The 123,873-nt window shown below is 33.1% G+C and overlaps 6 protein-coding genes and 1 long non-coding RNA gene across 7 annotated transcripts; 3 read left to right on the forward strand and 4 right to left on the reverse strand.

Annotated features, from left to right (window-relative positions):
• Positions 1–9,503: 9,503 nt before the first annotated feature.
• Positions 9,504–16,605, reverse strand: LOC149475494 (trypsin-like). The gene is made up of 6 exons (XM_089713254.1): positions 16,264–16,605; positions 13,283–13,390; positions 12,587–12,707; positions 11,617–11,766; positions 11,073–11,201; positions 9,504–10,576 (listed from the first exon to the last, which is right to left on the reverse strand). Exons 1-6 carry the CDS (start codon positions 16,528–16,530, stop codon positions 10,371–10,373), a joined length of 981 nt encoding a protein of 326 aa, XP_089569380.1. The 5' UTR covers positions 16,531–16,605; the 3' UTR covers positions 9,504–10,370.
• Positions 16,606–37,014: 20,409 nt separating this feature from the next.
• On the reverse strand, positions 37,015–46,881 carry LOC149475495 (uncharacterized). The gene is made up of 3 exons (XM_089713232.1): positions 46,547–46,881; positions 44,020–44,884; positions 37,015–38,861 (listed from the first exon to the last, which is right to left on the reverse strand). The coding sequence occupies exons 1-3, from the start codon at positions 46,613–46,615 to the stop codon at positions 37,654–37,656; spliced, it is 2,142 nt and encodes a 713-aa protein (XP_089569358.1). The 5' UTR covers positions 46,616–46,881; the 3' UTR covers positions 37,015–37,653.
• A 631-nt stretch (positions 46,882–47,512) lies between these two features.
• Positions 47,513–49,201, forward strand: LOC149475496 (uncharacterized). Its single transcript, XR_016318083.1, has 2 exons — positions 47,513–47,870; positions 48,271–49,201. It is a non-coding gene; the product is annotated as an uncharacterized LOC149475496 (long non-coding RNA).
• Positions 49,202–49,984: 783 nt separating this feature from the next.
• On the forward strand, positions 49,985–55,316 carry LOC149475497 (protein dj-1beta-like). Its single transcript, XM_089713491.1, has 6 exons — positions 49,985–50,154; positions 50,554–50,659; positions 51,618–51,737; positions 53,919–54,033; positions 54,513–54,655; positions 55,145–55,316. The coding sequence occupies exons 2-6, from the start codon at positions 50,573–50,575 to the stop codon at positions 55,247–55,249; spliced, it is 570 nt and encodes a 189-aa protein (XP_089569617.1). The 5' UTR covers positions 49,985–50,154; positions 50,554–50,572; the 3' UTR covers positions 55,250–55,316.
• A 975-nt stretch (positions 55,317–56,291) lies between these two features.
• Positions 56,292–63,659, reverse strand: LOC149475498 (uncharacterized). Its single transcript, XM_089713277.1, has 3 exons — positions 63,288–63,659; positions 62,464–63,052; positions 56,292–60,110 (listed from the first exon to the last, which is right to left on the reverse strand). Exons 1-3 carry the CDS (start codon positions 63,417–63,419, stop codon positions 59,983–59,985), a joined length of 849 nt encoding a protein of 282 aa, XP_089569403.1. The 5' UTR covers positions 63,420–63,659; the 3' UTR covers positions 56,292–59,982.
• A 2,297-nt stretch (positions 63,660–65,956) lies between these two features.
• LOC149475499 (uncharacterized) lies at positions 65,957–73,605 on the forward strand. The gene is made up of 7 exons (XM_089713374.1): positions 65,957–67,324; positions 68,111–68,276; positions 68,963–69,082; positions 69,856–70,033; positions 70,371–70,523; positions 71,624–71,722; positions 71,997–73,605. The coding sequence occupies exons 1-7, from the start codon at positions 66,142–66,144 to the stop codon at positions 72,231–72,233; spliced, it is 2,136 nt and encodes a 711-aa protein (XP_089569500.1). The 5' UTR covers positions 65,957–66,141; the 3' UTR covers positions 72,234–73,605.
• A 2,491-nt stretch (positions 73,606–76,096) lies between these two features.
• On the reverse strand, positions 76,097–120,685 carry LOC149475500 (multidrug resistance protein homolog 49-like). The gene is made up of 27 exons (XM_089713328.1): positions 120,498–120,685; positions 96,009–96,202; positions 95,333–95,477; positions 94,181–94,281; positions 93,253–93,424; positions 92,632–92,756; positions 91,818–92,013; positions 90,607–90,831; positions 90,003–90,189; positions 89,322–89,464; positions 88,769–88,918; positions 88,277–88,335; positions 87,910–88,044; positions 87,683–87,777; positions 86,813–86,907; positions 85,172–85,330; positions 84,470–84,652; positions 83,113–83,203; positions 82,516–82,628; positions 81,856–81,985; positions 80,813–80,993; positions 80,168–80,321; positions 79,394–79,588; positions 78,946–79,155; positions 78,097–78,540; positions 76,765–76,873; positions 76,097–76,363 (listed from the first exon to the last, which is right to left on the reverse strand). Exons 1-27 carry the CDS (start codon positions 120,591–120,593, stop codon positions 76,266–76,268), a joined length of 4,185 nt encoding a protein of 1,394 aa, XP_089569454.1. The 5' UTR covers positions 120,594–120,685; the 3' UTR covers positions 76,097–76,265.
• Positions 120,686–123,873: the final 3,188 nt, after the last annotated feature.

The raw sequence follows: 123,873 nt of genomic DNA on the forward strand, positions 1-123,873 counted from the left end.
CAAATTATTATTACAACAAATATCTAAACTGATTTTCATAGAAATATCAGTAGAAAAGTTTAGTCTTCTTATTAAATCTCAAACTATTTTTTACTAGCAGTCCGCCCCGGCTTCGCCCGTGGTACATGTTTACGTTTTCTCTACGTAAGAACCATCCTCGTACTTCAAGGAATATAATAAAAAAAGAATTAACGAATCGGTTCAGCCGTTCTCGAGTTATGCGCTTACCAACACATTTTGCGATTCATTTTTATATATAAGAAGATTAGGTATATCATATGGTATATTATTTATTATATTATAATGGTTTAAGATACAGAAATAAAATTGATTGACGAGTTCTCAAAGCAGTTTCTACAGAAAAGAGCCGACAAGAAACTCTGTTGCTCTTTTAATTCTGACAACAAAGAACTTTATCTATGTATACTAATATTATAAAGCTGAAGAGTTTGTTTGTTTGAACGCGCTAATATCAGGAACTACTGGTCCTATTTGAAAAATTATTTAGGTATAAGATAGCCCATTTATCGAGGAAGGCTAATACCGGCTAAATATAGGCTATAGGTACATTATTACGCTCAGATTTCAGGAGCGGAGCCACGCGGGTGAAAACTGAAACCGCGAAGCACAGCTAGTACTAAATTATTTAGTTTTTTTCTATTTTTGTTAGGTGACAAAACAAACAAAGTTGTAGGCAGAAATCTAGTTTATATATTCAATAATTATTTGAATTGAATAATAATGATTTTTTCATTTGTTCCCAACGAGTAACACCCTCAAATGTCACACTGTTACTCGATGGGAATGTTTTTAAGAAAAAATTCCCAACCAGTCACACTGTTACTCGATGGGAACTTTTTATTACTAATTTCCCAACCAGTCACACTGTTACTCGATGGGAACTTCTTATTAGTAATTTCCCAACCAGTCACAATATTACAGTAGTTAATGAAAAGAAGAATTAAATCGGTTTTTACTTTAAAACATTTATTCGTCATATTGCTGGTGATTCTCCTTTGAACGTTTTATTCTTAAATAATTAAATAAAATTACAATACCTAAATACATACATACATACATAGACTCACGCCTGTATCCCCGAAGGGGTAGGCAGAGGTGTAATATTACACCCACATCTCGCCATCTATATTTAAGTCCCACGTAATAAGGGGGGGGAGGTACCTAAATACAATCAGCTTTATATAATATATCAGAGTAAATCATCACATTTTACAACAATTATCAGTTCTAATTTCTAATGTTAATTTGAACTTTAAACAATTTTCCAAATACATATAATTAGCCATAAGTATGTTGTGACAATTAAAATTATGTATAGCAAAATAAAGTTATGATAAGCCGGCAACATCAGTTATCGCGAGTGTGTAATGGCGGTTATTTTCCATGCACATTTAATGGTTTCTTCAAAATTCTTCTTTAAAGGTTCAAATTAATATTAGAAATAAGGACTGTTAATTATTGTAAAATGTGATGATTTACTCTGTTATATTATATAAGGCCGATTGTGTTTAGATATTGTTACTATGACTAAAACATTAAAATGATAATTACTAGCAATATGACGAATGTTAACGTGTAACGTCCGTAATTAAGTAACTGTATTTACCAATGTTGTTATTTTGTTGATTTTAATAAAAATTTAAAAAACCGATTTAATTCTTATTTTCATTAAGTTCAACAGTGTGTTCCCATCGAGTAACAGTGTGACTGGTTGGGATTTTTTTCTGAAGAAATTCCCATCGAGTAACAGTGTGACTGGTAGTGTGACCGGTTGGGAATTTTTTCAGAAAAAAATCCCATCGAGTAACAGTGTGACATTTGAGGGTGTTACTCGTTGGGAACAAATGGATTTTTTTATCTGTGTTAATATTATTATTAGCAAAATTTACAAATTCGGTAATGTGTTTGCGAAAATTTATCCTAAACACACATCCTAAATGACAAGACAAATATTATAATTAAACATGATTTTTATTATAAATGCCGAGTCACTTTTCGTTGTATAATCTAATAAAGGTTTACAGAAGCATATATTATTAGACTAGTGTGAGTAAACTTTTTAAACAAAATTAAAGTACCTACCAAGCTTTCCTCGAAATCGATACAGCAGTTTATAAATGAAAATAAACAGACATCGCATCAATTTGTACCAGACCCAATATTAATATAGAATGAAGGATAACTTTTGTATTTTGGTAAGTAAATAATAATAACGTAGTTATGAGTTATGAGCAGAGGCTCAACTTAAATAATGATAGGCATAAAGCGCGTCACACACGGTGAAGATACTATAATATTTTATCTTAAGATACTGTAATATTTTATATCACAGTATCTTAAGGTATCCGGTATCAGCGTTCTGATCATCATTTTTCTTTTTGTCATTGCGTACTAAGACCCCTGTAGAACCGCCATCCTGTTACAAATGACCCACAAAATTTCGGGTCATTTGTAACAGGATTTACATCAGACGAGCGAATGCTCTTTCTAATCCCACATGTCAAATTATTTTATAATGCAAACAGGCGTAGAGCATTTTTTCGTTGTTCTTAGAGCGTTAAGATTCTATGCAATGTTCTAATACTGAACATCACTGAATACGAGTTTTCGTTTACACTAGAAGATCATGAAATAATGCTCTTGCTCTAGCTCTATGTTCGTTTGATGTAAAATGTAAATGTAAGGTTTCATCCGAATTCGTTTAGTAGTTTTTTCGCGAAATAGTAACATACAAACTTTAGCATCATCACTACATAGTATAAAACAAAGTCGCTTTCTCTGTCCCTATGTCCCTTTGTATGCTTAAATCTTTAAAACTGCGCAACGGATTTTGATGCGGTTTTTTAAGATAGAGTGATTCAAGAAGGTTATAGTAATATAATATATATAATTTATTATGTTTTAGACAAAGCGGGCGAAGCCGCGGGCGGAAAGCTAGTGTATAATAATTAGTAGGGTTAAGGATTAAGGAAATTGAATATTTAATCATTAAGTAATAAGTATTATTTATTTGAGACCTCTATTAACCTCTAAGTCAGTGGTTTTAGGAAAAACATTGGTACTCAATATGTAATTTATTTGTAATCATAATAATATATTTGAACTATTATTAAATATGACAAATGTATTATACAGGGTGTACCAAAAAGTAGTGATGAACGGAAGCTGAGAGGTAGAGGACCTAGAGGGCTATCCGAATCACCCCCATGTATGTTATGCGATTTTTCGTATTTTCGGAGTTATGACGTTTTTTTCAATTTTTCACCTATCGCCGAGTACGATGATATTTTCACTCATGCTGACGTCAATGATTGCGCAAGATGCTTGATTTTTTTTGTGTGCTAAGCTGAAAGATAGGCCAATTCAGTATGGTAACATTTACTATCGTTAGATCTTTGAATGGAATAAAAAAAAGAATTAAATGGCAAGAAAGATAAAATTACCCAGTATGTTCACCACTTCAAGGGCCCGTAAAAAAATAAAATCACATAAAAAAAGTTTTCCGTTTGACTTTTAAAAACTTGCTCTATCTATCAGATAGCTACCCTGAAAATTTCATTTTATTATTCAAAAGGCTTCAATCGAAAAATTTAAATCTAAATGTGGTAAGTGCAAAAATTGAATTAACATTATGATCATTAAAACCAATAAATAGGTGTTTAATTACCAGAAATTTTTAAAATAACCCCGCTGTTGCTCAATGCAAGTGCGACATCACCGTAAAAAGTTGTCTTTTAAATGTCTGAATGCCCTTTTATCATTTTTAATGGTTTCTTCTGCTACTATGAATTTCCGGGTTATTTCGTCCAAATTGTGGCAGTCTCTCGCCTTGTAGTATACCCACGGAAAAAAATCAATAGGGTTTATGTCCGGAGACCGTGCAGGCCAGGCTAAAGGGCAAAGATACCCTGAAAGATGGATTGATCGTTGCAGCCTGCGCATGCGCCGGTGACGCCTGCCTTAAAGCCTGGCCTCTACGGTCCCTCGACCTAAACCCCATTGATTTGTTTCAATGGGAATACTAAAAAGACCTCGGCTACTTGAGAGAATGCCACAATTTGGACGAAATAACCCGGAAATCCATAGTAGCAGAAGAAACCATTAAAAATGATAAAAGGGCATTCAGACATTTAAAAGACAACTTTTTACGGTGATGTCGCACTTGCATTGAGCAACAGCGGGGTTATTTTAAAAATTTCTGGTAATTAAACACCTATTTATTGGTTTTAATGATCATAATGTTAATTCAATTTTTGCACTTACCACATTTAGATTTAAATTTTTCGATTGAAGCCTTTTGAATAATAAAATGAAATTTTCAGGGTAGCTATCTGATAGATAGAGCAAGTTTTTAAAAGTCAAACGGGAAACTTTTTTTATGTGATTTTATTTTTTTACGGGCCCTTGAAGTGGTGAACATACTGGGTAATTTTATCTTTCTTGCCATTTAATTCTTTTTTAGGGTTCCGTAGCCAAAATGGCAAAAACGGAACCCTTATAGTTTCGTCATGTCCGTCTGTCCGTCTGTCCGTCTGTCCGTCTGTCACAGCCGATTTACTCGGAAACTATAAGTACTACAGTGATGAAATTTGATGGGAATATGTGTTGTATGAACCGCTACAAAAATATGACACTAAATAGTAAAAAAAAGAATTGGGGGTGGGGCCCCCCATACATGTAACTGAGGGATGAAATTTTTTTTTTCGATGTACATACCCGTGTGGGGTATCAATGGAAAGGTCTTTTAAAATGATATAAAGTTTTCTAAAAAACATTTTTCTTAAAGTGAACGGTTTTTGAGATATCAGCTCTCAAAGTCGTAAAAAGTATGTCCCCCCCCCTCTATTTTTATAACTACGGGGTATAAAATTCTAAAAAAAATAGAGGTGATGCATGCTAATTAACTCTTTCAACGATTTTTGGTTTGATCAAAGTATCTCTTATAGTTTTTGAGATAGGTTGATTTAACTGTAATTTATTATATTTGCTGCTACGGAACCCTTTGTGCGCGAGCCCGACTCGCACTTGGCCGGTTTTATTTTATTCCATTCAAAGATCTAACGATAGTAAATGTTACCATACTGAATTGGCCTATCTTTCAGCTTAGCACACAAAAAAAATCAAGCATCTTGCGCAATCATTGACGTCAGCATGAGTGAAAATATCATCGTACTCGGCGATAGGTGAAAAATTGAAAAAAACGTCATAACTCCGAAAATACGAAAAATCGCATAACATACATGGGGGTGATTCGGATAGCCCTCTAGGTCCTCTACCTCTCAGCTTCCGTTCATCACTACTTTTTGGTACACCCTGTATAATGATATTATGTATTAATTAAACAAAAACTAAGCTAATGCGTATTAAAATAATATGAATAAATGCGGAATATAATATCTGCGCAATGACAATAGTTCGGCACCAATGATATCTATCCTATCCTATCCAATATTATAAACTAGCTTACCGCCCGCGGCTTCGCCCGCTTTGTCTAAAACCTAATAAATTATATACTGAAACCTTCCTCTTGAATCACTCTATCTATTAAAAAAATCGCATCAAAATCCGTTGCGTAGTTTTAAAGATTTAAGCATACAAAGGGACATAGGGACAGAGAAAGCTTTGAAAACTTTGTAGTGGTGATGATGCGAAAGTTTGTGAGGATAGATTATGGATGTATGTTTGTTACTCTTTCACACAAATACTACTGAACCAATTACAATGTTTAAATAAATAAATAATAATAAATAAATAAATATTTCAGGACAATTTTCACACACGGTACGATCTGATCCCATACTAAGCTTTCGCTTGTGTTATGGTAACCAGATGGCTGATAAACATACATATATAATTTTAAATAAATTTTTATATAGATAGTTAACACCCGGACACAGAGCAAACATCTATGTTCATCACACAAATATTTGCCCCGGGTGGGAATCGAACCCGCATTTATTATATTGAGGGTAACTTAGATTAACACATAGGATAGGTTTTACCCCGGAAATCCCACGGGAACGAAGCCGCGAGCAGAAAGCTAGTACAAGCTACTTCAATATTTTATAAGAGTTATGTAACTAAAATTTTCATGCATTATTGCACTTAATAATATTTAATAATATGGGTTATTGACATTGAGTTCAATGTATTTTTGTATTTGAGTGAATAAGCTATAAATATATTAAAACTGTAAAAAATTAAATATACCTTATGATTTAACAACAAATATAATCTGTATTTAAAATAAAAAGATTTTCATTTGGCGCGCTTATAAACGGATTAAATTATTTTTTTATGTATACCTAAATAAAGATCACTGCACTTTTATAAATGATAATATTTCGTATTTTTTTAATGATTCTTGAATTTTCTTACAGCGTGTGCGATGACCAATGTTAAAAGAAATTTTTTTTTCAGTATTTGTGTACCAACGTACATACTATTTTTAGTTTGTTGGATTTGCTTTCAAATTAATTTATATGAAAACTTACTAAAATAATCTACAATGATAAAAATCTTCAATCATTTCTAGAAAATTATAATGTGTGTGAGACCTGAGAATGGATGAATGTTTGTAACTCTTTCACTCCGAAACAGCTGATGAAATTTTCTACAGAGATAGATTATAGTCTGGATTAGCGCTAGCTATTCTTATTTAAGTGAAGACACAGTTTCAGATATTAGGATAGAAAAATAAAAAACAACATATATTTACAGCATTTATTTCCAAATTAATACATTAACTTATAAACTAATTCTTTGGCATTAACTTAAACATAAATTAAATTTTACATACAATACTGTTAAGGGCCGATTTTTCAATGCTTGGATAAAACTTATTCGTCGAATAATGTATAAAACTACTATTTAAAAACGTATTCTAATTGCCCGTATTTAACAGTTTACGTGACATTTTAATATTATCGTGTAATACTTTATTGGACGGATAAGTTTTATCCAAGCATTGAAAAATCGGCCCTAATTCAATAAATATAATTGTCAAGTAAATAATAATACTCTAGTACAGTCAGCGAAAAAACGTGATAGATGTATGTAGTTAAAAACAAATAAAAACACGCTTTAAAAAGAAAAACAAATTAAATTATTGTTTTGTCACCGATCCTTGATAAGTGTACAAAATTTTAATTAAATCTGTCCGTTAAAGTGCATCAAAATCGATTCTAGGAGTCGGTTACATACAAACATACAAGTGAAGCTAATATAAGCGTGTTTAAAATATAAAAATAATATTTAAAATTTTCAAATCCCATCTAATCATTGCTGACTAAGTATACCTTTTACAATATTATGTTACGACTTAAATATAAACGGATTTTAAACGGGTTCAATTTAAAACTACCTACTTTTGTTTCATTAAAACCAGGGTTAGCACAAAGTTTCAGCAGTCAATATATAGAATCAAAATTTCATTTGTTCGTTGCCTTATTACTTTTAAACTTACTAATTATATATACTAGCTGCGCCCTGTGGTTTCACCCGCGCGTGTGAATAGCTTTTTCCTTTTAATCCTCATGTTCCTTATATAATATAAACGGTATAAAACATTATCAGTTACGCGGATGAAACCGTGGGACGCAGCTAGTTACATAAGCCTTGGTTATTATTAGGTACATTTTATCTTTTAATTACATAAACATCGCGTTCCAAATATTTTAAAATAAACAATAACATTAATATTTGTTATCTACTATTAATAGATATTAATCAAATGTTGCTATATTGGTCCAATTACGAAACCTATACAAATTAGTTTAGATTTTAAAATATCTATAGGTACTAGAGGTAATAACTAATAATATCTGCAAATTGGAACGAAGTTCCATATCGCGCGTTGCGAAAGGGAGCTAGACGGAAAAAATTAAGACCAAAAGCTGATGTAACGACACTTTTTGCTATAGTTGTAACTTGTAAGGCGTGCGCGTGTTTCTCTCTGTCTGTCTCTCTCTCTCTCTCTCTCATAGGACTTCGTTCCATCCGGGTGTCCCTTGACATCTCTCATGTTTTTTTTTTAAGTGAAACTTCTTTATCGGGGTTGGAAAAAAAAAAGGTCATAAAGAAGTTTCACTTCTTAAGTGTGTACCGCACACATTTTTTTTATGTACTAGATAGACCTGGTAATTTAATACTACATAATATAAGAAGAAAAGATGTACCGTTTTATGTAAGGTAATGGTAATAAACTTAATTAAAAAATCGACAAGTACTTTAAATTTAAAGCATTTCTTCAATACAATATTAGTTTATATTGATTAAACTCCTGGCACAAAGTAATAGCTAATATTTTTTTCGTAATTATGTTTAACGCCTGTCATATAAAAATAGCAAGAATGATATATTTACTTTTTAAGAAACATATTGGCGGTTCTTTACCACATAAATTTGAAAAATCATATTGGAAATAAGCCTTTTTGGTAAGAAATTCAACATTTAAATAGGTATATAACTTTCTTTTGAATTTAGGCAGCATAAAAATATATTTTAATTAAAAAAGTACAAAAAATAAATATAAAATGTTTATAGAAGCATTGATACGTACTTTTTAAAAATTTTACAGATGTTGAATTTAAAGTCGAGCCAATTTAATAGGCAACATTTGACGTCTATCATTTTCAAATTCATTAGGCGAATCCCTGTCCCAGTAATATAGGTATAGGTTCTTTAGGTTCTTTCGTAAATTTAAGGAGCAAAATAAGACAATTAACTACATTTAATTAAAAAAAAACACAACGCATTTATTAATTTACGATGATTTTTATTCACAAGTAATCAATGCATTCGATTTTAGATGTCAGATTTCGATTTTTAGAGTAACGTCTCTGGTATTTAAAAAGAAAAAAAGTTTATTGACACAAAATTGTATCGACGTCAGTTCTTTAAATCAGAAATTGTTTTTTATGTCTAAAATGGTTTATCAGTAAAATCAAATCTTAAAATTACTTGTATCTGTCATTATTATTATAAATATGTAATCCTAATTGAAAAAAGTTAAGCAAATGTGCAGTTCTAACAAAACGAAATAACATATTATTCTATGTCGTCGTTACTAGGTTACGTTGTTGAATTTTGTAGAACTGTCAAATGTTGCCTATTAAAATGGCTCTACTAATAATAGTAACCCTGGTTTTATTAAATACATCAGGGGCCGTATTATGACCTCTTATTTCCAGACAGTTTACGCCGTGAATTGAACTGACTTGCAAACCGTATTATGACTGCCCCAGTAAGTATACTTACATATAATATACATCTAAAATATATTTCGGTAACTAAATAAATAATATTTTAGATTTCGTTTACAGAATACTTAACACTCAAGTTAATGGTAACTCAATTTATTAATAATACATTAAAAAAAAAGTACTTTTATATCATTTCTTAATTTACTTATAAAGAAAATACTTCAGATCATACTATATAATATATAGTATGATGAGCTGGAATATATTATATTCCAGCGTTTCCCAACCTGGGGTCCGACAAATCAAGAAAATTACGAAGGCCTTAGTGACCAGACTATTCTGACGGCCGGACTTCGTATTTTTCAGTTTTATGATGGAATAATCTGTCAAGTGATGGGTGGCTAAGTTAATTCAATACACTGCAAGGGTTGAATCAATTAAAAAAAATATAGATTGACCTATGCGAGTACTGCGAATAAGTTTTTTAGGGGACCGCGGATCATGGTAAGTTGGCGCTAGGAGTCTGCCTTGCGAAAAGGTTGGGAAAAGCTGCTGTATTTTATTTAAATATTGCCAGGTCATAAACAACCTTTTTAAATTCACCGTCTACGATTTTTCATTTGTGCTGGCTTAGCTAACTTAAATTTAACTCGCACAGAATATACAGTTTATCCTTCTAAGAATAGTATGTAAAATATAAATTTAAGACAAATTGAAAAATAAATAAATATTTCAGGACAATTTTCACACACGGCACGATCTGATTCCATACTAAGCTATCGCTTGTGTTATGGAAACCAGGCTGATAAACATACGTATTATATATAATTTTAAATAAATACATAGATTATAAACACCCAGACACAAAGTAAACATCTATGTTAAAATAACTATTCAAGATTGAAGAGACATTTTGTCGTGACGTTTGTATTCATATTTAGTTCGTATTCTAAGAAAACTTTCGCTCATATTGAGTATAGGGTCCATACAGACATTGAGAAAAATAAATTACAAAATGTACCCGAAAACATCTTAACATTGTCTCATAAACAGAGTATTATTATATCCATAAGATATCAACCGACATCGCAAGAAAACAAATTACAAAATGTACCCTAGCCAATGTACCCTAATTCCTAAAATATCTTAAATCCTATGCCCCATACTCGCCGCAGTACTCCTAATCCAGGGCAAATAAGAAACCACTCTAGTATACACCCCCGGCCTCGCTCGTCTCGCACACCCTGAACCCCAGGACACAACCCCGTATATATGCCACTTATTATCCGCTATACAGGCGAGAGGGCCCCCGGAGTCCCCGTGGCAAGCGTCCACGCCACCGGAAAGTACGCCTGTAGGATTGTGTTATGGTATTAAAAAATATACTAGAAATATAAGGGTGTATTTGTATTTAATTAATGTATTAGGAAATATAATACAATACAGAGTTGACAGTGTAGGATGCAATTCAATGCAAGAATTAAAGTGTAGGTAGTATTCGTAATGTGTGAAGAAATATAGTAGTAATGTATGTAAATAAATTGCAATACAAATATTACAGTGTATTACTACAACTACTACAACGATTACACTGTAACTTCTAAGTATACAAAGAGTACCTAATTTGTTCGTTAGCACGCTTAGGAAATTTAATGCAATTCAGAGATACAGATTACACTGTAATGTAATCTGTATGTATGTATGTTATTCCATTTAATTTAAATCAAAAGAAAATAGGGTTACGTGTGTTACGCACCTATCGAACACTGAATAAAAGCTAGGTTTTATCAACTCATATGAATTACTTTTAAATCTGTAATACATATTTTTAAAGAAAAATATACTTACCAGCGCACAACATAGAGTCCAGAATGGCTTGCTGTCTGCCACCCAGGACCTGATCTTTTCTACATGTAGCCAGATCAAGTATAGGAACTGCTGCAGCCCTCAAAACTGGTGCAAAGTTGTCATTAGTTTCTGTAAATAAATTATTACCTTTTAAGTTGGCAAAATTACGTTTTAAATATTATTCTGTATGAAGATATTTTTCTGGATTGTTGGACAGTAAACTGGCGAGTTACAACGTATTGTAGAAGTTTTTTTTTTACACCAGTTAGGGCTGATTTTTCAATCCTTGGTTAAAACTTATTCATCGAATAACGAAGTAGATTGAATGTTGAAGAACGTTTTAAACTTCTTCGCAGCCCTCACGAGAACAGTCCATGAGAAGGAACCGAGCGGCCTTGTGTGCGTGAGTCAAGCTTACGTACGTACATGAAGGGGGGCGTGGCCAAACGCTCCGTATACATACAAACGGCGCGATGTACCTATATAGAATTACGTTCGAAGATAACTTACTTGTTCTATTTATACTATGTACCCTAACACATACCTCCCTGGTGCCCCCAGCCGCTCACAGCGCACCACTGCCCCGTGGTCTCGGTACCGCTGGGCAGGCAAATGGGACGCACGTGCGTGTTGAACTGTACCCCGCTAGAGCGCGCCACTAGGAGTAAGGCTATGTCGTTGCTGTGTGGACCGTCTGTAATAAATGAAATAAAATAAAGTTCATTTATTTGCATTATTTATAAGTTATATGGTTATAAATAAGTCCAATATAATATTAATAGTTTTGAGTTTATTGAAATCAAGTTATTTATTTATTTGAGTAACACTACATCATACATAACACAAAACACTACAATAATTTTATTGTTGGACATCAATTTGGACATAGTATCATAGATGTATGACAACTGCAGCGTACATAACTTATCTGTAATATTTATTTTTTTAAATGAATATTAATTACAATAGCGAAAACAGTTAACAAATACTACTAGATAACAAAATATGATAATACATAGTATGTTAAAATTTAATTATGGAAAAAACTAGAGGTAAAACTCAATCTAGGTATTTTTTCTCTTTCTGTGAGTATCTACATAAGAATGTAAAAACACATCTTTTAAATAGAGATATACTAGTTAATAGTAGAGTAGAGTAGAGTTAAGTTATCAAGTTATAGTCGATTCTACGTAAAAGCAACAGTATCAAAAAGAAATTTACCCTCTACTTATATGTGTGCTAAATTTCATTGTAATCGGTTCAGTAGTATTTGCGTGAAAGAGTAACAAACACACACATACACATCCATTCTCACAAACTTTCGCATTTATAATATTAGTAGGAAGGACTAGTAGGATAGGATGAAATAAATTTCCTTTCAATATAAACAACTTATTAAAAAAAACGCTTAAGCTCTGCTATTTTCTTGTCTATTAATCACAGGTACCTAATAAAATACTAGCTAGTACTATTTAATAATCCGTACACACAATTTTATTACTAAAAAAACTCACTCTTCCGAAACTCCGGGTGCGGAACCACCTTCTCAGCCAAGTATCTGTTCTCATGTTTATCTTGTACCTTCAGACGATGTTCACCGACCACTATACGTATGTGTTCCAGTTGGAGAGGATGCTGGAAGTTTGAATTCATTAATTAATGAATAATTTATCGTAACATTACAAAATTAATCAAGCAAGGCAAGCCGTGCAAGTAACAATTTCTCATCTATACTAATATTATAAAGCTGAAGAGTTTGTTTGTTTGAACGCGCTAATCTCGGGAACTCCTGATCCGATTTGAAAAATTCTTTCGGTGTTGGATAGCCCATTTATCGAGGAAGGTTAGGTTAGGTTAGCTATATATCATCACGCTAAGACCAACAGGAGTGGAGTACTGCGGGTAAAACCGCAGGGCACAGCTAGTTTATAATATTCTATTCCTTATCGATTTTATTCTTTAAAAATTTTTCATATTATTATTTCTCATTTACATGGATAAATGGTGTTTTATAACGCTGTTTTTTTTTCTCTTTTTTGTGTAGTATCATGTTATTAAGAGAAGAAATTACCACACAATCATATTATTATGAAAACTAATTGTCATATTTCTACCACTTTTTTATTATAAAACTAAAGATACAATTAATAATTTTTAAGTACTAAAAATCATTTAAATAAAGCAATATAAAAGTAAATACTTATAGGTACTTTATCAAAACAATGAGCTGCAGACAAAACCAGCCGCTCCGCGATGACAGCGCCCCCACAATGATGTCCGAAAACTAACTTGTCTGGATCTAACATCTGGATTTCAACCTGGAATATAAACATATTACAGCTATTTAATAAATATTAATAAATAAGTTCCTTACTTTGTTCAAGACGTAAAATTGCTATTTTTGAAGTGAAACTTCTTTATCGGGGTTGGAAAAAAATGTAGTGTAACATTTTTTCGTTAGGCGTGACATTTTTCCGTTACGCGCCATCTTTTTCTTATCTCTACCACGCGTGATTCGACGTATTTCTGTAAAGTTGCTTATAGTAAATTATTTTTTGAAAAATAAGGTCATAAAGAAGTTTCACTTCTTACGTGTGTACACTAGTACACGCACACATTTTTTTTTAATATGATTCTGGGGATAAGGCTGACAGGCTTCTTATTACCGTGTTGAAACAACTCATTCCCAAATCCCAATCCCATGGGAATTTCCTTGGTCTATGCGGGAGAACCCGCGTGCGAATAGCTAGTTTATTATTAGTTTTTATTATCACACATGGCTGTCCCACTGCTGGGATAAAGCCCCTTATTTCAACTTAGTTTGAAATATAAGGAACTAGCTTCTGCCCGTGGCTATGCCCCTATAATTAGAGTGAATTTCCACAGGAATGAGAATTGAGATAGTACAAAAGTATCGTATTTTGAATGCAGAACAGCCTATATCACTCTCTAGCATCCTAACTACAATATCTCCAGACTCAAAAATCATAACACAAAATCGCTGCGTTGCGACGTGTAAGAAACACAAACAAACAAACTTTCGCATTTAAATATTATTAAGTAAGGACGTAGGGATCAAAGATGAAATGCATGTATCTCAAAACATAGCCTCAGGGAAAAATTATGCATCGTAAATAATAATTATTTTTTCGTATTACAAAACACATTATGAGATTTTGACAAATGAGGTCAAAATAATAATTATGCAAGCCCCTGAAACATCTGTGTTAAGAATCAATACAATGATAATGATAAAAACAATTACTTAAAAGTGAAAGTGACGAAGATCGTTTTCGAACGTTGCAACACATGTCAAAGTCATCTGTCAAAAGCTATTTGGCGCGCTTTTGTTAATTTTCGCGCGTTTTTTTACATCACAAAGGTAAGGAGGTTGTAGCTTATGCAATTTTTTTGTGAATAATTTTAAAGTTAAAAACTATAAATTTGAATTGGCACGTATTGAGATTTCAACACTTTTTAATCAGAAAACAGTACAGTTTAAAAATACTTTACGAATACATTACCTAATACATACATCATAATAATTATTCATAATGCATTCAACATGTTTTTTTGCGAATTGTGCCCGATTTGTGTCAGCCAAGTCTAAATTATAGGAATTCCAATTTTTTGTGATGCTATTTTGTCACATAGTTTCTTGTGTTTCATTTTACGCGAGTATTATGTTATACATATTACATAGTATATATACCTACTGGTTGACCACGCACGCTGCAAATTGTGGGAAACATCGGCATAATAAAATAATGAATAAATCGCGTTTAAAATCCGTTAAAATCTTGAATCTATTCTAATATTATAAAGCTGAAGAGTTTTTTTGTTTGAACGCGCTAATCTCAGGAACTACTGGTCCGAACTCCGATTTGAAAAATTATTTTGGTGTTAGAACTTAGATAGCCCATTTATATATCATCACGCTAAGACCAAAAGGAGCGGAGCAATGCGGTAAAACCGCACAACACAGCTGCTAGCTGCTAGTAATGAATAAATCGCGTTTAAAATTCGTTAAAATCCTTTATTTTCTAAATTACACCACATGTTCAATATTTTTAATTTATATATAAGTACCTAACTACTAATTTTTATTTATATATTTTGATGTCCTTATAATATGAGTAAGTATTTTGTGTACCTATGAGTGCGATGATAAGAATTCACAAAGGAGTAGTAAAACCAATATTTTTTAAACTTTATAACGACATATTTCGAATTCGAAAAATATTGTTCCTTCTCTACATGAAAATTACCTATGAAAACTAGATTAATAGATTTTTGTAACTTTTGTGGAGGAAGGAAGGTAATATAGTAGCGTAGCGAGACCTCGCTCTGAATCGCGCAAGCGAAATGTTTTCACTACAACTTTAGCACGTAAAGAAAATTTTTATTATAAACTAGCTTTGCTTTTTTTTTCAGAGAAAACCCCGCATTTGGATCGAACTGTACATGGTGTGCGAATTTTATTATAATCGGTTAAGTGGTTTAGGAGTCCATTGAGGCAAACATTGTGACACGAGTTTTATATATACATACATATTAATATTTTTAAAACTTAGACCAAATATTTATTTATTGTACCTACCTACTTGTAGTTCGTCTAGCAATTGCTTATTCAAGAAATTCTGAAAATTAGAGCTTCCTTAAATTTCAACACTGAGTAAACTTTTGTAGAGCCTTTAAAAATTTTTCATTTTTAAAGCAGAATATCTCTATATTATTTGTAAGTTTTATACAAGTGTTTGTTTTTTTGCTATTGTTTATCAACTGACTTCAAAAAAGGTTCAATTCGACTGTATTTTTTGTCTTTTACTCTGTATTCTGTGCTTTTACCTCAAAACTTTCGACTAGATGAACCGATTTTGATGATCTTTTTTATTTGAAAGCTGATGCCGCCTGTGTACTCTATTTAATGTCTAGTTCTGACAAAATGAAGGTGGTTTCGTTTATGTTTAACTAGCTGTGCTCCGCGGTTTTACCCGCAGTGCTCCGCTCCTGTTGGTCTTAGCGTGATGATATAGCCTATAGCCCTCCTCGATAAATGGCCTATACAACACCGAAAGAATTTTTCAAATCGGACCAGTAGTTACTGAGATTAGCGCGTTCAAACAAACAAACTCTTCAGCTTTATAATATTAGTATAGATTACAAGTTACAACTTTGTTTTCTTACTTACCTGCCAAGGAAAAGCACCATAAGGAGCTTCACTACCCCCAACAATCTTGCCTCTTCGTAAATTAAAGTCCACAGTCCTAGTACCGCACTGCACTTTTTCCTTCCCAGGCCTCGACACATAATTATTGTTAAAATAACTAGTCGAAAAACTGTTAAAAGCTTTTGATGGTCGCGTCCTATTCCTATAATATTCTATATGATTTACGCGATTCATATAAACATCGGCGAGTGCCAATTCAATCATAAACAAATATATTAATTTAAACATTTTGTTGCACTATTTCAAAAAAATCACGATGTGCATTATTCAACAGTAGATCATTCCGAGCACGTGCTAGCGATGCGACTGCCAAAAGCGGAATGAGTCGTAAATCGTAATACGATTTGTTTTTTTTTTAATCCCGACAGCGCAAAGGCTGTGATGATGCGTTATACATGTAAGTGGGTCATGCGACAGATCCGAAGATGCATCTATTGTTACGCATAATACTTTCTCGACGCGGTACCCAATTTTGTTTGGCGTTTTCCTTGTGTTGAAAAGAGACCTTTGAGAATCTTGGTACTTAAAAAATTGGTCCTTCGAGGTTTCTGACGGATGATTAAGGTATAATATTATGTTAGTGATGGCTGTAAGAGCTGTTTTGAATGTTTATAAATAAAGACAAAAAAAGAACTAATTATTAGGCGTATAATTTTCATAATAGAACAAATCCATACTAATATTATAAATACGAAAGTAACTCTGTCTGTCTGTCTGTTATTCTATCACGCCTAAACTACTGAACCAATTTTCATGAAATTTGGTATGGAGATATTTTGATACCCGAGAAAGGACATAGGCTACTTTTTATCCCGGGAAAATGACGCAATCCCGGAAATCCCACAGAAACCTAGTAAATAATAAATTGACATTAAATGTAAAGATGGAAAAAACAAAGTATGGATTGTTCCTTTCAGGTCCATTTTTAGATTCCACTGAACGTAGTTTTGATAATTCTATTTTTCTATGTTCATTTGTTTTTTGGAAATTTTTGATGAATAAATTTTATTTTTATTTTTTAACTGTGTTTTATTTCTTTGAGCATAAATCCCAAATACAAATACCGTTTAGATAATTGTATGTAATATATCAATGTCAGACAGTATTATCTTTGAATTAAAACACATGCGCATGCGTTGGTATTGTAAATTATGGCATATACATGCAGAACTGAAATATTTTCTGTTAAGGCCAGGTTTAACAAACATATTACGGAGATATACCTATTACCACCGATAATTTAATAGTTACTACGAAAGTATGTACTTGAGAAAGTACAAATCTACTAATACTATACCTACAGCTGGAGAGTTTGATTGTTTGAACGCGCTAATCTCAGGAACTACAGCCCCCCTAGACAAGTGGCTTTCTATTAGCGTAAAGTTCAATAGAATAGATTATGAATGTATGAGATTGACGTTTGATCACGACGACGACGACGATTAATTACGTCAATCTCATACATTCATAATCTATTCTATTGAACTTTACGCTAATAGACAGCCACTTGTCTAGGGGGGCTGGTCCAATTTGAAAAATTCTTTCGGTGTTAAATAGCCCATTTATAATAATAATAAAATAATAATAAAACTCTTTATTAGCAGGTAGGCAATATTAAAAATTAACAATTTATGTACTTACAATCTACTTAATCTAACAACCTACATACTAAAAGGATTGCCGCTCAGCATTTTACAATGAATAGCATAGGCTTCCATTGCAGAGCTGATTTTCAGCGACACCTTATTATAAAAACGATCTAATCTAATGTATTAAATATAATAAATAAATATAAAAAGAGGAAATAATATAATAAATAAAATAATAAATAGTAATATATATTTTAAATAAATATACATAATATTGTGTTAATATAAATACATAATATATAAATACGTGTGATAAAAATATACATCGAAGTCATAACCAGAATATTATATTGTGTGTAGGTACAATGTGCTTTAAAATCTTTAAATGTTTTTCTGTTTATTTAAGAGGTATGCTGTTAAATACTTATTAAAAGAGAATTTTGACTTTTTATCCCGAATAGGAGGAGGTAAATCGTTCCAACAATGCGCTGCTTTATCGAGGATGGCTATAGGATATATACCATCACGCTAAGACCAACAGGAGCGGAGCACTACGGGTAAAACCGTGGAACACAGCTAGTAATTAAATAGTTACTACGTAAGTATTTACTTTTAAGAAAGTATAAATTAAATATGAAAAAAAGCTCTCCTTTTTCTATATCGTTGAATTTTTAGGAAAGCTTTACAAGAGCCTCTATTTATAAATAACCGCTTGTCCATAATCCACTCTAATCAATAGATAGAGAGATAATCCCTATAAACAATGTTTGCGTAGTTACTTTAGGCAACGTATGAGCTGTCTTAAATTTAAGAAAAATGAACAACAGTTTTCCTTATTTATGTAGCTAATCCATACTAATACATATTATAAATGCGAAAGTAACTCTGTCTGTCTGTCTGTTACTCAATCACGCCTAAACTACTAAACAAATTTTCATGAAATTTGGTATGGAGATATTTTGATAACCGAGAAAGGACATAGGCTACTTTTTATCCCGAGAAAATGACGCTATCCCGGAAATCCCACGGGAACGGGAACTATGCGGGTTTTTCTTTGACTGCGCGGGCGAAGCCGCGGGCGGAAACCTAGTAAGTAATAATTTATTATACATTTAATAAATATATTTAGTTAAAAAAAAACTATCCTATTTTACCCTATATATTTCCCTCTTCTAGTAGGCAACACCCGTAACATCAGTTGCGGTAGTCTATGGGCGGCGCACTTAGCTTACCACCAGGCAAGGCGTCTGCTCGTTTGCCTTCATAAGTTATAAAAAAAAACCCTATACTTTCATATTTATTTATTTATCCATAAAGTTTCACACACCCACCCCCTTAATTAACGCCAACAGTAAACCGCTTGAAACCGGCGCAAACCGCCTCACACCGCCTTAACGTGCGATCCAATTTTTCGCTACATTTGCATATTATCGATAGGTGTAACTTTGACCCATAATATTGTTAAATGTGCAAAGGCCGACGCGTAGTGTTACAGTAGTTTAGTTTGGAGCGTCAGCAAAAAAAAATTTTCTTTCGACATATAACTATAAGGTAAGTATTATTGTGTTATTTTAACTGAAACAATCAATAAATGCCATGTAATATCTATTATCATTGCTTCTTCTATTCTAGCGAAAGTAACTGTATGTCTGCCTCTTCTTCAAACTTCAACTACTGAACCGATTTAGATGAAATTTGATACAAAGATAGCTCGAGACCCGAGAAAGGACATGGGATAGTTTAAAATATATAGGTTAGCGGTCCGCCCCGGCTTCGCCCGTGGTACATATTTCGCAATAAAAGGTAGCCTATGTTCTTTCTCAGGGTCTAAAGACTGTAATTTCATCAAAATCGGTTCCGATGTTTAAGCGGGAATGCGTAACAGACAGACAGACAGAGTTACTTTCGCATTTATATTTTATAATATTAGAAGGGATAAAATAAAAATATAAAACACTCTTCTATTGTTGTGCAAATTTACATCCAATGAGTAAATTCCCATTCTAACCCCACTATTTCAAATACTTTTTGTGTAAACAGGCGTACTTAGAGCATTCTTTCATTGTTTTTAGAGTATTCGAAAAGATTCCATGCAATGTTCTAATACTGAACAACACTGAATACGAGTTTTCGTTTACACTAAAAGATCATGAAAGAATGCTCTTGCTCTAGCTCTATGTTCATTTGATCTAAATGCACCGTAGAGATTTAAGCTTCATGATTATTATTGTATTGTCACCGATTTTTCATAAGTACACAAAGTTTGAATTAAATCCGCTTGTTTAAAATGGGTCAAAATCGAGTCTATAGTAGCCATTTACATAGAAACAAACATTGCATACAGGCTTAAGAAAGTGCGTATTAAAAAGAGCAAAACTGAAACTTTTTTTGCTATCCGTACAATTTTTCAGTCTACGCACTAACATATTTGCAATCATTATCTATCTTGCATCAGATAAATGGTTTTTTAATTGACTAAACCGAAATCTACTAATGATTTTTTTCTAGTACTCATATTACATATCTGTGTTACTTAAAGTAGAGTCATTGACGTCGCTACAATATTGTGTTAATAAACCTTTTTTTCTTTTTAAATACCAGAGACGTTACTAAATTGAAATCTGATATCTAGAATTGAATGCATTGATTACTTGTGAATAAATATCACCATAAATTAATGCATAAATGCGTTGTGTTTATAATAAAACAGAATTTTATTTATTGTCCTTTTAATTATCTTGTTATAATATAAAAATGAATCCCAAAATGTGTTGGTAAACGCATAACTTGAGAACGGCTGAACCGATTTCGATAATTCTTTTTTTATTATATTCCTTGAAGTACGAGGATGGTTCTTATGTAGAGAAAACGTAAACATGTACCACGGGCGAAGCCGGGGCGGACCGCTAGTCTTATATATATAAAAATGAATCGCAAAATGTGTTGGTAAGCGCATAACTCGAGAACGGCTGAACCGATTTCGATAATTCTTTTTTTATTATATTCCTTGAAGTACGAGGATGGTTCTTATGTAGAGAAAACGTAAACATGTACCACGGGCGAAGCCGGGGCGGACCGCTAGTCTTATATATATATAAAAATGAATCGCAAAATGTGTTGGTAAGCGCATAACTCGAGAACGGCTGAACCGATTTCGATAATTCTTTTTTTATTATATTCCTTGAAGTACGAGGATGGTTCTTATGTAGAGAAAACGTAAACATGTACCACGGGCGAAGCCGGGGCGGACCGCTAGTCTTATATATATAAAAATGAATCGCAAAATGTGTTGGTAAGCGCATAACTCGAGAACGGCTGAACCGATTTCGATAATTCTTTTTTTATTATATTCCTTGAAGTACGAGGATGGTTCTTATGTAGAGAAAACGTAAACATGTACCACGGGCGAAGCCGGGGCGGACCGCTAGTTATCTATAAAGTTAACTATACATTACACCTAAATAAACGCATTTTTTATGTAGAATTATTTTAATTATGTCGATACTTGTTTTATTTTGCTTCTTGAATTAACGAAAGAGATTATATTACTTGGACAGGGATTCGAACTGTGGATTCGAACGAAATTTAAATGTGAAGTTGTCGCCAGTAATAACTTCAATTTTATAAGGAAAAATGTATGGCTAATTTCCGAACTTTAACAACATAGACATTTTATTTTTCCGGCGAAATAATTATGAAAATAACTTTTCAGTATTGGATTTAAAGCCGTATGTCCTATATTTCAATGTCAGTCTTTGATAATTGTTACTAGTAATCAATTATTATTTTGACCTTAACATGATTTTCTATAAAAAGCAAGGTTGGCAATACATGTGAGTAATTATAAATACTAGGGCGGATTGTCTCGTGATGAGAGATAACATAAGAATAAACGAGATATAATGTAACTAGCTGTGCCCTGCGGTTTTACCCGCATTGCTCCGCTCCTGTTGGTCTTAGCGTGATGATATATAGCCTATAGCCTTCCTCGATAAATGGGCTATCTAACACTGAAAGAATTTTTCGAATTGGACCAGTAGTTCCTGAGAATAGCGCGTTTAAAGAAACTAACAAACTCTTCAGCTGTATAGATAGTATCGATAATAGAATAACAAGTAACGAAAGGGAATACTAAATTACTTAATCTATTAGCTCAGAATATCTTACATCTATTATAAAATATAAACTTTATTGATCAGCAAGCCAATTTCGTCAGTAAATTTTTCCGGACTAAAAATTTGTACCTACATCGACATTGTGACTATTGGTGGGTTGAAGAAGAATCAGTAAGAGCCTCCGGCTTGAAAATTTGTTAGATTACAATTTAAACCTAATTCTGGAAGAATATAAGAAGTCGGTTTGTTGTAGCAGACGTGCGGTCCAACCAGCTATTTAATATCTTCAAAATACGTGACAAGTAAAGAATCCAATTATAGGGTTCAAGATTAGTACTTAATAGGTAATTAATTATAAAATTGTGCTTATAGTCTGGCAAATAAAGCAGCAGGAAGTGATGTACATATTTGTACACATAGTGGGTAGAATGTATTAGCGCTATAACATTGTAATAATAACACGTATATTTGTAACGTAACTACATTCTCATAAATAAATGTAATTTGAATTTGATAGAAAAGCCTTTTTTACGTTCTTTTACTGTTGGCGCCATAAATTGGACATTTATAATCTGTGGTACTTACAGCGCCACCTGGCAACACTGTTATTCGGGAACTGGGAAGACATCTTTGATTTACATCCATACTATTAATATTATAAACTAGCTTCCGCCCGCGACTCCGTCCGCGCGGATGTCGGTCTTCGCGTGGATGGTTTATTTCTCCATTAACTCTGACAATGACATCTTATTAATATCTATTGGACCCAAATACGGCTAGGCCTATAATAATACGCAACGTGTGTTCGCGGTTCTACAGAACAACGTCTATGGATAAAACTGAAAAATTAAGATAATTTTTTTTCTACGTATTTTTCCAGGATAAAAAGTATCCTATTTTACGCCCAGGATAATAAGGTATAATTATACCAAGTTTCATCGAAATCGAACCGTTAGTTTTCACGTGATGTCTTCACATACAGACAGACAGACAGACAGATAGACAAAAAATTTTTTAACCACATATTTGGGTTTGATATCGATCCAGTAACACCCCCTGCTATTTATTTTTTCAATATTTTCAATGTACAGAATTGACCCTTCTACAGATTTATTATATGTATAGATGCGAAAGTAACTCTGTCTGTCTGTCTGTTACTCAATCACGCTTAAACTACTTAACCAATTTTCATGAAATTTGGTATGGAGATATTTTGATTCCCGAGAAAGGACGTAGGCTACTTTCTATCCCAGTAAAATGACGAAATCCCGGAAATCCCACGGGAACGGGAACTATGCGGGTTTTTCTTTGACTGCGCGGGCGAAGCCGCGGGCGGAAACCTAGTTTTATATAATCCTTTTCTGTTAATTACTATTTACATTTGGTACATGACATAAAGTACATATACTTGAGATTAATTGCTTTCTATTACACAACCCGACATACATAAGATTTACTTCTATTTCTGGCTTGCAGACCATATAAATATAATTGAAGAGAAACAACAAGAAGAGTTGAAAAATGAATGATTTAGGACTTTAGTTATTAGCTGAAACATCGATTAAATATTATATTTGTCTTCAGTGATACATGAGTTCAGTTTATCAGAACCATGCTTTGAATAAAAAACGGTATCCTTAAAAAAACCACCTACATTCTGATCAATAAATTATTGAAATGAATACAAAATCGATCTATTATGAACATAACATTGAATAGCGGTGCTCAAATAATTATAACATTTATGTAGGGTTACGAAAATATTACGAATCGATTTAACTGGAACTGTTATTGTATAAAAGTCAGCGGTGTAACACCTTTGGTTCATTTTTTCATATTAAAGGACAAAGCTAGTCGTCCGCTAAACGGATGAATAAAATAAATTAGTCGTCCGATTACCGGATGAATAAAATAATTTAATCGTCCGATAACATCTATTTATCTATATAGTTAGGTTATCGGGGTTTCTTTAGAGAACTGCCGCACGTATTATAGGTTTTTTGTGGGGGGAGGAGGGGGGAGGAGGGGGGAGGAGGGCACACGTAGGTATTTGATTTTTTTTTGCGCGTCGACGGAGCCCCGCTTCGCGGGGCTCCTATTTCTGTGTAGTTTTTTTTTAAGAAACCTCACCTAACCTAACCTAACGGCTAACCTAACCTAAACTTGATTTTTTTTTTGCGCGTCGACGGAGCCCCGCTTCGCGGGACTCCTATTTCTGTGTAGTTTTTTTTTTAAGAAACCTAACCTAACCTAACCTAACGGCTAACCTAACCTAAACTTGATTTTTTTTTGCGCGTCGACGGAGCCCCGCTTCGCGGGGTTCCTATTTCTGTTTAGTTTTTTTTTTTAAGAAACCTAACCTAACCTAACGGCTAACCTAACCTAAACTTGATTTTTTTGCGCGTCGACGGAGCCCCGCTTCGCGGGGCTCCTATTTCTGTTTAGTTTTTTTTTTAAGAAACCTAACCTAACCTAACCTAACGGCTAACCTAACCTAAACCTAACCTAACGAATTAAGGGCGAATATCTCGGCCATTTTTGATTTTAGAGAAATGTTGTTCCTATAAAACATGCTTATATTAGCGTAATCTTTCCGATAAAACAATAATAAATAGGTGTTATAATGACACCAACTCCATCAAAAATTTTCTAAGTCCTGCGCCCCCTTTGCTTTAGTCCAACCCAACTAGCTTTAGTGTTAAAAGGTTATCTATTAATCCGAATAATCGGACGATTAAATTATTTTATTCATCCGGTAATCGGACGATTAAATTATTTTATTCATCCGGTAATCGGACGACTAATTTATTTTATTCATCCGTTTAGCGGACGACTAGACACTTCGTTTTTTCTTAAACTTTTATATTTTTGATCATCTTAAGGCTGCAGTCTAGCAAAATTGCGTTTTCAACAAGTTATTTGACAATTTTTTCCCGGCTAATGAAATGATAAACTGAATTTTTTTTTCTTGTTTATCAATTAGTGTTATATACGCAATGCGCGTGAATTTTTTCACATTTATAAAGTTACTTTATGTTACCTTAATCAGGCCTTAAAGATAAGTCTCTTTCCTCCAAAGACACTTCGAGCTAAGTTTGTGCACTCACTACGTTGCAACCGATTACAATTTACACAATCTGATCAGCGCATTATTATCCTTATATAGTCGTTATTAAAAACTGCTGAATACAATTGCCGAAAAACTTATGATTTTCTTAATTAGAACGTTATAAATTCATTAAATTTCCCATTTTTTGCCTTACAAAATCTATTGATAAATACTGCTAAAAGTTATTTTTTCCATTAATTTATTCGAGTTGGTTGAAGACCAATGAGTATTAATCCTTTAAAAATTTTTTTTTGAATTTTGATAATTCTTTAAATATTAAAAAAATATTTTAAATAATTTGGAAAAATCCTAGCGAATTTCTTTAGTCGCGCTCCTTGGGCCGGAGCGTACTGACGTGTGCTCTACGCTCGATTTTCCTTCATACTGAAGTGAAAGTTGCTCTACTTCATTAAATTTAATATTTTTGTTAATTGATTATTTTTATCTTAGTTTTGTGCAAATATTCGTATTTTTAAACATTTGATTTCGATATGGAAAATAAACGAAAAAAATACGCGTGTAACTACTAGAAAAAAAATTATCTTCGAACATAAAGTTAATGAAACCAAATAGATTGCAAAGGTGATTGGCAACAATTTCTTTATTTTACGGGGTGTCAGTAAAGGGATGTATATTTCTTTAAAACTAAAGTAAGCTCATAAATTTTCTTATAATATAATTTTTTTGAAGTTCCAAAAATGTTTATTTTTCGTTTGAGAAATACGAAATATAATATAAACTTGTATTGAGAATTTGAACTTCCCAAGTTCATCCGGGGAAATCCCCATACGGGGAAAATGATTTGTTTACTCCAAAATTGATCCGAGGTGTTTTAATTTTTTCTTCTAGTCATTTTCAACGTAGCGGCATTTTGTTTGATTATTAATTTTGTAACTTAAATACAGGATGTTGGTTTTATATTCTGATCTTACAGACGCGCTGACAAATTTAGTCCGCCATTTCTAGTTTAGTCTACCAACTCTAAGTACCAATATTAAAACGAATGGATTATCATCACATCATCAAAACTCAGATGTAATGGAAGATCACAATAACATAGAAAATTCAGTGGGTGTTGAGAACTAAACAAACAGAAGTAACAGAGACGCGAAGAATAAAAAAAGAGGACGAAAACGATAATTCGTTGATGCTTTCCCTTTTCGACGTATTGTTAGGGTACATCACCAATCTGCAAAAAACAAAACTGATGATTCCCAATTGCTGATTAAAAATGAAAAACAAATAATCGACAACAGTGGTGAAAATTTGCTGATCACAATGAAACATCCTTCAGTGGTAGCAGATTTACTCATTTAAAATGTATCGGTGAACAGCGTAAAGGAGAGGAGGACAGGAAAACATTATGAATGTGGATGGTGGATTGTATACAGGGTGTAATCGATAAGTATGTGCAGGCGATTATGACATTATTATTGCAGGTATCAAAAAACTTAAAACTGATATCGAAATTACTTTACCTAATGAGCAAAATGACAATAATAACTTTTTAAAAGTATAACGAGAAATATCTACAAAATTTACTTTATACACGCCCATATCAAAAAGGAAAAATGGGACTAGTAGAAGTTAAATGTCTAATTCCGGCAAAAGACATGAATGCGGAAGATGCGGTTAAAAAAATTTAATATTTGAAATACAATGCAAAAAATAACACTTTTATCATAGATAAGAATCATGACTATTTTTTCCAAATTCAGGGACAACTAAACGTTGCAGAAGCAGAAGTCTGCTTATTTGCTGTTTGGACTGGAGTGAATCATTCGTTAAAAATAGAATATATAAAAAAGTATGTAACGTTTAGGCAAAATAAAATGATGGACCATTATCAAGATTTTACATAAATTGCCTACTGTCAGAATTGATTGATTCGAGACTTCAGCATTCGATGTCCATCAAGGACCCATCCTATATCATTCAAGCGATTGAAAAAAAAAGAGATAAATCCAGTGCAACCGATAAAGCATCAGAATGCTAGCAAAAGATTTATTAGGTTTATCAATATAAATCTATATATCGACGATGAAGTATCAATACCTCCTAACTAACATTTTAGCGATTTTTGTTTTATAGCATTTTCGTACTTAAAATAGAGTAATACATAGGCCCATAAAGGTCATTTCTCTGTAAACAGTCAATTTGAGCCAATATTAAAGTGTAGCAATACCTTATAACAAAAGTTGCATCATTTTTGCTGGCAATATATTCTAACTACACCCTGACGCGTCCGCTCTGTTTTTAAGCACGCTTTCCTTGGGCTCATTTACAGTTTATTCCTGGGTTAAAAGTGGTGAGTTTGGCATGCTTTCAAACCAAGAAGAAAGTATCCTAACGTGCTTCTCCATCAAGCTCAACAAACCATCGAAAAATTGCCATTCTTGATGAGTTTTTTGATGCTTTTCCAAAACTACCATCGCATTATGCGCGTAAAGATACCAACAAATTGTTCGTAGAGTCAATTAAATTACTAAGCATTGTACATGTTACTGGTTTAACGAAACAGCTGCTGACCTGACGTCTAGCACTTTTGTTTCGTTTGTAATTAATTACCTGGAGAAGCATTGTGTTAGCCAACAGCTGCCTATTATAATTTTTTCTGACGGATGCACTTACCAAAATCGCAACGCAGTTATGTCGAACGCACTATTATATTTTAGTAAAAAGTATAATATTACCATAACTCAAAAGTTTTTAGAACCCGGTCACACGCTTATGGAATGCGATTCAGTTCATAGCACCATTGAACGCCAACTTATAATAATATACGGGTATTTCTCCGCAACTCGAGGTCAAGTGCCTATTTTACGTGAGAGAGGGAGGTGGGGGAAACCAGCTAAAACTGAAACCACCCGAGCACATGAAGCCAAGCAGCTTGTGAGGGCTGCCGAAGACTTCAGGGAGGGACCCGGGAGACCCCAGGTGTCTTGCCCTGTACTCCGCATCCCCCGTACATTCCATGATCACGTGGGCTGCCGTTTCCTCGGACGCCATGCATGCTCTGCATAGCGGACTGTCTGTGATCCCTAAATTAAAGGGAAAGGGATCCCTAAATTTGTTGAAGGGGCCGTGCCCTGTGAGGGTCCCTGTTATTACACGTAGTTGCACTCTGCGTAGGTTGAGAATCCGACGTGCAAGTCTAGAGTCAATGTTTGGTAGGGCTTCTCTGGCATGCTTGCAGTCAGATCTGCTTGAACATTCTGCTTTTTGTGCAGTGCTGTGAGCTGGGTGATCATCAGCCGGATCCAGCTTGCAGGTAGCGGTATAATGGGAAAAGGTCCCATGACCGGTGTTTCAGATGCCCTTCTGGCTAATATGTCAGCAGCATCGTTTGCTCGTGAGTTACTGTGTCCTTTTATTCATTGTAGTACTAGGGACTTTCCCAGATCACATACCCTAGTTAGGGCTAGGTGACACTCTAGAATTAACCCTGAAGTGATTTCATGGCTTTTGATTGCCATGAGTGCTGCTTTGCTATCCGATAGGATCCGAATCGAAAAGTTGTTACATTCCTTTTGATTATGGCTGAAGCTGCAAGTAGAAGTCCTAGGCATTCAGCCTGAAAGACTGTATTACGGGGTCCCAAGGGGTGCGAGATGTTAATGTTTAGGTCCTCAAAGAAGACCCCAGCACCCGTGCCATTTTCAGTCTTGGACCCGTCCGTGAAGATGAGTAAATCTTCGACGCTGTTGTGCTCTGACGTGTGTTCACGTAGCTGTATCTTATATTTCTTGACTTGAACGCCAACTGATTATGCCACTATAACCAAAGCAGCAAGAAAATCTCGTCCATATGAAGTTGAACAAATTGAAATAATGTTTTATATTCAAATCACTATCTTCGAGCATAAGCACGTGTAGTGACAGGATTTTAAATCAACATTTTACTATAGTATTGATACAAAAACCTAATATTAAAATAAAAAAATGTTGTAATCTTTAGAACAATTTCTTCTAAGTATATTGGCAATAAATTGTATCTAAAAAATACGGCTTTCTGTTTAAATACAATTACAAGCAATATCTAATATCTGCATGTTTTTTTAAAAAGCTGTGAAGTTACATTTAATAAATGATTCCATGATATCTAATATCCTTTGATAATGAACGTAAGCTAAAATAATAATTAAAAACAGTAACGAAAAAGAAATAAAACGTTTTTTTTATCTACTGAAAAATGTAGTTTTTGTAGTTAGCATATATTGACACTTCAATCTTCATCGTCGATATTATACATACATAATATAATAAATCTGTAGAAGACGCGAAGACTGACATCCGCGCGGACGGAATCGCGGGCGGAAGCTAGTCAGAAATAAATATCTTTTGTTTTCATTTGCGTATTTTTCTATTTAATAATTTTTTAACACAAACATTACATTTATTTTATTATATACAAAATTTGTGTATCCGTTTTATTAGTTAAACTGAACAACTTTCACTAAGAAACTTAGGTCGAAAAAAATGTATAGAGTTATGCATTTTGTATGGAAAGCTTATTTTTTTTATATTTCGTCCAAATTTCTTTGTAAAAGTTGATCAGTTATATAAACATGAAGTTGAAGATATCAATAGAAAGTATTCGCAAATTTTGTGTACTGATAAAAAAAAATCACCCGGTGTAATTTTCACGAAAATTGTTTCAAATTGTCATTTTTGGTACTTATTACGAATATTTAATTATGCATACGAATGATTTAATTTTTAAAAATTAAGTGGAGCAACTTTCCCTTAGTACATTTGTATTATTTACATATAGGATGACAGGATGCATTTGTTTGCACTACTAGACCAAGCCCTTAAGTTACTTTTTACAACTGACGCAAAATTAGGGGAAGCTAGACTTCTCTTCGTCCCATCGGAGCTCTCAAACGCACTCAAACCGATTTTGATACAGTTTTTTTTACAATTGATAAATTCCTTGAGGTAGGTCCATACTTATGTAGTTTTTCGCTGTTTGATGAAAAGGGGTTAAAGATGTTATGGTTTTCAGGATTTCAACATGTTCTATTTTATGCAATATTCAAATTCTAACATATCTTATTATTACTATAAATGCGAAATTTTTTGATAACACTTGGCAGTGATGTAGCGTATGTATCAGAATAACACATGCGCTATAGACATTTGTACTCGCATTTACACGCGGGTTCGTTCACGGATGAAACTGCGCGGCAAAGCTAGTATATTTCAAATAACACATATTTTTATAACCACAAAGGTTGGTCACACCTTACCCCATATTGCAAATCAGATAGTAAGTACAGTTAAGCATAATGTCAAAGTGTGATTCATGGTATTATAATATTGTAATCATAAGTGTGTCGCATATAAATGACTTGCGGTGAGATGAGTATCAATGATGTTTGAACAATACTGTTGTATGAGGAAAGACTGCTGTGATCTGACAACCATGAATTGAAGTCATGAATTGATCGGTAATAAATATGAATCACTATTCTTTTTGGCCGTCATCGCTTCATATTATTTGGCATGACTTCGCCCGCGTTTTCAAAAAGCTCGCATAGTTCCCGTTCCCGTGGGATTTCTGGGATAAAACCTATCCTATATGTTAATCCAAGTTATCTTCTATATATTGTGTGCTAAATTTCATTGTAATCGATTCAGTAGTATTTGCGTGAAAGAGTAACAAACATACATACACATACATCCATCCTTACAATCTTTCGCATTTAAAATATTAGTAGGATAGGTAGGATTTAACACGATCTAAACTAAGCTAGTTAGCCAAAATACGGTACAGTATGTCACAAATGTCAGTGGGTCAGTGATGCGTATTGTTCACACTTGTGTGGGCGTAGTGTCGAGTTTTAATTGTATTAATGATCCATTGAAATGTTACATTTTTTAGGCCTGACCTTGAGTTTTTTAGAGGACGCAATTTTATTTTTTTGATGTGTAGGGGGGGTCAGTGTGAAGCTAAAACCAAGTTTGTGGGGTCGCCACCCTTGTCCCATGGCCGCCATCTTGAAAATAGCGGTTGAAATGGTTTTAACGATATACCTATCTCTTAAACTATTTATCTGATAATAAAACAATTTCAACATTATTTGTTGCAAATTAAATTCTCTACAACTTTGATTCAGTAACTTTTTGTCGTAGAACTATAAATAAAAAAGTTATAAGCGAAAATGTTCAGAAATTAGAGCTATTTATATTTTTCAATAAAACTTTTTTTTATCATTTTACGAAGAAATGATATAAGACTATTTTTGTAGATTGTTTTTCGAGGAACAACTTTTATACATAACATTTTTTCATTACGTCAATAGCTAAGGTTTTACAGCGCTCAGAAGTGAGTACTATTTTTCAGTAGTAACTATACATAATAAATTGGCTATTGGCTCTTTTCCCAGACTCCACAACAATGGAAGCACACTGCAGAACATTTCAGCCCTGCTTTTCGACGTAAAAAAAACGCACTTCCAGACTTTACCTCCTGGGTTGTGGGGAAAAGATTCAATAATTAATTATTAATAATATTGTAAAATTAATTATTAAAAATATTATTATAACAAAAATAAAATAATTACTGGTGACAAATTATTATTAGTACACACATAATATATCGTATTCTGTATAGTAAAGAGTACTTAAAATAGTACTCACTTCGGATGGCTGTAAAACCTTAGCTATTTACTTAATGAAAAAATGTTGTAAATAAAAGTTGTTCTACGAAAAACAATCTACAAAAATGGTCTGATATAATTTCTTCGTAAACTTATAAAAAAAAGTTTTATTGAAAAATATAAACATCTCTAATTTCTGAACATTTTCGCTTATAACTTTTTTGTTTATAGTTCTACGACAAAAAGTTACTGAACCTAAGTTGTAGAGAATTTAATTTGCAACGAATAATGTTAACATTGTTTTATTATCAGATAAATAGTTTAAGAGATATATCGTAAAAACCATTTCAACCGCTATTTTCAAGATGGCGGCCGTGGGACAAGGGTGGCGACCCCACAAACTTGGTGATAGCTTCACACTGACCCCCCCTACACATCAAAAAAATAAAATTGCGTCCTCTAAAAAATGCGACCCCAAATGTAACTTTTCAATGGACCATAATGAAAAATAGATTATAATACTAGGCCGTGTTTTGCTTGTTGCTTTGAAGGTATTTGGAGTAACGTTTTTAAAGTGAAACTTCTTTTGGCGCGTTGAGAATTAAATTACAAGGTTGCGTCATAGCAATACCGTCACGTCATGGAGTATGGCGACGATTATGTTCTTTGAATCTCGCCAAAGAAGTTTCACTTCTGACAATTAGTGTGCTCTACGCTCTTAATTTATTTATTTATCAATTCTTTATTGCACTTAAAGAGAATATAAAAGAAATACAGACACTTAAATATAGCTTAAACTAAGTACAAATGGCGGTCTTATCGCTTTAGAGCGATTTCTTCCAGACAACCTTTGGTACAGTAGAGGAAAAAGTATAAAATAAAATAAATGGGTAGTGCAATAATAAATAATAATAGTAGGGAAAACATACACATACATATTTATAATTTGTAGGTAGAGCAAGTAAAGAAGCAGGATGAGTCCGTTTTGTAGATTGATATTGTCATGACGGGAATTGCTTGGATATTTTAATAGGAAATTGATGCAATTTTCATTATTCTACAGTCCACATCGTATCTTTTACCTCGCTCTCACGATCCTACTTACAATCCTCGCACATACTCGTATTGGATGCAAAATTTTCTATCCATTTTTTTATTAATTCAGTTTGTTTATAACCCCCCCCGTAAATTCTATGGAATATTGACGTCAAAGCCTTTTGATCATAGTCCATAGAGCAGGCATAGATACTTGTATATTAACTTGAAAGTCCTTTAACAATAATAAAATAGGTGTGTCTGTTTGTCATATAAAAATATCCGCTTTTAACTAAATGCAGTTGTATACACGGTATATAAACCAAAATAGTATTTTTTTACAATTTTTGTCTGTCTGTTTGTTCCAGCTAATCTCTAGAACGGCTGGACCAATTTTGGCGGGACTTTCACTGATAGATAGCCGATGTAATAAGGCTTAACTTAGGCTACTTTTCATTCTGATAAAGGAATAGGAACATTACGATTAAACGTAAAAAAAACTCGTTTAAGCGTGGGAAACCGCGGGACGCAGCTAGTTTTAACTAAGAAAGATGGACACTAATACGACCACTCTCATCTTCTTCTTAAAAATAAATCGCAAAATGTGTTGGTAAGCGCATAACTCGAGAACGGCTGAACCGATTTCGATAATTCTTTTTTATTATATTCCTTGAAGTACGAGGATTGTTCTTATGTAGAGAAAACGTAAACATGTACCACGGGTGAAGCCGGGGCGGACCGCTAGTATACAATAAATAAAACTCAACCATACTTTGGTAAGCGGCATTTTAATTAAAAAACATACAAAATTAAAATATCACTAGGATGTATCAAATTGTGATGCACTCAATAAGGTACTCTAATCTCATGGTAACATAGTTTATATTACATTAGAGATAAACTACGATAACATGGCGCGCCCCTCCAAATTACTGTTTCAATGTGTGTAGTGACATCCTTACGAAGGAGTTTGTATGTAGTTGTACGTATTCGTCTTTAGTACTTTACGTCCAGATTTGTTGGTCAACTAATCATAAGTTGCCGAGCGCCCAAGACAACGCACGTGTCGTTTTCATAGAATACGTTAGTGCAGCGCCATTACTAATAATAATGAGCGATTAGAGCGTGACTAGTCGAGCAACAAATCCGTGGATTTGTTTTTGTTTGACGGCCGTCTCATTACGCACACATGCGTTGTGAATCTTGGTGGTGCATTGTAAATACTTTCACAAATACTTTCAAACGTTTTGAATTTTGGAGGGGCGCGCCATGTTATCGTAGTTTATCTCTACATTATTCCATCACAGCCTTGGTGGCGTTTAGGACATTTTACTTCTGAAGGTAGAATCATATTGGGTGTTAATTATCTATAGAATAATTTATTTAAAATTATATATGTATGTTTATCAGCCATCTGGTTACCATAACACAAACGAAAGCTTAGTATGGGATCAGATCGTGCCGTGTGTGAAAATTGTCCTGAAATATTTATTTATTTATATTGACTTACATGCAAACATGATATAGTACAATTTAATATGATTCAAAGTATTACATTGTATATTTATTTGATACCGAACTGCGTCAGGAGGGTAATATTTTGAAGTGAAACTTCTTGAATTGAAAAAAGAGCGTGTGTGCCGAGCACACGTGTCAGAAGTGAAACTTCTTTCGCAAGATACTTGACGTAACGGTATTGCCATGACGCGATCTTGAAATTTTAATCAAAACGCGCCTTAAGAGCGTAAACGCACTATGCGGGTAGCCGTCCGGCTGACCGCAAGCACAATTATGTACGTAATATTTATTTCTATGCGCACTGTGCGGTCTGCGGTAGCCGCATCGCAGTGCGCATAGAAATGAATATTACGTACATAATTGTGCTTGCGGTCAGCCGGACGGCTACCCGCATAGTGCGTATACGCTCTAAGACGTTTCACTTCAAAACTCAAAACATTCATGTTTTATTAAATTTGGACGGAAGTAAAGTGTAATAATCCCGCTTTTGATCAAATATATTGCATTTTTATTATATCCATTCCTATGTCTGACTTAAAACAATGCATTTTTAAGTATTTCATGCTTATTAATAATGCAATACGAAAAAATGAAAGATTTTTATATTGCCTATCATTATGATTCTACCCTCAATTATTACAAATCGATTTTCATACAATTCCTTACAAATATTTCTAAAATTCATTGCTTTAGCAAAAACAGACAAACAAACTGTATATTATTTTATTGTCAAAATTAGTTTGAAACAGTAATACTGTTTTAAAACTACCCACATTCTTGCAATATTTAAAGTAATTAATATAGCCAATGATATTATAAGTATAAATATGTAGAAAGGTTATTATTAGCGGTCTGGTATTGGCACGTCGAAAGGTAGCCAATTAGCCACACTGTATTTCGGTTGTCTCTTTTTCGCTCACGATAGTTGAATCATGCCATCTCACTCTGACGTCTAATCGTGTGTGCGTTAGTGTGCCGTGTTTGAAGATCGAATGTTGTGTTGGTAACATATCTACACCTTTTAGTTATAATATCATTAAATACATAATTTATATGCAATCAATTAACATCTGTTTAAAGTTTTTAATACACATTGTCATTACTGAATCAATTATACCGTGATTTAAATTTAAACTATAATAAACATCACAAATTTTAGTTCAACTATTTCTAGTCAAATCAAGACATAATTTGACTAAATTAAAAAAAATAAACTATTCAGTGTTGAATAAAAGTTTAAATTTTGTTATATTATATGCATAGTTACCACTCTAAAGTTATTGTTTTTAATAGTCACATTTTTCGTAATATAATCTATCATTTAGCAATGGTTTAATAACACAGGTAGTATTGTATTAATTAATTATAATTAAATATTGTTTAATGATATCAAAAATAGTCAAATTCTGTATCAAAAAAGGCTTGTAAAACTCATAAACATATTATAATCAAATACTATAGTGCGTTTCACGAGAGAGTTCCCCTGCCGTTATGTTGGCATACCTGACTGTCAAAAACGAAAATATTTTCTTTTTATTAAAAAATGACAGAGAAAATATTCCCTTTCTTCCTAGCCTTATCCCGTATCTTACGGGGTCGGCTGCCTAGAAAGGAGAATATTTTCTCTGTCATTTTTGATTAAAAAAAAATATTTTCGATTTTGACAGTCAGGTAAGCCAACATAACGGCAGGGGAACTCTTTCGTGAAACGCACTCTACCTTCATGATTGACTCAGTATCTTATGACAATGTGTCAAAAATAATTATATATTATTAAAATCTCAATCACACAGATTATACATCGAACTAGAAGTCAATTAAAATCAAATTTAAGAGCAAAAAAAATAATTACGTCACCAGATTTACTTATATTTTGGCATCAAATGTAAAAATATTCTTGCATCTCAATCCTAAAACAGTAATAAAAAAAATTTATTCGAAAGGCGCGTTCCCACTTTGTCGTGACGACAGATAATCGCGAAGTTTTATATCGTGGCTCATTTAAATTTTATATAGAAACGACACGATCTACTGTCGTCTACGACATTTTTTACAGTACGACAGATTGTCATGACAGTGGGAACAATAGTCGTGAAAATTGAAACAGTAAAATATTACGACTAAATCGTGACGACAGCTCTATCGTAGCCACGATAAAAATATCGTCTCGTCGTTATCACGTGTTGTGCCAAACGATTTTTTTTAAATAATATTTTTAAAGAAATTCGTGTAACCTTCCACTCAAGAAAAAACCTAGGTTTTCATACCTTTATTATGTCACGAATTTATTATGGTAAGCTAAGGTCTTGCTATATCTAGTTCAAAATATAATCTGTTTCCTATTACATTTAATATTATGCAAACTAAAATTGTTCCCACACATACATACATGATCACTTTAAGTTATCACTTTAAAAACAGCTTATGTAAAATTAAATGTTCAATTCATGTCAAAAAGTAAAATTTTTCTTTGGGCTTTTGACCAACTAAACGCAAATTTCAACTTTATTACGGTATTATAGAGTTCAATTTCAATCATAATATCATTATATAATATGTCTAGTAATTTTTAATATGCTTTATAGAATTCCAATGCTTTTCACTACATAGTCGCTTATAAACAAAGTCGCTTCTCTGTCCCTATGTCCCTATGAATGCTTAAATCTTTAAAACTACGTAACGGATTTTGATGCGGTTTTTTTTAAATAGATAGAGTGATTCAAGAGGAAGGTTAGTATATAATTTATTATGTTTTAGACAAAGCGGGCGAAGCCGCGGGCGGAAAGCTAGTTTATTATAAAATGAATAAAATTCGTCGTAATAGTCGAAACGTCAGGTTAAATATTATGAATAAATCATGTTTAAAATTCGTTTTAAATTTCTAGTTGAACCTTATTTTATTACCTATAGTATAGACAACCTGATGATGACAAACATCAAGTCGTAGATATCACTACATAGTATAAAACAAACTCGCTTTTTGGGGCCCTTATGTATCCTTAAATCTTTAAAACTACATATGCAACAGATTTTGATGAGGTTTTTTTTAATAGATAGTGATTCAAGAAGGCGAGACAAGGCGGGCGAAGCCGCGGGCGGCAAGCTAATATACCTATATATAATAATATAAGGTACTTGAGAACTTCATAAAATCTTCATTTGAGCTTATCTCTAAAAATGATAATTCGTACGAAAATAGACAAATCAGGATATTAAAGATAAATTAGATCAGTAATATCATCATGGCACGACCAATTGACATTGGAATTCCATTTTCTATCTATAAACAACACAGATAACACAATATCTCTCTAAAAATATCCATCTAGACGATCAAAAGCCCAAAAAAATGAAAAAAAGCAAGCATATTTACAGATAAAGCTACGCTTGTACCGGCACTTCATTCTTATCCACACAAACAACTTGAGAGTCCTTTTTAACACTCAAATTCTGTATTGTATCACATATTTCTTCGCTGCCTTCGGTCACTTCACTAAAATCACTTTTATTAACATCTGTATGTTTGAACTGTACGTGTTTCTCTAAACTCGACTTTTGCACACACTTATACGGACAATAGGGACACGTGACTGACTTCTGACGAGGCCTGTACGGTTTGTTCTGAGTTTTAAGATCGATTTTCTCTCCGTCTTTTTCATTGAGATGCCTCTGCTTGTGTTTTGTTAGGTTTGTCTTCTGCACACACCGGTAACTGCACATGTCACAACTGAACGGCTTTTGATCTGTATGTAGGTACATGTGTTTCACTAGATTAGGTTTTTGCACTGTCCTATAGTCGCAGAACGGGCACGCAAACGGTTTGTAACCTGTGTGCGTTCGCTCGTGAACAACTAGGTTGTTCTTTTGAGCACAACGATATTCACAGAATTGACAACGGAACGGTTTCTGTTTCATATGCACTAGGATGTGTTTCGCGACGTTATTCTTTTGACCCGACTTATAATCGCAAAACGTACACGCGTACGGCTTTTCACCCGAGTGCGTACGTTCATGTATTTTCAAAATGGCCGGCGATTGGCACCTGTATGCGCACTGTGAACAACTAAACTTGCCCAGTTTCTCCAAATCACTAACACTTATACCGTTTTCACATGACTTCGTGTGCTGTTTAAGTACCCGCTTCGAGGGAAATATCTCTTTACATTTGAAACAACTGTATTCCCCTTTTATATTCAACGCGGGATCTTCGCTAATTTTATTATTCACACTAGAATCGTTTTCGCTTTTCTCATAGAACTGGTAATTGAATATCTTGTTTTGATCGTTCGGTTTCAAATTCTCCTTTGGCTCTTCGTGTTTTGACATTTCAACTTTCCCGCCTTCTTGTATTTTTTTTAATTCCTCCGCGTACGGACTAGAGTTCTCGTATTGTCTATTGACGACTAGGTTCTGCGGATTCTCTCTGACCACGTCGCTGGCTGCGTAATTTTGTATATAATTCGGTTGTCTATGGTATAACTCTAAAGAGTTTAAGGCTTGTATTGGTATGTGGTTATTGTAAACTGAGTATAAATGTTCTGGATGGATATTTGTTGTGCTTTGAGACGGCTCCCCTTGAGGTAGTTCACCTGAAATTGCAGAAAAACACAATTATAATAACAAACAGGACAGCAGTAAGATGTTACAATTTTATTGTAATATTTTTTAATTTTTGTAGCTTTAAATTATAGCACAACTTTCTTACGATTAAAACTAGATGGCGCTATGTGTTACAGAAGTTTTAGAAGCCCTATTTTTCTCCTTAAATTTCTAGAATGATATTGAAAGCACGTGAATTATAGACATTATAAATTATGATAAATATGTACAGAATACAGAATATCAATCTACCTAGACATTTAAATATTGTAAATAAGGTTATAAATTACGTCATAAATAGTCATCTTCGAAAACATGATTGTACCTAGTCTAAGAGCGTATACGCACTATGCGGGTAGCCGCATTGCGGGTAGCCGTCCGGCTGACCGCAAGCACAATTATGTACGTAATATTCATTTCTATGCGCACTGCGATGCGGCTACCCGCAGACCGCTCCGGTTGCTCGGAGAGCTACGTCACGAGTGACGGCCAGCCGGACGGTTGCTATACGCACTGTGCGGTTCAGTCTGCGGCTGCCCGCAATTGAGTGAGTGTGTGCACGTGGTTGCAAAATGCTTGCTCTCATCTCGTGTTTGCAAATAAGGATGCACCCAGTACTTCTTTCTTTGCTTTTCTTCTTTACGTAACGTGTGTAAATGTAGTAAATAGCTGCAACTTCTTCCATTTTCATATTTGAAATGGATTGACATGACCGCAAATCGCAACGGTTCTTCAACCGCACTATGCGGGTAGCCGCATTGCGGGTAGCCGTCGGGCTGGCCGCATTCGCAACCGCATCCTGCGGTCAGCCGGACGGCTACCCGCAATGCGGCTACCCGCATAGTGCGTATGAACCCTAAGAGCCTATACGCACTATGCGGGTAGCCGCATTGCGGGTAGCCGTCCGGCTGACCGCAAGCACAATTATGTACGTAACCGCAGACCGCACAGTGCGCATAGAAATGAATATTACGTACATAATTGTGCTTGCGGTCAGCCGGACGGCTACCCGCAATGCGGTTACCCGCATAATGCGTATACGCTCTTAATCCTCATAATTTTGTTCATGTATTCTTTATTTAGCAGTAGCATTTTTTTTAAATATAAATCACTTGTGACTTGTCGACGGTTATTCAAACTCAAACATTTATTTATTCAATTAGACTTCTTCTAGAAGCACTTTTGAATCGTCATTACATATTTTTAACATTTACCACCGATTCGGAAAGCAGTATCTATGGAGAAGAACCGGCAAGAAACTCCATAGTTGCTCTTTTATAAAATTTAAAATTAACGTATTATTTTCCTTGTTAATCTATACTAATATTATAAAGAGGAAAGGTTTGTTTGTATGTATGTATGTATGTATGTATGTATGTATGTATGTATGTATGTATGTATGTATGGTTTTCACGCATAAACTACTGGACCGATTTTGATGAAATTTGGCACAGACAATCTTTAGACCCTGAGAAAGAACATAGGCTACCTTTTATTGCGAAATATGTATCACGGGCGAAGCCGGGGCGGACCGCTAGTTAACTATCAAGTTATTAAACGTTTTTCTATCAAATCCTTTCAAGTTTCAAGTATTCATTTGATTCGATGACGTAACTTTAATCGGTCGTAAATTTTCATAGACATAAATTATTCTAAAAATATAGATATAATGTCAAATTAGAAAGGTCACCAGTATGTGCCAGTATACAGGTTTAGAAGATCACAACTTAATTATGAAAATTACATTGAGAATATCATTTTTGGCGCCAATTTTAGGGTTCTTTAAAAAAGTAATTTATTCGTGATCAAAATACGTAATTTAAATCCTACTATCTTATCATACTAATATTATAAATGCGAAAGCTTGTGAGGATGGATGTATGTGTATGTATGTTTATAACTCTTTCACGCAAATACTACTGAACCCATTAAAATGAAATTAAGCACACATATAGAGGGCAACTTGGATTGACACATAGGATAGGTTTTATCCCGGAAATCTCACGGGAACGGGAACTATGCGGCTTTTTCTATGAAAACGAGGGCGAAGCCGCGGGCGGAAAGCTAGTTACCTACGTCTATTTTGAAACACATCAGAGTACATGGTGGGTATCAAATGCTGATTAAATAGATATTTAACTTTATCTAGATGTTTCATATCTAATGTATAAAAATAACTTTAATAATAATTTGCAAAATTCTTTGTCCAAATAATTTTTATCAACAAAACCTGAAGGGCCCTCAAGCTATTGATATCCATACTAATATTATAAATGCGAAAGTAACTCTGTCTGTCTGCCTGTTACTCAATCACGCCTAAACGACTGAACCAATTTGCATGAAATTTGGTATGGAGATATTTTGATACCCGAGAAAGGACATAGGCTACCTTTTATTGCGAAATATGTACCACGGGCGAAGCCAGGGCGGACCTCTAGTTTCCTATATTTTATTTAATTACTATTAGTAGTAAAATAATAATAAATATTAATAATAAATATTATAGGACATTATTACACAAATCGACCTAGTCCCACAGTAAGCTCAATTAAGGCTTGTGTTGTGGGTACTAGGCGACGATAAATATAATATTTAATAAATACATATATAGATAATAACACCCAGACCCAAGAACAAATAATTGAGTTCATCACACAAATATTTGCCCTGACCGGGGATCGAACCCGGGACCGTCGGCTCAGTAGGCAGTTACTTTACCACTGCGCCAACCGCGTCTTTTTTTTTTTTTTTTTTTTGTGGTGTCTCTCAATGTTAGCCAGAAGGGCTTCTACATTTTAACGCGGACGCGGGGGTGAACTGAAGGTTCACCCTGGTAGCGACATGCACAAGGGCGTCCCCCCTTGACGGGGACCACGAACCTCGGCTTGAGCTGTCGCTTGAGTGGAGGAGGCCAGAAGGGCCCTAATCGGACGGGGCCAACCGCGTCGTCTGTCGTCAATGCAACGAATTTGTAAAATTGTCGCAAATATATCAATATTGTTGTAAAAACAGATAAAAAACTTGAAATAGGCAAGAATATACATACAGGATGTGCTATAAAATTTAAATATACGTATCTACCTATATTAAAAAAAAGTAGTCTCGCCGCATTTAAAAATCAAAATAACAGCAAATTTATTTTTATACCAAATTTGTTAACCGAGTTTTTATAGTTACGATAAAAAAAATATTACACCTACAATTATTACCGCTAAAATAAGGAGACTTCCGCTGTAGAAAGACGATTTAATAACAACTTTATAAGGTTACTTTTAAAATAATTAGGCTATAATTATAATGCAATATGGTCGCCCTGTAACTCTCCAATGTAGTTATAAAATGTGAGTTGTGACTCAAAACAATTCGATTGCTCCGTTGCGTAGTGAAAGCCGAACAAACAAACAAACCAACATAAATTTATATATTTTTTTTTTTTACATAAATTATTATTATTTTGATTAAAATAAAGTACATATTACTAACTGGCCATAGCTATAATACACACTCTTCTTCTTAAATCAGTCACTTCTATAATTTAACTAATCTATGACAATATTTTCCAACTTTAATCACATTTTTTGATAACATTAAATAAAAACATGTAACTTCTTACAAAACCGCCCAACGTGTTTTGTCGTGACTGTCAAAGACTAAAAGAATTGGCATATTTTGGCGCATGCGTTCTAGCCCTTTTCAATCGATTTTTTGTTTGAACAAAGTTTTAGGCGGTAAATTCAATACTTTTTTTTCGTAATATATAGAGTTTTACTTATAATTGCGTTGTTCTATGAATTATATCACAATATATATTTTTGAAGTAAAACTTCAATGTCGCGTCATGGCAATACCTTCACGTCATGGAGTAAGGCGACGACTTTAGTATATGTATTTAAATCTTGCCAAATAAGTTTCACTTCTGACACGTGTACTTGGCACACATGCTCTTTTTGTTTTATTAACTTTAACTAGCTGCGCCCTATGATCTGAGTCTAGTCACAGGTCACTCAATAACAATATTATACAGGGTGGAATTTATTTATAACTAGAAAACTGCTTTCATAGGTTTCCTTAAATTTCACAAGTTCCTTGATATTTTAAAGATTTCCATTGCAAAAATTGTTTACTATTAATCGTAATCGTCATATATAAAATCAGAAAATGGAAAAAATGCACCTGTATAAAATATCTTTAAATGTCAAAACAATCCAATCAAGATATAAATATAATAAACGATTAATTTGCATAACATAGAAATCATCTAAAGACCAGAATGCATATTAATGCATCATTGTTCATATCTTCAAAATCCTATTAATATTATAAAGGCGAAAGTTTGTAAGGATGTATGGATGTATGGATGTATGGATGTTTGTTACTCTTTCACGTAAAAACTACTGAACCGATTACAATGAAATTTAGCACACATATAGAGGGTAACTTGGATTAACACATAGGATAGGTTTTATCCCGGAAATCCCACGGGAACGGGAACTATGCGGGTTTTCCTTTGAAAACGCGGGCGAAGCCGCGGGCGGAAATCTGGTATTGCATAAAATTAGATATTCACACATGCATGTAAAAACCCATATATTACTGTATTCATAAATAAGAATGATGATATCATTAGATTTGAAAATTCTTTCGGTTAGATAGCCCATTTATCAAGGAAGGCATATCATCACACTAAGACCAACAGAAGCGGAGCAACGGGAGTGAAACCGCGGAGCTCAGCTAGTAATTAAGATAAAGTTTAAAAACAACATGCTTTAAATTTTAGTAATTATTGTATTGTCATTGATAAGTGTACAAATTATGAATTAAATCCGTCTATCTAAAGTAGGACAAAATCGACTCTAAAGATAGAAAGCAAGAAAGGAGTAATTGTTTGTGCATACAAGCATACAGACATATAGGGTAGGTGCCTAAGCGTTTAGTTAAAGGAATAAGTACAATAGCATAAACATATTCGTGTATGGAGATGTTCAATTAATTTTGTTTTAAAATGTATAAAAAATATACGAAAAATCTACTTGAATAAATAACTATAAAAAAAATAAACACCCTGTGTGATGTAATATAGTTCAAAAATGTACATCCAGTGTCATTTACGATTAAAAATTATACAAAAAAAATGTAAATTAAACTCACCATTTATTGTATTTGCATTGACTCCTTGATTCATATTATCATAAAAAACGTATGCATCATCATCTTGTTCAGGTTTAATGTAAAATGGCATCGGAAACATGTTGTCAGCTTGTTCTGTCATTCTCTGCTCCACCAGCGTCGAATTCACCAATCGTTGGTCCAACCTTTGGTCCAGCCGTTGGTCGAGCCGTTGGTCCAACCGTTGGCCCAAGCTTTGTTCAAATCGTTGGGCCAATATCTGATCAATCTTCTGATTGACTGTATAATCTAACCTATCTAACGCGTGCTGGTCCACCCTGGCCAAATTCTGTTCCAACCTTTGTGACAAATGCTGCTTCAGAACATGACTCTCGACATACTGTGTCGGACTCCTCCGTAACTCCTCTTGATTAATTAAAACTTCACTATCTAATTGTCTATTTAAATTCATGTCTATATCATTCAATCCGTGTACATCGTTCCTTAAATTATGACTTAAATCAGCTGTTAAATTTCTATTAATTTCATCGTGGACGTGTTGTAAATGTATATTCTGCACTTCTAAATCATTTAACGGACGGCCGAGATCGATGTTCTTATTCAAGCTTTGATTCATTAGTTCTTCGTGTCTCAACTGTTCGTTGATAAGATCCAATTCGTTAAGATTCTTGGGTAAATGTGCTGGTATCTCGTTGAAATTCAACGAACGGCTCAGGTGATTAGTTTTGAGCATTAATGTTGACATTTGTCGAGGTGATATTGGTAGTTGGAAGTTATGAACGATCGAGCCAGAGTTTAGGGAAGATTGCATTGCCAATTGTAATTGTTCCATCGTTATTGCGTTGTGGTGATAGTCCGTTGTGTCGATTTGGTGCGATTTTTGTAGCTGTAATAGTGATGTACAAATTAATAAAAGTAAGTAAGATATGGAACTGCAAGGCACTAAAATCAAATGTAGATGTTTAAATATTATGTAACAAGATTATTATAACTATCCAATTATATGAAAAAAAAATGTATGCGTGTACTAGAGTACACTCGTAAGAAGTGAAACTTCTTTATGACCTTAAAAACGTCTCGAGTATGGCGTAACGCAAAAATGTCACGCGTACGGCGTAACGCAAAAATGTTACACAAATTTTTGTCCAACCCCGATAAAGAAGTTTCACTTCAATTATATGTTATGATATTTTATTGGCTTTTTTATATGACCTAAACTACAAATTCAGTATAATAATTATCATAAAATAATATTTCTCGTTTTTCCGTAACAGGTTTTAGAAAGAATTACGACTAGGACTATCCAAAAAGTAAATTGCACGCCTCATAAGCGAAGCGTTGAGGTGGGTACTACTGTCACTTCGCGCAAAACATCTGATTTTTCAAACTTAAAATGTCATCATACATTGCACTTGTAAGATAATACATACACACACATATTAAGAAAAAACACTATTTTTAACGTTCATGATATTTTTGATGTCATTTTTGTTATTTAAACTAGTTAAAAAACAGTTTGAAAAAGTTCTGTCTTGGACGTCCGTGTGTCTGTATGTGCGGATCCTTTTTCTTGTTAACACGATAGCGACCGAAATACTATACTAATCGAGTCTTTTTTTTTCTCTTACGCTTGAGTATGCTCAGGAATAGAACCCTTTCATTTTTCAGGGTCTGATTCGATGTGGTTTAATTGTTATTAAATAAACAAAAATAATAATTAATAAATATTTATTAAAAAAAAATTATGAGGCGTGCACTTTTGGATTTTCCAAATTATTTTATTTCTACTACTGAAATTCTATTTGTTTACTGGCTTTAATTAATTATATATACTAATACCACACTCAAGAATCACTCTATCTATTAAAAATAACCACATCAAAATCTGTATCATAGTTTAAAGATTTAAAGATACATAGTGACGGACAGACAACAATAGTGGCTTTGCTATTTAATACTACGTAGTGATTTAATGATAAACGAAGAAGGAGAAGAAGGAAGCTAGAAATGCTAAAAAACATTAATGTTGCTCTTAAATTATTTGAAGTAAAATTAATTTTAGATGAAATAATTATTTTGTAACTGTCATATATTAAATTGCTTATTGCGCATTTATTTTTAATACTTTAAACAAATAATCTTTTGAACTAACATCTGTATAACTTGTCCGCAATATGGTTAATATAAATTTAACTATTGCTAGAATAACGTACTTAAAATGAAATATTGTCGTATTATGTTTTCACACATTAAAATTAATGCATTAGAAATGCGTTAAGTTTAAATAAAAAATTAAAAGAACAAAAATTTACAATACGCTATTTTTAAGACAAAAAAATTGTAAGTTCAAATGTACTTTAAAAGGAAATTTCTAACTAAATTAAGATAATTTTTTTCGCATGGTTACAGTAGTTGCTGAACAAATCAGACAAATTTCTTATCAAAGGCGATAACGGATGTCGGCTAAGTCTGTTACCATGGAAACTTTGCAATTTTTAAAACTATACAAAAAAATAACTTAACACAAAATATATATAAAAACACTTACGTTCTCCATATAAATCTTATAGTTTTCATCTTCTAATAAATTATTGTCTTCTCTTTTAACAAAATCCATTTCAACAAATTTTAAAAAGTTGCCGAAAATGTAAGTTTCTTCATAACGTACGAATTCTAACCTCTAGTTATTTACACTTTTTTAACATAAACCTTGCATACGAGACTAAAGGAAAAAACCAGGGAATTGTAAAAAATATATAATTACATGATTCATGTGTAAAGGTCAAGTTTAGTAAAACGAATAAAACAAAAAGATTTTTGTTCTTTGACGTTATTGAGTGAAAGAAAGGAAGCTGGTCAAAGACAAAACAGAATAACGTCAACGATCGTCGAACATCTGTTGGTGAACAAGGACAAAAGTCATTATTCAACGATAAAAATGTAAAGAGTATAGACCAAGGCATAGACGTCAAAATGCCACAAGTGGTCCGAATGGTCAAGATTCACCAATAAATACATTTTGATCCCTATGTATGAATGGGCGTATTCAGAAAGAAAGCTTGAAACTTATAAGCGCTTATCGGCGCTTGTCATGTTCATATATTTTCCTGCGCGGGTTACCAGCACTGACAGGAAAATATATGAACATGACAAGCGCCGATAAGCGCTTATAAGTTTCAAGCTTTCTTTCTGAATACGCCCTATAAGATTACCGAAGATTACTCTTAATCATAAGATCTTCGGTGGGTCTTCCCTCTGGCCCTCTGCCCTATTATACATTATACTCTTTGCCCTCTGGATAGAGAAATAATAATCTAGAGTCTTGCTCTGTGATTCAGGGTTGCTATCACAGAATTCATAGAAACACGTTTAAATAGACAATATTTATTTAAAAATTACAAAACTTCTATGAACAATAATTAGTCATACATTATTCATAGTTCATAATTAAATAACTTCATTTTGAAAAGATTTTGAATTCATATTTATAGTCGACCTACAATCGACATTGTCCAAAGCGTAGAGTGAGAATGAACCATAGAGGAGGCACTAAAATGACAAGTAATGCGTGAGAGAAATACACTTATGACTATAAAGCTAAGAGCAAGCGAGACAGAAACATTGCTTTTTGTTTCTCTCATGTTATGCGATTTCTTTTGTTGGGGACAAAGGCAGTTTGTCCCAAACAAGCGGCTACAGTCCATTGTTTTGCTAGTTTTCTGTTTTTTCTCGCCGTTATGTGACTTCAAAGTTTAATAAACATTGACAGTGATCTGTTTTAATCCGACTTTAAGTGAAAATATGGTGCGTTGTAGTGTGATTGGTTGTAAAAATCGGCCGGAACGAAGATTACCAAATATTACCTTTCACACGTAAGTAAACTTATTTGAAGTATATTGTTTTATAGAACTGGATATAGTTGATACATTTTCATTAACTCTAATGTGAAATTATCTACAAATATATAATATTTTCATCGAAATAGACGTAAACATTTTTTTGTGTTATCCGACTAAATTACGAAGTGTTCTTGTTGTTCAGGACGCCATTTGTTTTTACGTAGTTTCAAATTTATGGTATAATCATGTGATTAACATGAGGGATACCAGTACAGGGTAAAATTTTCCCCAAAATCGTGAAATGTTTTTTTTAATATTAAATGTTAATGTTTGTGTAAAGTTTGTTACACGGTTCGGTTTTCCGGTTCAGTTTTCCTCATTTGCATTGGTTTAAGAATTTTTTTTTCAATGTCGGTTTTTTTGTATATTCCAGGTTACGATGCACATCATAACGCTGAAGACTGCGAAGCTGGCCCTTCCACACGAGCTGCAGCTGCCACTGAAGGCAGCGAGGACGCTGCCCCGTCAGGAGAGGCCGTGTTGGAGTAAAATCCGGAAGGCCACCCCCCGCGCCTTCCTCACCGCGGTGCGGCGCGCTTTCGTCTGCTACTCGCGCGCACATTATCGCGGAACCTCTACCCATTTATTTCTACCGTCATTTTGCTGTTCATTTTCAAATAAATGTATTTCGTTTAATTTGCTTTTAATTTGAACTATTCCCAGTACTTTTTTATTATAAATAGGCACTAAAATGACAAGTAATGCGTGAGAGAAATACACTTATGACTATAAAGCTAAGTTTTTGATGTGTATATCAATTGAATACATTACAATATTTGCGTTCATGAGTAAAGGGGTTATAAGTTAAAAATAAAAATATTTTTTTTTTATATAATGTAATAAAAAATTTTTGTCTTTCGTAATTATTCCCGTATCTGTTTTATAACATATTATTCTGTCTTCTGATTCAAATTCAATTTGAATTTGAATCAGAAGAAATAGCAATTAAAACCGCATATTCTGGAACTAGCAACTACTTGCAAGGGAATCACAACCTACAAGGTACTCCCCACGTCCTATAGCACAGACAAAGAAAAAATTGCTACAAGCAACATTTAAAGATACAACATAATAAAACAATTACCTAAGTTTGTTCGAAGCCCTCGGTGCGCGAGTCCGACTCGCACTTGACCTTTTTTGTCCTAATTTTACTGTATTTTCTATTATTATTTACCATTGATTGAAATGATATCTAAACTTTAGCCTTGTTTTTTTATAAAAAAAAATGTTGTGTGGTTTTATGAAACCACGGTAAAAGTGAAACTGTTCGAACGGTTCCGAACACTGCTTTGTGTAGCGCATGTCGCGTGTCGGTCGGCTGCCGAGTAGGTATACCTACTCGGCAGCCGCGATACATGCGACATGCGCTACATAGACCAAAAAGTTTGAGACGATGTAATAAAAGTTTCACTTTAATATATGAACTGGGATATTTCGATATTTGTGGTTAATTGCGAGAAGTGTAAAAGCAAAAGTTGTAATAAATATTTTAAATACCTACAACTTTACCATTAAACTTTATTCCACAGTTATAGTTTTTTTTAATCCCGATCTCAGATCGATCGTAAATAACTTTTCCTCTAATTTTTGTTACCTATATTCTCTTCCGTTTGAAATTGATTTCATTGTTCTATAATATTACTTTTATGTTTCAAAAGTTAATAAAAAATCATGTTGAACAATATTACTTTGTTAATTTCAAAAGTTAATATTATATTGCCCGGCTATATATTTAATACCCGTGCGAAGCCGGAGCGGGCCGCTATGTTTTTATATACAACGTTCACAGTTTTTCTGTAGTGTATTTACTATTTAGTATCAGCATTGTACCCGTGCGAAGCCGGGGCGGGTCGCTAGTTAAGTTAATAAATAACAAAATCTTTTCAAATCTGTCTTTTTCTTCATAAACCTATCTTACAAAAAAATACCCAAACATTTATAGATATTTTGCCAGTTTTTCGGATAAAAAGTTTTTGTAATAGTTGGCAACATTGACGTAAGGATTCGCCATCTCGTTCGGGTATACGCCGATGTCGTCTCTATAGTTCATTCTCACTCTACGGTCCAAAGAAAATTCTCGACATTCCGCAATTTTTTGATTTGTGATTTGTCAAAGCAAGTGTCAAAAATTAAAAAATCAAAATTAATGATTATTTTTGCAGTGCGGCGAATAAGTTATTTGAGTTCGAAATATTTATTAGAAATACCAGCAGTTATTTACAAATTCATATCCATTGAATAAGCCTTTGCAAATCAGGTAAATAGTTTTGTCTTTTCATTAATCGCAACGGTTTTGCTTCCTTTAGATTTTTTTATTCTTGTCTGTATATTATCAACTCAGACCAATAATCATGAAAATGTGTCAATTGGGAATGAAAATAAGTTATTATGAAAGAGCAGTATCTTTATATTTAGTAATACTTACAAACGAAGTTATATGTGAAGATTAGGAGATAGGTCACTTCCCGGCCGGTAGAATCTGCTTTCGACTGTAACTAATTTTAAGTTTTACGAGTCCAAATACGTGAAGTAAATATATTGTTGATATTATAATAAGCACGTCTTGATCTGTAGTATCTTAAAATTTACTTTATATATCTTATCCAATAATTATTGTAAATACAATTATACTTGACGAAAACTGTAAAATTTCTAGGAGCCTAACTTCATCAAAGATGTCGAAAACTGCTTTGGTCATTCTGGCTCAGGGTGCCGAAGAAATGGAAACTGTTATCACAGTTGATATGCTCAGACGAGGGGGTGTAAGTAAATTATTAGTTTTTGGCTTTTTATTAAGCTATTGCATAGCTTCTATCTCGGGCCTTGAGCGCAGCGACCGAATGTAAAAATTCCGTAACGAAATAACCTAACACCCCCCACTCTGACCACCAAAGCGGTGATACTTTTTATGCTATGCAATAGCTTTACCGAGGCAGTCTCCGAGTGCCACACGTCTTTTTTTCTCCCACTCATTTAAACAGGAATAGTGTCTTTAAAAATAATTATGGTAGTACATATTTAGGTTTTGAACAGACGCTTATGAAAGCTAAAAACTATAATTATTATCTTGCAGACATTACTTCAGCATTCAATCAATTTATTATTATTTTATAGGATTTTAATGTACAACTTACAAGTGTTATTTGCAAGAGAGTAATGTTTATTTTTTTAAATATATCCCTTGCATTCATAAAACACCACTAGAAGATGAGAAAAGTAGTGGTTCAGTACTTATAATTTAGAGCTAATTATATATGTTATAGTCAAACCCCTAAACACAATCTCTTCACAGAAGGACTGGTTTATATTAGGTTTGGCAAGTCATCAGGCAATCCTCGAAATACATTTGAATTTCACCCTTTGAAGTCAGCAGACGTCTTGGACGTAGGCAAATGCAACATAGGCATCGCACGACATAAGACACCTCTGCTAGACAACTACTGACGAAAATTGTTTAGTAAAAGACTGAAATATTACATTTATTTGGGCTTTGACAAAGTCATTATGCCAGACCTGAGGTTTGACCAGTCCAAGCTAAGAGTGCCCGAGCTTCGGGTCTAAGATCTTTTCAGTCAATCCATCTTTAATAGATTTTTTAATAGACTACATTTATTATAAAATTGGTCTCATTCTATTATCACGCCGGTGAAGGTCGACCTATATTCGGATCTTAGACCATATAACATATACGTATATTAAGTTATAATACACATTTTTCAGGTAACAGTAACGCTGGCTGGTTTAGACGGCGCGTCCCCAGTGTTGTGCTCTCGGCAAGTCACATTGGTACCAGATAAATCGCTTGCTGATGCGTTGGCTGAATCACCGCAGTTTGATGCTGTAAGTTGTTATGTACTTCTATTTTGCCACTCAAACATTTAATAAACTCAAACTCAAACATTTATTTATTCAATTAGACTTCTTCTAGAAGCACTTTTGAAAGAAAGAAAATAAATTTATTGCAAAAAACACACCCAACAACATCACAAAATTTATCTTAAGATTAGCAAACGATTACAGCCTCAGGAAAATGCTGCACAAGAACAGCGCTGATTTTCAGGCTGCACCGGCCGTTGAGGTCCACCTTAATATTAATGTCATTACCATAGAAATCTAAATAACAAGACACTAGTTTCAGCATATCCCACTGCGGAAATTCTTCCACAAGTTGTAATTATACTAATAAAGGAATAATATTTCATCGGTAAATATTTCTTTTTTAGAAATAATGCCGTTTTTCCTTAAAATTATAGAATATTTACAAGTATAACGAGTGTCACCATAGTAATCGAAATAACAATGAATGACACAGTCTACCATACTTATTATCACGTTTAACACAAATTTCAACCTTATTTCTATGAGTTTATGTTCAAAGTTGAAAGTTCAAAGTTGTTATTGAAAATTGACAACTTCTGTTGTAGAAAAGCCGAATTTTTTCGTATTGGAACAAAAAGAAACAAAACGTCTACTTATACTTAGGGATGTTATTCTAAAATAAACCGTAAATTCGTGCGTTAGGATACATATTAAAAAGCTTAATTTAATATTTAAGTTAGTTTTCACTAAAATCAAGCTGTCCAATAAAAGGCATAGTTTACTTGTGTGTACTGTTTGGCTATCGGTTTAAATGTGTTGATTTTGGCGACAGCGGTTTTCATATCAATTATGACATTATAGCACTTCTATGTGTCTTGTTATTTAGATTTCTATGGTCATTACATATTTTTAACATTTACCACCGATTCGGAAAGCAGTATCTTTGGAGAAGAACCGGCAAGAAACTCCAGTTGCTTTTTAAATCATGTCAGTAATAAAAGTAAACAAAGTCCCTAAGTAAGAGTAAATGAAAAAGATTTATTGATTTGTGTACTAATAAAAAGTTGCATATGTGCTAACCCACACTATAAATTATCACATACATTTTTCATGAAAATCAGCTATTTTTGTATGAAAAAGCAACACACATCCATTCTTCCATACATTCTTACAAACTTTCACATGTATAATATACTAGCTTACGGCCCGCGGCTGCGCCCGCTTTGACACAAACCGCATAAAATACTAAAACCTTCCTCTTTAATCACTTTATCAATTAAAAAAAACCGCATCAAAATCCGTTCTGAATCCGATTTAGGGTGCACTCACACACATCAGTCACCGTCACGGCACGTCACCGGACAGGATTAAAAAAAAATATGTATCAATAGTTCTAGTATGACTCTGTTCCCACACGACAGTCGCCGGCACGAAATCTATCAGTGACGTCACCGGTCAGGCACGTCAAATAATCTTTCCATACACCAATCTTTCAGTACAAACACCAGTCACCGTCATGTTGTCCGTCAGTCACGTCGCCGGTTTGACTGAATCATTGAACACATACATCAGGTTAGTCAGTGATTAGACGTGTGTCACGCTAGAGAACATGTAGCAATTATTGACGGTAGCACGACGCTGACTGAACTGAGACGTGACGGCACCGGGTGAGTGGGGATAAAAGTATGATACATGTATGGAAAGATTATTTAACGTGCCTGACCGGTGACGTCACTGATAGATTTCGTGCCGGCGACTGTCGTGTGGGAACAGAGTCATACTAGAACTATTGATACATATTTTTTTTTAATCCTGTCCGTTGACGTGCCGTGACGGTGACTGATGTGTGTGAGTGCACCCTAAGCATACATAGGGACATAGGGATGGAGAAAGCGACTTTGTTTTATACTATGTAGTGAAGTAGGATCCATATTATTGATATAAGTTTATTAAAATATTTTTTAATTCTAGTAGGATTAATAACAGCTTTTTATTATATATTTTATATTGACTAGAGGTCCGCCCCGGCTTCGCCCGTGGTACATATTTCGCAATAAAAGGTAGCCTATGTCCTTTCTCGGGTATCAAAATATCTCCATACCAAATTTCATGCAAATTGGTTCAGTAGTTTAGGCGTGATTGAGTAACAGACAGACAGACAAGAGTTACTTTCGCATTTATAATATTAGAATGGATTTTCAGGTAATTCTGCCCGGCGGTCTGGAAGGGTCTGATCGACTCTCGAAGTCTGATGTTGTCGGCAGTCTGTTGAAGGAACACGAAAAGTCTGGCAAAATTGTTGCTGCTATTTGCGCTGGTTAGTTAATCTTTATCTTAATTTAACCTATCATCCATATATTTATATTGTATAAATATTATATTATTTAGATAATAATAACTAAAAGAAAATTTAAAATTTACAAAGGAAAGTCTATCTAGCTTTTTCATTTATTTCCAGACACTGTAGAAGAAATCTTATATTTTTACAAGTGATGTTTTTAATTTTACCTCAAAATATAACATACTTCAATTATTTTATACTACATGTGCTCCACGGTTTTACCCGCTCCGCTCCTGTTGGTATTAGCGTGATGATATATAGCCTATAGCCTTCCTCGATAAATGGGCTATCTAACACCGAAAGAATTTTTCAAATCGGACCAGTAGTTTCCGAGATTAGCGCGTTCAAACAAACTCTTCAGCTTTATAATATTCTTTCTATATTTAATAGAAATAATTATATTAATTTGGCGGGATTGAACCATCTTTTTTTTTAATAATAAACATTTTTTTCAGCACCTACTGCGTTTGTAGCTCACGGTATTGCCAAAGGAAAGAATATAACTTCATACCCAACTACAAAGGACAAAATTACAAGCGATTATACGTATGTGGAGGGAGAGAGGGTGGTTGTGGATGGCAACATTGTGACAAGTAGGGTGAGTGTTGCCAGTTTAATGGGGTTTTGCCTATTTTATTGGAGTTTTTTGATGGTAAAAAAAATAGTTTTGTAGCATAGACGCGATTGTTATTTTTGTAAACAATAATTATTAATGATAATTTATTTATTTATTGAAGCAACCAGGAGTTCTTGTTAGTAACAATAAATTCTAAAAAAAGCTTTGTTAGTATGTCTTAAAATTAATAATACAGTTAAGATAGTGGAATGGATAATGAATATTTTTTTAGTTACTGTAATATTCTTGTGAAAAAGATTACACTTTTATAATCACTTTTTTAACCGACTTCAAAAAAGGAGGTGGTTGTCAATTCGGACAGTATATATTTTTTTTGGTTATGAAGTGTCATTTGTAATAGTCAAAAATGTAAAAATTCTTAACTAAGGGAGACTCATACATATATTTCAAATTCAAACTTCAAAAGCAAATTATCAAAGTTATTTAAAATCTATTTTTTATTATTTCTAGGGTCCAGGCACTGCCTACTGGTTTGGTCTAACACTAATCGAACTGCTGACTGGAAAAGAAAAAGCGGCGCAAGTTGAAAAAGGCATGATTATCTCTGGATATTAATCGCATCAAAAACGATATAGTAATTTTTGCTGTAAGCAAAAGTGGGAAATAAAATTTCTTAACTGTTTTATGTTGTTTCATTTTGTAATCAATTATATATTTGTATGAGTATTTGGTTGTTTCAGTGAACTTAGTGAGCTTTCCGCCAGCGGCTTCGCCCGCTACTCAAAGAAAAACCTCCATAGTTCCCGTTCCCGTGGGATTTCCGGGATAAAACCTATCCTATGTCCTTCCTCAGGTCTCAAAGTATCTCTGTAGCAAATTTGAGGTAAATCCATCCAGTACTTTTTGAGTTTAGTCCGGACATACATACAGGCAAATAGACAAAAATTCTAAAAGCTATATATTTCGGTATCTGCTGTAGATCACGCCCCAAGTATTGTTTTAAAAAAAATATTCGATGTACAGTTTTGACTTTCTTACGATTTTATTATAATGCATAGATTTTAACCGATAGTTAAGTATATTATACAGGGTGTCCCACTGTTGGTATACTAAGCTGAAAGGAGGTTATAGTTTTGCATACGGTAAGTACGTAAAAAATACTTATAAAATTCCAGACGCATTTTTTTTTCAATTAGATGAATAATTAAAACTTTATGTGTACACCCATAACAAGCAACCCGCCCATATTTGCTACCAGCTTGTGAACTATCGTTTAAGATTATGTTTTCATAGACAAAATGCTCAAATTAGCGAAGCGGTATATGCCGGCTGCGCGTAGTTAGAGAAGAAAACATGGATTTTCAGGAAAAATTTAGCAAAAATTTTTTGATGTAATTTTGTTGTTTAAGTATTTTTTACGTGATCAGTATATGCAAAACTACAAGTCCCTTCGCGCTTAGTATACCAATAGTGGGACACCCTGTATAAATAATTTTATTGCCCATTATCACAAACATTCTTTGAAGTTATTCAGATTTTTCTTTTAACAAGAACTTGAAACTAGCAAAATATTCTTGAATCAACAAATTTAACTATTATACCAAAGATTTCCCATCTGACTTCCTATATTATGGGAGGTAAATAAAAACAAACAAAATAATTTATTAAATATCTTTATTAGGAAATAATAAATAAGCGTACAAGATAAATGCATACATGAGAGCAGATTACAGTAAAATATTCATTCACATAAAATTAACACTAAAATACAATAAAAAAGACGTGTGTCACTCGGGGACTGCCGCGGTAAAGCTATTGCATGCTATGCCTTCAAGCCACACCTCCGCGCCCGTCGGAGTGGGTTATTAGCTATACAGGGTTACTTGTAAAACACCAGCAACCTCGCAGGACAAGATAGCTAACAACATTTGTTCTACGACTATTGGCATAACGCAAAAATGTTGTGTGGTTTTATGAAACCACGGTAAAAGTGAAACTGTTCGAACGGTTCCGAACACTGCTTTGTGTAGCGCATGTCGCGTGACGGTCGACTGCCGAGTAGGTATACCTACTCGGCAGCCGCGATACACGCGACATGCGCTACACAGACCAAACAGTTTGAGACGATGTAATAAAAGTTTCACTTTAATAAATTATTTTTAATGATTTTTTTAAGCTTTTATTGTACTCTCCTAACATTTGTAAGTCTATGCTCTGACTGTCGCAGATAGGTCAAGTTCAAACGCTCCGCCCCTACCTTCCGCCTCTCGTTCCCTTCTTGTTTACGTAATTTTTGTGATGCGCGTAGAGTTTATAATATTCAAACGGAAAATTAAATGAATATTTATTTTTGTATGAAAATAAAATCTAACAAATTATCAAAAGTCGTAGAACAAATGTTGTTACTTATGATGTTAGCTATCTTGTCCTGCGAGGTTGCTGGTGTTTTACAAGTAACCCTGTATATTCAGGTGTTCTTTGGGTCTTCGATGCTTCTCTAAAATGTCCATTCTTTGACAATATTTCTATCTAGTAATATCTTTACTAATAATATAAAGAGGAACAAAAGATTCCTAATTCTGAATGTTTGTAAAAACCCAATAAAAAATTCCAAAACATAATATTACTTACATAAAACATATGAATACTGAATAGCCTCCAGAGATAATACAAATTTTATCCAGAGACTTATAAACTAGACTTTGTGTGAGAAATATAGTTATCTCTTTTACACAAACGCATAATACACTTTCTATCTCAATTATAATTATCATGAATAATGAAGACTGAGATTCAAAAGTACAGTTGTCTCTTTCACACTCGTGCATCGAACATCTTCCGTCTCAATTATTACAAATTAAGACTATCTTTCAAAAGTATGCTTGTCTCTTTTACACTCATACATAATACTAATTATAAAAACCTGTGTTGTCTCCCTCTGTCGGTTAATATAGATAATTTCAAATGTGATAATATCTACGTGTTAAATATATTTATATTGCACTAAGCTAATATAAACATATTTCAAAATGTTATCAATATGAAATAAACATATCCAAAAGTGCTCATTTGGCGATTGTGCTATTATATTTTATACTATAATATCATCTCTATAGACAGAAAATGACTACTACGTAAGTTCTATTCAAGAATAATGTCATATTAGGCATAAATATAATTAAAGTTATTGTAATACCATAGTATAAAGAGAACAGAACAGAACAGAATCTACTATGGGGAGTGCTCTGAGGAATTGTTCCACCTACTACCAGCCGCACAGTTCCACCACCGGACCACACGCCGTAAAAATCTGTTCCATCCGCACCATCTGGATGGTTGGCGCTCCACCACTGTCCGCTTCACCCGCAACTTCCTTCCGCGTACGGTGAAACTGTGGAACGATTTGCCACCTGCGGTGTTTCCGAACAACTACGACATTGGGGCCTTCAAGAAAAGAGCTTATTTGTCCATAAAAGGCCGGCAAAGCACCTGCAAACTTCTAGTGTTGCAAGTGTTTATGGGCGGTGGTGACCACTTACCATCAGGTGGCCCACCTGCCCCTTTGCTTGCTCTGACATAAAAAAAAAAAGAACAAGTAGGTTATTTTCGAACAAAGGTACATAACGCCGTTTGGCCCGTTTGTATGTACGCGGAGGGCTTCGTAATGCCCCCCGTTCATGTACTATCAGATATTATTGAATTCGTTATTGTGACAGATATTTTTGCTTATGTGCCAATAGTAATATATTTATGCTCGTGACTGTACGTACAGTGCCACAAACTTAACTGACCCGGTGGCAAATACTGGAACTACGTGCCCCCTTTTTGAAATGTCACATTTTCACAGACTTTTCATACGGAATATTTTGTATAAATAAAAAGTTACTTATTAATGTTAATTTACACCATTGGCAATGACATTATTTTTATCCTTGCATCCGGGGAAATACTATTTAGCGGCACTAAAATCGACATCAATGATACCGTCACCGGGTCAGTTAAGTTTGTGGCTGTGGAAGTGTGTCGCTCGGTTCCTTCTCAGAGACTGTTCTCGTGAGGGCCGCGCCATTGCTGTGAGCGGTCGGTGTTTGTTTATACAATTAATTAAAACTAGCTGTGCCCCGCGGTTTCACCCGCATTGCTCCGCTCTTGTTGGTCTTAGCGTGATGATATATATGATAGCCTTATTATATAACCTTCCCCGATAAATGGGTTATCTAACACATGTGAAAACCCTAAACGCCGGGATTCGGCCTACTTGTTCCCTTTATACTATGGTAATATTATATTTATGAGATTCTGATGATAATCATTGAAAGTGTTGTTACATACAAGTTACATTTCTTTAAAACAGCAATTATTACACACATTGGACTTATAAGCAGAGGATGTTTATGAAGGTAGATTAAAAAAATTGGGGATAGGTAGGTGTTATTTTTACAGTAATTATCATGTCATAAAAGACAATTTTTTCGATTATAATCTATTGGCAAGAAATTCGTATGATTCTTTAATAGATAAAAAAATAATCAACATATTACCCACATTCATAATTTTCGCGATTTTTGATGTTAAAAGTGCAACTATTTTATAGATGTTACTCATTTTATTATTATTCAAATGTATACAATTTGATAAATAAATAATTAGGTATATAATAATTCATTTACACTATTAGAAACAGGACTGCAAATGTTCAATGGCCAGCCATAATCAATAAATATAAATTTTTAAACATCTTTTTCTATAAATTTTATAATCAATTTTTTCAATAAAAAAATCTAACACACACATTATCATAGATAACTAAAAACACTCAGAACTTGAATTAAATTATGACACATGAAAAGCACCAGCTTTCAACAAAAAAAAAAAGTATTACAAAAAATTGTTCGAAATAATAATAAAGTGAGGTATACATAAAATTCACTTAAATTTAAAATCTCCTATTTTAAAGTAAAATATAAAAAGCTAGTCTCATTTCGAATCGTTTTTCGAGTCTTTGTTCAGATTCAAACTTATTTCATATCAAGTCTTATTTCATTTAATATTTATTTATATGTTCAAAATTCTATAAATGAGAAATTTTTAAAGAAAGAACAAATTCGATTCCCATCTCGGGATCGAACGTTTTTTTTAATTTCTCACTTTATTTCATATCAAGACCACAGATAAAAAAAACTTAAGTTAAAAAAGAATATAAAGAACGTAGTCTTGTTTCATTCTCGAGTTTAGTTCATATGCAAACTAAAAAAAAACTTATGTAATATTGAAGTCTTATAAGTTTAAAATATAAACGTTGATAAAACATACTTAAATAGTGTTAATTTCTATTATTATTTTATTTTTTACCAGTTATCCAAAAAGTCGTACCCCGTCTTTGGCAAAGCTGAATCCGTTAAGGTTTCCGTTGAATGAAAGTCTGTACCAGACGATGCCTGACTGGAGAGTAGGCCACGGTTTTCTTCCGATAGATCTGAAAATAATATTTATTTATATATTATAATTATTAAAATTATGTACACTAAGTGGAAATACGTATTTTTGCTCATGGATGATAAACCGCAGCACAGTGAGTTTGACACAGTAAAACTGAGGAGAGCAAAGAAATAATTTAATCTTAGCATTTAAGAGCTAAGTACCATAAGTCCAAGTATATGTCTACCAGCTGACAAACACTCCCTCACAAACTCACAAGCAATTAAGTAAATAACTTATATGCTTTTCTGATGTATAGGTATAAATCACTGCCAAGTATCATCAAAATCCCATCAGTGCTAGAGTATATACAGGGTGTCCCACTATTGGTCTACCTACTAAGCGCGAAGGAACTTGTAGTTTTGCATACACTGATCACGTAAAAAATACTTAAACAACAAAATTACGTCAAAATGTTTTTGCTAAATTTTTCCTTAAAATCCATGTTTTCTTCTCTAGCTTCGCGCAGCCGGCATATATACCGCTTCGCTAATGTGAGCATTCTGTCTATGAAAACATAATCTTAAACGATAGCTCACGTGCGGGTGGCAAAATTGGGCGGAATGCTTGTTAGGGGTGTACACATAGTTTTAAGAATTCATCTTTTTGAAAAAAAAAATGCGTCTGGAATTTTATAAGTATTTTTTACGTACTCAGCGTATGCAAAACTATAACCTCCTTTGAGCTTAGTATACCGACGGTGGGACACCCGGTATAGAGTAACAAACATATATACAATATATGTACATCCTCACAAACTTTACATTTATATTATTAGAAAGACTAGCAGGATAAGAAATCTTGTTTCAAACTGTCATCATGTAATTAATAGTCCGGGATACATCGCCCATTTTTGCAAGTGATTACTATCAAGCTAATTTTTCGTGAGTAGCTTTATTTTGATGAGATGCCCAATAATTTCATGTACGAAACTCTCGATTGTGGTAGCTACCAGAGGAAACAAGGATAGAATTACTGATTTGATGGTTCTCAAATATTAATTACTAACTGAATGTTTTTTTTTTTGTTCAATCTCAAGATAATTATCTAAATTATTCGAAAAAATATTTGTCCTACAAAATCTATGGTTTGATCAAAGAGTCCCCCTTTCCAATGTGTATCGATAACGAAGTCATCATAAATGATTACTAACCAGCAGATTTTTTTATTTTCACTTATTTAATACTTATATAATTCAACAGACATATTGTCCTACAAATTGCGTAATAAATATTTGAGAACCGTCAAATCAAAAATTTTTATCCTTGTTACCTCTGTATGCTACCACAATCGAGAGTTTCGTACATGAAATTATTGGGCATCTCATCAAAATAAAGCTACTCACGAAAAATTAGCTTGATAGTAATCACTTGCAAAAATGGGCGATGTATCCCGGACTATAATGTTTATTCAAATAATATTATGTATCCTTTATCTAACACTGAGTAATGTTTAGACAATGACTGCATTCTAATTAGGAGTGATTCATAGAATAACAATAGGGACATCATGCTATAAGATTATACCAAGTGATCTAGGATTTGTTATGCTAATATCACTACATAGTATAAAACAAAGTCGCTTTTTCTGTCCCTATGTCCCTATGTATCTTTAAAACTACGCAACGGATTTTGATGCGGTTTTTTGTAATAGATAGAGTGATTCAAGAGGAAGGTATATAATTTATTAGGTTTTAGACAAAGCGGGCGAAGCCGCGGGCGGAAAGCTAGTTATAAATAAATACAAATATTTTTTTCAGGACAATTTTCACACACGGCACGATCTGATCCTATACTAAGCTTTTGCTTGCTTTAAGGAAACCAGATGGCTGATAAACATACATATAATATAATTTTAAATAAATACTTATATATAGGAAACATCCCTCCACACAAACTTTTGCATGCAATATTATGATAGGATTTTATCAATTATGTAATGTATAATTTATATTAAATACCTTCTAATATTAAAATCAAGTACTTAATGTACCCAACTAATGATTTAATTTTAATTATATAATTTGTTTTATAAACTAATATGTATAAAGAGAAAACATTTATATTTTTGTATGTATGTTTGCAATGTTTTGACACAAATACTAATTATTTCGCCACTAGAAAGACATCTTTACCCAGTAACATAGGCTATTTTTTAAATCTATAGTTAGCAATGAAATCTGTGGTTTGTATAAATAACTAGCTGTGCCCCGTGGATTTACCCGCATCACTCCTATATATAGCTTATAGCCTTCCTCGATAAATGGGCTATCTAACACCGAAAGATTTTTCAAATCGGACCAGTAGTTCCTGAGATTAGCACATTCAAACAAACTGTAAATGAAAACTTACCACTACTAGACTTAACAACGCTGCTCCGATAGTCCTTTTCGTATTTCGCATTCTGCGGACTCTTATAATTCGTACGGAAGAAATTATCTGAGGATGCTACAATCTGTGCTGGTCCTGTAGACACCAAACACTCTAGTTCTTCATCTTTCTGTTTAAAATTACCCATAAATTTGCTGATAAAACTTGTAGGCGACACCACCTCTCTATTCGAGTCTTTATACGTGCTTTTTAAAACATCGTGAGACTTTAACGCGTTTTTAAGTTCGTTTACAACTTTCGAATGGGATAACGCGAGTTCTGACATGACTGGAGGGGGTGAAGAACACTGGACGTCTTTGTTCTTGCGGTTTTCCGCGAAAATACATAAGTTCAGTTGACTCTTCGTTTGGTATAGAAACGGCGCGGAGTATTCATCTCTATATGAACCGTTCTCATCTTGTATTACCTTCAAGCCTTGTTCACGGCAAAAGAAAGACATCAAGTCGTCTTTGTGAACTGGTGGATCGTTGATATCGAAATCTAATGTATCGAGCAATGCATATTTTAATGCAATATCCGGTTTGATAATGGATTCGTTTATAATTTCCGCCTGAAACGATAATTATTAATGAATTCGTAGTACAACCAATACGCAACATATAGTTAGTTACGCATTATAAATTTTTTGTACATATTTTGCGGCGTTATATATTAATATGATTTACATTTTAATTCATGGATTATATAAAGTGAAACCGATGTTTAACTCTGTATTTACAATTGTAATATAACAAACATAGTTATTTTTAATTATACGCATACCAAAGGTACAAAAAAATACAGACCTTTTCCTTTTCGGAAAGCGAGTCCCAAATGTTTTCATAGCAATTCCGTGTTTCAACTATATCCTCATGAATTTTAGCTGCAATAGGATTGAGTGTACTGAAATATTCTTCCGCTAATGCACTAAGCGCCATAGTTCTAAATATAACACCGAATCTTGTTGGAAATATCAGTCCATCACATTTAAACCATTTGCTAATTACATACAAATAATAAATGCTATGAAATATATTTCAATTTTAGGTATAAACACTACACACTACTTTAATATTCAAGCAAAGAGTACCTATTCAAGTTTATCACAAACACAATGTTTTAAAATAAAAAATTTATTGACAGACCGCAAGAATGACGTTATTGACGACTGCGGCTGAGTGCCGTCATTCGTCTGTCATAATAAAGTCTAAATTCTATTAATGCACTCTGTGATGTGCTCAGAGGAATAAACCTAGGTTTATTGCTCTGAGGTGATGTGAGTCTGTGGTCCTCGGAGCAATTATCAAGCCTGGAGAAGTAACAATTAATTGAACGTTTCTTATATAGTGGCTCTCTTTTATTAAATACCCTAATTAATGCGATAGAAAGAGACAACACACTGTTATCGGCTTGGCATTCAAATCCACATGTAGCCACTTTTTGTTCTAAAAAGGTAGTGCTTGCCACTTTATCGAATACTAAACTATCGATTAATAAAAAAATTAAGTTATAAAATTGCTTGAAGATAATTTTAGATTCGTTTAATTTTGAATTATGGATAGGTAATTCCAAATTTTAAGATTCGTTTAATTTGGAATTATTCATTTACGATGCGTATTGACTGCCTTGCATTGTATGGTAGTGGTATTTATAAAAAAAATATTAATATTATTAGGTATTTCGGTTTAGGTTGATTTTTATGGTTTCGTAAAAAAGTACGTATTTTTTCCTGTTTTCATAGAATTGTACGGAACCCTTCGTGCGCGAATCTGACTTCCACCTGGTTGATCTTTTTACAAATCAATAATCGTATCCTACTAATATTATAAAAGCAAAAATATATAAGATTGGACATTTGATACTCTTTCACGTAAAAACTACTGAATGAGTTTTTATGGAACTTTACAATTATATAGTTTAAACATCAGAATAACATATAGGCTACAATTTACCGCGGGAAAATAACTCATTCCCACAGGAAAAAATTGGTAAAAGTTTAAAATAAATTGCTTCAAATAAAACAAATAAAATTTAAAATAAATTTTTACAACATTTTATTTCGATACTTAATTACCAAATTACAATATTTATTATTTAAAATAGATGCCACCTTAAACTTGTGGTACAGCATCTCTGCAAAGCACTTTACTTTTCTTCCCGTCTGATTCGAAATGATTTGAACAAGGCCGAGAATGTTTTGAAGGCTTCCAATTTTCCCTGTGCTATAGCTTTAACCCAAACATCTTTTAATTTTTCTCAAGCCAGAAACCTGCAAATAACAATAAAATCCATACTTAAATACCTTTTTTTTTCTCCTAACCTAAAGCAGTCATTATCAATGAAGTACTTCGTAACTACTCAAGTATCGATAACTGCACAACACTATGGAAGTATTAATTTGCATTTTCTCTCAAAAAATAAGCTAATTATGATTTCATTTCAATGATCAAGGGTAGATAAAACATAGATGATTTAGAAAATAACGTAAATTCACTGATTTATAATACAATTAGCCAAAAATTGATCAAAATCACTAACCTGTGAAATGACAAATTTCTATCTTCGTCCGATTTCACATTACTACGGCTTTTACAGTCGTAAGCAACACAAGCCATGTTATCTTTAGTCAATTGTCTTTTCATAAAATAAAAATTAAACTAAAACACTCGTTTTTCACTTCAAAACAAATAATTAAAATAACCAAGCGATGATCACCAGACTGGTGATCAAAACAAATTGAAATGGCTACATACATGTCATTTCAAACCGTCGAACTGACATATATGTGTCCTCTTTTTTCGCATGACATTTTGCCATAAGCTAATAAGGCCAAACTAGTGCGTTATTGTTCAATTAATTGCTAGTTAATTGCTCCGAGCTGTGGTCATTCTTAATGATCTAAGTTCTTCGACGATGTGACTAAAATCGTAATTATTCATCATATTATTTCATGCTAGGTACTTACATAAATGCAGTTATTTTATATAATATGTAAATATAAACATATTCTTATTATATATGTAAATATAAACAATACCTCATTATATATTTTCTCAACAAATGCTACGAAATCTTTACGAAATACAGAATTATAGTCTTAATCATTATAAATTCACATAATATATAGACGCAATAATGATGATAATATTAATTAATGATGTTACAAACATTTAAAAGACTATTAATTAATTGATTAATTTGTTGGTTTGATTAATTGATTAATTTGAATTTCATTCGAATTCATTGCTTTCATTCTTTGGGCGTATTCAGAAAGAAAGCTTGAAACTTATAAGCGCTTATCGGCGCTTGTCATGTTCATATATTTTCCTGTCAGTGCTGTCAACCCGCGCAGGAAAATATATGAACATGACAAGCGCCGATAAGCGCTTATAAGTTTCAAGCTTTCTCTCTGAATACTCCCTTTGGTTGCATTGAACTTTTGTTTATGAATGATCTGTCAAAACAGATGTTTTTTTCTGTGGAATCTGTCATCTGTGGTCGGGCTACAATTTTGTAGCAAAAGCTCTCGTTTTCTATTGAGATTTTGTGTTTTTGTGATTATGTCAAAATGTTATTTGTGTATTTCTGTTCAGTTATGTTTTCTAGTAGTGTGAGAGCTGGGAAATCGAAACAAAGCACGTAAACCGTGCGCCTTTAAACATGTTGCATAATAATCAATTCGGACCGAACGATGTTAGTGGTCAAACAAATTTGACATCCGAACAGATAAACTTACAAAATAATGTAAATAATCAAAACAAAATAACACAGCAACTAACGCAATCAATAAACCCAGGTTTTAACATACCAGAATATTCGTACGGATTAAATATGAACGCGGGAATAAGTCACTATCCAAATTTCCAGACGATCGGTCTACCGCAAAACTTTTTGCCACAAAATCCGATGCATTGGCAGAACAACGTGATGCCGATGAATTTGAACATACAGAACGGGCCCTATGGGATTCCATTTGAGAGAAAGTTTCATAAAGAAACAACGTTTCTTAACGTGCCGCAAGTGACACAAAAATATAAACATGCAGATACAAGCCATATCCACAACTATCAACAATTTAATCATAATTTCGTATTCAACAATCAAGACACACACACAGTGGGAAGTTATAATGAAAATAGTGCAAGGAACATGAAAAATATAGACAATTTTAAACACTATATGGATAATAATTTAGATCTGACGGTAAAATTAAGTCAAAAACGTGATATCGAAAGTAAACATGTAAATGAAACATCTAATTCAGACAATGTTATTCTTAAGGACTTTTTGCAGCGAAACAAAGATGTACCTTTAAATCCAAGTAAAGACGCAGTGTGTATCAAAACCAACAATATTCTTAACACAAATAAAGACAGTGACAAAATAGAATACAGCGATTTAACATTCAGTGAAGGTTTCTGTATGAAATCCTATAAGGACTCGGATTCTCGAAAACGTAGTTTGGAAAAGACCTTACGGATGCTAGAAATAAGCATAATAAACAGTACTAACTCTCGGCAGAACAGGCCAGAGGAATCAAGTCTGTCCAACCCAACAAATTTTTTAAATACAGACAATAAATGTACAGATAATCCAATAATTGAAAAGAGAAATGAAACGGAACAGAGTGAAAACGGAAAAGTATTTGGTACAAAAAAATGTGTAAAAAACGAACTGAAGCCTGAAACTATTGATGTTATAAGAGAAACAATGCCAAATGTAGAAACGGACACAAATCCATTTCAAAGGGACTGTTTCGGTGTGAGAAGTGAAGATGTGTTTAATTGTAATATATTTGACTCGGAAATTGGGCAGAATATCGCTAGAGAGTTGATTAAGAATGGTATGTTGGTTATTTATGGTATTACCACAACAATTTAAACACAGTCTAACTTTAAACCAGGGATCTGTCACTTTAAGAGCGTATACGCACTATGCGGGTAGCCGCATTGCGGGTAGCCGTCCGGCTGACCGCAAGCACAATTATGTACGTAATATTCATTTCTATGCGCACTGTGCGGTCTGCGGTAGCCGCATCGCTGTGCGCATAGAAATGAATATTACGTACATAATTGTGCTTGCGGTCAGCCGGACGGCTACCCGCAATGCGGCTACCCGCATAGTGCGTATACGCTCTAATAGTTGTCTATGTGAAATACGACAAAATCAGATTAAAGAGAACCCGCGCTTAAAGTTAAACCCTGTCTTAAGGTTTTTTGTGGTAAGACAGTTATTGATTAATTAAAATTATTTTCATATAAAACAGTGATTCTTTGTTTTTGTTTTACAAAATATAAATAACTAATTGTTAATCGTAAAAATTCGTATAAGAAATACTGGGAATGTAAAATGTTTGTTGGTTAGCCTACCTATTTAATAATTTATCTATCTAAAGCTGAAGAGTTTGTTTGTTTGAACGCGCTAATCTCAGGAACTACTGGGTTTTGAAAAATTCTTTCGGTGTTAGATAGCCCATTTATCGAGGAAGGCTATCGCTATAATTACGCTAAGACCAACAGGAGCGACTCCACGCGGGTGAAACCGCGAAGCGCATCTAGTAATAAATATAGCATAGATTAACTATGCATTGAAATATGTAATCTACTAGTTTTGCCTTATATTCTTTCAGGAACAACAGACTCCTATTTCGAATGTCCCTATTGCAGTCTGTTCTTTAACAATCCAAAACGATTCTTGATACACACTAAGTGGCATTCGTTTGGTTTAACGAACGAGAAACGATTTGAGTTGCAAAGGGAGAAGGAGGTGAAACGACAGATGAAGAAGGAAGCCAGGTAAATAATCTTATATATAAAAATGAATCGCTAAATGTGTTGGTAAGCGCATAACTCGAGAACGGCTGAACCAATTTAGATAATTCTTTTTTTATTATATTCCTTGAAGTACGAGGATGGTTCTTATGTAGAGAAAACGTAAATATTATGTACCACGGGCGAAGCCGGGGCGGACCGCCAGTATGTTATAAAGAAAAGTTTGTTTGTTTGAGTGTGTAAATCTCAGAAACTATGTTATGTAAAATGAAAATTTGGGGGTAGTTGGAAAATATTGCGATAAAAAAAATTGAACATTGTATATTATTGATACAATATGTATTGACTGATGTGACTAATGTTTTTATGTTTTTCAATAATCATAAGTACCATTTTTTATGGCATCCCTGTCCATTTAAAACATATTTTTCGAAAATATTAGTAACTAGCTTTCCACCCGCGGCATCGCCCGCGCAGTCAAAGAAAAACCCCCATAGTTCCCGTTCCCGTGGGATTTCCGGGATAAAATCTATCTTATGTCCTTTCTCTGGTATCAAAATATCTCTATACCAAATTTCATGCAAATTGGTTCAGTAGTTAAGGCGTGATTGAGTAACAGACAGACAGAGTTACTTTCGCATTTATAATATTAGTATGGATTAAATACTGTATAATAACTAAATAATTAACAATGTTGATTTCGATTTCAGAATATTAGAGAAAAAACAACAGACTGAAGTGAAGAAAGTTGAAGAACCGGAGGATTATAGCTGTAAGCTATGTCAGAAAACATTCAATACTTATGGTAGTTTGAAAAACCATAGACAGAAGTGAGTTTTATTTATTTACTAGCTTCCGCCCGCGGCTTCGCCCGCGTTTTCAAAGAAAAACCCGCATAGTTCCCGTTCCCGTGGGATTTCCGGGATAAAACTTATCCTATGTGTTAATCCAACTTATGCTCTTTATGTGTTCTAAATTTATGTTAATCGGTTCAGTAGTATTTGCGTGAATGAGTAAAAAACATACATACATACACATACACGAGTTTTTCTTTGAAAACGCGGGCGAAGCGAAAGCTAATTATGTATCAGTTTACTCAATTTTAATGTATCTAGAAGTTGATGTGAATCTTAAATACACGTTTTTTTATATCTATATAACTAGCTTTCCGCCCGCGGCTTCGCCCGCTTTGTCTAGAACTTAATAAATTATATACTAAAACCTTCCTCTTGAATCAATCTATCTATTAAAAAAACCGCATCAAAATCCGTTGCGTTGTTTTAAAGATTTAAGCATACAAAGGGACATAGGGACAGAGAAAACGACTTTGTTTTATAATATGTAGTGACTAGCTTCCGCCTGCGGCTTCGCCCGCGTGGTGTTTTGATAAAAGGTAGCCTATGTTCTTTCTAAAGATTGTCTGTGCCAAATTTCATCAAAATCTGTTGAGAGGTTTAAGCGGGAAAGCGTAACAGACAGACAGAGTTACTTTCGCACTTATACTATTAGTAGTAGGATAGAGATTATGTAAAAGATTATCTGAATTTTAATGTACCTACAAGTTGATGTGAATTACACTTAAAAACATTTTTTTTAATTACAGAGTACACCCAACACGGTCGCGTAACTGTAAGATATGCGGCAAGAGCGTACTAGGGTGGGTGGCGATGAAGGCACATTTGGCGACACACGACGGGACAGACAGCGGGTTCCATTGCCCCGAGTGCCCCAAGAGGTTTAAACACGCGCATTCGCTTGCAAAACACCGGGATACGCATAAGGTAATAAAAAAAATTGGGGGTAGATGAAAAAAAAAACGGAAAAATTTAGTTTGAGTCACAAAAGAATGTTGGCAGTTGGGGAAAAAATAGAAATTTGGTTGTCATAAGTACTTATCATGTGTTTAAATATGTGGGTAGTTTGAAAAAAAAGAGCGTGTGTGCCGAGCACACGTGCCAGAAGTGAAACTTCTTTGGCAAGATTCAAAGATACCAAAAGCGTCGCTTTGACGTCACGGTATTGCCATGACGCGACCATCAAATTTTACTCTCAACGCGCGTAGTTTCACTTCAATATCTAATCAATGACTAATAATAATATTTTTTTGTACATTTTCAGGAAAAAACGCAAGCCTGCTCTCAATGCCCTAAAAAGTTCGGCTCCACAACACTATTAAACATACATATGAAGACGCACGAGCGCATGCTGCGAGGCGCTACGTTCCGTTGCACGTACTGTGGGAAGGGGTACTTCGAGTCTTTCAGTTTGGCGGTGAGTAGGAAAAACGAAAAAAAAAATAATACTATAAAAAAGACGGATTGCACTCCGGGAATGCCGGCAGAAGTGAAAACTTGATTATTAACGTTGAGCATGTTTGATATCCATCCGTCTTACGCTTTTTCGATCAGGTCACGTGTCCTGACGCGAGTTTAAGATTTTATACCCATTACAGAAAAAGTGCTCAACGCCGCTAAAGAATTTTTCACTTCAAAAAATTGAAAAAAAAATCTATATAAAAATTGTTTGGGTAAGCAACTTGTGCCGCGGTCAGTAAATGGATGGGTTAGCAAAGATATCTGTTTAGCGGCGGTGTAGTTTGCTGTTAAGGCCGGGCCGTAGCATATTAAACTATATAAATAAACTAGCGGTCCGCCCCGGCTTCGCCCATGAATCGCCAATAATTGAGAGATAGGATAGTTTAAACATGTAGGTACCTACATGTTTACCTATCTCTCAAGTTGGATCGAACTGCACATGGTGTGCGAATTTTATTATAATCGGTTAAGTGGTTTAGGAGTCCATTGAGGACAAACATTGTGACACAAGATTTATATATATTAAGAAGATAAATAAAATCTTTATTTTGCCAAAACAAAAATACTTATGATAAAACTGTACAAAAATATGTACACTGACTCTTAAACTAGAAGAACTCTGTGTCTTAAGAGCCAGGGGTCATCCTTATACAACGTCGAGACAATTTAATAGGCAACATTTGATGTCTATCAATTTTATCTTCGAAGAGAGGTAACCTGCTTAAAAAATTGCGCAAAATTGTACCGACGTCAGTTCTTTAAATCAGAAATTGTTTATTATATTAAGAATGGTTTATCAGTAAAATCAAATATTAAAATTACTTTTATCGGTCATTATTATTATAAATACATATTTATAATCATAATTGATTATAAACGTTGTTACGTTGTTGAATACTATATCGGCGTTACTAGGTTACGTTGTTGAATTTTGTTGTACTGTCAAATGTTGCCTATTAAAATGGCTCTACTATAAATATGTAATTATGTATTGTTAATTTTTTAAGGTACATTTGAAATTATTAAATAATAATTAATATTATATTTAATTCACAGGCGCACGAGCGAACGCACAGAAACGAAAAGCCATTCCAATGTGATATTTGCAGTACGAGATTTGGGACCAACTCGAGTTTAAAGAGGCATTTGAAAGTGGTAAGTTCTTCTCTTTTATATTTATATTATATGTATATTTATCAATGTATTGATTAAACCAGTTGTGCCCCTCGGTTTCACCCGCATTGCTCCGCTCCTGTTGGTCTTAGCGTGATGATATAGATAGCCTTATAGCCTACCTCGATAAATGAGCTATCTAACACCGAAAGAATTTTTCAAATTGGACCAGTAGTTCCCGAGATTAGCGTGTTCAAACAAACAAACAAACACTTCAACTTTATAATATTAGTATAGATTGACTTTTATGTTACAGTCACACAGCACGAACAAGCCGTTCGTCTGTTCGACATGCCACAGGTCGTTCATGTCTGAAGCTATAAGAGATAGACACGAACTCCGTTACCATGGCAACCCGGAGGATTTCAAATATCCCTGCAACATGTGTCCGTCTAAATACTTCGAGTTGAAAGATTTGAAAAAACATTTGTACAAAGTTCATCCGAAAGTTAAGAGAAAGAAGCATTCGGATAGTGATTATTCTGATGAATAAATGTAAATTGAGTTTTAATTGTGTACGGTTAAAGTGTAATTTAGTATGATTGGTTTTGTCGAACTGACAGGAATTAGTGTCAAACTGACGGAAATTAGTGTCGAACTGACATAAATTTGTGTCGAACTGATAGAAATGATTTTCGAATTGACAGAAATGATTGTCGAACTGACAGAAATGATGTCGAACTGACAGAAAATTCGTTAAAGTTTAAACTACAAGTCAGTTTACAAACTGACTTAAATTGTAGGGTCTTTGACCTATTCCAAATATTAATTATTATATTGGCCAAAATGTAGAAATATTTTGAATTTTTTTTAAAACTAAGCATAAGCTTCCATTTCCGTTATTACTTTGACACATGCGAATTAAACTTGTTTAAAATCAGCTTTAAATTTTTGTTAAAGTATATTTTTCAAATGCCACATCTAAACAGAAATATTATTGTAAATATGTATAGAAATTAAGGGAAATTTATTGTAAAAATTGTGTTAAAATGTATATTTTATAAACACAACGTTTTTATTTCTTAATTTATCCGTTGCCATGACAACCTTTGACTATTAATTACAATGAAATAAGGGTAAGTGAAAAAACTAAAAAAGTAATAAATATCATATCTATTTATTTCACACTGTTATGTTCAAATGATGTAAAAAAAATATTTTAATTAACAATTAAAATTTTCTAAAAAATTAAGAATCGTAAAAAGAAAATTATTTATTTTGTTCCGTATTGACGTTTTAAAAGAGCCTTAATTTTGGCGCCAAAAATTAAAAATATATCGATTCGAATTGTAGATACTAAAAAATTAATTACCTATGTATATAGTACAATTTATTGTAAATTTTATTTTGTTTATAGATGTAGAAAATGGACACAAAAATTCCCTATTGGACCTTTCTGCCTCAAGTATTAAAATTATGATCCCTTAAAATGCGTCACGTAATTATTTTTGAAGTGAAACTTCTTTACGCGCGTTGAGAGTAAAATTTCAAGGTCGCGTCATGGCAATACCGTCACGTCATAGAGTAAGGCGATGATTTTGGTATCTTTGAATCTTGTCAAAGAGGTTTCACTTCTGACACGTGTGCTCGGCACACACGCTCTTTTTTACTTTCATTAAAATGTGCTAAATTGCTCAGAAATTAATGGTAGAAAAGTAAAGAACATTATTTATTACGAAATTGTCCATTTTGTATATTTATAGAATATAAAAAATATTATATTGTTTATTGTAATTATTTTGTCTGGAGCTAAAAGGGGCAACATACATAATATATTATTGTAACTTCATGAGAAAAATTTTTTTTAAAGTGAAACTTTTATTACATCGTCTCAAACTTTTTGGTCTGTGTAGCGCATGTCGCGTGTATCGCGGCTGCCGAGTAGGTATACCTACTCGGCAGCCGACCGTCATGGCGCAGTTTCATTAGTCGTTAACTCGTTCGGTATACAGCATACGGGGAGTCCCCGCAGGCGAGATAACAACCAATGAAAACAAGTTCCCCGCATGCTTAATACCGACCGTGATATCGACCAATGAAATTCATCGGTCAATATACAGCTTGGAAAATGGAGGTTCTAACTACACCCCGCATGCGGGCCCTATCGACTAATGAAAACGGTTCCCCGAATGCTGGCCCTGTGGCATGCGTTCCAGAAATCTCTCGCACCCCGCATGCGGGCCCTATCGACTAATGAAACTGCGCCATTACGCGACATGCGCTACACAAAGCAGTGTTCGGAACCGTTCGAACAGTTTCACTTTTACCGTGGTTTCATAAAACCACACGACATTTTTTTTTAAATTATCATATTTGACATAAGTAGTATTTTTATTTAGAAAAATTAATGTGGATAATTTAATAAATCCTTTATTTTACTCATAAAAATAAACTTTATTTAGCCCCTTTTAGCCCCACACTGAAAGGAAAGTGTTACCTAAGAATTGTAGATTATTTGATCTGATGTAAGTATTATTTGTTAGATAAATAATAATTAAGACGTTCTTTTTTTCTTTGTTATATGTTAAAATCTTCCTTTATACCATTGTTATCGAAATTTAAATAAACAGATGTGAATTCAAAAAATATAAGTATTAAAAAATAAAAATTACTGTTGCGAATTTTTTTTTACATATTTAGAAAAGGGCAGAATTTATTTTATTGAAATATTTACCTACTTTTCAAGATGCTTAAATCTTGAAAATTATCTTCATCTTCATATCATTAAAGTTAAATATATAATTTAAAAAAATTATTGCCAAGCCTAGATTGCAATTATTGTCTTCTATATTTTGGCGCGAAAGTTTTCTTTCCAAATGTCAATGTCGAATGTCAATGTGTTCTTTGTGTTCAAGGTTGGAAAAAAATTTAGTGTAACATTTTTTCGTTACGCGTGACATTTTTCCGTTACGCGCCATCTTTTTCTTATCCCTACCACGCGTCATTCGACGTATTTCTGTAAAGTTGCATATAGTAAATTATATTTTGAAAAATAAGGTCATAAAGAAGTTTCACTTCTTACGTGTACGTGTACACTAGTACACGCACACATTTTTTTACTCCAGCCTATATTATTATTGCACAATTCATACATTTTGTAAATAGGTTAAATATATAAATATAGCTGGATTCTAAATAGTTGAATACATAGATAATTCCAGAGTATTGTTATTATAAATAAGGTATTTAATGATTTTTACTATTTCTACGATATTATTAAATTAAGAGATCTATTACCAAATTGTTGTAAATATGTGGATGTCATAGAATTTTGTTCCAATAAATTTTATTGAATCTTTATATTGTGTTTATTTTTAATAGCCAACTTCGTCCTTCGCCGTGATGTTATATTTTTAAAACAAATACATAAAAATACTTTAAAACTGATTACCTACCTATAGTAATATCTATTAGGTTATTATTTTTTATTATAGACTAACTTTGCCGCCGATGGGCTTCCCTCATAAAATAATAATCATGGTCGAAGCTGCGCAAATACAATTCAACATGAATTCAACAGTCTAATATAATTAGTAATTTTTATGAATGTAACATTTTTAAGGTAGCGCCATCTATATTTTTAAAGCGTACCTATTATTTACTTCAATAGGAAAACGATATGTTAAAATATATTATTATGCATGTCATTTTAAAAATGTGGTTTAGTGTTCCTTAACTACTTTTGGATCAACTATGATTTTTTGAAATCATTTACTTTAATGGGGTAGCAAGATGTATAAATTTTGATTATAATTTGCGGTTTTAATTTTGGTGATCACTTAGGTACTATTTTTGGGTCAACTATGATTTTTTTGGAGTCATTTGCTTTAATAGGATAGCAAGATGTACAAACTTTGAGAATAGTTTTAAATGAATATGCGGTATTATATTTTGTTGATCATTAACTTTTTTTGCCTGTGATATTTTACTAAATCAGGTGATCAGTTAAACATATGCCATCTATAATATTATAGTAGGAATATAATAGGATAGGATTAGTGGGTAAATAAAACAAAACATAAAATTTAATAACTTTATTAATGTAATGTAAAACTTATTACTATAATCACAGATAATAACTTCACATTGAAGTTCTAAGAATAAAATCGTTTTTTACAACATTGTCTCCATGCTTGGAGATTTTTCACTGAAGAAATATTACTATGTAAAAAAACACAATTAATTACAATACCTACCTAATGTCAGGGAAAAATTTGTGTGTTTTGAGAGGGCTATTTTTTTCTTAACGAAAATTAAATACATTGGTAGAGATAAAAATTGAAATTCTTATATCCTAATATAAAAAGCAATATATTTTGTGTTAAAGAAATTCCTTACGCATAATGACAGTACACGGATCTTTTGGCACTTGAGTGTCCGACTTTACTCTATAGTCAAGGAAAAAAATCGGCTTTTTGGCGCCATTTTCTCTGTCAGTTTGACATTTTTCAATTTTTTTTTTATTTGTTGATCTGAGATTCGTTTATTTATTATTAATTGTACTAAACTGATATATATTTCTATACTAGGATAAGTCCCCCGGCGCCTGCTGTTGCAACAGATCCCAGTAAATGCCTCTTTTTTTAACTAGTTCGTCGTGCGATCCGCATTCTGCTACCACTCCTGTAAAATGAGATTTTATTTAGAAATTAAACATTTTAACGGATTTTAAACGCGATTTATTTCATCACGACACTACACATTATACTATTGACTTTAAACTACCACGAACCAAAGGTTGTGGGTTCGATTCCCAGGGCAAATATTTGTGTGATGAACATAGATGTTTGCTGTGTCTGGGTGTGAATTATCTATATAAGTATTTATTTAAAATTATATGAAAATTATTTGCCCGCGTTTTCAAATAAAACCCGCATAGTTCCCGTTCCCGTGGGATCCTATGTGTTAATCCAAGTTACCCTCTATATGTGTAAGTTACAAACTTTCGCATCTATACTCATTTTTAATATTTACATTAATTTACGATACTAATTAATGTGTCTATTTATTAATCTATACTTTACCTCTATCAATAACATAAATAAGGTGTGCATGTCTGACAGTAGCAAGTCGGTGTGCGATGATGACGGTCGTCCGTCCGAGCGACGCTTTTTCTAATGCCGCTTGTACTACCTGTCAATATTTATTTATTTATTTATAATTAAAACGGTATACAATTACATTATTTATAGCATATTACCTAAATTATTATATGAATAAAAAATATAATCAAATTACAATTTGTAAATAACAATAATTGATTGTTATTTACAAATTGTAATTTGATTTTATCGTATTTTTGTTCATATAATGTAATATAATTTATGCAACGTGCTATATAAGTATTATAATATAACTATTTATAATTATATTATAATTCAAAATGAGACAAAATAGACATACAATTATTTTCATTTAAAAATATAATACCTAGTTATTATTCAATCACAATAAAATTATACATATATAGGACAGGGGTTCTCAAACTGTGCGCCGTAGAAAGTAAAGTTTTTTCATTTTTGAGCGCTCAAATCGGTAATCGGCTCATTCTTGCGAATAAATGTAATTTGAATTTGAATTTTTGGTAATAAGTATAGCGTCGTAAAATGACATGTCAACTATTACATATAGTCAGTTTGTTAGTTTAAAGTTGTTTTATTGATTTTAGTGATTAAGTTTTTGTGTAAGTCAATACCGCATTAGGTTAAGCCTGTACAGGTAATTGATGTAATGATAAATAAATAAAAACAAGATTTTAAATTTGCTACGACGATAAGTACCTACTGACGTCGTGCGTATCGCTTTATTCGTGTTTAATTTTTGTTTTTAAGCCTTCTTTTTGATTTCTCTTTTAATTTTTTTACAATACAGATATTGAGTTAAAATTTTTAATTTTTGACTAAACTTTTCTGACTAATCTAATTTCTTTTTGAAGTGAAAACTTCTTTAGCGGCGTTGGGTATAAAATCTTAAACTCGCGTCAGGACACGTGACCTGATCGAAAAAGCGTAAGACGGATACCATTCCAAAATATCAAACATGCTCAACGTTAATAATCAAGTTTTCACTTATGCCGGCACTCCCGGAGTGCAACCCGTTTTTTTTTTGTATTGTAGGTATCTATATCGGCTGTTTCCTTTTCAAATAGCTAGGTTGGGTGGGTAGGGCGCCGTCACAAAAAACTTTACATGGAACTGCGCCGCGAGCTCAAAAAGATTGGGAACCCCTGATATAGGACATCATTTCGTGTCTTTGAATGGAACTATGACCCGAGCGGTGTGTATATGTGACCTGCTCAGCAGAGGCACGCGCGGCTCCCGCAGCAGCGCGTGTTGTAGCCCTGTGTGTATGTGTACCTGCTCAGCAGCAGCGTCTAGCGCGGAGGTGGCCTCGTCCAGCAGCAGCACGCGCGGCTCCCGCAGCAGCGCGTGTTGTAGCCCTGTGTGTATGTGTACCTGCTCAGCAGCAGCGTCTAGCGCGGAGGTGGCCTCGTCCAGCAGCAGCACGCGCGGCTCCCGCAGCAGCGCGTGTTGTAGCCCTGTGTGTATGTGTACCTGCTCAGCAGCAGCGTCTAGCGCGGAGGTGGCCTCGTCCAGCAGCAGCACGCGCGGCTCCCGCAGCAGCGCGTGTTGTAGCCCTGTGTGTATGTGTACCTGCTCAGCAGCAGCGTCTAGCGCGGAGGTGGCCTCGTCCAGCAGCAGCACGCGCGGCTCCCGCAGCAGCGCGCGCGCGAGGGCGAGGCGCTGCCGCTGGCCGCCCGACAGCGACGCGCTGCCCGACCCGAGCACTGAGTCGTAGCCCTGTATAATATAACAATAAATATAAAAAAAATTTTGAGTGGAGTCAAAAGACGGATTAAACGAAGTTACTAAAATAGCTGACTTGCTTTCCAGAGAGAGAGAGGCAGACAGAGAAACACGGGCACGCCGTGCGCGTGTCAAAAAGTGTCGTTACAACTTTTCGTGAGATTTTTTCCCGTCAAGCCCCCTTTCACAACGCGCGATAAGGAACTTCGTTCCAATAATGAATACACTTTATTCAGCACCAAGTAAATTTGTAATACGAGTGAGTAGATGAGTGAATGAATAGGTGAGTGAATGAATGAGTGCGTAAGTGAGTGAATGAGTGGGTGGATGAGTGAATGAATGAATGAGTGAGTGAGTGAGTGAATGAATGAGTGGAATATTTGAATGAATAAAACTCACCATAGGTAAACTAGCAATGAACGCATGTACGTTCGCTTTTGTAGCAGCATCCACTATTTCCTGCATATCGACCGTTCTACTATTATCTCCATACGCGATGTTATCACGAATGCTTCTCTCGAATACTGTTGGTTCCTGTTGGACCAAGCCGAATTGGCTGCGAAGTCGTTTGAGCGTGAGCTGCTTGCTGATGTCACGGGAATCTAGGGTCTAGAAATGAGTTTGGAATTTATAAAGAAAGAAAAATAGATTGATTTCCCACTGGAAACATTCCAAATTCAAGTTGGAATAAGTCCATTAAAATACTTTTAAGTTTTAATAGTGCAAGTCACAAAAAACACGTAGGAAAAGTATTAGATGGAGTTAACCGAAAAGAACTAGATTGAAAAAAAAGTATAAGTGCGATTAACGCAAGAATAAAAATCTTTAATTTCTAAATGCAACTTACCACAGACCCGCTCAACGGGTCATAGCTTCTCAGCAACAAATGCATAATCGTAGACTTCCCACTCCCCGAGGGCCCCACAAGGGCCACAGTTTGTCCCGCCGGTATGGAGAGGTTGAGGCCCCGAAGGACTTGCACTTGGGGCCTCGTGGGGTACGAGAAATGGACGTCAGAGAAGGTTATGTTGCCGGTTGATACCTGGTAAATATGAACGTTATTAGGTTTACACTTTACACATATTTTAATTCAGTTATTTATTTTTAAAGTGAAACTTTTATTACATCGTCTCAAACTTTTTGGTCTGTTTAGCGCATGTCGCGTGACGGTCGAACCGTACGATAATTATCGTACAAATACGTACAAATACGATAATTATCGTACAAATACGATAATTTTGTGCCTAAGTTTCACTTTTACCGTGGTGTCATAAAACCACACAACATTTTTGTGGATATTTTTGAATGAATGACTGAATATTTTAAAATGAAAATTTTAACAGAAAAGTAATACATACGTATGTAAATTATAAGGCAAGACACAAAAAATGAAAAATTACAATTTTCGTATATTTGTGTACATTTTTGATCGTATGAATGGTAATTTAACAGAAACACAAAGAATCATATATGATTGTTGCAAAAATAGAAGAATAAGTTCTATGCAATTTACACTAATAAATGATTTTTTTGCTCAAAAACAACTAAATCCATTTGATTTTTGTACTAGCTAATTATGTATAGCTAAAGTATAAATATTAAATAAAAAAAAAACATTTACCCATTCCTCATCTTCACACATATCTCTCACTTTAGGGCTCCTATTCAGGGCCCTAATCACGCGGGCCCCAGCGCGTTTTGCAGCTGTAAAGTTCGGTGCAAAGGAGAGGGACTCTGCCAACATCCACGCTCCGTAAATTAGGGCCTCTGAAACTCTGTAAGTTGAGTGAGTGATAGTTTTGAGTGCGAAAGTTCGAGTGAGTTTTTATTGAATGAAATGAATGAATGAAAAATTTTTGAGTGTGTAAATAGAGTTGAGTCAGTTTGTAACATTGATTGCATTGAATGAATGAAGAATATTTAAGTGTGTAAATTGAGTTGAGTGAGTTTTAAAATTGAATGAAATGAATAAGGGTGTAAATACACTTGTAACATTCATTTTATGAAATGAATGATTGAAACATTATATTGTATTACGAAAAAAACATGATTGAAAGGCATAAAATATTATTAGATAAAGTAAAATTTAGATATATGTATTTTCAAAAAAAAATCTGATATTAAAAGTTGATCTGTTTCAGTTTGGTAAACTTAACTAAAGTAGTAACGTTTAAAATGTGAATTGTGTTTCGTGTAAGTGCTGTAATACTATGCAGTGTTTTGTTATGTATTTTAGTGTGTAAGTGTAGTGTGAAATAATACTCACAAAATAGCATATTCATAGTGCAACCCCTCTCTCGCGATCAACCATCCCCCGGCTGCTAAAGACAGCGCATACCCCGCGGTTGGAGCGCACAAGCACAGCCCGTACACCGGGCCGCGCGCCCAGCGGGGCCGGCGGGACGCTAGCGATAGTGCGTAGCGGTCGAGGAACGACTGTTCCGCGCCTATAGCATACGAGATAATCTATACTATGTTTGTTTGAACGCGCTAATCTCAGGTTCGATTTGAAAAAAAATGTGTGCGTGTACTAGTGTACACACGTAAGAAGTGAAACTTCTTTATGACCTTATTTTTCAAATAATAATTAACTATATGCAACTTTACAGAAATACGTCGAATCACGCGTGGTAGGGATAAGAAAAAGATGGCGCGTAACGGAAAAATGTCACGCGTAACGAAAAAATGTTACACTAAATTTTTTTCCAACCCCGATAAAGAAGTTTCACTTCAATTATTTCGGTGTTAGATAGCCCATTTATCGAGGAAGGCTATAGGCTATATATCATTACGCTAAGACTAACATGAGCGGAGCCACTCGGGTGAAACCGCGAAGCGCAGCTAGTAAATAAATAAATATTTCGGGACAATTTTCACACACGGCACGATCTGATCCCATACTAAGCTTTCGTTTGTGTTATGGAAACCAGATGACTGATAAACATACATATATAATTTTAAATAAATACTTATATATAGATAATTAACACCCAGACACAGAGCAAACGTCTATGTTCATATAAATATTTGCTCCGGGTGGGAATCGAACCCACGACCTGTGGCTTGGAAGGCAGGCTCACTACCACACCAGCCAGTCAATGATGAGATGCTTATTGCAGTGTCAAGCGAAACATTAACAATCGACTATATACATACTGCACTAGCAAACAGAGCTAGCGGTCGGTGCACAGGCGAAAGAAACTCGATACGAAAGATTACGATAATATAGCCTAAAGAAGTTTCACTTCAAAAACCTCATCAAAAACATACAGACACACAGACAGTTTTATACTATATTAATATACATACCTAAGCTATGTACAGTTCGTACATTCATAACAGCTTCTGTAGCAAGTCGAGTCGCTTGTTCCAATTCCTCTTGTTCTCTTATTTCTGATTTCTTATTTATATAGCCTTCTAGACATATTGCTCCGATTACCTGTACACATACGAAAAATATATTTTTTAGTTTATTTTAAAATGTAAATATATTTAAAGCTTAAGTTTAAAGGTATGGGTAAAGGATATACATAATACTAAATATTTTGTAATGACAAAGAGGAGTTGAAAAACTATGCTCAAAGAATTTTAGTTTATAATTCTTCCATTCTCATTAGAAATTTTACGATTTTTACAATTATGAACAGTCATTTTACAAAATCTGTCAAAAATTGATTTTTTAAATGAATCAACTACAAAACATTTTTATATTTAGGTATTACGTCAATAAAATATTACTAAATTTGCGTGAATGAAGAAATTCGCTTTCACGGCGAGATCAGGTTAAATGACCGAGTAAGTGATTGAGTGAACGAATGAAAATATTACAACCATAATCAAATAAAATAAAAACAACAAGACTTAGTTGCTATACCTAAAGGTTAAGTTTTTTTTTTCGAGTTATTAAAAAGAATGATTGAATGAACTAATAAAAAATTAAACAAATATTATAGCATAATATATACTTACACAAGGCACACTAATCAAACTGATGAGCGTCATTTTCCAAGAATAGAACATGGCGAGTCCTACTCCTAGCACCATAGTACTTATTCCTTGTAGTACTGTTCCTAAACGGGTTCCTACAAAATGATGATATAAATGAGCACACGTGTCAGAAGTGAAACTTCTTTGGCAAAGATAAATTTTTAAAAAGAAGAAATTCGATCACAAGGCGGGATTCGAAACCGCCTCTTCCGTCTTGTTTAAAAGTATATAATTTTATAATTCTTATAAAGCATTTGAATACCATGTCAAATTCAAAATACAAAGATAACAAAATCGTCGCCTTACTCCATGACGTGACTGTATAGCCATGATGCGACCTTGAAATTTTACTCTCAACGCGCCTAAAGAAGTTTCACCTCAATAATTTGAAGTTGTTAAAAAAAATCTTAATTTTTGAAAATCATTTTTTTTTAATTTTTCCTTATTTGTAACTAATAATTAATACTTATGTTTGTATTAAACAAACAAAAATTTTTTGTAATTTTTTTCATCATATTTTTTTCATCATAATAATATTGTGTTCATATAAAATATCAAAAAAATAAAAAATTATCATACCTGTAGCTCCCTGTACAGCAGCACAGTCTGTGGCCAATCTCGCACACAATGCACCAACTGAATTATAGGCTTCGTCAAACCAGCCTTGTTCCTGTTATAAATATTATAATCAAATGTATTATCTTTTTATATATAAAATTCTCGTGTCACAATGTTAGTCTGCATACTCCTCCGAAACGGGTGGACCGATTCTCATTAATTTTCTGTGCATATCGGGTAAGTCTGAGAATCGGCCAACATCTATTTTTCATATGTACCACGGGCGACGCCGGGGCGGACCGCTAGTTATATATAAAATTCTCGTGTCACAATGTTAGTCTGCATACTCCTCCGAAACGGGTGGACCGATTCTCATGAAATTTTCTGTGCATATCGGGTAAGTCTGAGAATCGGCCAACATCTATTTTTCATATGTACCACGGGCGAAGCCGGGGCGGACCGCTAGTATTTGTATATAAATGTATTATATTTGTAAACTTTAGTTAAGGAAGAGCGGGTCCTCCTGACACAGGTTTTTGTAAACTTACTAGGAGGACTCATCCACTTTCTGTATTTGAAAATTGTGTGTATGAAATAAATTTATTTTCATTAAAAAAAAAATCATTAATAATCTATACTAATATTATAAAGAGGAAAGGTTTGTAATTATGTATGTAATGTATGGTTTTCACGCATAAACTACTGGACCGATTTCAAAAATTATTTCACCATTAGAAAGCTGCATCTTCACAGAGCTATGCTGCTATATTGCATTTTTCAGAAAAATTAGAGATCCTTACAAAAATTCAATAATGTAACCCAAGGTGTAAAAAATTACTTAATAAAAATTCTGTCATCGCGTGCGCTGCGGAATCTATTCCTTGAAGTAAGAGGATGGTTCTTATGAAAGAAAACGTAAACATGTAAGTACCACGGGCGAAGCCGGGGCGGACCGCTAGTATATATTTAATTTTAATTACTTAAACATGAGTTAAACCTTTTAAAAAATAAAAAAAATAGTCATAGTTAACAGTATTGTGTCTTGGGTATCATTACTTATTAGTGAAAAGCGATGTCTTCCAGGCAACTGGGGCAAATTTTTTATTAAAATTAGGTAATAGTTTTTCGAATTCGTAAGAACAGAATTTTTTCTAAATAAAAATATTTCGAGCACCTGATATTTTCTATACATTTTTTTAATCTTGTATCGTTCTTCAAATTATTTAAAGTTATGAATTTAAAGGTAATTAGTGCATGTAAGTTTTTTGATTTTTCTATCGGTGTCGTTTTTATTTCGTTTGTTGTGTTCGTGTATGTTTGTTTATGTGTATCTGTATCTATGTCTCTTTCTATCTCTATGTGTGTGTGTATATCTCACCTGTCGCAAATAATTCGCAAAGGTGGCAACCCTCAATCTATCCGTCAGCTTAGCCCCCGCTGTGCCGAGCAGCCAGCCCTGTAGGAACGTCACTAGACCGCTCAGGGCTGCCGCTCCGGCGAATAAACCGGCGTATAGTTGGGATTGTGCGAGTATTGCGTCTCGGTCTGGCCATGAAAACATCTGCAGAAATAAAATTAATTTGCGTTCGTGATTCATTCGTAATCCGTAACTCATACTTCGTAATTCGTAACTCATACTTCGTAATTCGTAACTCATACTTCGTAATCCGTAACTCATACTTCGTAATTCGTTACATACTTCGTAATTCGTAACAGACTTCGTAATTCGTAACATACTTCGTAATTCATTACTCCTAATTCGTAATTTGTGATTTGTAATAAGTAAATACTACATACATCATTACATAACACATCAAACCAATTTTCATACAATAGGTATACCTATTTGTTAACGACCTTTTTTACACGAAAGAGTAAAAAACTTTCAAACTTTTACTTTTACAATATTCTTAGGATTAGATTAGGAACAAGATTATTATTAGGAACAGGATTAGGACTGGGATTACGATTAGGATTAGAATCAGAATTACCTTTTAGTGTGAGGTTTACATTACATATTATAGTTAAGTACAATTAATTTTTTTTATATTTTTTACCATTAATATAAAACGAAACTTACCCCATACAACTTAGAGAACAGCAAAGCAAATATCGGCATAGTAGCACCAATCAATAAGGACGCTATTCCTCCGCCCAAGAGTAAAGGCCATTCTTCTTTATTCAACTTTAGAAGTTGTAAAGCGGACACATCTTCTTCTTTCTCTCCTTCGATCTCTTGCTATAAAAAAGAGAAGAATATCTTTTTTTGCGGTATATAAATAAATTTTTTTGTTGTACACGTGGATAAGTTAAACTAAAAAAAACCAAAGCGGTTTTGTTTCTTTTCCTAGTAAAAAGATATAATTACTTGTGACAAATAGGTAACTTGTTAGAAATTATTAAAAAAAATTACCGTTTTCAATATCGATGCTGACTGAAAGTTAATCAGCTATGCAGTAAGTAATATAATAATTTATTTGGAACAACATGTTAAATATTGATGTTCAAACAATGAGATAATATTACTACGTATGGAGGAGACACCACGAACAAAATCTGTGCGCCATTTTTTTGCTCTAACTAAGTTTTAAAAATTATTATCTAGTTAGGTACTTAACGATGAAAGTTATTCCTTTGCACTTTTCCGTATTATTTGTATTATTTGTGCAATATCGTAACACACACGAAGGCATGTTTGATGCGTTTCACTTTAAAACCATTAAAAAATACCGCTCAACATACGTCACATGACGTATGTTGAGTGGAACATAAGTGATGTAGGCGGTGTCGTCTCCATATTAATATTATCTCAATGTGTTCAAATAACAATATTCATACAATGGATACAATTATATTCCATCAATACATGAGTCAGTACCTTCAAAAAAAGTTAAATACGAAGATACCTATTTCCTTTTAACCGACAGATAAGCTAAGAAGTTTCATCTTCTCCATAGATACAGCTTTCCGAATCGGTGGTAAATGTTAAAAATATGTAATGACTAGACATCGGATTATATGCATTTGCATATTTGCATATGCAAATGCATAAAACTCTCTAATTACGGCGTTAGTGCATATTGTAGCCTTTTTCCCGAATCGTGCATATTTCGTTAAGTAGCGGGAGTTTTGATTGGTCGACAAACCTTTATTAGCCAATCATAACGCTCAGCGAGTAAACAAACCCTATTTTTGCATGGTAAAATGGCGAAAAATTACAAAATGGGCTCCATTTTAAGTAAATTTTGAGCCATTCAAAATACGGCTAGATTACCCTTTCGGGGCTAAAAACTTAAAACACGGGTTGAATTCCAAAAAAGGGCTAGATTTAGCCCGGAAAGGTCTAAGGTGGCAGCACTGTGCTCGCCGGTGACAAACATCACAAATTTGCGCTCAAAAATTAGGTAAAAATGCTTAATTGTATTTTGGCAGAACAACTATACTTAATTTCAAGAAAATTTCACTGTTTTTGATTTAAATATATAAAATAATAAAGATTTTTTGATTTTGTATTGTGCATATTTTAGGCATATCAGTCGTTTTTAGTGCATATTTCGGCCTTTTTTAGTGCATATTTGCATGCATATTTTGGCATTTTGTTAGTGCATATAATCCGATGTCTAGTAATGACTAATGACGATTCAAAAGTGCTTCTAGAAGAAGTCTAATTGAATGAAATAAATGGTTGAGTTTGAATAAGTAAATAATAAAAAAAACTTACAATTTGCGGAACGACATCTGGTGGTGAATTGTGGAGTGACGTCATTGATCCCATGCGACGACTTCCGCGGATAAAACTATCTCGATTGAATGATTCTGTAAATATAATAACATATTGTTATAATAAAAATATTTATTTATTCATCAAGAGTGAATTAGAAGCGCTCTTCAATCGTCTAAATATAGAAAATAGTAATTATTAACCACACACACTTTACATTTACATACGCTAGGAATTCCTAGTAAAATAAATAACCTATGAATTGCATCGTCTTAATATAAATATATGTGAGAGAATTATAACAGAGTAGATGTTATGTACTCTATGGTGTACAACATAATGTCGATATTGAATTGATATGAAATGCATGGGTTTACGGGCCATGCTATGGTTTATATTCTTTGAGTCAGTAGCTCGATGATAATATTATAGTCTCTTCGACCGCGCAGGGTGTGCGCACTGAGTCATTAATTAATATTATTTCACATATCTACCTAATTATAATTAATTATGGAGAGTTATTTAAAAACTCCGACATATATACTATAAAGGTAATTTATTAAAAAAAAAAATTTTTTTTTCGTAATTTCCTACGTTAAATAAGAGTTTGTTAAAATATTAAAATTAGTAGTTTGTAAGATAAATTGTAAAGTTATATGGCTTAAAAATTCAACAGAAATACATATATGCATCACTAAAACATTTCAGTTTATTTTTCTATAGTTGTAGTACAAGTATCGTTAATCGTAATTATCAAGTTAGTGTTAAATTTGACTTTGAGTTCAACTTTTGAGTTGAACTTTGAATTTGTTTTATGGTTTAAGTTTGAGTTAAACTTTGAGTTAGAGTTTGAGTTAAACTTCGAGTTACCTTTCCGTGACAGCATACTACTATTACGCCTCACTCGAGTGAGTTTCACTGGGACATCATCGTTCGCAGATTCTTCCTGCATTGTAACTATACTCCTGTAAAAATAAATCAAATCAAATATTAAATCAAATCAAATCAAATTTTAATTATATTTGAAAGCTTTCTGTTTTATACTCCTATAAAAATGCTTTATAATATTAGTATAGATAAGTAGGATTAGTTATTACCTATTTGTCAAGTCGTTTTGTACTAATTTCCAGTAAGCACCCTTCTTTTCTAATAGTTGAGAATGTGTGCCCTGCTCGAGAACCGAACCTTGGTCTACGTATACTATACGAGACGCGTTTACTATTGTTGATAGTCTGTGAAAAAATAGAACAAATAGGGTATAAATAAGAGCGTGTGTGCCGAGCACACGTGTTAGAAGTGAAACTTCTTTGGCAAGATTCAAAGATACCAAAATCGTCACTTTACTCCATGACGTGACGGTATTGCCATGATCGTGAATTTTACTCCCAACGCGCCTAAAGAAGTTTCACTTAAAAAAAGTAAGACTATATTTTATATTTTTACTAAAAATAAAAATTTGCTTACCGATGAGACACTACTAGCGTGGTTCGTCCTTTACTTGCAGCGTCTAATGCTAATTGTACCTAAAACAAGTAAATTAAAAAAATTAATATGTCATACAGCGCCATCTAGTTTCTAAACACTTAAAATAACTAAACACTATAAAGAGTAAGAAACATATTATTTTCATTAAATTTTTCAAATAGTTAAGAAATAGATAAACGTGGTAGGTTGTTTTTCTGTTAAAACTGTTTATTTTTTCTATTAGTTATTTAAATTAACTTACGACACTAAGCATATAAAAGCAATAATCACAATATGCAGTCTCACTTATATGAGGCTTCTTGCAAGCAAGCCAGAAATAAATAAAATACATTTTTTTTTTAATTTTTTGCGGTACCAACAGCGAAAGAATCATATTCAAATCTTAACAGCTAATGATAGATTTTTTCCATTTTTTTTCCTCATTTTAAAACTAAAAACCTGAAATACAAATACAATTATTTTCATAAATACCTGTTTCTCTGAAGCCGGGTCCAACGCAGATGTCGGTTCGTCCAACAACAAAATGGCGGGTTTTCTCAATAAAGCTCTAGCTATAGCAACCCTTTGTTTTTGTCCTCCCGATAATTGAGCCCCACCCTCGCCTATTGTTGTATCGTAACCCTTAAGAAAGAAAAGAATTAATTATAGTTAAAAAAATACAGTGGCTGTTCTATCTTTTCGCTTACTGTCAAACATGTTAAATCATTGTAAAATAAAAAAAGCGTCAATTTTTATACCAGAAAGACGAAAAAAAAATTCAGTAAGTTGCACGGTAACGGACAAGCATACAGAATAAAAATAGAATAAGCGATATTTTCATTAAAATGTAGCAAAATTTATAACACTCATTTTTTACTAAATAATTAACGGTTTTTTTACACAATTTATTCATTTCCACGTTTATTATAATCTTGGCTATTATTAAAAATAACCTCCTCAATAAACAAAATAAATTATTATAAATATTAATTTAAATATGTACCTCAACCAAAAATCGTATCTATAATAATAAATAAATACTTACATTAACAAGTTTGCTTATAAAAGTGTGTGCGTGCGCAGTTTTAGCCGCTTGTATAATATCTTGCTCACTAGCGCCATCTACTCCTAGCGTGATGTTGTCACGTATTGTGCCACTGAATAGCACTGGCTCTTGGCCTACTACACCTGTTAATTCATTTATTATTTAATACATTTAATAATTTAATTAATATAATAGTTAAAAAAATTCTCATTTCAACCTTTAATAAAATAAATCACCACTCCTAAACCTATTTCTATCAAAATATCATATGCTATTTGCAATAATTGCAAAGGAATTTATACCAAACTGTGAATCCTAGAACAATAAGATATTTCTTACATATTTCTGCCATTTAAAATTACCAAATTTACCCGTTTCTACCAACTCACCAATACTAGTCCTAAAGTAGTGTAAATTTAACTCCTTCAAGTTATTCCCATCAGCAGTAATATTGCAAGCATCAAGATCGTATGCTCTTTCTTATACTCTTGTAGTAAAGTTGACACTAACTAAGTTAATTCTATCATCTTACCAACGAAAACCTACCAATTTCTGATATAAAACCCACCAATATTCAACCTAAAGTTGCACTACTAATATACCTACCATTGAAATATTTTAGAGCTAACTACTAATACCTACAAATTTATTCTAAGACTACCAATTACTACTAAAACTCACCAATACTAGTCCTAAAGTGGTGTAAATTCAATTCCTTCAAGTTATTCCCATCCACAGTGACATTCCCATCATCGGGTTCATATGCTCTTAGCAATAATTGTAATAATGTCGATTTGCCACTGCCAGAGCTGCCTACAAGAGCTACTGTTTCACCCGCGTTTATGCGTAGTGTTAGTCCTCGGAGTACCTGGTTTTTATAATATTTTGTATTACTTAGGAAAATTTATAATTAGGAATGGCTTTTAAAATAATTTGTATTATTTAGGAAAATTTGTAATTTGGTATGAATTATGTATGACAATTTAATTGAATATATTAATTAGGAAATCTTATCGTAAAGACTTGTATATAAAAAATTTCTGTGATTTTTTTAAGGTTGTGTGTTACGAAATAATTTCAAAGTTATAAGAAATTTTTATGTAAATTCGTCTTTTTGAACCTGTCACAAATTACTGTTGTAAAGTTGTAAACTAGAATTTTGTAAAAACATTAATATTAATATAAACGAGAAAAAAATACCTAAAAAATCATGTGTAGTAAAAAATAAACAAAGCAAGTATGAAAACTATATCATTTTTGTATGAAAACATGGTTTAAAAATTACCTTAACATCCGGTCTCGACGGATAATTGAAATACAAGTTCTCAAACACGATATTGCCCTTAAACTTCTCCGGTTTGATTCCAGAGTCTTCTAGAGCGTTTATTTTCGATTTTTTCTCCAATATTTTAAAGAGGGATTTAGCTGCACCTCTTGCTGTTGAGAATATTTCCAAGTGTGGATTGCACATGGCAATGTTTTGTGCTGCTGCGAAACAGCAGAATAGTACCTAGAATGTTTTTGTGGTCAGAATATTGTTTGAAATAAGATTAATGGTTTGGTGTGGTGTATATTATGTTATACATGGTCACTAAATTAACGCACTATCAACAACTTAACTCACAATTATATTAACGAACTATAAATAATTAGACTCACAAGTCACAATCGCCTGTTAGAAGTTCGTCGTAAATACGAGATAAAACATTCATTGAAATGAATACCTTATAACGTGACAGTAATGATAAAAGTCTATTGTATATGTTCATTTAAACAGTAATAGACGCGTTGTTTTAGTTTAGGTATTTTATGAGCATGATTGTGAGTCTAGGTGTTTATTGTATGTTAGTGGCTGCCTACTGAATTAGATACCCTTTTTTGCGATGTATGTTATTAATTATTATCATGTTGATGATTACATATTTTTTGTATTTCGCTTTCTTTGTATTTAAAAATTAAATAATGTTATACATATATTCTAATTCAGATTAATTTAATTTTGAAATACTGGAATTTAAAATAGAAAGCTTTCACACCAAAAGGGGACACCATTTGTTGGCAAAACGAATTTGTTACTATAAACAGAGATTTCAAAAGACTGGAAACCAGATTTTGGAAGTGACAGTGTATGGGGTCAAGTTAAGTGTGCGTGTGAATAAATGTTCATGTCATGTTATAAAATAATACAATTGATTTGAATAAAAATAAGTTGCCAATTGTGTTGCTAAGCGAAAATCTCGAGAACGGATCGACCAATTCGGCTAAATTTTTAAACGTTTTTGTTAAGACACAATGAAAGTTCTTATGGAGAGAAAACACGAAAAAGTGGTAATGGAACGTTTGCTGGGGCACTTAAAATAAAAAAATCACTCGACACGACCGCGTTGAGGCTGTACGTGAGCAGCCAACCGAGTGCGTTAGTGTCAATGTGTTAGTGTCAATGTGTTCGTGTCAATGTGTTAGTGTCAGTGCTAGTGTACTGCTAGCTACACTCACCGACACCATCACGCCTGGGTGGTACGCCATGCGCTCAGGCGGCAGGTCCATGTCGCGCACGCAGAGCGCGGCGCCGTACGCGAACACGACCGCGTTGAGGCTGTACGTGAGCAGCCAACCGAGCCCTGAGCCAGTGGCTGCCCACGCACAGCGACGGTAAGCGGCTTTACTAGCCCCAATGAGCGAGTGTTTGTAGCTAGAAACAAATATTAAACCATTTGCAAGACTAGTTTTTTCAAAGTACAAAAAATAATCTTGAAAAATTGATATTTTCATGGAAATGATGTATATCATGAGGTAAGAAACAATCGATGTCACTGAAGCCTCCCAACTCCCTCGATACACAAAAATTATATTATTATTAAAATCCGATGCGATATGAGAACAACAAACAAACAGAGCAAACGCACTTTCGCATTTATAAGATTAGTTGGGATATAATTTTAACTGTCGCATTGCTTGTCAGTTAAAATTACAGAACATGGTATACGGCTTTGCTCGCGCCAGTGAAGGGCTATTTGTAACTGGAAATAAATATTATACCTTGTGCAATACCAGTTATAAATCAAGGTACAAAAAATTGTCTTGGAATAAGGATCTTTCCATGTAAATGATGCGGTAAAAAGTAGCCGATGCAATTCTAGCCTTCTAAAAAAAATCTTGCCGTTAAATCGCTCCGATGCAAGTTGAAAAAAAATAAAACAAACGAACAAACACACTTTTTAAACATAACTAACAACCTGTTCCTATTTCGTAAAATTATTATCATCTGTTTTTCACTATATTCCTCACCTATTTTCAAATCAAAACTCACCTCTCAACCTCCTTCCCCTCCCCACCATAAGCACGTACTGTACGTATAGCAGCGAGCGCTTGTTCAACCACTCGACCAGCTGTACCGTATGACGTCACTTCCTCTGACGAACAACGTGTTTGGTACTGGAATAGATGGTACGTAGATTTTCATATAACATGGAACTAAATACTTAACCTACTTGCACTACACATTCAATTTTTTCCTACTTCCTACAGTGCAAAGTCAATTTATTCCTACCCCTATTACTCTCCTCTATGTTCCTACCTCTTATTTGCACTACAAAATTAATTTATTCCTAACTCCTACCTGCACTACAAAGTAAATTTATTCCTACCTCCTACTTGCAATACAAAGTAAATTTATTCCTAACTCCTACCTGCACTACAAAGTAAATTTATTCCTACCTCCTACTTGCTCTACAAAGAAAATTCATTCTTACCTTCTACTTGCACGTAACGTAAATTTATTGACGAAATGTTTTCATTGTGTTTGTTTTATATACTGTTTGCTATTATATCTTTTCTGTTTTCTTTCCACTCAAAATTTTATGTGTATTATTCTGTGTGTCATGCCATTATAATAAACATATTTTTTTTCTATCTTCCTATTAAAACCTACCTTTGCAACAGTAGCGGTGACAACCAAAGCTATCGGCACAACCGCCAACCCGGCCAACGTTAGCTGCCAACCGTACACCATGGCTACTGTTGACGAGTTGACAACATTGCCAACTAAATAGCTTATCATTGCTACATGTTGGCCAACACCAGCGCGAAGCTTTTCTGTGTCCCTGGGAAAGGGGTCAAAAAAAAACATAAATAAATTTTCACGATGCATTATATTATTACGAATTTACCATTTTAACATCTATTTTTCCAATACTATACTATAATAATAATAATTTGCCGCTTGTAGGTACTATTTATACCACAAATTCAGTTTATACAGTTGAGAATATCGATTTGCTAATTGATTGATCTATAAACCAAAAAAAAATTAATGCTTGTTATAAAGTTACAAACTTCATATATGCATATATCTTTTGTACCGCTTAGAAGAAAGCGGTACAAAAGATATACTACGCAATACAAAGAGATACAATTAAAAATTAATACAAAGTCTGTGTCTATTTGACATTTAGCATAGTTGCTAAAGCTGTAAAATACTATACTACATTGAAATAGACACACAAATCACATTTTCAATGGTATTATTTTAAAAGAGCAACTATGGAGTTTCTTGCCGGTTCTTCTCCGTAGAAATTGCTTTCTGAATCGGTGTTAAATGGTAAAACTATGTTATGACTTATGACTATTCAAAAGTGCTTCCAGAAGTTAAATTGAATAAAAAAAGCGTGTGTGCCGATCACAATTGTCAGAAGTGAAACTTCTTTAACAAGATTCAAAGATTCTAAATCGTCGCCTTCCATGATGTTGCCTTGAAATTTTACTCTCAACGCGAATAAAGAAGTTTCACTTCAATAAATGTTTGAGTTATAAAGGGGGTATAAAATTTTAAACAGATAAAATAGATTCAGTTCACTTACTCAGTAATAGTTGTAGCAAAATTCATTGACGTGTTTGTGTCAAAGAAAGCTGTTTCCTGACTTAACACTGAGCGTAACAGTCGCCATCGTATTCTTGTTATCTGGAAGATAAATATAATAAATCACTTGCTGATAATGTCCTTGATATCTGACACTTCTTGATGTAAATATTCATACATTATCTGTGGTTTAACTGACAGATAAACTAAATCTATACATATAATAAATCTGTAGAAGGGTCAATTCTGTACATTGAAAATATTGAAAAAAATATATAGCATAGTGTTACTGGATCGATACCAAACCCAAATATGTGATTAATAAAATTTTTGTCTGTCTGTCTGTATGTTCAGGCATCACGTGAAAACTAACAGTTCGATTTCGATGAAACTTGGTATAATTATACCTTATTATTATGGGCATAAAATAGGATACTTTTTATCCTGGAAAAATACGTAGAAAAAAATAAATCATAATTTTTCCGCGCGGACGGAGTCGCGGGCGGAAGCTAGTTTATAATAAAGAAATGATGAATAAACTCTATATCAGCAACTTAGATCAGCAAATATACAACTTTATGTAATCAACTCTTTCTTCTATTTCTGAAGAAAAATTTCGAAAAAAGTTTACTAGTTATGACAAATTATCTTATATATAAAATTCTCGTGTCACAATATTAGTCTGCATACTCCTCCGAAACGGGTGGACCGATTCTCATGAAATTTTCTGTGCATATCGGGTAAGTCTGAGAATCGGCCAACATCTATTTTTCATATGTACCACGGGCGAAGCCGGGGCGGACCGCTAGTTCAATATAAATTAGGAGGCAGATAGATACATGATATAAGAAACTACACACATACTTGCCAGCTCTAATTTTTACAAACTTTTCGAAGATGTAGTAAATAATAATCTAAATATTATGATACAAAATTATCGAATACAAAATTTATGTTATTTTTTAGTTTTGACTTTATTACCAGGTATGCGGGTCATTTTCAAATACAAATCGTTTTTAGGTAAACTAGAAAAGAATGTATATATTTTTTTGGTTTTATGGCATTCAAATTTATAAATTTATAGAAAAGAATGTTTTATTTTTTCATGCTGAGCTTATAGCCATGTTATACCCCCTATTTTCAAAATACTAACCATTCTCACAGCAGCCCAATTAGCCAAACTGACAGCTGTCGCCGCGAACAACAATTGAGCCGCCATGATGGCAACACTCGCAAGTGCGAAAGAGACAGAGTCATCGACCAATGCGTCCATGTGGAGTGTTCTGTTGCTGTCGTATCTAGAAGGATTATAGAATAGAATAGAGTAGAAAACACGAATCATTGTGTAAATAAGAATATTTCATTGATGGAAAAAAAATAGTGCACATTATTTGCGTTTGTTCTTTACTACTAGAAAAATAGGTAGATATAAACATTGTAGTAAACATATGAATATTTATTTCTAAATGTATTTATGAGATACATGTTTTCAGAAAAAAAAAAATGTGTAAATTAATGACTTGCCTAGTGCACAAGTTTACAACAAATAAAAAATATGTGCGTGTACTAGTGTACACACGTAAGAAGTGGAACTTCTTTATGACCTTATTTTTCAAAAAATAATTTATTAACTATATGCAACTTTACAGAAATACGTCAATCACGCGTGGTAGGGATAAAAACAAGATGGCGCGTAACGGAAAAATGTTACACTAAATTTTTTTACAACACCGATAAAGAAATTTCACTTCAAAAAATGAGTATCAATTCGGCCGGTAAAAACTCACACTCAAAGACTATTACTACTATCTTTCAACACAAATACTCACAACTTATTAGCTCCTCCAAAAATCGTCAAGATCATTCTACTAGACGGCCGATCTTTCGCATTATTCCTCTGCACGAATAGTGCTGTTAATTCACCATATATCAATACAGCAGCTACCATTCCACTAGAACATATGAAGCCGGAGATAGCCGCGAGGAGAGTAGCCAGCTTCTCTGGGAGGGTTGCGTACCGCCACTGCAAAATTAGATTTGAACAATTTAAACAATTACATATTTATTTAACAGCATAATATATATTAAAAAAAGATTTGGAATTTCCCTGTTAAGTTGAATTTATACTTAATATTATAAAGCTGAAGAATTTATTTGTTTGAACGCGCTAATCTCAGGAACTATTGGTCCGATTTGAAAAATTATTTCGGTGTTAGATAGCCCATTTATCGAGGAAGGCTATACGCTATGATCAACAGGAGCGTAGCCATGCGGGTGAACGTGAAACCGCGGAGCGCAGCTAGTTAAATCTAATTCAGCACATAGATTATAGACAAGTACATATCTTATTATTATCTTTGAAAATGTAACAATATTATCCTTGTTAAAAATAAGCTTTTATAGCTTACACGTGTACAATAACCTCTTTTAAAATAATTGGTTAAACTGTAAGCATGATGAATAGTTTCCATAAACCACACATGATTACATAATATATACCCATAAACAGTTTAATTGGCGATAATTGGCTAGAATCAGATTTTATTACTTATACTACGCAGTGAGAATACTGGAAAAATCTAGTGATTAAAAATAAAACCGGCCAAGTGCGAGTCGGACTCGCGTACGAAGGGTTCCGTACTATGGGTATGGTACCCCCCTTAATATACAATATTTTTAATTTTTAGTATTTGTTGTTATAGCGGCAACGGAAATACATCATTTGTGAAAATTTCAGCTTTCTAGCTATCACGGTTTATGAGATACAGCCTGGAGACACAGACAACGAAGTCTCAGTAATAGGGTCCCGTTTTACCGTTTCGGTACGGAACCCTAAAAAACGTCTGACCATGATGTATGACTCAAGAATGGATGAATGTGTTATTGTTTGGTTAGTTGGATTTGTTTGCATGGATTTGTATATTATTATAATATCATTGTTTATACAAAGCTATTTTAATAAAGCTATACAGGGTGTCCCAGCAACGGTATACTAAGCCCCAAGGAGGTTATAGTTTTGCATACTCTGAGTACGTAAAAAATACTTATAAAATATCAGACGAATTTTTTTGACAAATAGATGAATCCTTAAAACTCTATGTGTACACCCCTAACAAGCAACCCGCTCAACTTGGCCACCCGCACGTAGGCTATCGTTTAAGATTATGTTTTCATAGACAAAATGCTCACATTAGCAAAGCGGTATATGCCGGCTGCGCGAAGCTAGAGACGAAAACATGGATTTTAAGGAAAAATTAAGCAAAAATTTTTTGGCGTAATTTTGTTGTTTAAGTATTTTTTACGTGATCAGTGTATGCAAAACTGAAAGTCCCTTCGCGCTTAGTATACCAATAGTGGGACATCCTGTATAAATAATAATTTGCAGTAGTAACAAGAACTAATTCTATGATTTTTATAAATCAATATGTATGTTTTAGCTAATAAAAGGGCTATATACTACAACCAAGTATGAATGAAAAAATCAACGAGAGTTAAATAAACATTCGAGTTTCATTTTGAGTTTCGTTATTTTTGAAGTGAAATTTCTTTAGGCGCGTTGAGAGTAAAATTTCATGGCAATGCCGTTACCTCATGGAGTAAGGCGATGATTTTGGTATCTTTGAATCTTACCAAAGAAGTTTTACTTCTGACACGTGTGCTCGACACACACGCTCTTTTTAAATAGATATCAATACATCAATGAGAGTTAAATGTTTGATTTTAATTTTGAGTTCGTTTATTTTTAACCTGTCAAATTCGCACTAAACGTCTTACGTCACGTTTACTGGTCAGTAACAGGAAATTATAATTTTTTGTACCAATCATATTGGTATTTGTTATAATTGTGGTCTTTGACCGCGACCGGTTGAAGAATCTCAAATACGTCATGTGGTCAAAAGTTCTTATCTTTTAACTAGGTTTTTCATACAGGTTTGATTGTCTTTTAGTAAAGTAATTATTTGATGTGCTATCATGACGATTTTAAAATGAATAATTACAAAATAAGTAAATATAATATAGGTACCTATTATACCTAGTTATTTGGTAAATCATGATAGTTATGCTTCAAAAAAATATTAAGTAATCTATACTAATATTATAAAGCTGAAGAGTTTGTTTGTTTGAATCTCGGGAACTACTTGTCCGATTTGAAAAATTCTTTCGGTGTTAGATAGCCCATTTATCGAGGAAGGCTATAGGCTTAATATCATTACGCTTAGACCAACAGGAGCGGAGCAATGTGGGTGAAACCGCGGAGCACAGCTAGTCATGAATAAAATAATCATAAATAATCGGTGTCAACGTGGTTTCAACAGAACAATAAAAATAATTAATAATGATGTTTTATTATAATTATTAATTACAATATTTCATTTGAAAAAATATATATAAAGTATTATAAAAACAATTACATTTTTTACAATAAAGCCATTTGTACAATTTTGTTCAAAATTACCTATTTATAAGTAGGTATATATTTTGCATTCAACATGTTTTATTACAATACTCGAATACAATATTTGACCGCCTCCTTGGTACATTGTATATGAGCGTAACATGCACGCATGAGCGTAACACCGAGGGGTCCTGGGTTCGATTCCCGCTGGAGACGACGAAAAAAAATGTCTCGGTCTGGCAGGACACAGAAGGCTGATCACCTACTTGTCTCTAAAGAAAATCGATCAGTGAAACAGATGTAAAAATGCATCTGCCCCTTACCCCACTAGGGGACAAGCGACTTAACTTTTTTACACATACAATAGTTTCTTATTGGTTCTTCAAGAATCAGTATTATTTTGTATTCTATTATACTTTATAGAATCGAGATTTTGGCAATATTGTACATTGTATATGTATATTGTATCTTTTTTTACATTTTACTATTATAATATTATCTATGGTTTTACATAGCCATAGATTATAATATTATACTATAAGCAGACGAAGAGCAGACGAGTTAAATGCTCGAATTTTGATAAGTTCCAATATTTGCTAAAACGTTAAAAATAGAATAAATGTCAGTTGTAGGACATACATAAAACATAAGTTTTATCTTGAGCAGAAAGCTGTATTTATTTAAATTTATTGTAACTAGTTTACTATAATATATCGTAAAATTCTAAATTGCTCATAATTTCATGCATTTATTCAATCAATTCATTTAGTATTTTAAATTTTTCAACGACTCTTAAATCAACTTTTAATACAAGCTTTACGACATACTAGCTTTTTGCACGCGGTTTCACCCGCTTTGTCTAAAACCTTATAAACTGTATACTTAAACCTTCTCCGAGAACCACTCTATCTATTAAAAACCTAATCGAAATCGGTTGCGCAATTTTAAAATCTAAGCATGTAAACATACAGGCTGAAACCGCCTTTGTTTAATATATACAGTACATGTAGTGAAGAGCTACCTATATATTATGTTGTTATGTATACTAGGCATAACACTGAAACATTAACCGCATTTTTAAAAGTCGGTTAATCACGATTCTTCGAAGCTTGCAGTTATGACGTCAATGCAACGGTCAATAACATATCTTGAAAACCGGTTCAAAAGTGTGTCTATATTTTACCGGTTTTTTTGCAAATAAAGAAAGTCATGTGACCATGTTTCCGTTTCATTGAGGACTTTTTTAGTGATATAATTTATTCATATATTGTTTCTATAAATAAATGTTCGATTTATCTTATTGGGGTAGCGCATGTTAAAACATTAATTAATGAATATTTAAAACTATTTTACTTGCTTGTATAATTAATTCGTAAGTTTTTACGAATCACATATTAACTAAAGTAAAACCTTCGGAGCTTCAAAATAAGTATATCACCAGACGGGAAAAAGCTTTACAATAAAAAAGAATCATCAGAATCGTCTAAGCGAAATTTATGAGATTAACAAACTTATAAATATTAAATACAGACGAATTATGAACCACTTTTTTTAAGTCGGTTAAAAACGTCCGATCTTTTCTGGATAAAATTAGGCAATTGGACATTTTCTATTATAATTTTTTAGCATGTTTATAAACTAGATACTCAATTATATAATACGGGTTTTTTGATATTTAATTTGTTTGTTTAATATTATCACTTTTACATAAAAATGCTCAAATGTTATTCGGATAGTCTATATATTTAAGCGAATGGTAATAATGAATTATGTAAAAGTCTATATATCTGTCTGGTATGCTATAAGTAATTTATACGAATTATAATAGTGAACCTATGTAAAAGCGTGTATCTATACTAATATTATAAAGAGGAAAAGTTTGTATGTATGTATAATGTAATATGTATGTATGTATGGTTTTCACGCATAAACTACTGGACCGATTTTGATGAAATTTGGTACAGATAATCTTTAGACCCTGAGAAAGAACATAGGCTACCTTTTATTGCGAAATATGTACCACGGGCGAAGCCGGGGCGGACCGCTAGTTTATAATATGTATGTTGGCTTTCATAGCTAACTACAGTATCGATTTTAAATGAAAGGATAGGGTGAAAATTAAAATACTTTGTCCTAAAATTATTTTTGTATAAATCTCGCATTTTTTTTATTATTAGGTAATATCGTAAATTAATATATGTACTATATTTTACAATATTATATATATACGTTGTTTTTAAGGTGTAAAAATATGTTAATTAATTTTAAATATTCCTAAATAAATGACGTCATGGTAATCCTAAGGTATGAACGGGTAAGATTTTCTGGGAACCGGGGAACTTTTTGAGATCGGTTAAAATATATGTTTATGACATGCGAAACGGCTTGGTATATTTCGATGCGATTTCAAATGTTTAGTAGCGTTAGCAAGTGTTTCGTATCAGTTATAGTAATGTTATATACTGTGGTTATATAATAATTACATAAAACATATGTATATAATTATAATGGTTGCAAATTATTGACGTACAAACATAAAAATGTCTGTTTTCAGGTGTTTAAATAAATACAATATTAAACATACATAGGTGATAAGCGTATGCAATATATAAACAATATTATTGCATTATACATTTGTTGCGTCACTGGCCCTGAATACGTTCAAAGGTTATCTTAAAAATATAATAAAAGCTCATTAAATTAATCTATATTTTAATAAATTAATATATAAAACTCAAAGGTGACTGATATAGTGATCTATCAACGCACAGCCCAAACCACTGGACGTATCGGGCTGAAATTTGGCATGCAGGTAGATGTTAGGACGTAGGCATCCGCTAAGAAAGGATTTCCCGAAATTCTTGCGGGAACGGGTAAAAACGAGGATGCACGTACAAAGTCGTGGGCGGAAGCTAGTATACTATATTTTACAATATAATATATATGTTATAGTATTATAAGTTGTTTTTAAGGGCTTGGTCTAGTAGTGCAAACAAATGCATCCTGTCATCCTATATGTAAATAATACAAATGTACTAAGGGAAAGTTGCTCCACTTAATTTTTAAAAATTAAATCATTCGTTTAATTTAATATTCGTAATAAGTACCAAAAATGACAATTTGAAACAATTTTCGTGAAAATTACACCGGGTGATTTTTTTTTATCAGTACACAAAATTTGCGAATACTTTCTATTGATATCTTCAACTTCATGTTTATATAACTGATCAACTTTTACAAAGAAATTTGGACGAAATATAAAAAAAAATAAGCTTTCCATACAAAATGCATAACTCTATACATTTTTTTCGACCTAAGTTTCTTAGTGAAAGTTGTTCAGTTTAACTAATAAAACGGATAAACAAATTTTGTATATAATAAAAAAATGTAATGTTTGTGTTAAAAAATTATAAAATAGAAAAATACGCAAATGAAAACAAAAGATATTTATTTCTGACTAGCTTCCGCCCGCGACTCCGTCCGCGCGGATGTCAGTCTTCGCGTCTTCTACAGATTTATTATATTATGTATAATATATAGATTTATAATTTTATATTGATAAACCTAATAAATCTTTTGCTAGCATTCTGATGCTTTATCGGTTGCACTGGATTTATCTCTTTTTTTTCAATCGCTTGAATGATATAGGATGGGTCCTTGATGGGCATCGAATGCTGAAGTCTCGAATCAATCAATTCTGACAGTAGGCAATTTATGTAAAATCTTGATAATGGTCCATCATTTTATTTTGCCTAAACGTTACATACTTTTTTATATATTCTATTTTTAACGAATGATTCACTCCAGTCCAAACAGCAAATAAGCAGACTTCTGCTTCTGCAACGTTTAGTTGTCCCTGAATTTGGAAAAAATAGTCATGACTCATGATTCTTAAAAGTGTTATTTTTTGCATTGTATTTCAAATATTAAATTTTTTTAACCGCATCTTCCGCATTCATGTCTTTTGCCGGAATTAGACATTTAACTTCTACTAGTCCCATTTTCCCTTTTTGATATGGGAGTGTATAAAGTAAATTTTTTAGATATTTCTCGTTATACTTTTAAAAAGTTATTATTGTCATTTTGCTCATTAGGTAAAGTAATTTCGATATCAGTTTTAAGTTTTTTGATACCTGCAATAATAACGTCATAATCGCCTGCACATACTTATCGATTACACCCTGTATACAATTCACCATCCACATTCATAATGTTTTCCTGTCCTCCTCTCCTTTACGCTGTTCACCGATACATTTTACCACTGAAGGATGTTTCATTGTGATCAGCAAATTTTCACCACTGTTGTCGATTATTTGTTTTTCATTTTTAATCAGCAATTGGGAATCATCAGTTTTGTTTTTTGCAGATTGGTGATGTACCCTAACAATACGTCGAAAAGGGAAAGCATCAACGAATTATCGTTTTCGTCCTCTTTTTTTATTCTTCGCGTCTCTGTTACTTCTGTTTGTTTAGTTCTCAACACCCACTGAATTTTCTATGTTATTGTGATCTTCCATTACATCTGAGTTTTGATGATGTGATGATAATCCATTCGTTTTAATATTGGTACTTAGAGTTGGTAGACTAAACTAGAAATGGCGGACTAAATTTGTCAGCGCGTCTGTAAGATCAGAATATAAAACCAACATCCTGTATTTAAGTTACAAAATTAATAATCAAACAACATGCCGCTACGTTGAAAATGACTAGAAGAAAAAATTAAAACACCTCGGATCAATTTTGGAGTAAACAAATCATTTTCCCCGTATGGGGATTTCCCCGGATGAACTTGGGAAGTTCAAGTTCTCAATACAAGTTTATATTATATTTCGTATTTCTCAAACGAAAAATAAACATTTTTGGAACTTCAAAAAAATTATATTATAAGAAAATTTATGAGCTTACTTTAGTTTTAAAGAAATATACATCCCTTTACTGACACCCCGTAAAATAAAGAAATTGTTGCCAATCACCTTTGCAATCTATTTGGTTTCATTAACTTTATGTTCGAAGATAATTTTTTTTCTAGTAGTTACACGCGTATTTTTTTCGTTTATTTTCCATATCGAAATCAAATGTTTAAAAATACGAATATTTGCACAAAACTAAGATAAAAATAATCAATTAACAAAAATATTAAATTTAATGAAGTAGAGCAACTTTCACTTCGGTATGAAGGAAAATCGAGCGTAGAGCACACGTCAGAACGCTCCGGCCCAAGGAGCGCGACTAAAGAAATTCGCTAGGATTTTTCCTAATTATTTTAAATATTTTTTTAATATTTAAAGAATTATCAAAATTCAAAAAAAATTTTTTTTAAAGGATTAATACTCATTGGTCTTCAACCAACTCGAATAAATTAATGGAAAAAATAACTTTTAGCAGTATTTATCAATAGATTTTGTAAGGCAAAAAATGGGAAATTTAATGAATTTATAACGTTCTAATTAAGAAAATCATAAGTTTTTCGGCAATTGTATTCAGCAGTTTTTAATAACGACTATATAAGGATAATAATGCGCTGATCAGATTGTATAAATTGTAATCGGTTGCAACGTAGTGAGTGCACAAACTTAGCTCGAAATGTCTTTGGGGGAAAGAGACTTATCTTGAAGGCCTGATTAAGGTAACATAAAGTAACTTTATAAATGTGAAAAAATTCACGCGCATTGCGTATATAACACTAATTGATAAACAAGAAAAAAAAATTCAGTTTATCATTTCATTAGCCGGGAAAAAATTGTCAAATAACTTGTTGAAAACGCAATTTTGCTAGACTGCAGCCTTAAGGTGTAAAAATATGTTCATTAATAATTTTAAATATTCCTAAATAAATGACGTCATGGTAACCCTAAGGTATGAACTGGTAAGATTTTCTGGGAACCGGGGAACTTTTTGAGATCGGTTAAAATATATGTTTATGACATGCGAAACGGCTTGGTATATTCCGATGCGATTTCAAATGTTTAGTAGCGTGAGCAAGTGTTTCGTATTAGTTAAGTATAGTTATATAATAATTACCAACTCAATTTTCGAAAAGGAACTAAAGCAACACCAAAAAAGAACTAGTTTATGTATTTTCAGTCAAAAAGGGCGCTAATCGTTAAAAAAATCCTTTAGGAAGAACGAAATCGTTGTTTTATTTAGTATTACGTTCTTAAAAAGCACTAGATTGGGCACTAGTCACTGAAATTGAATTTTAAGCACTAATACATGAAAAAACCACTAGATCTAGTGCCGAAAGCACTAAGTTGGCAACACTGATAATTACATAAAATATAGTAGGTACCTCAATGATATTATATATAGAAATAAAATGTCATTGAGGTACCTACCTATATTATAATGGTTGCAAATTATTGACGTAGAAACATAAAAATGTCTGTTTTCAGGTGTTTAAATAAATACAATATTAAACATACTTATCTATTAGTATACATATAAACAATATTATTACATTATACATTTGTTGCGTCACTGGCCCTGATTACGTTCACGGTTCAAGTTTAAGGTTATCTTAAAAATATAATAAAAGCTCGTTAAACACAGAGATATTTTTTTTATGTCAATAGTCACTATCACTAGGTACATAGTATATAAAACAAAGTCGCTTTCTATGTCCCTATGTATGCTTAAATCTTTAAAACTACGCAACGGATTTTGATGCGGTTTTTTAATAGAAAAAGTGATTCTCGAGGAAAGGTTTAGCATATAATTAATTAGGTTTTAGAAAAAGCTAGTACATATAAAATAACTAGTTAACCCACGCAACTTTGTCTACTCTTATAAAGAATATTTTTCCCGCTTTTGCAATATTTTTCGTTACTGCTCTACTTTACGATTCTCTACCAAAAGGTAGAGAATCGTAAGACTAAAAAGTCTAATCGTGGTGTTTTATGATATATCGACTATCAAACACAAAAAAAAAACAATTTAAACTATTTGTTCCTTCAATTAAACCTCTTCTGCTTTACTTGAAGTAGTTTTTATGTTATAGATATAGATAGTAAAAACTAATCTATACTAATATTATAAAGCTAAAGAGTTTGTTTGTTTGAACGCTCTAATCTCAGGAACTACTGGTCCGATTTGAAAAATTCTTTCGGTGTTAGATAGCCGATTTATCGAGGAAGGCTATAGGCTATATATAATCTCGCTAAGAGCAATGCGGGTGAAACGCGGGGCGCAGGTAGTAGTATATAATTATAGATTTACTTTGCTTACTTATAACCAAGAGAAAGTATTGACGCAAATCATTTGAAACTTTAGATAGTCTGAGCTGATTTAATGGCAGGGAATTCCAAACAGAAATATCGTTGGCTTTCCCAGTAGATGAAACTTTGTGAAACTTTTTATTTAAAAGCGAGTGAATCCGAGTTTTTCAACTAGTATCTATAGTAATCTATACTTATAGTATTATAAAGTTGAAGAGTATGTTTGGTTGGTTGAATGCGCTAATCCCAGGGACTACTGGTCCGATTTGAAAAATTCTTTCGGTGTTAGATAGCCCATTCATCGAGGAAGGCTATAGGCTATATTATATCATCAAGAGGAGCGGAGCCACGCGGGTGAAACCGCGGAGCGCAGCTAGGGATATTATACAGGGTGTCCCACCGTTGGTATGCCAATATAAACTTAATATAAAATTCCAGACGCATTTTTTTAAAATAGATGATTTCTTAAAACTCTATGTGTACACCCATAACAAGCAACAACCTGCCCAACTTTGCCACCAGCACGTGAGCTATCGTTTAAGATTATGTTTAAAATACTCATATTAGAGAAGCGGTATATGCCGGCTGCGCGACGTTAGATAAGAAAACATGGATTTTCAGGAAAATTTTAGAAAAAAAATTTTTGACGTAATTTTATTGTTTAAGTATTTTTTACGTTATCAGTGCATGCAAAACTACAAGTCCCTTCGCGCTTAGTACACCGATAGTGAGGCACCCTGTATACACGAAAAACTACTGAACTATTTCAAAATTTATTTCATAAGTAGATAATTATTAGTGTTATTACTTGTAGGTTGTGTACACAATTTATTATTTGTTATTTAAACAGGTTTGATTAGGTTGAGCTGTAACTAATTTGATATCTTTTACAAGACGTTGAATTAATTGTTTAAAAAATAATGGATAAACAATTTTTTTTTGTATTAGATTAAGAACTGGTTTTCCCCGCTGATAATATTCCTGATAGCCTGTTTAACCCTTTTTTACGTATTTTCATTCACAATTTCAATATCGTTTTAATTTATATTTAAATTATTTGTAATTTAACACGACTTCGCCACGACAGTGTTTTAAACCTATTTATTTAAAATAATCCCTTTTAATATTGATTAACTACATGATTACTTCATGAATTTTAATTCATGTATTTGTTACGTCTTAACTCTTATCGTACTATCATTCAAATTAAAATTCAAGAACTTTTTTACTCCTTTTGTATAAGTATACATGGAAATTATTTACCACCGGTTCGGAAAGCAGTTTCTACAGAGAAGAGCTGGCAAGACAATAATTGTTATGTAGTAGGTAGTATTTGTCGTAGTTATCTTTGGTTATGTAGTTAGCATGTTCAATTATATTATTACTAGTGGTCCGCCCCGGCTTCGCCCGTGGTACCTACATGTTTAAACTATCCTATCTCTCAAGTTGGATCGAACTGCACATGGTGTGCGAATTTTATTATAATCGGTTAAGTGGTATAGGAGTCCATTGAGGACAAACATTGTGACACGAGATTTATACAGGGTGTCCCGCTTTCGGTATACTAAGCGCGAAGGGACTTGTAGTTTTGCATACACTGATCACATAAAAAATACTTAAATAACAAAATTACGCGAAAAATTTTTTGCTAAATTTTTCCTTAAAATCCATGTATTCGTCTCTAGCTTCGCGCAGCCGGCATATACCGCTTCGCTAATGTGAGTATTTTGTCTATGAAAACATAATCTTAAACGATAGCTCACATGCGGGTGGCAAAGTTGGGCGGTTTGCTTGTTGGGGGTGTACACATGGAATTTTAAGAATTCCTCTATTTAAAAAAAAATGCGTCTGGAATTTTATAATTATTTTTTACGTACTCAGCGTATGCAAAACTACAAGTCCCTTTGCGCTTAGTATACCGAAAGTGGGACACCCTGTATATATGTTCAATTATATTATTACATGTAGTGCATAATGCATAGGCATGCTAGAACTCTTTGATATTATACATACATTCTGGGAGTCGAAAATTTAAGCATCTCGATCTGAATTTTGCATCTCGATCTGTGTATGGTAACTATGTGTAGCCGAGCGGTACGGGGACACCACATTCTGATATGCTAAGACATAAGAGCCAACAAACGAGTGAGAATTCAAAATTAGGTTTTCCTATTATCTATTGCTGTCGCGCTATGCCTCAAGCCTCCCTCGTAGAGCGCGACAGGGACTACTGCAGCTCGGGCCGAAAATACATAGGAAAATTACGCGAATTCGACGTTCCGTAGTCCCCTATTTCCTCCTCCAATACTGAACCGATTTAATTACTTTTTTTCATAAATTAGTAGAGAAAAGTATAGGCTATATTCTTAAGTTTTGCTTTTTTTATATAATGTTTAAAAATTAGTTTTATGGAAGACGGAACATAACGGAAAATCTGTCCTATTTCGTACGTTTTGAAAGATTCATATCTTTTTTAATGACAAAAAAGAAAACGTAGGAACATGGCTAAAGTTACCATAGATTAATCATAGATTAATAGTAAAAAATATATTGCTCTAGTGGCACAATCCAGGGAGGAAACAGGGGACTACGTTTGTATGGAAAAACGACTCTTTTGTTTGCTCATAAATAAATATGATTCACATACCTAATTATAATAAGCACATACGAACAACACATATTTTGAGATTTCCCGCCAATAAAAATTTCCGCATAATATAGAGTTATTATTTCTTTGTCGTTTCGTTAAATACAGTTTAAATACGTACATAAGTATTTTTGTTTTACTTTAAGCGCGTCACACACGGTGAAGATACTTACTATAATATTTTATCTTAAGATACTGTAATATTTTATATTACAGTATCTTAAGGTATCCGGTATCAGCGTTCTGACCATCATTTTTCTTTTTGTCATTGCGTACTAAGACCCCTGTAGAACCGCCATCCTGTTACAAATGACCCACAAAATTGAAAGGGATAAAAAAACATACAGGTGTCATTCAACGTCATATTTTCTTGTTATCTCCAGTGTATTAGATATACTTAAGCTTCTTGGTGATAACTGAAACTCGCTATATCAAAATTAAAAAAAAATTGAGGCTATTTGCCACCAAAAGGCCGCCAAATTTTTTTTTTTTACGTTGCCAGTGCGTTGTTAAAGTTTTTTTTTAATAAGTATTAAGTTACGATAATAATATAACTACTTAGGTAATATATTACCGAATAGTTAATTATAATTAAAGTTTTCACTAAATTGTTGTACGCTACTGTTTATTATTTTATTAATAATTACTTGTTTTTATTTTAATATAACATTTATTGAATAATTTTGAATTAGTCACGGATATAATTCCTGTATTTATGCGTAATTAGTAATTAGTAATTACCGTTACTGTGACGAAAGTAGATAAAAAATTATGCGTTATAATATTGTTTTTACTTTTTTATTATGATTTTTTGAAGTATATCTCTACGGTTATTGTTAGACTTTAGTTTGATTAATTAAAACTATGTATAATAATAATTCATTTCATTCATTCATTCATTTATACTTATAATAGGTTTTTTGTTACAAGTTTCATTTTAATTAAGTGTTTATAGTTTATACTTACGAAAGAAGTGGCTTTCTCACTTTTTTGACGTATTGGTAGTTAGTATAAAATCACTAAGTACGTATAGTATAAAACAAAGTCGCTGTCTCTGTCCTATGCCCCTTTGTATGCTCAAATTTTTAAAACTACGCAACGGACTTTGATGCGGTTTTTTTTAATAGATAGTGTGATTCAAGAAGTAGGTTTTAGCATATAATTTATTAGGATTTAGACAAAGCGGGCGAAGCCGCGGGTGGTAAGCTAGTAAAATATAAAAACAAATAATCTCTATATATGATTTCTCGACGATTCTTAACAATATATATTGACAAAAAGGTAATAAAGAAGATGAATAGAATTCCATACATCTTAGATTGACATAATTTTATTGTTATAAATATTTATTATCTGTAACCGCAGCGATATTGGATTTTCTATGGATTTTCTATACTAATATTATAAAAAAGTCTTATATTTTTGTACGTTTCTATAAACGGTATTTTTGTACATCGAGACAAGCAAGTTTCTATGTCTATATGTATCTTCTTTATATCCCTACAGCCTATATCTTAATATGTATCTATATATAAATCTCGTGTCACAATGTTTGTCCTCAATGGACTCCTAAACCACTTAACCGATTATAATAAAATTCGCACACCACGTGCAGTTCGATCCAACTTGAGAGATAGGATAGTTTAAAGCACAAAGCGGGCGAAGCCGCGGGCGGAAAGCTAGTTACCTTATATTACTAAAGAATAATGTACCTAGCTTTCCATTGGTGAAAACTTTTAAAATCTATTTAACAGTTCTCTGAAACGAGCAAAAGAAAATCTTTTTTTACAATACATAAAATATCTAAACAATATAATATGCAATTGTATTAAATTATTTAAAACTGAGTTAGTTTGATAAAAATACTCATAAGCATTGTAATTCTTCTTCAATTATATTTATTTGAAAACAAATATGTACATAAGACATTATTCTTCATTATAAATTATAGAAGGTTATTCTTATAAGATAATTTTCAATACCATGGGAACCTGTCATTATTTTTTAAGTTAATTGTTTTCAGATATCAACTTCCGTGCGTCTGTATTTGCGAACCTCGAAAACTAATTGTGTATGAATTTTTTAAAGTATTGCATATAATATACTAGTTTACCGCCTCCTTGGTACAGTGGTTGACGCGTGAGCGTAGAACAGAGGGGTCGGGTTCGATTCCCGGTGGAGACGAAGAAAAAAAAATGTCTCAGTCTGGCAGGACACAGAAGGCTGATCACCTACTTGTCCCTATAGAAAATAGATCAGTGAAACTGATATATTATGCATAATGCATCTGTCCCTTACCCCACTTGGGGACATGGGACTTCACTTCACTACATAATATAAAACAAAATCGCTTTCTCTGTCCCTATGTCCCTTTGTATGCTTAAATCTTTAAAACTACGCAAGGGATTTTGATACGTTTTTTTTAATAGATAGAGTGATTCAAGAGGAAGGTTTTAGTATATAATTTATTGGATTTTAGACAAAGCGGGCGAAGCCGCGGGCGGTAAGCTAGTTTTATATCTTTTATATATAAAATTCTCGTGTCACAATGTTAGTCTGCATACTCCTCCGAAACGGGTGGACCGATTCTCATGAAATTTTCTGTGCATATCGGGTAAGTCTGAGAATCGGCCAACATCTATTTTTCATATGTACCACGGGCGAAGCCGGGGCGGACCGCTAGTACTAGTTCGCGGGCTGCGAACTATTTCATAATGTATACTATACAATTAATAATGTAAGGAGGAAAAAAGTAATTTCTCGTGTTTTCCTGTGGGATTCCCAGTACGATGTGATTCTGAGATTCATAAACATATGTGATTATAGCTGTAGGGTTGCCACATTTATCTTGATTTTAATTTATTTAAATTATAATAGTATCTATTACCTATATAAATAATATATAAAGTAGAAATTGATATTTTGGTTTTATGGCATTCAAATGCTTTATAAATATAAATTTATAAAGAATAGAAAAAATTCGATCCCGCCTCGTGATAGAATTTTTTCTAAAATTATAAAGAAGAGTATGAAATTATTGCATTTGAAAGGGCAAATTAATGAAAATAACTTTACTATTTCAATATTATATGAAATGTTGTCCGTCTGTCTGCCTGTCTCTCTGTCTAGACCCTATCGCAATTAAAACGTACAACCGTATAGGCTGCATTGCAAATTTCGATTATTTTCGACATTCACAAAGGAAAACAAAATCTACACTACTGCAGGGTACCTACTTCCCGTGAACACAGATTCTTGAAATTTGGTAAAAAGCAACCACTTGTATCACAGATATTAAAGAAAAAATTACTAAAAGTAAAATTTAAAGTTACAACATAATTATAAAATAGATTTGTTCGGAGCCCTCGATGCGCGAGTCCGACTCGCACTTGGCCGGTTTATTTATATAAATCTCATTCCCATGTACCTACATATTTTGGCTACGCAGGCGACGCAGCGAGATAAAGCTAGTTTTTCATATATACGTAATACCCTGTCACATATTTAATTGAGATATGACTTGGATATGACAATTGCAATTTTCATACCGTATGACCTTAATTATCAATTGTCATGTCTTATAATAGTAACGAAAAAAGAATCCAATTAGAGATAAAAACTGTGTTGCCATAAATGTAAAATATTGTGTTTTATTACTTTATGCGTCATCATTTTTTTTGTTTGTATGTTTATCTTTATGTTTGTTGTATTTCTATTCGGATTTGGATTTTGGATGCATTTTCTATAAATGTTAATTATTTTTGATTGATTTCGATAGATTTTGAACTAAATAATACATATTATAGTTATTTAAACAGTAATACCTACATCTATATTCTATAGAGTTCAAAAAAGTTTCCGTATAAACAAAGACAGAACTTTTCCTCCTATACCTAATCCATACTAATATTATAAATGCGAAAGTAACTCTGTCTGTCTGTCTATTACTCAATCGCGCCTTAACTACTGAACCAATATGCATGAAATTTGGTATAGAGATATTTTGATACCCGAGAAAGGAAAAGGCTACTTTTTACCCCGGGACATAGGATAGGTTTTATCCCGGAAATCCCACGGGAACGGGAACTATGCGGGTTTTTCTTTGACTGCGCGGGTGAAGCCGCGGGAGGAAAGGTAATAAATGGACGTAAATAAAATAAGTAAATATGTAGTTAGTTAGTTTACCATAGTAGATATGAAGTAACATCATTTCCTAGGATAATAAATACAACATTCTTATGGTCAATTAATTAATTTCTTAGAAACTTTACTATAGTAAACAATTATATAATATTATTGTACAACTTAATTAAATAAATACCTTACCTTACTAAAGCGGAAAGATAGGCTGATACACGCACGTATTTAGAAGATTATTCCTTTATCCTACTCAACTCAAACTCAAACATTTATTTATTCAGTTAGACTTCTTCTAGAAGCACTTTTGAATCGTCATTACATATTAATTTTAACATTTACTACCGATTCGGAAAGCAGTATCTATGGAGAAGAACCGGCAAGAAACTCCTACATATTATTTTCACTAGATTACAATTTATCAAATTACTAGCTTTCCACCCGCGGCATCGCTCGCGCAGTCAAAGAAAAACCCGCATAGTTCCCGTTCCCGTGAGATTTCCGGGATAAAACCTATCCTATGTCCTTTCTCGGGTATCAAAATATCTCTATACCAAATTTCATGCAAATTGGTTCAGTAGTTAAGGCGTGATTGAGTAACAGACAGACAGACAGAGTTACTTTCGCATTTATAATATTAGTATGGATATACTGAAGTCTGAAACCTTGGTATTGAAATGTTCTACCTATAAAAAAAGCTTCGAAGTCTGTGACATAGGTCTGACAGAAAATATACTTTGTTTTATAATATTATGTTATATGTATAAAAATCGAAATCTGACATCTCAAATTCGAATCGAATGCATTGATTACTTGTGAATAAAATTCATCATAAATTAATAAATTCGTTGAGTTTTTTTTAATTATGTAGATACTATATCTATAGAGAAGAACCGGCAAGAAACTCCATAGTTGCTCTACTATTTTCTTCTAGTTTCATTACAAGGTACCATTGCTATAAAAAACCCATAAAGATTTAAAACCAGTATATATCACATATTTTAAGATCTTACTCATACGGACAATTATTTAATTGCCATACGACACATTCAATGAAGTAAAATTATTAGAATCACGAGAGGAAATAACAACAAGCGCGGATCCAGGGGGGGGGTCACGGGGTCATGACCCCCCCCTGGGCTAGGTGATAGGTCCACCACCTAAGTGGACCACCAATTTAATATTAACTTTTTTAAATTAACAAATTAATACCGTTCAATATGATGTTTTTATTGAATTTTGAGACATAAAAGTTATATAGAACAATGAAAATTGAAATCAATTACAAACGGTAACGGAAGAGAATATAACAAAAATTATAGAAAAAGTTTATTAGGGTCGACCTATGGTCGTAATTTAAGGACAAATAACAGGTTTTTTGATTTAAAAAAAAACTATTACCGCGGAATAAAGTGTAATGGTAAAGTTGTATCATTGTATGTAAGTAATTAATTTTTTTTCTACAACTTTTGCTGTTACACTTTTCACACAAAACCTCAAATATCGCAATATCCCAGTTCGTGGATAAGACATAAAATAGCAATTTTTTTAAATGAACAATAGAAAATACAGTCAAATTACAACAAAAAATCGGCCAAGTGCGCGTCGGACTCGCGCACCGAGGACTCCGAGCAAACATATTTTTTCATTATGTTGTATCTTACAATTTTGTTTAAAGGATTTTTTTCTTTATCTGTGCTTGTAAGTGCTTTTAACCAAATTTCAAGACTGTGTTCACGAGAAGTACCTTGTAGGTTTTGATTGATGATTCCCTTGCAAGTAGTTGCGAATTACAGAATATGCGGCTCTAATTGTTTTTTCTTCAGATTGCGTTGACATAGAATTTGAATTAAATAACAGATTTAAGTTATTAATTAGTATAGACCTGAGTTCTGATGTGAATATCAATTAAATACATGTAGACGTTCATGAGTAAAGGGATTATAAGTTTAAAATTATTTAAAAAAATATATTTTTATTTAATTTAATTAAATAATTAGGGTTTTCGCAGTTATTACTACATCTGTGCTATAACACGATACTTTTTACTCAATTTCAAGACTGTGTTTACTGGACAGGGTGCTCCCTGCAGGTATTGATTCCCTTGCTAATGTCGAAATCCTACGGTCTACGGTCCCTTGAATCTTGATGCTGTGAAAAATTCAAACGTTTTAGCCAACGCAATCAAAAGATGCAGCTGTAATTGCTGAAATTTTTCGACACTCCCTAAGAAATCAAAACCTACAGGGTAGCTCCCGAGTACACAGAGTCATGAAATTTAGTACAATCAAACGTCTTATAACGCAGACTAGCTTACCGCCCGCGGCTTCACCCGCTTTCTCTAAAACCTTATAAATTATATACTATTCCTCTATCTTTAAAAAAAACTGCATCAAAATTCGTTGCGTAGTTTTAAAGATTTAATCATACATAGGGACATAGGCGCAGAGACAACGACTTTGTTTACAAATTTCGAAAAGCATGAATTTTTTCTTAGATTATAATATAAAAAAATTTTAACTTACAACCCTGTTACTCATGAACGCTGACATATATTAACTTGATATTCATACCAAAAACTCAAGTCTATAATACCTTTACGCTATAATAAAATCAAACTTCTATGTCAACGAATCAGAAGATACAGCCATAAATGCCGAAAAATTTCACAAATTTCGACATTCGCAAGGGAATCAAAACTCAAAACCTACAGGGTACTTCCCGTAAACTCATCAACGAATCTTGAAATTCGGTACAAAGCAACATCTTATAGAACAGATACAGGAATAATTGCAAAAAATATATATTTTTCAAGTTTGTCTGCCTGTCAAGACCCTTTTTCTCAGGAACGCGTGAAGGTATCAATCTGAAATTCATACCGAATACTCAAATCTACGGTTCCTTATAGCTGTGAAAAAATCAACATATAAGCCAACGCAATCAAAAGATACAGCCGTTTATGCCGTAAATTATCGCAAATTTCGACATTATCACAAGGGTATCAAAATCTATAGGTATTGTACTACTTCCTGTGAACACAGAGTTCTGAAATTTGGTTATAAGAAATGTCAGCACAGATGGAGGAAAAATTGCTAAAACTTGACATCTCTATGTACCATGTTTTAAGCAAATAAATATTATTTTATTTTATTTTTATTTTACATACATTTCATGCTTATCAACATTCGCAAGTGTTGCCAGGAATCAAAACCTACAGGGTCCTTCCCGTGAACACAGAATCTTGATATTTAATCTTTATTTAATAGAAACGTTTACACGTCTTATAGCACAGATAAAATAAAAATCGCAAAAAGCATAAATTTAATATTAAAACATATAAAAATGTTTGTACGGAACTCTTGGTTCGCCAATCCGACTCGCACTTGACCTTTTTTTTTATCTAATAGCTTTTGAAAATTGACCACGTGAGTCTATGTGACCCCCCCCTGGCACTAAAGCTGGATCCGCCCTTGAATAACAATTGTGATAAATCACTTGTTTATCAACTTTGTTTTTATTAAATTTTATTGCATTTATAACACTAATATCTTCAATAAATGCAACATTAGTAGATCCTACTAATATTATAAATGCGAAAGTTTGTGAGGATGGATGTATGTGTATGTATGTTTGTTACTCTTTCACGAAAAAACTACTGAACCGATTACAATGAAATTAAGCACACATATAGAGGGTAACTTGGATTAATATATAGGATAGATTTTATCCCGGAAAGCCCACGGGAACGGGAACTATGCGGGTTTTTCTTTGAAAACGCGAAGCGGCGGGCGGAAAGCTTGCAATACCATAATAATTAACCATGGCTGGTTATTGCGATCATAATATGAATTTGCCAGTCAGTTGAATTCACGGCGTAAACTGACTGAGAATAAGAGGTCATAATATGGCCCCTGGATATATGTACATAACTTCGTCTCCTCCCTTCGTATTATCTTCTTCTTTATATATAAAAATGAATCGCAAAATGTGTTGGTAAGCGCATAACTCGAGAACGGCTGAACCGATTTCGATAATTCTTTTTTTATTATATTCCTTGAAGTATGAGGATGGTTTTTATGTAGAGAAAACGTAAATATTATGTACCACGGGCGAAGCCGGGGCGGACCGCTAGTTTAACATAAAAGTATAGTTATATGTAGTAACTAATATATTTTCACTCCTAGGTAAGCCTGTATAATTTAAACTACATATAATATTAGAAATAATATTTCACAAAAATTTATTGATAAATAGAAAGCGTGGGTTCTTTTTTCTTATCCAGGGCAAAACGCGCGGTTATTTTTTTAATTTGATTTTCATGTTGCCAGCACAGGTTCAAATCTGATCTTTTCGAAGGCGGTTAAAACATAACACTTGTATGATAATCACTACATAGTATAAAACAAAGTCGCTTTCTCTGTCCCTATGTCCCTATGTATGCTTAAATCTTTAAAACTACGCAACGGATTTTGATGCGTTTTTTTTAAATAAATAGATTGATTCAGGAGGAAGGTTTTAGTATATATAATTTATTAGGTTTTAGACAACGCGGGCGTAGCCGCGGGCGGTAAGCTAGTAGATACATATTGCATTTTCCTAATATGGATATAATGATATAATACTAGAGGAAAACCATGTAAAATAAATAACAATGATTCATACATCACAGGCAATTAATTGCTATTTTACACCTTTTTATGAATGATATTATCAACGTTTAAACTTCGTTTAAAAATAATTATACACATAACGGAAAATTATGAATGTATTATTAAAAACAAAAAATCTACGAGAACTTTTCATGACGTAGCGCGCGTCGCGTAGGTATAATTAGGCGCCAAAAAATATTTCATTTTCTTTAAATACATTTACTTAGTAGATATTATTATGACGAATGTGTATGAACGAGCTAATGTCAGGCATGAAAAGGAAAAATTTATAAAAATATTGTTATTTAAGTTTGATAGGAAAATTTTCAAAAAAATGGAAAAATCTCCCGTTCTGGCGAACTTTTATTGTAATAATAATTTCATCAGTTTATAAAGCGGGATTTTTATAACCTAAGTTTTGGTATACATATTTTTTTTCTGTTACGCTTAGTCTCCAACACAGTTAAAAAAAAAAATTAAATTAACCTAAGCCAAAGTCATATCTGCATTTCTTAGGTCTTAGATTATGAAATAAAGTACACGAGTAAAAAACCCGCCAATTTATACATAATAATAATAGAATAGTTTGGGATGATTGCTTCAATCTTGAAACAGCATTAAAAAAAACGCAAGGAAACGAGACCTGTTTTTTGACATTATGATCGCAATTTTATAAAATCTGTTAGAAACAATTTGACTTGGTTCTTTTATCATTTTAATTTGTAGATTATTATAATAGCTGTGCCTTGCGGTTTCACACGTGGACAAAAATAGTCTATCTACATATTTTAATTTCATCCAAATCGGTCTTATGGTTTAGCCGTGAAAGCGAAACAGACATACAGACACTCGTAATATTCGTATGAAATAGCTATTTAGCTATATTTGTAGGAAAAAAGTATCTGTTATTTTTAAATTGCAAAAATATTTTATGATCACAGGAAAATAACAATATCAACAAAGACGTGTAACTAGTTATCAGATGTTTGTTTCATCGTTCAAGTTTTATTTTTTATTTGTTTATTTAGCTTTAGCTTTGATTTTATAAACAGAAAATATGTATTTTAAATATAGCTATATACATAAGCACGTGGGTTAACACTTAACTGTAGTACTCTATTCCTAACAAATATAAAAATACCCCGGGTAAAAATATTTCTTATTTTTTTAAGTTCTTTTTTTCATAAAAACCTTGTCCTTACAATAAAGTACACACAGTTGCCTGGCAGTGATAAGGCCGCCCTTTGTGCTTTTTTCATCTTATTTTTGTATCCTTTATGTATATTTTGTTTCTTGCACAATAAAGTGTTAAATAAATAAATAAATAAATACATATAAAATAAATATTTATCCTATTTGTTGAAGTCGTTTTGAAGTTATGCGCGGAGAAAAATTTCGGTGAAGCATTTTTATTTATATAGATTCAGACTGAACAATTAACATAATATTATAATGATATAAAAAACAATTACATATTTTAATTGAGTTGAATTAAATAATGCAATGCGTTAAGTGTTTTGTTAAAATATTGATATTTTATAATGTTTGTTGCTTTTGAAGTGTTTAAAAAATCATAATAGAATATTTTTCCCCTTAGCACGATGATAATGTAAACACTTCATATTTTAAAAATTCCACTAACAATTAATTTTTGAAGTGAAAACTTCTTTAGCGGCGTTGGGTATAAAATCTTAAACTCGCGTCAGGACACGTGGCCTGATCGAAAAAGCGTAAGACGGATTTTTTTTAGCCCTTATATGCGGATACCATTCCAAAATATCAAACATGCTGAACGTTAATAATCAAGTTTTCACTTCTGCCGGCACTCCCGGAGTGCAACCCGTCTTTTTTTAATAGTAATATGTACCTATATAAAAATGCCTTTTTTTAAATAAATAGGGTCATTTCGCCTATTCGTGTCCACTTAGTGCAGTTGGAAAGTTTGAAGGAGAAATTAAAAATGTTCCAGTACAAATTTCAACGCAAAATTTATGTAACGTGTTCATTACATAGTCTATTTTAAAATTTACTTTCAATTGTGTTCGAAATATCATGTGGTTTTTATTTATCTAGAAAAACAGCAGAATTACGCGTTTTACCTAGTTCGCGTCCAAAAATACCACTTTGCGTCCACCCGTGGACCACTTTGCGTCCACCAGCTTAGAAAAGGAATTAAGATTGTATCTAGGGTGATATTTAATAAAATATTTAATAATAATAATTAGATTTTAACAAATAATTTATTTAAGAATATAGTTATTTAATAAAAACCGGCCAAATGCGTGTCGGACTCGTTCACCGAGGGTTCCGTATTTACCTGTTTTTTTTTTTTCATATGTTATAACTTTCTCCAATGTTTCCCTTATTTGTGCTATAAGACGTTTCTTCGACGATTACTTACCCTATTTTTAGTTTCTAATGAATTAAATTTCTTTTTTGTTTATATTATTTTCTTAACCACAGACTTATTGACTCTCATTCTCAAAGAGACTCTCATTCTTAGAAACTCATTTTAAAATGAAAAAAAAGCATACAAAATTTGCTAATTTCAATAAAAATTTAAATAATAAACTTGTAGTCTTAGTCAAAAATTTACAATCTATTTTAAATTACATATTTTTACAAACGATTCATTGCTACGTAATGAAAAACAATGTGGACGCAATGTGTTCTATTGTTATGCCCTATAGGTATAGTTTGCGTCCACCGTGGACGCAAAATGGAAGTTTTACAAATTCGGTGTAGTAATAATTCGCATCCACCTTATTTTAGCTGTTAATTGTAAAAGAAAAAAGCTGATTCATAATCCATTCTATTCCATTTTTTGTTAGCAAAGTATTGACATACTCAAATACAAATAAGATACGAACCGTCAAACGCGACGCTGCGCACTATTTTTTTTTTTCATAATCCCGCGCGTTTTCGCTCTTTCGTTGAATAGCCAAAATTATTATTTTTTTTTTAACAGGATAGGCTGTGCGCAGGCAATTTTTGTATTTGTGTGCATGTCTCTGATACGTTGAGGTATAATCGGAAATTTTTCTTATTACAATTTTTCTTAAAAGTATACAATGTTTTCGTGAATTTTATAAGAGATTTTATAGACGCGAATAGGCACTAGGACGCGAATAGGCGAAATGACCCTACATGGATATTTTTTCATTTTGATTAATTTTACAGCGACAACTACGATATTACATACAAAATTAAATTTAAATTACAATTTATCAATAGTTACGTAGAATACTTGAAAAAAATAAAAAAATATTACATACCAAATCAAGAAATCCAATATTATCATCATCCTTTTTAACACCCATATCATAAGCTTGACCTTTGTGATCCACAAATCTTTTGCTTTGACCTTTCATTATTATTAAAAAAAAAAAATAAAACTGTCACAAAATTTTCGCGCGCGAAACTGTCATCGACGCGGGCTTTTTGCTCGCGCGCTTGCGCTGTACTGCCCACAGACTGGAGACCTAACAGTAAAAACTAAAAACTTGTATTTCCTGAGGTTAAATAAACTTTATACACAATAAAGGGAAACCCCTTGGGTGCGTAATTTCTTGTAAATGTAAATTTTTGGCGTCTCTAGTTTATTGTAACTACGTTCCCTATATATTTTGCGACGCGGGCGGAATTTTAAAGTCTGTGACCGGTTTAGATTTTTAATTTGATGATACGAGATGCCGGTTTTTTAATAATAATTTGAAATGTTATGATATTGTTTCAAAGAATTTTTGTTTCATAACTATTAAAATACATAAGTATAAATACTTTAAAGTAAAATGAATGTTCAAAAAGTGGAAACTCAATATGTAAAAAATAAAATAAGTTTATACCTCGTTTATACAATGAAATGTAAATAAAAAAAAAATTAGTCGTTCTGTTTTTAAACTATTACGTACAAAACGAAGGAAATGGAATTCTGTGTTCTAATTTTAAATCTAACAAAAAATTGTCTGTACAAACAACTTGAAATAAATTTAGTCTTACGCGCGATCTTTCCATTCCCTTTTTTCACAAAGAATATTTTAACAAAAACTCTTTAATTAAAGGCAGAGGAATAAAAAAGGAAAATAACATTTATTATAGCATATATATCTAGACATACTCAAGAAACAATAATTAATTTTATTTATTTTAAAAATGTATGTAAATACGTGTAAGTGCGGTAAATTATTTATTTATGTCACAGATAACAAATATAATGTTATCATACCGCTAATTGAGAAGCTTCGGTATCTATTTAAATTATAATTATTTTATCATGATGATTTTTTTGTGGTGTGGGAAAAGTGCAGAAAAAATTCATGATAACATGGATAACTTACACGATCAAAATAAGTTTAACCGATTTTGCTCCTTTTTAGGACATACTGAACCGATTACAATGAAATTTGGTATATAGTTAGCTGAAGGTCCAGAACAAGACATAGGTTACTTTTTATCACGGAAATCCCACAGGAACGGGAACTATGCGGGTTTTTCTTTGAAAACGTGGGTGAAGCCGCAGGCGCAAATGTAGTAGTGAAATAATATTTTATCAAATCGGACCCGTGGTTAGAAAAACGCGTTCAAGCAAACAACTCTTCAGCCTGATTTCAAAAGTTTTAGTGTTTTGATAGAAATATAATTAAGTAATATGGAATGGAATCTATTGACGTATTATATTTTGTAATGTTTAGGATTAGGAAAAACCAATCACGAAAGCCGAAATCTAAACCTATTATTTAATAAATGTGTTATTTCACATTCACATTTAAATTCCAAAATATTAACATAATAAATCTATACTATAATATTATAAAGCCGAAGAGTTTGTTTGTTTGAACGCGCTAATCTCGGGAACTACTGGTCCGATTTGAAAAATTCTTTCGGTGTTAGATAGGATTTATCCCATTTATCGAGGAAGGCTATGTATCATCTCGCTAAGACCAACAGGGGTGGAGCACTGCTGGTTAAACCGCGGGGAACAGCTAGTATATAATAACCTCTCAACCACCGAGAGGCCAGATCCGACCGCGACACAATAGATTTTCTATTGTGTCGTGTGATTCCGGGGCCTGATGGAATAATAGAGAAAGTATCTACCATTTTGTCGTGTCTATTTTTAGGAAACATATTAGTTATTATATATCTCCAAAAAAAATTTAATCATGTTCTCAGATTATAAGACAAAATATTCATAATATGAATTAATATTATACTATTAGTTTACATAGTAATTAATTACTTAATTTATTGTTATATTAAGTAATAAGTTAACTGTTAACTTAAAAATATATAAGTAACTAGCGGTCCGCCCCGGCTTCGCCCGTGGTATATATTTTCTCTCCATAAGAGCCGTCCTCGTACTTCAAGGAATATAATAAAAAAAGAATTATCGAAATCGGTCCACCCGTTAACGCGTGATGCCGTGACCAAGGAAAACGGGTTTCATTTTTTTATAAGTACCTATATAGATTAACTAGCTGCGCTCCACGGTTTCACCGGCCGCGGCGTGGCTCCGCTCCTGTTGGTCTTAGCGTGATGATATATAGCCTAGCCTTCCTCGATGAATGGGCTATCTAACACCGAAAGAATTTTTCAAATCGGACCAGTAGTTCCCGAGATTAGCGCGTTCAAACAAACAAACAAACAAACTCTTCAGCTTTATAATATTAGTATAGATATTAGTATAGATTAGTAAAGGTAGAAAGGTACTATTATTTTTTAACCGTTCCTAAAAACGATTAAGGCCTTCCTCCTAACAATATTTATTGGTCTGCCTTCGTATTATTTTAAATAAATTTAAAGTTTATTCACTCACAAATCAATGTCATAGATACTTAACCTTTAATGGTATGTATTTGACGTAGACAGAGAAACCAATAGACAAATTGATATCTTATGTCGCATTCACACAAGAAAAAGAGCAACTTATGCCGGTGTTGTGTAAAGAAATGAGAGAGAACGATAAAATTTTTTGTTTCACCCAGCGTGCCACTTTTTTCAAGAAAAGCAACCTACTTTGCTAAACAAAGTTTGACAGCTAACTATCGTCTTCCCTAAAAATATAGTTTTTACATGTTATAAGTTAGAAGTAATTCATTGTGTTTGGTTTTGCATAATTTAAACTTACCGTTAATACCTTATAAAATAATACCATGGTGCGGTGTAGTGTTAAAGGGTGTAAAAGTGATAGTGGAACGAAAATGCCTGGATTGTCTTCTCACTCGTAAGTATACAACTCTTTATCAGTTAATAGGCCTTCATGATATTTTAGCGTGTTAATATATTGTGTATCACGTGCTGTTGACTTGAATACATTGTTTAAAAACCACAAAAATAACAATTATAAATTATTTTAACCTAAAAAATTTTGTGTTGCCAACTTTTGTACAAATTGTTACCTACTATTATGGGAAATCTTAATATATATAAATCTCGTGTCACAATGTTTGTCCTCAATGGACTCCTAAACCACTTAACCGATTATAATAAAATTCGCACACCATGTGCAGTTCGATCCAACTTCAGAGATAGGATAGTTAAAAACATGTAGGTACCACGGGCGAAGCCAGGGCGGACCGTTAGTAATAATATATATTCTGCAGTGTGTATTTAATTAAATATCTGAGATCACCAAATCACCACCACCGCGAC

This window comes from Colias philodice, chromosome 30 (assembly GCF_061535455.1).
Source record: "Colias philodice isolate Cphi_HAF_F1 chromosome 30, ilColPhil1 Martin Lab GWU primary, whole genome shotgun sequence".
Classification (NCBI taxonomy): Eukaryota; Metazoa; Arthropoda; class Insecta; order Lepidoptera; family Pieridae; genus Colias; species Colias philodice.

Coding starts and splice junctions, on each gene's coding strand:
- LOC149475494 (XM_089713254.1), bottom strand. CDS start 16,530: ATGTTTAAATTAATATATTTGTTTATGATTGAATTGGCACTCGCCGAT. Junction 13,391..16,263: donor ATGGTGCTTTTCCTTGGCAG/GTAAGTAAGAAA, acceptor TTTATATTCCAG/GTTGAAATCCAGATGTTAGA. Junction 11,202..11,616: donor CGGCTGGGGGCACCAGGGAG/GTATGTGTTAGG, acceptor ATTTATTTACAG/AAACTAATGACAACTTTGCA.
- LOC149475499 (XM_089713374.1), top strand. CDS start 66,142: ATGTTGCATAATAATCAATTCGGACCGAACGATGTTAGTGGTCAAACA. Junction 69,083..69,855: donor TTGAAAAACCATAGACAGAA/GTGAGTTTTATT, acceptor TTTTAATTACAG/AGTACACCCAACACGGTCGC. Junction 71,723..71,996: donor TAAAGAGGCATTTGAAAGTG/GTAAGTTCTTCT, acceptor TTTATGTTACAG/TCACACAGCACGAACAAGCC.
- LOC149475498 (XM_089713277.1), bottom strand. CDS start 63,419: ATGGCGCTTAGTGCATTAGCGGAAGAATATTTCAGTACACTCAATCCT. Junction 63,053..63,287: donor CGCTTTCCGAAAAGGAAAAG/GTCTGTATTTTT, acceptor TTATCGTTTCAG/GCGGAAATTATAAACGAATC. Junction 60,111..62,463: donor CGTTGTTAAGTCTAGTAGTG/GTAAGTTTTCAT, acceptor TATTATTTTCAG/ATCTATCGGAAGAAAACCGT.
- LOC149475500 (XM_089713328.1), bottom strand. CDS start 120,593: ATGAAAGGTCAAAGCAAAAGATTTGTGGATCACAAAGGTCAAGCTTAT. Junction 96,203..120,497: donor ATATTGGATTTCTTGATTTG/GTATGTAATATT, acceptor CTAATTTTGCAG/TGGCGGTACGCAACCCTCCC. Junction 81,986..82,515: donor GTTTGATTAGTGTGCCTTGT/GTAAGTATATAT, acceptor GTATGTGTACAG/GTAATCGGAGCAATATGTCT.
- LOC149475497 (XM_089713491.1), top strand. CDS start 50,573: ATGTCGAAAACTGCTTTGGTCATTCTGGCTCAGGGTGCCGAAGAAATG. Junction 54,034..54,512: donor TGTTGCTGCTATTTGCGCTG/GTTAGTTAATCT, acceptor CATTTTTTTCAG/CACCTACTGCGTTTGTAGCT. Junction 54,656..55,144: donor GCAACATTGTGACAAGTAGG/GTGAGTGTTGCC, acceptor TATTATTTCTAG/GGTCCAGGCACTGCCTACTG.
- LOC149475495 (XM_089713232.1), bottom strand. CDS start 46,615: ATGGATTTTGTTAAAAGAGAAGACAATAATTTATTAGAAGATGAAAAC. Junction 44,885..46,546: donor ATAAGATTTATATGGAGAAC/GTAAGTGTTTTT, acceptor TCACTATTACAG/CTACAAAAATCGCACCAAAT. Junction 38,862..44,019: donor CAATGCAAATACAATAAATG/GTGAGTTTAATT, acceptor CTGCAATTTCAG/GTGAACTACCTCAAGGGGAG.